The sequence below is a fragment of the Onychostoma macrolepis genome, chromosome 24 (genome assembly GCF_012432095.1).
Source record: "Onychostoma macrolepis isolate SWU-2019 chromosome 24, ASM1243209v1, whole genome shotgun sequence".
Taxonomy (NCBI): Eukaryota; Metazoa; Chordata; class Actinopteri; order Cypriniformes; family Cyprinidae; genus Onychostoma; species Onychostoma macrolepis.
This window is the reverse complement of record NC_081178.1, coordinates 4,840,732-4,962,627: the sequence shown is the minus strand read 5'-3', so window position 1 is coordinate 4,962,627 and position 121,896 is coordinate 4,840,732. Positions and strand designations below refer to the sequence as shown.

The 121,896-nt window shown below is 34.6% G+C and overlaps 6 protein-coding genes across 16 annotated transcripts in view; 1 reads left to right on the top strand and 5 right to left on the bottom strand.

Moving 5' to 3' along the window:
- Positions 1-7,556: 7,556 nt before the first annotated feature.
- Positions 7,557-14,276, bottom strand: ube2v2 (ubiquitin-conjugating enzyme E2 variant 2). Its single transcript, XM_058765802.1, has 4 exons — positions 14,218-14,276; positions 11,969-12,117; positions 9,977-10,102; positions 7,557-8,148 (listed from the first exon to the last, which is right to left on the bottom strand). The coding sequence occupies exons 1-4, from the start codon at positions 14,231-14,233 to the stop codon at positions 8,002-8,004; spliced, it is 438 nt and encodes a 145-aa protein (XP_058621785.1). The 5' UTR covers positions 14,234-14,276; the 3' UTR covers positions 7,557-8,001.
- Positions 14,277-14,942: 666 nt separating this feature from the next.
- Positions 14,943-23,794, bottom strand: mcm4 (minichromosome maintenance complex component 4). 2 transcript variants are annotated; one of them, XM_058764851.1, is made up of 17 exons: positions 23,699-23,794; positions 22,729-22,789; positions 22,444-22,593; positions 22,187-22,350; positions 20,957-21,058; positions 20,753-20,848; positions 20,544-20,639; positions 19,964-20,102; positions 19,664-19,884; positions 19,351-19,471; positions 18,058-18,317; positions 17,577-17,942; positions 17,372-17,499; positions 16,026-16,233; positions 15,699-15,927; positions 15,312-15,445; positions 14,943-15,176 (listed from the first exon to the last, which is right to left on the bottom strand). In XM_058764851.1, the coding sequence occupies exons 2-17, from the start codon at positions 22,775-22,777 to the stop codon at positions 15,084-15,086; spliced, it is 2,556 nt and encodes an 851-aa protein (XP_058620834.1). In that variant the 5' UTR covers positions 22,778-22,789; positions 23,699-23,794; the 3' UTR covers positions 14,943-15,083. The 2 variants fall into 2 exon arrangements, with proteins under 2 accessions (XP_058620834.1, XP_058620835.1); XM_058764852.1 differs by lacking the exon at positions 23,699-23,794 and adding an exon at positions 23,563-23,661.
- Positions 23,795-25,003: 1,209 nt separating this feature from the next.
- On the top strand, positions 25,004-26,374 carry cebpd (CCAAT enhancer binding protein delta). Its single transcript, XM_058764853.1, has one exon. The coding sequence runs from the start codon at positions 25,189-25,191 to the stop codon at positions 26,044-26,046; it is 858 nt and encodes a 285-aa protein (XP_058620836.1). The 5' UTR covers positions 25,004-25,188; the 3' UTR covers positions 26,047-26,374.
- A 124-nt stretch (positions 26,375-26,498) lies between these two features.
- spidr (scaffold protein involved in DNA repair) lies at positions 26,499-93,468 on the bottom strand. 3 transcript variants are annotated; one of them, XM_058764848.1, is made up of 20 exons: positions 93,307-93,468; positions 92,162-92,317; positions 92,026-92,089; positions 91,532-91,714; positions 90,643-90,737; positions 80,564-80,787; positions 70,163-70,257; positions 67,884-68,061; positions 59,718-59,928; positions 57,487-57,689; positions 46,977-47,135; positions 40,383-40,470; positions 38,436-38,567; positions 36,975-37,034; positions 34,681-34,882; positions 33,073-33,204; positions 30,872-30,962; positions 29,623-29,737; positions 27,547-27,597; positions 26,499-27,467 (listed from the first exon to the last, which is right to left on the bottom strand). In XM_058764848.1, exons 1-20 carry the CDS (start codon positions 93,313-93,315, stop codon positions 27,351-27,353), a joined length of 2,565 nt encoding a protein of 854 aa, XP_058620831.1. In that variant the 5' UTR covers positions 93,316-93,468; the 3' UTR covers positions 26,499-27,350. The 3 variants fall into 3 exon arrangements, with proteins under 3 accessions (XP_058620831.1, XP_058620832.1, XP_058620833.1); XM_058764849.1 differs by lacking the exon at positions 27,547-27,597; XM_058764850.1 differs by lacking the exon at positions 93,307-93,468 and having other exon boundaries at positions 91,532-91,707; positions 92,162-92,220.
- Positions 93,469-93,834: 366 nt separating this feature from the next.
- mapre2 (microtubule-associated protein, RP/EB family, member 2) lies at positions 93,835-111,452 on the bottom strand. Of its 2 annotated transcripts, none has more exons than XM_058765911.1 (7): positions 111,315-111,452; positions 102,574-102,701; positions 100,692-100,837; positions 97,557-97,773; positions 97,295-97,452; positions 96,067-96,225; positions 93,835-95,270 (listed from the first exon to the last, which is right to left on the bottom strand). In XM_058765911.1, exons 2-7 carry the CDS (start codon positions 102,692-102,694, stop codon positions 95,196-95,198), a joined length of 876 nt encoding a protein of 291 aa, XP_058621894.1. In that variant the 5' UTR covers positions 102,695-102,701; positions 111,315-111,452; the 3' UTR covers positions 93,835-95,195. The 2 variants fall into 2 exon arrangements, with proteins under 2 accessions (XP_058621894.1, XP_058621893.1); XM_058765910.1 differs by lacking the exon at positions 111,315-111,452 and adding an exon at positions 105,391-105,687.
- A 7,037-nt stretch (positions 111,453-118,489) lies between these two features.
- The window catches only part of dtna (dystrobrevin, alpha), a 145,926-nt gene continuing 142,519 nt past the window's right edge, over positions 118,490-121,896 (bottom strand). For 6 of the 7 annotated variants that reach the window (XM_058764921.1, XM_058764922.1, XM_058764923.1 and 3 more), the window contains 4 exons: positions 121,830-121,896; positions 121,612-121,732; positions 120,341-120,378; positions 118,490-120,253 (listed from right to left, as the gene is read on the bottom strand). The exon at positions 121,830-121,896 is cut by the window's right edge and continues 18 nt beyond it. In XM_058764921.1, coding sequence (XP_058620904.1) covers positions 120,361-120,378; positions 121,612-121,732; positions 121,830-121,896 — 206 coding nt within the window. In that variant the 3' untranslated portion in view covers positions 118,490-120,253; positions 120,341-120,360. Of the gene's footprint in view, positions 120,254-120,340; positions 120,379-121,611; positions 121,733-121,829 lie in introns of those variants that run through there. The other variant, XR_009269017.1, reaches the window with a different exon arrangement.

The following is a 121,896-nucleotide window of genomic DNA, read 5'->3' as shown; positions in this document are numbered from 1 at the left end:
CTGAAGTTAAGAAGGCTCTAGCCTCTTAAAGGAAGTGCAATGCATACAATGAAGCTCTAATGCTCAAGTCATGTAAAGGGATATAGTCTGTATCGGGGCTTCACAGGTTGGCAGGTTCATGTCCCTTATTCTCACTGCCTCCTCTTTCCTTCCCGGTATTGTCCTACATCCTGTGGACTACTTCTGCAGCCTGTGCCACAACAGCACCAACAGGGACCAACTGTCTTTACAGCCAGCCCGTCACCACAACATTTGTCCGCTAGCTCGACCTCTGCAGGTTTACGGCTGTTCCACTGGAGCCCGTGAAGAATGGCCTGTTATTGAGGCACCGGAAGTCCCATTCTGGACTCCAATGCGGTTGATTGGGAATCCCTTGGAACACAACAATCCTCCATCATTCAGGCGTAATATTTAAGTTTAATTTAACATTCCAATCATCAATTTTGCAAAAACTATTTTAATGGAACACAAGTTGCCAGAAGGTGCACTAGTTTTCTTGTTCAGGTCGACTACTGTCATGATGCAGCAAGAGTTTGAAGGGAATCTTATTGTGCAATATAGTTAAAAAGTTATAAGTCACCTGTAAATGAAAATTCTGGGTAACATTTTATTTTATGGTGTCCTGGTTAGACGTTACATACACTTATATACACAATAAATTGTGCATAATTACATGCAATTAACCCTCATCCTAACCGTAACCAAACAGTTAGTACAAGTACTTAATTAATATTACTTAATACTTAAATTGCATGTAGTTGCTTAATTACGTATAATCACACAGTAACAACGACACCGCAAAATAAAGATTAACCAAATTCTGTCATCATTTAATCTATTATAATTTTTTTTATCTATTCACTGAAAGAAATTGGTTTAGAAACAATTTTCACTTAGAAATTGCTAGTAAATTTCTAAATAATTCCAGAAATGACAAGTAACGTTACATCAAACATGAAATTTTGATGTAGAAAGACAAAAATAGATTTATTTGTAATAGTTTTCAGGTTTTCTTGTTTATTATTTACAACTTTAATAATTTCTTACAGTGTACAATAAAAGTCAATGTTGTTTGGTTCCCAACGTTCTTTAAAATGTCTGTTTGGAACAAAGGGAAGGTGATTAAATGATGACCAAATATTCATTTTTGGGTGAATTATCACTTTATAGTTAATTAAAATATTTAGTTAGTTAGCTGAATAAAAACATTCAAGTTTTTCAAAATATCTTGGGGTCCAATGTTGTTTGGTTCCCAATGTTCTTAAAAAGATCTACATTTGTGTTCCGCCACAACAAAGTCTGGAACAACATCAGAATGAGTACATTATTGCCAAATTTTCATTTTTGGTGAACTGTCCCTTTGAAGTTTGTTCAAATATTTAGTTACCTTGAATAAACTCTTGTTCAATGGTAGAGTCACATTATTCAAAAATATCCTGGGGTCTATAGTGCTTTTGGTTTCCCAGTGTTCAGCAAAATATCTTCTTTTGTGTTTCACTACAAGAAAGTCAGTCGTACAGGTTTGAAATGACATGATGGTGATTAAACGATGACAGAAAAAGTCCATTCAGGCTACGCACACTACATAGTTATCCTGATGACTTTTATGACTAGCGACAGCACTTTTCTGCAGTCTTGCTTTTGACAAAAGCACAGCACAACGTCATTTGATGGCTCAGTCTTGCTTTGAGTTTTATCAAAAGCATTTCGAATTGACTTGACGTGCCGGTCCATTTGTCTGTCACGCCTCACAAAAGACAAACTGCTGATATCTACACCAAAAATGTTTCATATACTAATAGCGAAGATTACCAAGAGATTTACGGACTCTCTTCGCTTTAAAAGGCCCTGTGTGTAAAATAAGGTCATACAAACTGTAAGTAGCCGAGCTTGATTCGACATACACAGCTCCAGAAAATATATGGCACCAGATTTGAGGTTTCAAAAGAGACGTTAACAGCAATTCTACTGGCGACAAGTGCTATTACTGATGGCACCAGCGCAGGAGACGGATTACAGCCTGCAGGGCCAGTGAGAGTGACGCTTTGCGGCCGTACATCTGGGATTGCGTTTAAGTCTCCTTAAACACAGTGCACAAGAAGCCAAAACTCTTTTAATTTAAGAGCAATTAAGTGGATCAGAGCCCCGTTCCCACCCCGTCCCACTTTCCTTGCTTCCCCTTCTCTCCCTCACTCCGTTTTCACCCTTGTTTTATTAGCTATTTCCTCTCTTCCAGCAGCAGCGTGAACGCTCACTTTTCCCTAAAAAAAAGAGCACACTTTCTAACACTTACATTACATAAACACACACAGACAAACACACTCACACACACACAGGAAGACCACCGGGATGAGGAGGGACCGAGGCTGGCCTCCCCAGCAGAACTGAAGACAGGGGGCTGAAGCGCTCTGAGCCGGCTGTGTTGCTCCATTTATGGGCGGTAATTAAAAACATCCAGCGGTAATTTAATAGCGCTCACAAGCCAGAGACACAAAGTCTGCTGGCTTTGCCCTCTGAATAAATAACTTGGAATGGGATCCGTATACAGCTTATTTGTTCTTCTCCTTTCTCCTCAGCATGAATATATATTTTCTTTGCCTTGTTGCATTTACTGACAAAGACAAACTTCAGGATGAAAAACTTTTGGGCAACACTTCATAATAACTAAGCATTAAGACATCATGCAATGTTAACAGACTAATTAATTCATATCAAGATGGTTTGAATTGTACAAATGCATAAAAAAATACAGAAGTATATTAATTTGGTATATATTTGTTATAAAAACACATTATATAATGCATATGTATATATATATATATATATATATATATATATATATATATATATATATATATAGTATATTTTTTTTACATTCGTTTCTTGTTCTTAAAGTGTGTGTGTGTGTGTGTGTGTGTGTGTGTGTATACATAAACACACTAAGAAAACAAACGTGTAAAAATATAAAATTAGCCTATATAATATACAATGCATTTTTTTTTATCTGCATTATATTTTTTATATGCATTATACACACACACATGCACACATACATTCTATCTATCTATCTGCTAAATATTTTGCACATTACTTAATGGACTTAACGAAAATTAATTAATTAATTATATAAAAATGTATTTGTATTGCACTTTTCACAATACATTGTCTCAAAGCAGATTCACAAAAATGTTTAATATATATATATATCCCAAACTATACAAACACATTATTTAATATTTTTAATCCATCAATTTTAACAATGCTACCAAGTTTAGACTGCACTGCTTTATTGTTCTTATATAAGCATCACGCCTGCAGCATCATATTGATTACGTTGTGATGTCACAGTCTTGATGTCATGGTTTACTTTGCAGCTCGGCAGAGCATTGAGTAAACACACATCAGACTGTCTCCAGCAGATATTTACAATTGCATCTCATCAGTCAGGAGTGAGAACAGGCGACAGGGGGAGATGAGAAAAACCACACATGATTTCAATCTGCCAGAGGTTCTCACACTCACAAAAGAGCAGTCATGCATATTAGCAAGTCTGAGCAAACTTTTGATACTGTACAAGTCCTCGGTTTGGCACTGAATAATGCTGTATAATAAATTTCATTAAGCTATTAAACCAGTATATAATGCTAAAAAGACATGTAGTTCAGATATGAATATGCATGAATATGGTCTAAGACCACACTGAAAAGCTAAATGTTAAGGTTTAATTTTTTAACACAAAAGTTGAGGTGTATTTTTAGATAGATAGGCTTTAACTAACAATCTGTTGAAATGTAATAATATAAAGCATTGTACAACATGCACTAAATTACATAAAAGTACCATTATATTCCCATGTTTTTAGACATGTACCATGACGGTAAAGTATAGTGTAAATACCATTGAAAGTATTCCAAAACCTTATCTTTTTTACATTTAAAAGCAATTCTGTGACACTAGCTTGCACCAATGTAAATTAAGTTATTCAGGCACATGACTTCTTGGTCACACTTGCCATGCAAGCTTAATGACACAGCAGTTCAGTTAACATCTGACAGACATAAGGTTCTTTCTTTAATAAGGGACTTTTCCTCTCTCAGTAGCGGTTAATTCAGGATGAAAGGTCCCCTTGGACAGAGACAAACCGCTTACAAGTGTCGAGGATAATGCTCCAATTATACACAGCCTGAGACACAAAGACACCATAACATGGCCAAGAGCGACTGCTCTGGTTCCCGCTCTGTCGTCGGCTTTCCCTTTGGCAAGGTCAATAAAGCATGTCTTTTTTAGAAACATAAAAATAATGCATTGCTGCAGCACTGGGCCACAGATGCAAAGTCATGGCAGTGCGCTCTAGTGAAAGCAGAAGGTACTGCAGGCACAGAAGCTCCTCGTGAATTTGATGTGAATGAATGAAACTCATGGCTGTGCATATAGCGCCTCCTTGTGACATGCTTAAAAAGTCAAAGCTCATGTTTGATCATTGTAATTCCTGCAGGGTTTTGCACTGAGCAAGGTTATGATGTGACAGTTTTTCTCAGCCTCGGTCTGCATGCAGGAACGGATCAAAGAACACAAACGCGTTTCGTTGATCTTTAAAGACAGATCAATAAAACTCGAGATTAAAATGCACCAGCAGCTTTCCCAAAACACACCACTCGCATCTGAAGAGAATTTAAGCGCAGAGAGAGAACGCTCAGACATTGCATTACTCTCTCTCTCTAGATGTTATTTTTTATCACTGAAACATCTAGAATAGCCTTCATTAGACATTCCTCATCAACCACAGCGGCACACAGCACAAAATATATCCTGAAGAATGTTGGTAACCAAACAGTTGACGGTAGCCATTGGCTGTTACCAACATTCTTCAAAATATGTCCTTTTGTGCTCAACAGAAGAAAGAAACTCATGCAGGTTTGGAACAACTTGAGGGAGAGTAAGAGATGACAGAATTTTCACTTGTGGGTGAACTATCCCTTTTAAGTCGCATTTAACCATTATGTTGTTTTGCAGTCATTTTGATCTTGAAAACATTTTCTTTTTCTCGAAAATGCTAGTTCATCTTATTAAAACTTACTGACTTTGCTCACACAGGGCACGTTTTTGTGATTTTTTTATTCCTAGTCAAAAATGACTGACCTACAAAAATTGCTTTAAGCAATCTTGGCTCTAACAAGACCCCTTAGTGGAAACAAAATCAATGTTTAATGGACAGGGAATATAAAACAGATGAGAGACCATGTTTCCACTGACAGACAGGTCTCTTCTGTCATATCCAATGATGGACCAAAGGCCTAAAACCATGAGGATGAGACAGCAGGACTTACGTAACGTGACGCATTTCCCAGTGAAACAGCAATATTCAACAAGAAAAATATGAAGGACTTGAATTTATCATACATCATAAAAAGTGTCTCTATATGAAAGGCGGTTAAAAATAAGAGGGCTTGCTGACATCAGATCAAAAGGTATTTATATTTTGTATAAAGATTTAAAAAAATAAAAATCTAAATGCACTCATGAATCGATCACAAAACAAAACAAAATATTTTGTTCACCAAAAAAAAAAAAATTATTTTATCATTCACTCACCCTCATGTTGTTCAAACCCATACAAATTTGTATACTCTTCAAAACACAAGTGAAGATATTTTTAATGAAACCTGAAAGGTTTCCGTCCCTCCAATGCCAGTCCAATACTTTTTTGCAAGATGCAGAAACAAGTCATAAAGGCATCATAAAATGAATCCATTTGATTTGAGCAGTTTATTCAAAGTCTTGTGAAGAGATAGGATCACTTTGTATGATGAACAGATTTAATTTAGGCTTTTTAATTTAGGGTTAACCACAGTCTAAAGGGTTTGGAATTACATGAGAGTAAATAATTTAACATTTATTTTTGGGTTAACTATCCCTTTAAGAAATAAAGAGGGTTCATTTTGTTGACTTAAAACAAGATATTTTCATTACACATAATCAGCCAGTCAACCTCAAATAGGTCCCAAATGTAGTTAGATGTACATTTAACTAAACACATACACTGCAAGAGATGTGCAAAAAATAAATAAATGCACCAAAAAAAATATACTATTTTTTTAAGGTAAATGGTTGCAAACAATTTATTTCATCTACATTTCAATTATATATATATATATAAAAAAATTCAATGAATCATTTTTTTTTTCAGTGTACACACTAGAATGGTTAGATAAGGTATAAAGTCATACTTCTGAGGGCACTGCTGCAACAACAAGCTAAATCTGGTGTAGTTGACATTGCTTTTTAATATGTGTTCCATAAATACTCCAAGCAGCTCTGCAAAAAATAACCAGAGTAAGAACCAAGTGTGTTCCACAATGTTTGTTTTATTATTCTGAACATAGCCCCGGTGTCACAAATTCAACTTAACTTGATTATATGTCTTTACAAAAAGAAAGGAAAAAAAAAAAATGAACAGGGAGGAGAAAAATAAATGTTTCTTAGATGCATTACAGGGTGATTCATCTGTGGCACTGAAAATGTCGAGACTGTAAGAAAACTGCCACTACATATATTAATTTGCACAATAACTGCCTATTAGTTTTCGCTAATGAAGACTTCAATAAAAAGGTCATAGCCAACTGAAGCATAAATGAAGTACAGCACAACAAACCCCCACCATTCACTGGAATTACAATTTAATTCAATGATTAACTTCGTTAGAGTACCTAAGGATTATAACAGTGGTTCTAATGTTATAATTACTGAAGTACTAGTTGGTGGCGTAATGAAAGCTACATAACAGCATGCCGTCGCAGTTACAGGTGGAGTCATAAAGCACTGTGGTTAAGCAAGGGCAAGTGTACAGCAAATCCTAACCATTGAAACAAACGGTGATTCCTACTGAAAACACCCTACCTCAAACTCACTTTCAAGCGATTTTCACAGTACAACAGTGTGGGAAATGTTCAAACGCATCAGATAAACTTATGTAATGAGCGATTTAAAATGTTACAGATCACAACACACACTTACGTTCAGTTGCACTGCAGTGATATGAGATCAATGTGAGCGTTTACTGGTAGGATCGATGTATAAAATTAATCTATCACTGTAAAAATAAGGCTGTGTCATTCAAACGATGCAAAACAGCGAGTCGGACGCACTCTGAATCCCGTCCCAGAATGGCAAGGGTTTGCTGTTTTATTCGTACAGTAACATCTCAGCATATTTCTGCGGCGTGTGATGGACTCGTATACAAACTGAGTCTGACAGCAGGTTGGAGAGTCATATTTTAATGTACCCGACAGATCCTTGCGCACGGTTGGATTTCAGAACAGAACAGAACAGAGCATCCGTTTACAACGCACTGAAACACACTGCGATCGTGTCAAATACAGACATTAAAAATCAAAACGAAACAAGAGAAAGTTCAGAACCGCTGCCACCCCTTTTGCGATACTACTAGTAGACTACAGGCACACTTTTAGGACCCTTAACGTTATTGTCAGTGAGGGCTTCAGATACACAGGAAAAAAAGTTCAGTTAACTTACAATTTACGCAGCTGCTTTTTACGTTTCTTTTTTTTTTCTCTTTTTTTTTTTTAAGCATGCCGTTGTATATGCATCCTAATTTTTTTTTAGTTTTGGTGTCCCATTACTTTAACTTAAAATGAACAGATCTGTATAAACCTCACCTAGCATGCCTTCTTTCTGTGTCTATGCTGACTTGATTCAGTTCATCATCATAAAGCTCGTGGTCGATGTAAATGTTACTGGAAGAGAGAGATTTGTGCACTCATAACTTTAAAACAGAATTGAACATGGTGCCACACAATAAAGACGTTTTCCTTTTTGTTTCTCAAGCTAAACTATTAGAAATGTCCAATCGTGCTCCCGCAGAGGAGACTGTTTGAGTGTGGAGTGAGCAATATTTGTTTTGTTTTTTCTTTTTCTGATGATTTACAAGACATTTCTAAGAGAGTAAGGTTTAAGACAGAGGGTCATAACAATCATTTACAATTAATTGCTGTACGTCTGTCCTTCCGGTGGTTGAGGAAGCTTCATATTCTCTTTGGACATCATAAGACGCCTTAGCTCTTGAAGAACGACTTTAATGCTATATGAGTTTTGCCATTTTGCTAGAACTGGTATGCTACGTGCATCCACCTGAAACAAAAGAAGAGACAGAAAGAAGGGGAGGGAGGGGACATGCGGAAATGAGTTACATGATTTAAGTTACAGCCGCACATGTCATTAAATACTGCAAGAGTCCATCTGAACTGCACTCACTAAATTAAAAGAAGAACGTACAGGATTTATTAAAGAAATGTTTTGGCGTTTACACAAGCTAAACTCTGTCAACAGCATGTGTGATATAATTTCAATTCATTCCTCAGTTATTAAAATCAAAGTGGGGAAAAAAAATGGTGGTTATAGTAACTCACAATAAAAATATACAGACTGTAAACTTATAATTTGGTGTTCCTGGTCAAAAATGGTCAGCCTTCTAAAAACTGATAGTAAATTGCTCATTATGCTTGATCATCACCAAATCTTGGATTTAGTCTTTTTTGTTAAACTGAGGTGCACGAGTGCAGATCGATGAGGCCTATAATCAATTAGTTCCAAAAAGAAATATAAAACCCGTGCTAACTGAAAGAAAACAAATTGATAAAAACATTTAATCTAATATTTGGTAATAATATAGCATGGCAAGAAAGTTACTCACTGTGTGAGCAAAGTCAGTCAATTTTAGTCCAATGCAATAACATTAACTAGCATTTTGGGGGGGGATTTAAACATTATACTTGTTACCAATATAATAATGAGTTTCCAACCAACATGTAATCAAAAGTTCATTTGGCTAGAAAAAAAAAAAAAAGTCCCACCCCTGCAAAAAAAAAAAAAAAAAAAAAAGACTAGCTCTGTTAACTCACAAAGGCAGTGTTTTACTGCAAGTGTGATTTTTGCATAAAAACTGAGGGATGAGTCAATACTATTTTCTGTGCTAAACAAATTATGCCACAAATGCTGTTGAAACAGCCAAACTCGAACCTGGAACTCGTCAATGAGATTTTCTTGTCGACAAAACATGCCAACTAGCTAAAAAGCACAAAAACTGTAAAAGCTTAAACTAGAAGTCAATTAAAGTGGGCGCAAATAAGATTCCACTTTGCAAAAACGTCCTGTGGTATCAGTATGACTGCTGTATAAAAATGTATCAAATAGACCTCAATTTCCAGATGACTGGGCTTCATAATCATTACTGTAAAGTTTAGGGTAAGATGTGTAATTTAATCTTGTGACAAAAAAACAAGAAACTGAATCTTTATTTGTGCACAGGGGTGACAATTTTCAGTCTGAACATGGGGTAAAGATGTGTCACTGCACCATATTTTTGAGAAGTCATATTACAAAAGCTGCCTTGTCATTTTAGTTGAAGGCAGACATCCTTACGTGTAATTAGCTGTATTACCTTTACTTGACTAAAGGTTAATTTGATATTAAATTTAAGACACAGCTTATCATATTTCCCCCTATTTGCTTCAACAAATTAGCTTGTAAAATGTCTAGGATTTAGTTAATCTTATACCTGTATACTTCTAAGCAAACAGCACAAAGAATTTGATTCTAAATCCAACAGACTATTTCGACCAACCACTAAGAAAAACAAGACACAAATGAGGATTCATCAATATAACAACCCTCTGTGGAGTAATAAAGCGTTTAATTCACTATGGCTTTTCTATTATGTATCCAGCTGAATCTCATTAGAGGTGTTTGAGATTCATTATTGCTTCTGCTTAGGCACAGTGAAAAACGTCCTTCCTCTGCAGTACTGATGTGACTCGAGTGCCTCTGTTCTGCATCGCTATGAAAAACTGCAATGTCACACATTTCTAACTGGTTGCAGCTAAATTCTCTCAAATACAGCTGAAGATACTCTGTTAAAATAACAATCAAAATAGTCATTTATAAAGATGATTCAACTTACCATCCCATTGGAATTATTTATTCCATTCATGCTAATTTTTGTTACAAATCTAACAGTCGGTGGTACTTCAGGATATTTAGGTCCGCACTCCACTTTCAGGCTGTATATCCTGTTTTCGTAATTAGTCTGAGAAATGAGGAAAAAGTCAAAGGTTAAAGCCAAAATGCCAAGTGGAACATGAAAGTGAGAAGATAGTGAAGACATCAATTCATCAAAGAGAACAGACCCACACATCTTTAAAAAAAAAAAAAAAAACGTCTGTTTTCATCCTTAGTATTCTATACGATAACAGCACACAATAATAGACTACAAATGGAAACAGTATCACACTTAACTGATAGTAAATTTGAGGCATTTTTAAGACCAAGTAAAGAAAATGTACAGAATAAATTGAAGGGAACAAAATGTGTCAATATTTTGTCAAAATGCAAACGTCTAGTGAGCACAAAATGAGAAACTTTAAAAATACAACTTCCAACAGAGCTCCACTACTTTTTAATTCATTTTAGAAACTAATAGCTTAAGGCTTGAATATCTCTGTTCCCAGCAACTAAAATATGGAAATAACCATGACTTCTACTGCACCTGCAAAAATGTGATATTCTTCCTCAGTAGCTCTCAGTATGTTGTTTGAGTACAAATATCTAAAGATTCTTAAATCAAAAAACATTGTCTCGAGAAGCAATATGACTTAAGATAAGAAGTCTTGTTTTCTGAAAAAGATAAAAATTAAGTGAGTTTGAATAAAACAAGAGCAAATATCTGCCAATGTACTCTTAAACTTAAAGTGAAAAGTTCTCATGCTCTTTTGACATTTGTTCATGTTTTAAACAAACTCAATTTTGTTCAATTTCTCAGAAAACAAGACTACGTATAATTATTTTGCACCTCAAGCAAATGTAATAAAATTTAAGGATATTTAGATATTTCTATTATATTTGTATTTTTGCAGCGCATGCAATTTAACCCCTTTTAAGGCCTTAATTTATGGAAGGGCAAATTAAGACGCATGACCTGCAGAAACCCTGTCATTTGTTCTCTAAAGGACGACATGCAAAAGAGAAAGTAATTCACCAATATTATCTATACACAATTATCTTGTGGTTGTCATTTCAGGCTAGCTGAAAATTTTGAATGCTAACAAAAAACTGAACCACTTCTATTTAACAAACTACTAGGTTAAACGCTCCCTGAAACACAAACAAACTAAAAGGCAGAATTATCTTACTTCGCCTGTAGAACAGCACTATTATTATGGAGATTCTCACTAGAGTTCAAAATAAGAAAGTTACTTACATTAAAAAGCAAGTAAATTTTAGGACCATTCATATTATTTGCATATTCGTACCAATTCAGAATTTTTTTGCACCCAAAATTTACTGCAGTGTGGGAAAAAAAAAAAAACTCATTCTCATCCTGCCTGGACACAATGAATTCTGTTTTATTACAAACAGCAATAATTAAATTTACAATAAAAGGGCTTAATTGTCATGAAAATGATTTCATTGCAAACGCTCATAAAAATAGGCTTCATTATCTTTATGCAAAATATAACTTCGATCATTTTGGGGGTGAAATATGATCTAGGTTTCATGGAAGGTTTCAGTTTACCCATTAAGCAAGTGAAACAAATCACAATATATCCTAAAGACCTTTGAGTGATTCATATTTCCAGACCAATAAAGAATCAGTTGCCAAATTGAACAAATACATAAATCACTGAAGGACGTTTCTGCTGCATTACTGCTTTCATAGCATGCATCTTTATCTTTAATCTACACCACCAGAAGTCATGTGTCATGCTGGATTGCATGAAGGCATGTTGTTTACTGGTGTCCAAGGCTTCCAGTCACACTATCAAAACAGCAGAAATGCAACAAAACAATCTTGATTTCTTAACACATCATTTGAAGAATGTGATACTTTCTTCAGATGAGTCATCAGTGTTGTCACTGAACTGCTACATTAAACATGATTAAACAGCAAACATACTCGTGCAGGTCCGATGATCATGCCCGTCCACCGTGTGAGAGTCATATCCTCGTCATCCTCCAGACCCCAGCTCACCGTCCCATCACCAACACCCTTCTGTCCTTCCTCAAGCTCTTCCAACAAACGAAAATTACGAGGGACTTTAACTCCTGCAAGAATCCAAAAACAATTCACGAACAACTTAAAACACTGTTTCTGTAAACCTTTGTTTGCAGTTGGTTAGTTTGACATGGAAATAATTTTAGATGAAGTATAACAATTTTCCAGACTCTTGTATAATTATTATACATGCAGTTTTTATGAGTTCGTATTAATCGAGTGCCTTCATGGAATATTTATACTCTTGAAAATTAATGTGTCACACACACCACAAAACTACATGGTGAAAAGCAAAAGGAATAAAAGTTGATTAAAAATGAATGGGAATCCAAAAATATACCTTATGCATTTATGATTCAATTTATATAAAACATTTTCATGGAGGTTATTCAAGATCATTCAGGGTTCCCACACCATTTGATCAATGCATTCACATTATTAAATATTTAAGAGCAGAGCTAGAAAAATGTATATTCGCTGTAGAAAGATTTGAGTTTTTATTCATTTCCATGACTCTTCCCTGGAAATCCCAATTTTATTTTCTAGTTTTTCCATGCCAATGTGAACTCTATAACAGAGCAATAAATAATAACAGAGCAAATGAACAGATTTAAACTGAAATTTAGTAATTCTTAATTCTAATCATTAATATCTAATTTCACAATGATCACAGAGTTTGTATATGATCATAAACATTTCATAGAGTTGCATATTTCATTTAATATGAAACCAACATGCATTTTGTTTTTTTGTGGATGTGCAAAACCTATTTGAGGTACAATTTAAATGCTTAATTTAAAAGTAATTTCATATGAAACCAACACGAGCTTCTCTTTTTTTTTTTTTTGGTGAATGTTAAAAACCTCTCATTAAAGGTACAATTTAAATGAGTAATTTAATTTAATTTACTCAACCAAGACAAAAATTATAATATAGGAACCTATAAGATTTAAACACAAAATCTGTGCAGTTTCAAATATGAAACGTTAGAACTTAGCGCATTTCAACACTGAGTATCCCCAGTGTTTTCATAGATACTCCAGTGTTGGAAAAGTGGAGGGACAAGATTCGCAAGTTCAGGTGAGCGTCTAAAGGAAAGACTGATCACTCATTGTCAATGATTCAGGAAATGACACCCATGTTGCTCTATCAGTGTTTCTCACTTCCTCAAAATCTCAAGACGAACACGACATGCACAAGTCTGAACAACTCAATATATTTCTGCTAAAAGCTTGGCTGATGCATCTGACCTTATGTAAACATTTAAGACAATATGTAAACACATACACTCCTAAATTTCATGTATCCGTTTCTAGATAAGCAAATGTCCAAATTAGCCTGTGCAAATGTAATGATCTGTGAGTTTATAAAAATGAGCTGTTCTTTACATATAAACAATTATTTGATTTGAACATGAGCTACATGATCTTACACTGCTGTAATTTGCATTAAACAATTATAAAGAATTCTTCAATTTTATAAGCTTCAACGGGTTTAAATGTCTGCTTGGGTGTATATGTATAAATCAACTCCTCATAAACTCTAAACGTCAGGTATTCTGTTATGAAATGGCTTTGCACTTAAATGAGTGTTGTTATGCACCTATATCTCTACATTACACAATCACAACGCACTTTGCCAAAGACTTATTATCTTTAAATAGTTTAAATGACTCTATGAGGAAGTAATAGCCTGCTCGGGTGCTATTAAGACAGACAAATAGCAGTTAAAGGCCCGTTTGTCATGCACTGGACGGAACCAGCAGCAGCACGCGCGTCAATGCTCCGCCTCGCCTCACATTTGCACCGATACACCCGCCCAACTGCAACATACAGCATTTTATCTATGCCTTACTACTATATAAGTGCATAATTATTTATGAAGCGTGTCTATAATATTGATTAGCTGATAATAAAAAATAAATATGATGTTATTTTTAAACTAAAGGTCTATCTGAGGGCCGTTAGCGCGATGCTAACACACACAGTTCAAACTGCACACGGATCTGTTAGGTGAAGTAAATTAAGGAGCTTGAGAACGGTAAACCTCTCGGATAATCTAGATCGGCTCGTGAGGCACGGGCTCAGTGCTCCTGTTGTTAAATTACGGCCGCGGAGGACCGTGAGGTTTGAGAAGATTGTGAGACAAACCTGAGGAGGCCGCCATCTTCTTCTGCCGAATCCAAAAGCGTACGAAAGCGTGACGTCGACTCGTCATGTGACTAATGCGCGTCATGACGCGCAGTAATGTAGGAAGCGAGGAAGGGGTGTGGCTCCACTGCAAAATTAGTACATAATTAATTTCACTTGAGCTTGACAATACAAGATTTATTTTTTTTATTTTTTACACAATATCACATTTAAGGACATTTGAGTTAAATTATATCATTCCACTAGTACACCTTGAGGATGTTAAAAATGTTTATATCTTTGTCCTCAATTCACTTTTTAGCCCTTTGTAATATACTTAAACAGGTAATTTATGGTACTATCCTTCAATAAATGACTTTTTAGTGAGAAAACAACATACATCAGAGAACATAAGCAATAAATTAGTTTTTTACTTAGTTTCTCAGTCTACATTCCTAAAATTACACATATTATATAAAAATGGTTTCCTCTCCTATTCTGTTAATATTGTTTCCACTGTATAAATATTCAATTTATAATAAATCAAAAGCTCTAGTTCCTGTGTGATAATATATTGTCATTGAGTGTTTTTAATATACATTTGTCCCACTTGGTTTTGTACTGTTGTTCTTGCACCTTGTTTAAGTGATTCTTTGAGGTTTTAACCAGAAGTGATTGATTCGGATCAGTGAATAGATGCTTTCCATATTTGATTATGTAAACAACAGCTATAAACCACCAAAGTCTTCTCTTGAACAACAAAATTCATTTATTGCAACCAGAAATTGTCCATACATGTCACTATTAACAATAATCGCTCTATAGAAACAGAGAATAGGATAAAGCAAGTAACGAAAGAGGAAGCAGCAGTCAGGCACAGCGAGCGTTCACAGAAGCCGAACAGTCTTTCCTGTGACGGTCAGGTAATCTTCATCAGCAAGTGCTCTGAGGGCCTCATCAAACATGTCCTTTGTGATGGCCTGACATAGGAGGAAAATATTTAAGTTAAGATTTTCCTTGGGCTTCAGGCTTGCGGTTTATGTAAATTCATAACATATATAGTTGGAGTGATTATGCATTATTAGCATTATTAACATAATTCAAGGAAAACATACCGCTTCTGACTGGCCACGAAGATCATCAAACAGCTGCTGGTACTTCATAGCTGGTGTTTTGCCCTTTGATTGGATGAGTTTCTTCAGAGCCTGAGCCACTTCCTCTTTACGCTTGCGTGCTGTAGCACTCATTCCTGTCCAGAAACAACCAATCAAAACCGTCAGACTCTTAATTTGCATACAACATCCACAGGAACTAGTTAACGCATAACAAAGGGATAAGCTGGGAAACTAATAATAAAAATATTTTATATACTTTATTAATTTAAAATACATACATTTTTATATGAATTGTTCTTTCATTGAGTCATAGCAGTGGTCTACACAAGCATTCATATCTTTACAGAAACAACCAATTAAAACCATAACACCAAATGACCACCCTACCTGTGGTGAGGATGGAGATATCCACGAATCCTGTCCTGGGATCAGTTGCAGACTGTTTCAGGGCTTCTCTGTGCAGTCTCTTGGCTTCCTCCACATCGATGGTCTCGACTTTGTTAGAGAAACGTACTTTAGCGTGAGCTTCAGCCAGTCTGATGAGAGACTCCAGCTGACGGGGGTACGCAGACACCATCCCTCTGCCGCTGCCGATCTTACGCATGTCTACATAGGCCTGCAAAGGTCAAAATTACAATTCATTTGATATTGTCAAGTCGTATTATATCTCATACTACACCACTACAGGTACATTGATCTGTATTGTTTATATACCTCAATAAGAGCCTGACTAGCTTCCTCATTGAGTCTGGGATGCACAGACGTGCGGGCGAAAGCGATGTAGTCTTTCAACATGGACATGTCCAGATACTCCTCTTCAATCTGCTCCTCACTCTGATAATACAGAGACACGAGGTGATGTGCGAGACGCCTGTCATAAGCTTCATCCTGAGGGTCCAGCATCAGGAAGATCAAATCAAACCTACGAACCAGAGATTTTATTAGTTTACTAATAATAGAGAAATGTTCAACCAAAAAGCTAAAATAAAGCATTTTAACATTTGGATTAGTCAGACTGTCCCCGACTAAGGATTTTCATAGTCGAATCGAAAATTTTTGAAACTTGTCAATAGTCGACTGATAGTCGAATCATATGTTTGGGAAGCGGGGCAAAATACATTACCAAGAGTCAAGACATTGGACAGTCATAAATACTGACGAAAACAAACAGGGAAAATAAAGTAAGTGCACGAAAGCATTATTACTGCTTAATTTGTACAGTCATGGTTAATGTTTTATAAGATATACAAGCTTGTCCGATTTTATTGCTCTTTAATGTGATACGTTATATGGTATTCTTGCATTTGTTAAGTAAAAAGCTGGTCTGTCTCTGAAGTATTGTACATACGCCTATGTGCTCCCATTTAAATCATGAAATATGCGTCGGAATATCATATGAACATTTTTCCTTGTTTCGTCATACCCGATTAATGATTGAAAACTGTGGCTAACATGTTTTAATAAAACATCTATGATGAATTGTTCATTAATAAATCACAACAACCCTGTGCTACAGGCATTGCCATTCATACAGGCTACAGCAGAAGTTAATTTACACAACTAATCGAAGCTACTGGTTTTCGAACGCGGACTGTGAAAAAGGCCTATTGTAGTCCGAGAGCGTATATGTGTGCAGGGGGCGTGGCTAAAGACGATGATTGCAGGGAGGGTGGGACGTTCGCTTTCAGTGCTATCAGGCTAAAGTTAGCATTTTCCAAGATCTCCTACTGCACCTTTAAAGTCTATGTTTTATTTTATTTCATTTTTTTTACTATATTAAGTTTACTAAATTAAATGAGACGTTTTGTTTTTGCAACTAGCTTGGCAAGTGTTTAATATTTATTTCAGTTAATATTTATTTTAATGTTTTCTCACGGTTTAAGTTAACTATAATAACCAAACTTTTGAAGAGTAGTGTAGCTCACTTTTTACAATCAACTGTAATCCTGATGATAAATCGTTCTCGTAAATAATTTCCGACTCAAAATTCTGTTTCTCTTAGAAATTCATCACATTATGGATGTTAAGCGTGTTGTAAATACTGTGTCATGTGTTCTTACCTGGACAGAAGTGTGTGAGGCAGCTGGATGTTTTCTATGGTGGTCTTCTTGGGGTTCCACTGAGACTCCACCGGATTGGCTGCGGCGAGGACGGAGGTCCGAGCATTAAGCTGGCAAATGATTCCAGCCTATGACACACAAAAACTGCATTAATGACCTGTCCTGACAATCAATCATCACTGTGATCGTTCACGCATCACCTCACCTTAGCAATAGAGAGCGTTTGCTGCTCCATGACCTCATGCAGCACAGACCGTGTGTTGTCGCTCATCTTATCGAACTCGTCAATGCAGCAGATGCCGTTGTCACTGAGCACAAGCGCTCCTGTCTGCAGAACCAGCTGTCGGGTTTCTGGGTCCTTCATCACGTACGCTGTGAGACCCACAGCGCTGGATCCTTTCCCGGACGTGTACTGACCGCGAGGAACCAGGTTATACACGTACTGGAGCAGCTGGGATTTACTGGTACCCGGATCACCGCAAAGCAGGATGTTGATCTCTGCACGAAAGTTTCCACGGCCCGTCTGAGTGAAGTCCTTACGGGTCCCGCCAAATAACTGCAGCAGGATGCCCTGGGGAACAAAAAAGCCTACTATTAACTCACATCCTGAGAAACATTGGAAATGCATCGCATCTGTTCTAAGGATAAACATGGGGCCGTCTTAAGCAGTACCAATTAAAACTCACTTTCTTGATGTCCTCGTGTTCATAGATGCTGGGCGCCAGCGCGGAGGACAAGCGTTCGTAGACGTCCGGTTTGGCCGCTAGCTCTTTGAGCGTGGCGACCCGTTCTTTGGTGAAGAGTTTCTGCTCACTGTCCTCGTCCAGTCCGTGAAGACGCTTCTCATCTGTCTTCCGGAAGTGGATGGCGTCGATGTGGGTCTTGTACACAGACTTCACCTGGCTCTGTCGTGGGTTCAGACGCATGGGGGCGGCTCTGTAAATGCCTGATGAGAACAACAAGACATGCTGGTTAGACTTTTCACAATACCAGTTATATTATAATACATAAAATAACTGTTTGAACTTCAATTAACATCAAAGCTTTTAAAACATTTAATTCAAAATTCTCTTGATAAAGTAACTAGATAAAAATACAAATAATAAGCTGTATCATGATATCTAAACAACCCTACCAACAAGTGCTACTACTTCTATTATTATTTATAATTATAGCATATAACACTGTTTATATAAGATATATAACTATTATTAGAAATGTAATATTCTATGAATAAACAATAATAATGAAAGTGGAATAGAATATTTTATAACATTATAAAATAACAGTAACAGCACAAATAGAATATTGCTAACATTATGCATTACTTATAAATGATATATGTAACTGCATACAAAAAATATTATTCTATTAATATATAATGTTACAATATTATAAGAACTGTTGAAAAATTTAAAGACTATAAAATAGCGATAAACAATATTCCATAACATTATTTGTTAATTATAAAAATATACTGTGCAAAATGTAAAAAATAATAAAAAGATATAAGAGTTGTATAATATTATATTATTAATGTTCATAACCTACAAATAAATACTATTAATAAAAATCTAAAACATTAAGTAACACTACAACATTTAAGATAAAATATTAACAATAATAACAACAAACATTATTTAAAATAATGCAAAATCAATAGATATTATCATATTCTATAATTTCTAAAAGAAAAACACAAATGTTATGAAATCTGAACATTCATTTTTTAAGTTGATGTAATAAACTTATCAGATAGGAATTACTCTACAGAAAAGTACTCTTTATTAAAAGAATTCAAGTACAATAATATCAAATCACTCTAAAATTTAATGTTTCTGAAAGTCTAGCTGTTAAACTATTCATGCTCCATAACTTTGAGGAAGCTGCAATATAGGCATTGCTCATAAAGTAAAGAAAAAGGAAGGACCAAATTAGCTATTATAAAACCACAGAGCGTCAATGACAACAGGTCGTACCAGTGATGTTTACTCTGTCTCCAGGTTGCACTTTGTCAACCAGGTCATTGTGTGCATAGACGATTGTGGTGTGTGGCGTCTGACCCGCAGGCATATCCTCTGGAGATTCCTGCAGTTTTATCTGTCAGGACAAAATGCATGGAAATGAAAAAGAAAACCTCACTTTTTGTTAGGGTAAAAAGCACTAGTAAACACATGCAATCAAACAAAACATCTTTACTTACAAAAATGATAATGCACATTTAAAAATAAAAATAAATATAAGAAAGAACATATTAAAAAATAACAAATATAACCAAAAAAAAAATCCCACCATTTGTTTGTCAGAGAAGATGGAGCGGTTATGCACCAGCGCCATGCTGTGGGTGGTGTTGCAGTTGCGGCAGACGGCAGGTTCAGCGATGCGGCCGCGGTCCACCTCCACACGCGTGTTAAACGCACACACCTGACAGCGGAAGAACGCCTCCTGCATCTCAGGAATCAGCTGAGAGGTGCGGATCACCATCCCACTGATAGTGATGAGCTGGTCAATATCTGAAAGAGACAAGAGATGATGATGTGACGGACATTTATCAATAAACAGGATGCGATCATGACGCACTGGGTCTCTTACCTTCAGGGTTGAGCGCACGCATGTTTCTGGTTTTCACGGCGCTGTAGGGACGCACTTGAATCTGATGCTCCAATATGGAGTCTGGGAAACGATCGAAGAAGAGCTCATTGACGGCCATATCGAAAGTGGGGATGACTTCCTGTGAGGAGAAGAGTGAAAGACTTTCAATAACAGCTCATAGTGACAATACAATAAAAGTTTTTTAATGTTTTTGAAAGAAAGCTCACCGAGGCTGCATTTATTTGATTAAATAAAAACACAGTAAAATATTATCACAATTTAAAATAAACTTTTTATTTGAATGTTAAAATGTACTTTATTCCTGTAATGCATGCTGAATTTTTTAGCATCATTATTCCAGTCTTCAGTGTCACATGATCCTTCAGAAATCGTTCTTATATACTGATTTGATGCTCAATGTTGAAAACTTTTTAGATGAATATTTGAATTTTACATTTTTTGTAACATTATAAACGTCTTTTTATACTATACTGAATAAAAGTATTAATTATTAAATACAAAAATAACTTGCTGACCCCAATCTTTATGGGTAGGGACTTCTTGATGTGATCACTCTCACCTGCGGATAACAGATCAGCTGACGGTAGAGATCAGCATCAAATGTCTGAATATGACTGCAGTTCACATTCAGTACCGGCTCTCCAACAACACTGATCTGAAACACACAAAGCAGCAATATTATTACACAAAAACTATATTAAGGATTCAGCATGACTAAACATGTGCAATCATTATTTATGCTTTTCTAGTCAGTACGGCACTTCTCACCTCATCCAGTTTCTGCATATAAAGAGGCTCATTCAGGTCCAGACCAGCGTTCTCATCCTCTCTGGAGTTGGGGTCTGTGAATTGCTGAAGGAAACGCTGCAAAAAAAAAAAAAAACAGATTTTCAAACAAATGATCATTTTGTCATGGAAGACAAGCTTTTTGCCAGTCAGCTGTGGATGAGTGTACACAGACTACAGTCACACCTGAAACTTCTCCTTGCAGGTTCCCACATTGACATCAGTCCCCCAGATCACCAGTCTCTGTCCTGCACCCTGCTCGCTGCCGGCCACTGCATCTCCAGACGGCTGAAAGTGAAAATATTGTATTCATTTTTATTATTAATAAATTATTTATTCAATGTACTATTTATTAATTAATAACCTAAAAATTCTGCCATATTTTTTAATATACTGAAGTTGCTTAAATCTTTTTCATTTTAATATTATTTTAATTTTTAGTCATTTTATGTTATATTACTATTTAGGTATAATTTATTTCTGTTTTAGTTTGTTTTCAATTTATATGAAATGGCTTTTATTTTTATATTTCCAGCTTTCATTTAATTTAGTTAAATTTTTAGTCATTTTATCTTTTTGTTGTTGTTTTTTAATATATAACCATTTAGGTTTCATTTATTTTCATTTCAGTTTTAGTTTATTTTTATTTACAGCTTATAAATTTAGTGCAACTTATTTCAGTTAGTTGCTAAGGAGACATTTCTGATTTTCCTTAAGGGTTTTTAGGTAATATTTATATTTTCAGATTTACTTCGATTAAAGTTACTTCAATTAAAGCTAACGATAATATGGATTTCTGTATTTTCTGACTTGAAGTATGACCCAGTACAATAGTGTAATCTAGTGCTGTCAAACGATTAATCGCATCCAAAATAAAAGTTTTTGTTTACATAATGTGCCCGTGTACTGTGTATATTTATGATGTCTATATAACTACACATACATGTATATATTTAAGAAAAATATGTTGTTTATATACTAAATATATCTATCTTTAATATAAATTAACAAATACATGTAAATATTTTCAAAATATATACTGTATGTGTGTGTATTTATATTTAAATAAATATACACAGTACACACATTATGTAAACAAAAATCGTTTGACAGCACTAGTAATTGCATATTACTTCACTGATTTTTTAAATCATTTAAATGACTTTTGAATATTATTGTTATTATAATAATTTTACATTATAATTTTGCCATTTAGCTGATCACACGCCCGATGCTCATGAACAAGCCACAAAAATAAGTTCATACTCAAAACAGAGTAAAATATTAACAAAAAGAAATAACTGATTATGCTGTGTTAAATGTAATAAATCACTTTCATTAAAAACACACCAGCAAGTCAAAATGCAAAGATTAAACTCTTTGTTTTTTCAAAATGAAACGGCAACATTCACTCACCGGCTCTGAATGCATGTCGACCTGTGGAGCTTTCCGGACAGATCCCAGGTCAGCCCGCTGACGTGCCGGGGTCCCGCGTATGCCGCTGCGGGGCGTTCCTTCCACCCTGGAGCTGGGAGTGCCGTACATCAGCGGAGAACTCGCGTCAATCTCGCTCTGCAGGACTGAAGGAAACACATCTTGATGTTTTTCTAATTCAAATTAGCTGCATAAATAATTTGATTCAGTGCAAGAAAGATGTTGAATACGAGCCGCACCAGAGCGCGGGGCCACAGGGCTGGAGAACAGCGACACGTCCTGAGCGGATGTGTCCATGGCTGGAGACGTGGGCATGGGCTGAAGCTCTGCGGATGTGTCATGAGCCCTCGACCGCTGTGATGGAGGGGAGAGAGGATCCTCGCTCGCAGCTGCAAACACACACAAAAAACGTTCACATGCAGCAACTGTCAAAAACAAACCTGTCTGGAACGGATTAGAAAAAAAAACAAAAAAACAAGCATGCTTGCCAGCATGCGTGTGCATTCAAAGTCAATGTAACTCACGGGTCGGAGGGTCTCTCTTACGGCTCTGGGATGATGATGGTGAAGACATCTTGACTCAAAACTGAAAGGTTAAATCTCAAAATTAGTGAACTAGAACCAAAATTCATTAAAACGATTTCTAAATCATGTAACTCATATTACAAAACAATAAATATTATTTACTACATGAATAAATTACATTTATACGAAGTTTATAATTATATGATTAAATTACAAAATATATTAAATATAAAAGAATTTAATTTTTAATGTGCACTTTAAATGTAAATTCAAATAGTTGCAGCAAATAGTTTGTTTCATACACAAACTATTTCAGCATATATGAAACTTAATACCTCATTTATCACGTTAATGACTTGCGGCTTAAGTTGTTATAAACCATAATAAAAATAAATGTTATGCAAATATTATAACTGTTATACTATAAAAGTTATTGTTATATTATGGCAGCAGGCCTAATGAGTTTCTCCAGAATAAAAAAAATACAATAAAAATATCACGGTCTTCATCACAACACTGCAAAACGGCAATGAGTCACAAAACACTTGTCAGTAAACATATCCAGTTAAACACAACATTAAGAAAGAAAGAAAACAAGTTTAGTTTGGCAAAGCAAGTTGAAGACTTGTATGAGATGCATACAATAACTCTCTGTACACATACCAAAACTTCTTAATAATTAAACTAAATCAGTAAATCTACGTAGCACATATATTTTGTAAACACAGTTTTAAGGATGTACAGTAACTCTGAGTTGCTACATTTATACTGGAACAGTGAAAGAAACTAGCAGCACGCTGCATCAGCCACAACAATGACATAACACTCTTTTACCTAGAATACAGAATAACTATTATTTTCAACTACAACGCACTATGTTAAGGTCCAATTGACCAAGAACTGTTTTTAGGTTATCGTGATTACATTTCCTGTCAAACACGATAAGTTTATAGAGATATATTACACTTACCGTTCGCACTGCTTCCCTTCTGATGTGAACGGTGGCGCGAAACTGTCTGTGACGTAAATTTCGCGGGGAAATTTTGACCAACCAACAATACGCTCCTCACTATCAGTCGAGAGGGGGAGAAGTGAGACACATGTGTGTGCTTAAATCATATATAACTCGTTATTTCTTAGATTACACAATTAAATTGCAATTACTTATGTTTAAAATTACAATAAACTCTTTTCCAAATGTTTTTAATGGCAGACTGACAATTATAGGATGAGCGACATAAACGAATCCCATCAGCTGTTTGGTATCGCCCGACGTTTTCGCGGGAAAGAACATCAACGCAGAATAAACAGAGTTGATTCCTCTGATATCCACTAGATGTCCATGTGGACAAGATGAAGTGCCTGCATTTAGAAAAACAACTGTGCCATCTCAGAAAATGATGAATGACATTTTGGCCCCATTAATGAAGATTATTTATCAATGCAAGCATAAGGCAGGAAAATAAAACTAATTTTAATTTGTATTGCTTATATATCTGCAAAATGATTTAAAACTTTTCAAATTAAATGTAATATTAACAACAAATAACTTTCTTGCTTTAATTCGACTCTCGTTTCAATTTATATTCTGTTTGTACTGAATTTGTATGTTCAATGTGCTTCTCAAATACATGGATGTGAATGGATAATAGATGATAATAGATGTATATTTCCGTTATACAATACAGTAAACACCCAGTTAATAATAATGGAAACAATTATATTAATAATAATAATAATAATGAACCAAATATATTTGTATTCGTATTATAAAACTTTTTTCTCGATGATCCTTCTTTCTACTCATATACGCATCCAATCGTGCCTTCATATCCAACAAAATAATAATAATTGTTATTATTATTGATAATAATCAAAACATTAACAATAAATAAATAATTGTTGTTACTATTATTATTATTATTATTGCGAACGAAAATTGTCAATTTAAAGTAATTTATTTTTTTATTCTTATTTTATTTTTATTTTTTTTCATTTATGTATGTATATATGCTGGCAGGGCGCATTAAATGAATTTTCTCACACTGCTAGGTTGTTCCAAACATGCATACGCATTCAAACATGTCCTTACGTCCTACAGCATGAAGTTCTGACAGGCTGTTCTTAAAAGTTGCTGGTAGGCGTTCATGCACACCCGAGTCTCCTCAAATAGGAGCACAGGCGGAACATGTGACTGACGCTGGACATTCACTGGCTTCTGGAAGGGGGCGGTGAAGCCGTGACGCAAGCCGAGCGCTCGTACTTATGCACGAGGACAGCAGAGTTTCGATAGAGAGCTACGAGGACTTTAACACCTGCTCAAGAGACAGCCAGACTTTTGGAGATACGCGCTGGTTGCGCGAGACAGGGTGTGATTGCGCGTGAAAAGTTACACTTTTTGGGGACTGCCAAGGAGACGAGGAAAGTATCTGCTGATTGAGTTCGAGTTTTGCTGCGTCCATGTCTGACATATACAACCTGGACTCGCAGTGCGTAACGCCACCATGCAACATGAGCTGGGCCATGGAGCCTGCCAACTTCTATGACAATAAAGTCATGCCAGGGGATGTCAAATCCGGGGGAGAGCATGGCATGTCCGAGGACAATAATAACAACAACAACAACAACACCAGCAACATGATGGAGCTCAGCAACGCGCCTGCCATCTACGATGATGAGAGCGCCATCGACTTCAGCGCCTACATCGAGTCCATGTCCACGGTTCCGCTGGAGATCTGCAACGACGAGCTCTTTGCAGACTTGTTCAACAACGCCGTGAAGCAAGAAAAGCCCGAATTTTACCTGCCGAGCGCTTTTGCGCAAAAAAGCGCGGAGAGGCTGCAGCAGCATGGGGGCTTTGGCAAGGGCGCGTTTTGCGCACCGATCAAGAAGGAGGCGGACTGGAGCGACAGCGAACTGTCCTCTTCCTTACCATCTCAGATCGAGACGTGCGCGCAGACGACCGTGAGCCTCATGCACACGGGTCAACCGACACCTCCCACATCACCCGAGCCAGAACCCGTCACTCACAGGAGGCTGGGAAAGGAAAAGGGCAAGAAGTCAGTCGACAGGCACAGTCCGGAGTATCGGCAGCGGCGCGAAAGGAACAACATCGCCGTGCGTAAAAGCAGGGACAAGGCGAAGCAACGCAACCTGGAGATGCAGCAGAAGATGATCGAGCTGGGCTCTGAGAACGAGCGCCTGCACAAAACCATCGATCAGCTGACGAGAGAACTCAGCAGCCTCAGAAACTTCTTCAAACACATGCCAGACACTTCTTTTGGGACTGCGGCGCGCGCGGCTGTTGACAGTCGGTGACGCACGTCGGGGAAAGAGAGAGAGAGAGAGAAAGCTCCCAAAAACCTTGCCAAAAACATACCTCAGTGAACTTGAATTACTATGTTCTTCTGTAGCAGACGTGCATTAAGTTACACATTGGATGATGGACTCTGGCACCGCATGGTGTCGTCGTGATTATTTTTGTGAATGTTTTTGTATTCTAAATTATTACAGAAAAAACTTCATATATGTTTTTATGGTACCTGTTTTATAATTCCCAAAAACTTCGTATTAATGCCAGAGCATGTTTTAAATTGTACAGTGTGTACAAATGTATAATAAAACGACGTAAAAATTTCCAAAAAGATCCATGTGAACTCGCATGTGTGCATGGGGGCGGGTCTGAGGGGGCGTGGTCTGTTCAAAGGTGTAGCTGTCAATCAGCTCGACGGGATCGTGAGTATAGAGATTTTTTAATTTAACACTTAAAAAAAAAAAGTCATGTGGGTTGTAAGGAACAGCAGTTTTGGTTTTAAAAGTTAAATAATGCAAATTTTAGATGAATTTACCAGACCTCAAAGGTAAATTCCGAATCTTTTGGCTTTGCTTTTAAATAAGGGCTACATCTACATAGGTTAAAGTTTAAGAACTTGACGAACTGGTGCCACTTTTTAGAAAGAAAAAAGAAAAACAACAACAATGGTATTCACAGGTGAATACAAAAGGAGTAGCATTTGATGCTAGTTTACAGTTAGACCCATTCCTGGTAGAATCAATTCAATGGCATAAATAATTAATAATAATAAACATAATATAAATATTCATAGAATATATTAGGTTTTATTACTGTGTTCTTGTTGTCACTGGAGTCAAAATAGGAATAAAATCTAGTTATTAGACACTTAAAAATGGTTGTGAAGAAATAATACTGGTTTATGATTCATGAAAATGACTTGATCGGTTATTTGGTGGCATAAAACTTTTATTTATAGTGAAAGTAGGCGTTCAGCTGTCATAGAGAGCAATAAATCAATTATCGTACAAATAATTTAACTTAAACACCACCATAATGTAGATGCCATCATTTGATTGTCAACCCAAAAACCTTTTATCAGCTGATACTGGACATCACATGAGCATCTTTCATACTAATATTATTAGTTCTGGTTTTCTTGACAGTTTCAAAATACTCAGATACTACAGGCTCCAGAATGGTCACTGGTGAAGTTACTATAGCACTGTACACTTTTTTTGGTTTATTTACATACATTTGAAAACAAGGCAAGACTAGTGTTGACTAATTATTCTTTTTAAACCATGAAATGACCAGATAAGTGTGCTAGTCAGTGCAGGTCACACTCCTCCAAACCCATCCAAAGAGTGTGACTTTTGTTGACGACGTGGACGAAGACGCTGAGAGGACCGATCTCCGACCCAAGAACATTTTCCACACTGTAACCCTGTCAAACAAAAACAAACAAACTGTGAATTGAAAACAGAAATGACTGACACTTTCACACTGCTAGTCCAGAATCTTACCTCAGTACAGCTTGTTGAGTTTAAAAGAGATTTAATGGTCTTTTGCTGCAACTGGAACACATGAATGCATTAATATCATCATTTGATTCATACGACGTGGCAGGAATATGAAAAAACCTGTATGAAACATTAATATTTTCTGTTAGACAACCCAGGAAATCATTTAGACACTGAAGGCCTCAGGAAATCAACCCTGTCTGACCTCGTCTAATCAAGCATCTTGAGACATTTTCACTTGACAGCATTAGATAAAATAATGTTACAGGCTTCTTTTGCATATTGAAAACTAAATGCATTATAAAAATAGCTTAGTATTAAGTAAATTCTTATTCATATACACTTAAAAATAACAAGTCAAAATAACAATACAAGAAAATTTGCAGAAACTCGTAAGGCAAGACCAGTGTTGACTAATTATTCTTTATGACTGACAAAGTTTCATTTATTTACATTTAAGATCAGAACATATAAACTTTCCCTTTCATGCCTCATCATTTACTCTGTGGTCACAAACATTATTCCGGTTCTGTGGGTGAAACTCATTTCTGATAACGTATGAGAGATATCTTGTTAAATCTGTTCCATAATATGTGACCCTCCACTTTCGCTGAAATTTCCAGGAAATAAAACAGAAAGATGATAAACTCTAGATGAAAAACATTTGCGTTTCTGCACAAGTGATAAAATCATGCTATCTTCACTTTCTCAAGTGTTTATGATCATCATTTTAATGTCATGTGAGATTTAGATACAGATGAGTTCTACGTCATATATCAGCCCAAAATATATAGTTACATTAATAAAACTTTCTATTAGGATTTTATTTTACTTACTATTAGGAAATATACCATTCACATGATCATTAAGTGCAAAATAAGTACTTCATTACTTAAATAGTAAAGTATATATAAATCATACTAGTGTTTGCTGTACTGTCTATAATTTATGCTATTTAAAAAAAAAAAAATCTGGACTTGATTTTTCGGTAAAACGTATAAATAACGTATATCTTACTATTAACTAGTTGCTTATTAGTGTGCCTATTATTAACATATTGACTGCTTATTAATACTTATAAAGCACATATTCTGCATGACCATATTCTACATACCTACTGTAATCCTACCCAATACCAAAACTTAACAATTACCTTACTAACTATTAATACAAAGCAAATTAGGAGTTTATTGAGGCAAAAGTTGTACCTAATGGTTTGTTTATGAGAATTGGACCTCAAAATAAAGTGTGAACGATTTTTTTTTAACAGTAATAAAAATCTGATATCATTTAAATTATTTAAACTAAAGAATTTATATATCATAAAAATGTCTGCTGTACTTTGTCTTATTTATTTATTATATTAGGTCTGCTGTAGATTTGCTGTACTCTTTAATTTATACTTTTTTTAAACGTGGACCTAATTTTTTCTGTAACAGTAATGAAAATCTGACATAATTTCAATTAAATTAATGTAAATTATTTAAACTGTAAAGTATTTATATAGCATAAAAATGTCTGCGGTATTGAGTTTAATTTATTCTATTAAAAAAAAAAAAAAAAACCTGGACCTGGACCTGGATTTTTCTGTAACAAAAATTAAAATCTGATATAATTTATATGTCATAAAAACATGCTTTATTGCATTTATTAAAAAAAAAAAAAAACAACCTGATTTTTCTGTAATAGCACAATTAAATATATATAATTTAAACTAATGCAAATTATTTAAACTGTCTTTTTATATCCGGAAAATGTCCTGGATTTAATTTATTCTATTTAAAAAAAAAAAAAAAAACTGGACATGATTTTTCTGTAACAGTAATGAAAATCTGACATCATTTAAAAAGTAATGGAAGTTATTTAAACTGTAAAGTAAGTAAATATCCTAAAAATATTAACTGTAATGCATTTAATTTATTCTATTTTTTTTAATAAAAACTGGACATGATTTTATTTTGAAAGCATCATTTAAATTAATGCATCACTTATTTATATATATATATATATATATGACTACATGTTTTTGTGGACAGTGGAATGAACATTTTCCACATACAGCAGCTGAAAGCATCTCACCTTGATTTTGACGGTGCAGTGGCTCAGAGAGGAGCAGCTCAGAAACACCTCCAGCTGCATCTTTGTGGTGGGTTCATCCATCACTGCTCCACATGCTAAACAGAGGAATCCTTCCCTAAAAACCAGCACACCAACACACATGCAACTTTTATTGCTGTTATTCAAATGTTTGTTGTGTCTTTTTCAGTTTGAGGGCTCAAAGGCACCATGATTCATCACTTCAGCTTTACTCTTACACAGGAATGTGCAAACAATTTAGCCATGTGGTGGGTTGTGATTAAACACAATGAAATGGAGGAGTCTTACGCATTAACTCTGAACACATACGCGTCAACAACCTTATGGTCTGTACAAGACCAACACATGCATTTAGCATTCAGGGCATTCTTCCATACCATTATTCTGCATATTCTATTTGGCAGACGCTTTTATTCAAAGGACTTGCAGTAGATTTCAAGGCATTCCTTGGGAATTAAACCCATAACCTTGGTGTTGCTAGCATAATTATCTACTGTCTGACTAGTATTTTTAAAGCTGACAAGCAACAACGTTTTACCTCCATAATCTGACATATTTCTGAATGAAGCATGAAACAATTTAGATCATCTGCAGTGAATGGGTGCCGTCAGAATGAGAGTCCAAACAGCTGATAAAAACATCAAAATAATCTATAAGTAATCCACACCACTCCAGTCCATCAGTGAACATCTTGTGAAGTGAAAAGCTGTGTGTTTGTATCAAACAAATACATAATTTAATGCGTCATTTTCAGCTTAAGTGCGAGTCCATAATTCATAATAACGCAAGTGATGTAACGCTTAATTTCTCCAAATCTGTTCCCTTGATGAAAAAACTCATCTAGATCTTGGATGGCCTGAGGGTGAGGAAATCTTCAGTAATTCTTTTTGGTGAACTCTTCCTCTAAGTCCGTTTTTATGGCTTCGGGAAGAAAATAAAATGCCACAAACATGTCCCCTATATGCACTTTTGGAAAACTTAATTTTCTAACTTGCTTCTTAATAAAGAAAGCATTTGGGACTCAATAAACACTTCATTTTACAAGATGACACAAGTAGGAATTTGCAGCTGTAATGCTGCTTTAATAATGTCTGTAGGCATTAGTTCTCTAGAACTGACATTAATCTGTCAGCCCATCTTTCACAGATGCTGTATAGGACTGACGTTCACTTAGGATTGTTTCTGGTCTTTAAAGTCCACGGTTCACGGTCTAGGAGAACTTTGGACTTACTGTTGTTCTCGAGTCTCTAAACGGCAGCTCTCGCACCGGCTGCAGGTGGGCCAGGAGAACGCTGTGCTTTCATCCACTGCTACAACCACACCTGCACATTAACATAAGCAAATCACCCAGAATTAAAATCATTTCATTGACACACTTCATTCAAATCACTTAAACCATGCACTGTATTAGTAAGTAACACAGTTATATGTGCACTCTTAAAAATAAAAGTTCCAAAAGGGGGTTTTCACAGTAATGTCATAGAAGAGTCAATTTTGGTTCACATTTCAGTGAAAAAAATAATAATAATCTATTTTTGGAACCAAAGGTTCCATGAATGTTAAAGGTTCTTCATGGAGCCATAGATTTATTTTTCAGAATGTAGTTCTTGGTAATTAGTTTCATCACTGTTATTTGCACTCCTAAATGAGCTCATCATTGCTATTTTTACCCTTCTGATTCGACCTACTACTGAGAAATGAATTATGAAATATTATACACAAATAAATTATCAGCACATAATATGACTTTGTTCAGACTTCAGAGGAGAACTTTAAATTTAGGCGCTGCACAGACATTTTCTGACAAATGACATCGTAAAATCAGTAAGACGCAGAACACAAACACATATCTGTGTTACATAATAGACAACAGGCAGAGTGATAAGACCCCTGCGTGAACCTCTGCTCTCTGGAGGATCTTTCGGCACGCAGCCAGAAGCTGAAGTTGCTGACCACTGCAGAAGATAATTTGTGCTTGTTACACTTTTGAGTCAGATGATTTGTCTTATCTTCAGGGTGAAACGGCCACGGAGTTTCAAAGTCTCACATGGAGTGTCAAATATCGCATTTCTATCCTCTAATTGAACATGGAACGATCTAAACATAATGTCTGCATGAAACCAGACAAAGCATGACATGATACAATAGAATCTGCATTTATCGCTTGATGTCCTGGGTCATCCACAGGGATTTCAGCTTGAATAACTTTCATTCGGTAGTTTTGAATAGTTCCTTAAAACAGATTTAATCTAAATCTGTAATTCATTATGAAAACATGTGCAGGTCATATTTCACACCCAAAAGCAGAAGAAAAAGGGTGAAGAAAAAACGATTTATTTCTGATAAAGAAAATAATGCATCTTTTTAGGACCATCAAGATTTTGCAGTTTTTTGTAAATCATTTAAATAATTTAATTAATTATTTTAAGAAATATTACCATGATGTATACATACACTACAACATAATGAAAAATGTTTAATTATTTGATTAAAATAATTACTAATATAATTTATTAATTTTTCATTTACAATAATGAGAATTATTTAAATAATGTCAAAATGCAAAGATACACACACACACACACACACATCAATCAATTAAGAATAAAAATAAATAAGCAAATAAAAAAATAAAGAAACATTTTTACGCAATATTCACTCAAAGTTGTCTAAAAATATTCAAAATGTTTATTATCCATTGAGAAGTCTGTTGGTGGATTTTCTGGTAAAGATAAAGTATGCCATTTCTGTACCACAAGAGAATTTTTGGAAAATTATTTTATTAAAATTAAATGTATTATATATACATTGGAGAGAAATTCTAACTACTGCCATTTTTTTCCTGTTTTCTTTATAGTCGGTTACAAACTGCCCCTATATGACGCAGATCTATGTGTTTAATCGATTAATATGTCAGATGGTTTCTTCCTGTCTAACTGGACAGCTCTCGGTCAAAAAACAAGTCGCAAATATAAGACTGTTTTCCATTTCCTGAATGATACATTTTTAGATATGTGGTAAATGTATGATGACATTTGAAAAGCAATGAAATAACTCTAAAAACTATTTATCCTAAGAAAAAGGTCAATAATGGTGGATCATTTAAAGAATGATACAATACAGAGAGATGGCATCACTTTGCATGAGTTAAAATAATATAATAAGAGAATGAACAGAACACTTTGTAACAAAATGTGACTTTTATATCTCTAAAGCAGGCAAGAAGACAACTTCAACATGTGGGAGAAAGATCTTTAAGGAGGAAAAGCAAATAACAAACCACAAGAAGGTCCCTAACAAAGCATCAAGAACAAAGCCTGAGCCAACAAACAACTGGTTTCGTTTAAATGGCCAAACATGCAGTACCCCCCTGAGATCTGGTTCGTACCAACTCTTCAAAAACAAGGGAGGCTGTGGGGGGAATATACCAACCTGTGACAGCGCAGAGAGAGTATGGGAGGGTTTCTGGACCGAGGTGGTCCAGTATGATGGGCCGTGGTATGGAGAAGGATGAGTCCTCTGGTTCCAGTTGGATCACCGTCTGTTCCCAGCAGAATATCTGAGCTGGTTTACGAAAAAGGAGCAGTAGCTTAATGTCACGGAATGTTCTACAGTTATGGCTCTGAGAAATAACAACACTAAGATTAATGTAGGAAACCTCTAAATCTCAAAATAGTTCAGACATGAAGAAGCAACCACAGAAACTTTCAGCTTGAATGGCTTCCATTCAGTAGTGTTGAACTTTTCCTTAAAAACAGAATTTTTAATGCATTATAAAGCATTTGTGGCTGCATCTCAAGTAAACATGTCCAGGTCATATTTCACCCCCCCAAAAAAAAAGAAAAAAAAAAAAAAAAAGGAAGAAAAGTGAAACCTATTTTTAGGACCATTTTGTGTCATTATCATTACCATTATGACTACCATTATGTAAAATATAAAATTATTTATTCTGACTTATACTTAATAATATTATTATTTTCACATACCAGTAACGATTGTCATGAAAATAATGTCACAATGTATAATGCACTATAATACCTTATAATCAGTGTATACAGTATTATTGGGATACTATTATAGTTTGAATCACTTTTAATTTTTATATTTTCTGTTTTTCTGTTTATTTTAATTAAAGTTTTAACAATAACTAGTAGATAATGTTTGTGTTTTTTATTATTTTTGTTGTATAGTTTGTATCATTTTGTATTTCAGTTTTAGTACATCAAGTTTAACTAAATTAAAATGAGAAATGTTGCCTTGGCGACTAGATTAAATTAAAAGATTTTAGATTTTAATTTGAAGTAATTTTTTTTATGGTTTTAATATTTTTTTCAGATTCTGTTAACCTTAATAACTCTGAAAATCAGGATGTTTTAATTGCAGATTTACAAAATCTGATATATATGGTTATTTGTGTGTGTGTGTGTGTGTGTGTGTGTGTAGTACACTATATATATAGTATGGTGCAAAAGTCTTAGGCAACTAGTATTTTCACAAGTCAGTTATTTCTATTTTTTGCTGTAGTGTATCAGTAGGAAATATCAGTTTACATTTCCAAACATTCATTTTGCCATTAATTGTAATAATCCAGTGTGATTTTTGTTTGCACAAGGAGTCTGACAACAGCCAGTGCTCCACACAGAGATCTGATCTAATCATCACCATCCAGTCTGTCTGGAATGACATGAAGAAAAAGAACAAACTGAGACAGAATAAATCCAGAAGAACTGTAGCAACATCTCCAAGATGCTTTGCATCAGGTGGTTCTTGGCCTCCACGTGATGCATTAAAATTAGTTAGCTGTGCATTATCCCTTATGCACATTTTACATATATATAAAACTGGCTTTACAATTATGATTTGCAAAGAGGTACTAGTTACCAGAGGCACTGTTAATTATAATACTTCAGAATTACTACCATTATAGCAGACTGAACTAGTAATTAGCAAGTCCTTCGAAATGCACAGTGTCAGTATAAAAATCTGTGCATGAGACAATACATTCAGACAGCTGATGTGTTCATGTATGTCTAACAATACCATTCTCCTTCACGGCGTCTCTGAACATTAGAACAGGCTGTGTCTGCAGGGCGTCCAGGACCCGTGTGACTGAGCTCTGGATCAGACAGGACGGGCTCAGACACATGGCTATGGTTCTCCTGTTCCCGTCTGCGTTTGGCTCCCTATGGAGACTGGGATCTGTCACAAACAGCAGCATCTCCCTCTCGCCTGCATTTGAGCTCTGCAAGACCAAGATGCATGTGGAAATCAGTGAAATTTATTAAAGGGGTCATATAATGCGATTTCATGTTTCCTTTGTCTTTGGAGTGTTACAAGCTGTTTGAGCATAAATAAGATCTGTAAAGTTGCAAAGATTAAAGTCTCAAACCCAAAGAGATATTCTTTATAAAAGTTAAGACTCTGCCACGCCTTCCTAAAACGGCTCATTCAAACATGCCCCCACATGTCTACGTCACAGTGTGGGAAGATTTGCATAACACCGCCCAAACATATATGCAATGAAAGTCAGCGTAACTTTTATTGCTGCAGCCATGTTGTGGACAAGCTGTGTGTTTCATTGTGAAAGCGAAAGTACTTTGTTTGGCCTTCCAAAGGAGTACACAACTAGAAATCAGTTGTTAAGTAATATTTACAACACTGTTCCAGAACAGTACAACGCAAATATTCGAGTGTGTGCAGCGCATTTTATGGAGGACTGTTTCCTGAACCTGGGAGAGAGTAGCCTACAATGTGAACACTATGAACGGCTGTGATGTGAACACTATAAAGTGGGGCAATTCCAACGTCACAAGGACAGTCTGGTGCTTCTGACTCACAGCCTGTAAGTACGTTTCGATATTTAAAGAATTTGCTACTGACTATTCAAACGCGAGTAGTGCTTGTTTGGCGTTTATATGATCACAAATGCAGATATGGTGTTATGTTTAGGCGGCGCAGCGCGACGCAACATGTAAAAAGACATACGAGTCATTATAATCAGTAATTATGTCCTCACTGAATGCAACAAATGCCTCGTTTATAATGGGTTTTATTGTTTTAGTCTCGTCGCACTGGGACACGGCATCACAATACAGTAAGGGGCATAACATTTCCATCACACGCTTGAGGTATTCGGCCAGTCACAACGCACTGGATAGCTGGCCAATCAGAGCACACCTCGCTTCTCAGAACGATGAGATTTGTAAAAATCGACAAGTTTCAGAAAGGCGGAGCATAGAGGAGCAACAATAATGTACAGTATGTGGAAAATAATGTGTTTTTTGAACCTTAAACCGCATAAACACATTGCATTACACCAAATACACAAAATAATGTTATTTTTAGCAACGTCATATGACCCCTTTAAATAAATTATCATGAACTGACTTGAGATTTAAGATAAGCACTGGAATATGCCTTCCAATATATAATGACATTTTCCCTTTTCAAATATGTAGACAAACATATTGTGTAAAATTGTGTAAAAGTTTGAGTATATCTCATGTGCAGGAATTCAAGAAAAAAAATTATTATAATATTTCAATATGAAAAAACTGAAAATGTCTAAAGGAAAAAAAGATTAAAATTTGTTTATAATAATAAAAATGTATTTTTATATATTACATTATATTATATTATATTTTATTAAATGAGAGGGACACTGGCCTTTACTAGATTGTTTTATAATTCATGTATAAGCAAATTTGGGGAAAATATTGGTGTTTATCAAACAGAGGTCTGAATACACAAGGGAGGCTAAATAAAACTTCAATTGTTTTGCCTCATTTATAAAGACATAAATCTGTCATTATCAGAGGAAAAATGCTTTAGGGGCAGTTTCCCAGATAGGCTGTTCCTTCATACACCTACGCAGATGTGCAATGTCAATAGCAAAGCAAACAGAGCGAATCAAAACAAAACAAAAAAGGTTAATCTACTATCCACACAAGTGTGTATGCATGACCCTTAACCTCCTACAAATAAATCCCAGGTTATCAAAGTCCAAAGTCTGAGGGTTTGCTAGATCAGTCAAGAAGATTGTCAATGGATGATGTCACTTACGGTAAGCTTGTGTCAAACAGCGCGTAAAGCTTTCCGAAAGCTTTTCCAAAGGTGTACAGTTTGGAAGCAACCCTGAGGGATGAAGACTTGGCACATGTGCTGGGAAAACAGCTACGGTGGGTTCTTAAAACGACAATCTATAGGCAAAGCTAAGGACTATTTCCCACACTCCTTAAACCAGGCATGCCAAGGTATCCCATGAAGATATAGCTATGACGAAAAATGATCTGATTTATGTATTTGTTGTTAAAAATAGGTTAAGAAAACATTACCAGTAATTGTTTATGAACCACAGTGGCCCGAAAGCTGCAACGACACCTTGAAGATTCATCCTAAAAAAAAAAAAGAAAGAAAAAATCATTCATAAATCTATTTACATTCAAATAAAATTATTTAATGGTTTGCACACCACTGTTGGTATTGTTAAAAACTACAACTGTTAAATAGAATTGTCATTAATTGAAAATAGCTGAAATAAAACAAAATATATATATATATATATATCAGATGAAAAACATACATAAAAAAAAACACTTAAAATTTGGAAATATTACCTTGGAAAATAACTGAAATAAATAGGTTGAAGTACAAAAACTCAAATAAAAATAATTATTACATATATAGATAATAAATATTTAACAAAAAATTAAACAAATAAATAATAAATATAACAAATAAAATAGCTAGATAACAAAATAACAAAATTACTGAAATCTAAACTAAAATTAAAATGAAAACTGAAAATATAAAGATATGTTTTTCATTTCAAAATGAAAACTACAAATGTATATAAATAACACTAAAATAATATAACACTGTTCCACACCTTTCGACCAATTAATTTTCAATAAATTAACATTACTGGATAATGATCTTTAAAATTGATTAAAATATAATGCATACAAATATATATAAAATGATATAATAACTGCACTCATAAAGAGTCATTTTTTAATTATTTTACTTATTTTTGTTCTCAGCATAAGTAGAAAAAACAAAATATATATATATATACATAAAAATCTTCAAGTATATATATATATATATATATATATATATATATATATATATATTAGTGCTGTCAAACGATTAATCGCGATGAATCGCATCCAAAATAAAAGTTTTTGTTCACTATATGTATGTGTACTACTGTGTATATTTATTATGTATATATAAAATACACACACATACATTATATATTTTGAAAATATTTACATGTTTATACAATTATATATTCATATTGTTATATTTTATATTATATATAAATATATTTAATATATGAACATAACATTTTTCTTAAATATATACATGCATGCGTTTGTATTTATTTATACATAATAAATATACACATTATACACACATATTATGTAAACAAAACTTTTATTTTAGATGCGATTAATCGCGATTAATCGCTTGACAGCATTAATACATATATACATATATACATACATATACACACACACACACATATATATATATATATATATATATATATATATATATATATATATGGGTTTTACAAAATCTACAAATTCCTTGATATTAAATATATATAAAGTGTTTAAAATTAGAAGTTTTTTTATTTATTTTTATTATTTTAGCCCTGAACAATTTTATATACAAAATTCCTTGATATTTCTAGGTTTTTCTTTATTTTGTCATTTATTTGTTAAGCATGTCTACTAAAAGAGGTTTCTGTCAATCTGTTTGTTTTGTCATTTTGAGTGCTGCACCTGAAGGATCTCTCTTAGCGTCTGAAGTACAGGTGGTCGGTACAGTGGAGATTCAGTCTGTCCTGATAACGGAACCATGTGACCCTGCTGGACACTCAGCCTATAGCAGAAACAGGGCGGTGGGACTCGATCCTGGAAAGCAAAAACTGGCCTGACTATTTAAAAATCAAGTAGTTCCTTAAATAGTTCAGAAGGGTCATTTTATGAAAATAGACGAATATCAGTTATCTCTGTCACCCAAAGTAAAGCTCCTTTCCCAGTATACTTAGATTATTTATAGAAACAAAACAGAAAAAACGCTCATTCAGAAGCCACCATAAGATCATTAACATATGACTGCCTAGATTTGCATATATTTACATTACTTGGCCCGCTCTGATGAAAAAATACAACTGTTTTTGGTGAAGGTTTAGGGAAGGTTCAAAAGTAGTGTCCTTCAAGATACAAAAGGCTAGTAAAATGCTATGAATAGTAGAAAATGGTTTCTTTAAAGCTGCTTTTCAAACCCAAGGCAGAAAAAAGGCCTAACAAACGATGAATGTAACTACTTATCTGTCCCAAGCAACACATTATCTACAAAACAAGCAGATTTTATGGTGAAAAACTGGAGATACAGTTGACATTCATGACATTCTGATGTCTAGGTCTCTCGTTCAGTGTAAGTCTAAGGGATTTGTTGCTTGTTAGGTGGCAAGTATAAATTCTGATATGGGACGAGTCACACTGCAAAGTTTAATACTCAGAGTCAGGGGTTTGTTTAAATCATTAACTCTTAGTAGTGCTGGGCGGTATGACCAAAAATTTATATCACGGTATTTTTCAAAATTATACCGGTTTCACAGTATATGACGGTATTTTTTTTTTTCATGCATGATCGGGTGTTAACCACATTTTCTACTGATTGAGAGAGGAAAAACTGCAGTAGATTGACTTAGAATGCCCTATTTTACTGTCATGATGAGCGAATATTGTAGAAAAATTCCACACTAAATAGTGACTAAACACGACCCATTAATACATGTTAACCAGGAGTCATTCTCATTTGCATCTAACGTTATACTAAAGAGTGGCTATGCGGTGGTTTTGGCTATATTACTTTTTTGTCTCATGCAGCGCACTGCCTGCGTCTGAGTAAACTAAAAAAAAAAAAAGTGCATAATATTAACAGACGAACTATGCTCATATTTATAATTCCAAACAGTCGCGGTACGGCCAAATGAATGCGGTGCTTCTCTGCCGCTCGCTGCACAGAACAGACGCAGAGAGACGCGACGCTGCGCCGGAGTCAGATCTCGCTCGCGGGCAGCACTGGCGACATCTTCCAACTGAACCATAGCTAAGGTTTATCCAAAACATTCGCTAGGTTTGTCAGTTTGTATATTCTATGGAAAAAAAACAGCTAAAAGGGTCTGAAAGTTGCTAAATATAGTGCTAAAGTCACGCTCGTGTGTGAGACGCGGGAGCTGGTGACAGCGGGTGGTGGATATTGTGGATGAGTTCTTCTGTGTCATCACGTTCTACAGCTTCAGAACTTTCACGCTTAGTAACACATACAGCTGCGTTCTTGCCACAATGCAATAGTGAAAAGAAACCCCTCTCAAACATGTCAATCCCCTCTCAATAACACCGGTATTGCGGTATTTTAAAAATTCATATCATAAGAAAAATAAACACCGGTATTCGGTATGAACCGGTATACCGCCCAGCACTAACTCTTAGTACAAGAAATTGCAGTAATGTTTGTCTTTGCAATCACCGCTAATGAGTAATTTTGTATTTTTAAGCTCTGAAGGTTTATTTATATGTGCTTTGGTTAAGAATGCAGTGCGGCGGTTGCTTTGACGTTGTATTGCCGCTATCCAGGAAGGATCTTCCAGAAGCAAGAGGTATGTGAGATAAATATGAAGTAAACACGGCTGTAATTTACAACGTGATCTGAAGACCTACGCCAGGAGACAGCAGAAGATCGTCATGAGATTTTGGATCAACTGGAGGAGGCCACAAACTGTCAATCATACTGAAGAGTGGAGAACATCTGCAAAGAGAAGAAGAGAGAGGAAAGAAGTAAGGTTTCAATCTCTGAACATTTAATTTCAGGGGTCCTTCCTGAAACGCAGGAACCAAAGGTGTAGTGTATACAATGTCAGTCTCATTAGCTTCGGTTGGACTGACATGCTGCCAAGTTGAGCTTCTGTTGGAGCCAAATAGTGTCTGCTGACAAGTACGAGATCGGTTTCACTAGCAGGCTGAGGCTTGTTCACACACACACACACACACACACACACACACACACACACAGAGAGGTAAATAATCTGTCATTAAAACATTCAAGAATTAAATTATCTCTATTGAAAATGCTGATAATTTTATATTTGGCAGGCCGAATGTTATTTTAACACTCCAATTTCAAATTTATGCTGCTAACAAAACATCTCAGACGAACTGACATACAGACAAAAGGACAGAGATCAGCTCCGTCTGTGTTTGATTTAACAGATTGACAGATAAACACTCCCACAATATGACAATTATAACGGATATGGCGCAAGTAGGTACCAGTGTTATTATCGTTAACGAAAACTGAAACTATTAAAAACTTTTTGTTAACTGAAACAAAGCTGAAATAAAATAAATTAAAAATGTTAGATGAAAAACTAAAAGGAAATTTAGAAATGTTGCCTTGGCAACTAACTGAAATAAGCACTTAACTGGAAATAAAAACTAAAACTGAATTATTATTTTTTTTAAAAATCTAAATAGTTATAATAATAATTAAAAAATAATAATAAAAAAAAAACATCCTAATAAAAACACAATTACCAAAAAAAAATAAAAAAAATAAAATAAAATTATTAACAAATATTTTATTATTTTTGTAAAAAGAATGGCACAAAGAATGAACACAAGAAAAAAATGTTCTCAGTGAAACTTAAAAAGCGTTCTTGAACCCTGCGTGTGCCTCAGTGCAGCATGATCTGATCACTCACAACCAGTTTCACAGCTGTCTTAATCACAGTCTAGCTCTCCTTTCCCCCTCACCTCTTCCCTTGACCCGCTCAACCGCCCTATCCAGTCCAGCGGGACGAGCCCTCGCTGAAAACACTCAAGAGGAGCTTAGTACATTCTGAGAGAATGAGACTGAAATTAAGCCATATATCTTATGTCTTGCAGTACAGAGAATCATATTGTTCATTTCTGGAGACAGTTGTATATTCCTGAGCATTAACTCCAAAAAAATCCCTGAGTGTTTTGTTTTTACATGTATGCTTTTAATAGATGCTTTTATCCAGAGTGACTTACAAAAGAGGAACAAAGCAATTTGTCAAAGAGCCAACAATGCCAGGTTTATTAGGCAACTATTAAAAAGTAGATTTTTCTTGAAACAGCGTTCAGAATAAGAAAAAACAAGATGAAAGAGAGAAGATGAGCTAGATCTTGTGATGTGGATATGTGCCATACAGAGCCTTTCCCTACACTGTAAAAAATCCAATTAACCAAATGTTGGAAGGGCAAAAATATTTAAGTTGAATTAATTTTATTTGCTTGGGCTTAGTTGAGAAGATGTATTATATTAAGTCTGCACAAATATATTTTAAAAACATTAAATGAACGGTTATTTGCAAATCCAGTCAACGTTCAGAATGCTAAATGTTGACTAAACTAATAAAAACAAATCCAGCCAACACTGAGATCATTCTGCACGAGCCTGAGTGACTTCGCGGGAGAAACAGCGCCGCCATCTTGTCAAGTTCACGCCTCAGGTAAGTTGCACTAAATAAATGTTGTTGTTTTTTATTAAATTTAACGAGAAAATCATGCAACATATTCAATTTTTTGGAGTGGACATTTAGAAAGTGTTTTACGAGTTGTATATCCGAAGAAAAGTGGATATAAGACAGTGTCAAGTTCAGGCGTCAGGTAAGTCAAGCGGCACTGAAGAAATATTTGTACTTAACATTAGACTGAATTTATCAAAACGTATATTTAAAAGGTGTAAATGTTTTATTTAACACGTATATATTTATACACAAACGTACAACATATATAAAAACATCGAATAAGCATTGTATTATTTGTCTGAGGGAAATTTAAGTGAAGGGAATGTGGTCTTTCACCTTGTTTAATCCATAAAAGCTGTGTTACTATAATGAATTTTAGCTCATTTTGGAGTGTCGTATGATCATTTTTTTGTGTTTCCGTGACGTGAAAAGATATGAAGAGATTGCGCGGTCTTTCTCTCTTTTATAAGCCATTATGTTTAATACGACTAACGTTAACCGCAATCTATGAAACGTGTAACTTAATGTAAACCACAGTAATGCGCTCATTTGAAGTTAACATGAGCGTGTTGAATGGATTTGTGTGTATGTAAACTTTTGCAATTGTCCCATGAAGTAAAAAAGACGACATTAAACGTGACCAACAACAAGCCATTGTGAAATGTATGTCGGTCTTTTCAAATGGACACGGCATTTCTGGTCTCGTGAATGGCACTTTGGAAAAGAAGTTCGTCATTCCGAACGAAAATGAACAACTGAATCGTTTCACAAGGCCGTTCAAAGCGTCTCAGTCAGTTCCCTAGGTAGTGAATCACTAGATCGTGCACAGGTTCCTGCACTGGGACAGACCGTGGCTCAGTAAACACAACTGATCAATCAATTTGTAAAACTGATCATCATTTCATTTTTTTAACTTTTCTTTCTCCATCAGGGTGTGGCCAAAGGTTTCATTGGTGCTTTGTCATCATTGCAAGATTTCAGATGCAACCCAGTCGGTCCAGACTGGCTCGTGTGTGTGTGTATTTTCAAGACTAGGAGTTTATTTTTTTCATTCCAGGTAATATTTGTAAATGTTTTTACTACAATTATAATGTGCTTTACTGATCTCAGTGGCATCTACACTAATATTAGTCTGTTTCATTCTTATTCCGAGGTGAATGTAGCCACCCAGATCCAGTCCGTATCCAGATCAGATGGTGGATCAGCACCTAGAGACGATCCCTACAGCCCTGAATGTCAGCGGAAGCCATATCAGCTAGATGAGTTCCAGAGACAGATCCCCTCCGAAGACCTCGTTGGCCATCGGGACAAGACCACGAGAACCAGACCAAGTCCTCTGCTCAATCTGACCTGTGTTGCAGCCTAGAATTAAACCACGCCATGCTGGTTTCGTCTGGCCAGAGGAAAACTGCCCCCCGACTGAGCCTGGTTTCTCCCAAGGTTTTCTACTCAATTTCTGTCATCAATGGAGTTTTGGGTCCTTGCCGCTGTTGCCTTTGGCTTGGTTATTTGGGGACGATTGGCTGACTGCACAGACATTATTGGAAGAGAGCTGGATGATGTCAACACTGAATCACCAATGAACTGACTTTAACTGGAAAAATGACTTGTTAATGTCCTCTTGCATTATTCACAAACTATTTTCCTGTCTGACTCTGCAAAGCTGCTTTGACACAATCAGTATTGTATAAAGCACAATGTAAATAAAGGTGACTTGATTTGATTTTATATACTGTAACACCTGGTTCATTTTTTTTTACTTACTTCTGCCTCATTTTAAAGATGTAATTGTAAACAGTAATAATATTTGTAAATGTTTGTTTGCTAACATTTTGTTTAGCTTGTTTAGTTTTTTCTTAGTTCATTAAACAGTTTAAACTGAATTTTGCAGTTGTTTTACAGATGTAATGTTTGTCAACTGGAGCTTTAAAGGGATAGTTCACCCACAAATGAAAATTTGCTGTTAATTTACTGACCCTTAGGCCATCCAAGATGTAGGTGACTTTTTTCTTCATTCCTGTATGTTTAGTTTGTATGGAAAATGTTATAAATGGAGATTGTTATTAAATAAAGGCTATTATGTGTTGTAAAGTGTGTTTTTAGTGATTGATAAACACCGGTTAATAATTTGTTAAAACTATAAAAATATATTTATGTAGTTCCCAGCAATTTCTTATGATGCCCAAATAATAAATCTTAGTTGAGGTAACATATGTGACCCTGGACCACAAAACCAGTCTTAAGTCGCTGGGGTATATTTGTAGCAATAGCCAAAAATACATTGTATGGTTCAGAATTATACATTTTTCTTTTATGCCAAAAATAATTAGGATATTAAGTAAAGATCATGTTCCATGAAGATATTTTGTAAATTTCTTACCGTAAATATATCAAAACTTCATTTTTGACTAGTAATATGCATTGCTAAGAACTTCATTTCGACAACTTTAAAGTCGATTTTCTCAATATTTTGATTTTTTTACACCCTCAGATTCCAGATTTTCAAATAGTTGTATCTCGGCCAAATATTGTCTGATCCTAACAAACCATACATCAATGGAAAGCTTATTTATTCAGCTTTCAGATGATGTATAAATCTCAATTTCGAAAAAATTGACACTTAAGACTGGTTTTGTGGTCCAGGGTCACATATAAAACACATGGAGAAAATGGTTAAATTTTAATTGACATAACTTGCTGTACATTTTTGACCAATTAAAACATTTTAGTTGAATGGACTATAAAACTAGTTCACTAAAGGTTGAGCCAACTAAAAAATAACAATTCAGATAACACTTTGAAGTCAGAAATTGACTGAACGTAAACTTTCTGTGGAACTAGTTACTAAATAATAAGTAGTTGAAACCGCTTGAAATTTTTTACAGTGTATACATAACATGCACAAAATCATTTATTTAAGGTGTAGTTCACCAAAAAATAGAAATAATGATAGAAATAAAACAAAAATAAATTAAACCTAAATAGTAATATTAAAAAAACTAATAAAACAGGTCTGACAAAAAGTATAAAATGACTAAAAATGTACTAAAATTATTATATTAAACATAAAAAAAAAAATTCCCACTTTTTATTAGGTGGCCTTAACTACTAAGTACTTACATTTAAATGAATCATTTGGTACAATGCACTTATTGAGTACATACATGTTTTTACATTGTACTGTACATAATATATACATATATGTAATTATATCTGTAATTAATTTCTGCAATTAAATTTATAATTACACTGTTAACCCATCCCTTACACCTCAACCCACCCTTTAACCTACCCAAACTACCAAACCTGTCCCTAACCTCACCCGTATCCCACCTCAATAGCAGCAAAAGTGTTTTGCAATACAATATGACCACAATAAGTACATTGTACTTATTTTTTGATGTAAGTACATAGTAGTTAAGGCCACCTAATATAAAGTGTGACCAAAACATTTAAAAACATTAATATAAACTATAATGGTATATAAATGATAATAAAATAGCACAGGTTCCAAATGAGGTACATCCATAGAAGACAAAAGGAGATATTACTCAGAAAGTCCAGGCTGCTCTTTTCCACACAATGAAAGTGGAAAGTAGGGACTGTGACTTTAACAACAACAACAACAAAAAAGAGTGTGATAAAATTACCATAAACAGCAGTCTAAATGACTTCTGCACTGAATTTCAAGTGCTCTAAAACCATTCATTAGCTTTATGTGAAGAAAAGACTAAAATTTAAGATGTTCAGTAAATAGCTACTAAAATTCTAATTTTTCTTCAAATAAAGCAATCATATGGCTTTAAAGGACATATTTTATGTTCTTTGTGTCTTTTTGGAGACTGATAGTCCCAGTCCCCATTCACTTTCATTCTATGGAAAAGAGTAGCATGAACATTCTGCTAGACATCTCTTTTTGTGTTCCACAGAAAAAAAAACAATGTTTTGAAGTTTTGAAGTACACAAGAGCAAGTAAATAATGACAGAATTTCTTCAAGTGCCCTACCCCTAATCTCACAGACTCTATTCACCATATAGATGGCCACTGATCCCAAATAAGCAGTGCATGCTGAAAGGCATCTGGGGTATTCATGTAAACGGCTCATGTTCATGTCTGTGGAAACGTGTCACCAGAATTTCCCATCACATGCCATCTTCAACTTAAACAACACATATGTTAAAGCAGTGACCACGAAGACAACCTTGAGTGAGCAGACACATGTGGCGAGAGGCCAATAAAATATTCAACGCAGATGTAAATCTAGCAGGCCGGAGTGCTGCAGACACACTGACACTGTGAGCTGCTAATCTGAGCCGGAGCAGGTGGAAAATAAATAAATATTACTTAATTCATAACTTTATATCCTGTAAACACACACACACACACACACACATACATATATATATATATATATATATATATATATAGCAAACACACATAATATAAATATATACATAAATATTTAAATAAATATGACTATTCATAACTCTATATTATGTAAATCAGTATTTATATAAGTAAATTAATAACAACAATTTCAAAAAATATTTTTAAATCCAGCAGGCATTTGAGTTGTTTAATAATAGAATATATATTGTTGCTATTGTCCTAATTTGTAAGTTGCTTTGGATAAAAAACAACTGCTAAATGATTAAATGTAAAAATAAAATAAAATAACATAAAATAAAATAGATATTTAAAATGATATTTTTCAGATCAGCAGGATGTTTTTAATGTCATGTGATTATATCATAGACTCACCTGTCACGTGTGAGACGCTGGACGACTCTCAGGGCCTGGAGGAGACACACACGGCCCTCCAGCTGCTCCGAGTTCTGCTGGACCTCTGATTCTGTGGACACACAGTGCAGAAGAACCTCACCGAACATGCCGTAACTGTCCTGAATGAGAGCACACAACCTGAGAAAGAGAGGGGAAACAATCATTTTCAACCATTTAACAACCTTTAGTAAATTATTCCATAGTGCTTTGCACTACTGATTTAGTTTCAGTATCTAATATTACTTATTTACTCCATTTGCACTACTGTTATTTAAATTTATTTGACTAATTTTGCTCATTACTTTTGCAACACAAATGTTCAGTATTTTTATTGTGGCAATAATAAAGCACGCTAAACTGAAATTAAAATGGCAAAAAGAGAGTGTTTAAGAAGTTGTGACTACCTTTCTAAAAATCCAGCAGGCATTTGAATTTATTATGACAAACTGTATTTATAAATAAACTGCCTAAAATTAAGACCTGCAAATGTGCATCTCTGATGAAGAGGGAAACTTCATCCCAACAACAAACACTCACATAGATACAGATACTGTCTACAGATTAAATGTTGACTTTGGCACCAGACAGGGCCTAACTAATAACTTGATCTATGGACTGACTTGCAGCGGTCACATGGCGGTGTTTCTATGCTCAAAATGATATTTTTGCAGGTATTAATAGTCTCTACAGATAGTCAGTTCACAGAAACTGGTGACTTTTTTGGAGCCAGTAAACCACAGGACTAAACAAACAGGCTGGTATTTAAATATATTTTCACATGCTAGACAGTGATTTGATTGCACAGTAGAGATAACTATAGTAGAATACAAAAATAAACACAGTTGATTCGTACATTCTTCACACTGATTTGAAGACATGTTGTTTAGTTAAAAAAGTGCTTGCAAGGCAGAACTGCATTGATATTCCTGAAATAATCTACATTTATTCTTTTTCTTGTCCACATTTTCTGCAAATAATCCAGCTCAAACCACTTAATGTGCAGACCATTAACAAACACTGTTTAGTAGACTGTTTAGAACAGAGATTCACAAACTTTTTGTCAGCCGAACCCCTTTGACCCAAAAATATTTACTTGAAGTGCTTTTTTTGACGTAAATATTTAAATAACTTAACAACGCTCATTCGTTCATGGTTTTCTGATGTTAGTTAATGGTCACGACATATTTCATATTTTTTATTAAGGGTCAGATTTACTAACAGCTTGCACCAGCACAAAACGTCTTTTGGCGTTAAAATAGTACTGTCAGAATTTACTAAAGACGCGCTGTGAAGAATTAGCGCTGAAAAGGCGTGGACACAGTTATTTTTGCGACTGACCTTATTGAATATGCATTTGTAGGAGATTCCCTTTCAGACGCAAAATTTATGGGAGGAGAGTATTCAAATGAATCATGCAATGCGATTTACAAACAGTTGCACTCGTCAAATTACTGGTATTTGCGCCATTATTTAATGCCCAAAAAAGCATGTCTTAAAGCAGGTGGTAATTTGCGCTGCTCTTGTTAGATTGCGCTGGTCATTATGGAAGCGATCTGGCTGTGTCTGTGTTCTTTAATATGTGCACTGCCAGTAAATCACCCGCAGAATTTCTCTCCCATCGACACTTTTATGGAATTGTGCTCTAACGCTAATTTACCCTGTTTAGTAAATCTGGCCCTAAGTGTTTAATTCTATTTTAAAATTATTAATTTATTAATAATTTTACATTAACTAATTATTTTTTTTTAGAAGACAGCAGACTCAAGGCTATAGATCTATTTATGTTTTTTTTTTTTTTTAAATAAAATGTTGAATAAAAATACTAAGCATGAAAATCTCTTATACTATAGTAAACGCTATTTGAAATCTAAGTGATGTCATTACAATATCTGCATAATGAATTGCAGTTGGTTGTTTTTCTTGCATTTATTTGCATACTGAATTGTGATTTTCTGCCTATTTTCTAATTGATTTCTGTCCATTATCTCAACTTTTGTTGCAAAAGGCATCACAGAAGTTTAGTTATGTGTCCATATGCAGAGTCGACCGAATCAGTTTCGATTTACCAATTAATTTCTCTTTATTTATCTAATCAATTTATCTATTCTTTTGCTAAAGGTGAAGATGTGCTGATTCACACGCAAAGCTGATAGAAAATAAGATTCTCTGAAGTTCTTTTGATGCATGTTCAATTGTGTTCAAAGAAGCTGCTCGGATATGAATCGGTTTCAATTTTACAGCCATCTCAAATTTGCTATTTAGTCATTTAACATTTATACTGTCCAAAAAAAAGTGCTGTGTCTTTGCAAGACTTTGTGTTCAACTCAACTCGAGCCAGATTAGGATAAAACAATGTTTTGTGTTAAAAAGTCAAGTCACAATACAGACACACACTGTGTCAAAGCAGCTTTACAGTTTTAAAAGGGAAAATAATGTTTCAATGATGTGGACAAAATTCAATTCTGATGTAAAGCAGCTCTAAAAAAAGAGGACAATAGTAAACAGTAAATTTTCCAGTAACCGCAGTTCATCATTGATTCAGTGCAGTTTAATAACTGTTTTAGTTCATCAATTATGGAATGAGTTTAATTATTCGGTAACACTTTACAATAAGGTTCATTAGTTAACAACATTAGTTAACATGAACTAAGAATGAACAATACTTCTACAGCATTTATTAATCTTAGTTAATGTTAATTTCAGCATTTACTAATGCATTATTAAAATCACAAGTTGTTTGTTAACATTAGTTAATGCTACAATTAGCAATGAGCAACTGTATTTTCATTAACTAAAATGAACAAATATTAATAAATAGTGTAATAAATGCATTGTTCATTGTTTGTTCATGTTAGTTAATACATTAACTCATGTTAACAAATGACACCTTATTGTAAAGTGTTACCAATTATTCTATAAAGCAGCTCTGTAGGAAACAGTGATGCCATCATCCAGACCAGTTCAGTTCTCTTCCAATAATGTCTGTGCAATCAAGTTAACAAATAGTTTAAATAAAAATGAATAAAAAGTCTCAACTCCAAGCACTAATAAACACCCAAAAGAAAATTGGCTTTCAAAACAGATAAAAAAAAGCAGGTAAACTCGAAAAGCTAAAGATGATGGCGCGATATGAGATGACCTTTGATAAACCATGACTAGCATATCTGAATTCATCCTGACCTGCTGTTACCCTGTTGTAGCGCTGCTAAAGAACACGGGGGTTAAGTGAGCGTGGTTGTGAACACTGAGGCTTGTTTAGACCCGTGTGTCTATGAAACCGGAGAACAGGAGGGGTGACTGGGCAGTAGCATTTTGTGGTATGGCCAGGTTGACATAAACAACCCCCTTCTTTATTCCCCATTTCAGGCGCTTCCTCCAACGGAGTGGGACTGGGGGGCCGATGCCCCCACCGGGTCTCTGTCATTGGTCAGCCGCAGTCACTAGCCACTTTCAGGAATCTGTTATTGTGAGCGTTCGCAGGAATTCACAGCAACTTGGAGGCGCTTCCAGGAACTGCGATCCATTGAGCTTGTCCAAACACTCTCACACACACACACACACGCACGCACACACACACACATTTCACACAGCCTACTCGATGTAGGTACCCCACTCCCCCTCCGTCTCCTTCACACAAGCACCAAAACTTCTCTGGCAGCTAACTGGCTGAGGCACAGTGGGCGGGATTACTTCCGGTACGGCTCTGGCCAATGGGAGAGGAGCTTTTGATAAACAGGGCTGTAATCCGACACGTAAAGCACATTGTGTTCCACTTCTTCTAGAAAACATCCAACCCCTCCTGTCTGAGCACAGAGAACGTCTTCAGCCTGTTTATACTGCTCTGAGTTTTTACTGGAACAACATATCTTCTTGGACCCAAAGTTAAATGCTAATTATTGTCTGGAAACTGGCCACAAAAACTCAATGAGTAGAAAGAAACATAAGGAAAAAAAAAAAGGACAGGACGCAACTGCAAACTGGTTGTAATGAGGCCGGTGGTCTTGTTGAAGCACACACATGAAAAGAACAAATATTGTCAACATCTAAGCAGCATGTTGGAGGGTATAAACATGGAAAATGGATTTCAAGCATATGCTTATAATCTGATTTTAAGCATGTGTGTAGTGCACTTATAAACAGAGCCAAAGACAGCGCGAACATAAGAAACAATGTGCGCATTTTACCAGTGTTATTAACTAAAACTTAACCTATAAACCTAACCTTGAAATTGTTTCTGTTAATTAAAGTAAAGCTGAAATAAAATAAAGTGCAAATAGATGAAAAGCGTAAAAACCTTTAGAAAATGATGAGAAAAAAAAAAAAATATATATATATATATATATATAATTATTTTTTTTTTTCCCCAGTTTTAGTAATCTTATTCAGTAACATTTCTAAAGGTTTTTTCGCTTTCATCTAATATTTACATTTTATTTTATTAAAGTTTTAGTTAATAACACTAATAAAATTCACGTGTTGTTTCTTATTTTCGAGCTGTCTTTGGCTCTGTATATATATATATATATATATATATATATATATATATATATATATATATATATATATATATATATATATATATATATATATATATATATATATAGATATATATATATATATATAGATATATATATATATATATATATATATATATATATATATATATATATATATATATATATATATATATATAAATATATATATATATATATATATATATATATATATATATATATATATAATTATTTTTTTTTTTCCCAGTTTTAGTAATCTTATTCAGTAACATTTCTAAAGGTTTTTTCGCTTTCATCTAATATTTACATTTTATTTTATTAAATATATATATATATATATATATATATATATATATATATATATATATATATATATATATATATATATATATATATATATATATATATATATATATATATATATATAAATAATAAATATAATAAAAGTAAATATTACAACGACATAAAATGAAAATAACTGCTTTTTACTGCTGTGTCACCTGGCAAACAAATAAATATGAATATATTAAAGCTCACAACTTAGCTTCAGAAATTAGTTTGGGAAAGAATGAAAAGTAGGGTGACAAAAAAGTAGAAAAGTACCAGTAAAAATATAAACCATCTCCTCGGTATAGCAAATGAACAAACATGCAGTATTTATTGCAGTATTCAGTTAGTTACTAGTCTAAGGCAAAAGGGCATCACCCCTGATATAGCTGAGATCCATTCTTCAATGTAAGTATAGATCACTAGAAATAGTGATGGTTGCCTTAGCAACAACTAAATCATTTAGATTTAAAAAAAATAGTGAGGAGCAGAAGTTGAACTGAACACTGTCAGCTAACCCAACAAAACATGCAGAAGGAGACCATTTATAGTTCTGAAAACAAAAACACACAAGTCGATGTTATTTCTCTTCATCTGAAAACTTTGGCCAAGAAAAATCAAATCATGAGGGAGCAATAATGGGATGGCATAATCAAGTGATACTGCACAAAGTATCAATTTGAATATGTGTATGACTATGTTAAAGTGTATAAGTGCATTTATGCATCTGAAAGTTGTGCACCATGTGCTACCAGCTGAACTATAGTAATACAACACCATTACCCCACTCTATATTCACTGTATATGTATGTTAAAAGTAACTAACTTAATGTACTGTTTACAAAAATTACTCATCTGTTTATGTAACAGCGATTCATTCTTGAGTAACATTATAAGCTTAACAGCTAGACACAACCCAAAACAAAGATTAAACCTATTTGCAATTCAGATTGCAAAAAATATTTGATCTTTTTTTGACACAATAATAAATAAGCATTAGACTACAAACAAAAATAAATTAAACTCTATTAATTATAATTTTTTATTATTATTATTATTAATAATAATAATAATAAAAATAATAATAATAACATCAAAATAATATGTAATAATAGTAATAATAATTAATTAGATTCTGCATATAAGACATTGAATACCTGCTCATAAATCGTCTTGGTCTTGGATTGTCAAATCTTAAAAAATCTCATTCTCAGAGATTATGAGACTGCTTTACAAGAAAAGAGAATTTACGAGAAAAAAAAACAGGGAGTGAATGACACACATGAGCGAATGCTATCTAGTCATGTGCTGGGGTCTGTTAAAAATGTTATGTATCATGTGCATGTGTTGGCTTTGGTCAGCATCTTTGTCAGCACCAGCTTTGGTCCAGTCAGGGTTTCCCCTGTCAACACACACTCCATACCACAGTGTCTGGTCTTCCTGAGCTCCTGTGTTTACGGCATGCTGTAGCGTCTGACACAGATCCGGTTACCGACAGTCAAATGACTCTTTTTCCATCACCCTTCATCAACACAGCACCACGTGCATTTTTTGACAACAAAACAACGTGTTCCAGAGCAGTGGAGAGATCAGGGGGCGCGTGAGGGAGGAGAACGTGGACGCTTAACCTGTGGAAATGATTTTAATCTTGCAGAATTCATGCAGCATGTGTGTAATTAAAACCTGTCCACACTGACAATGCAGTAAAAAGAGAAACAGATTTGGTTTCTGATTGTCTTGCGCTCACCATCGAACCGTTTAATAACAAACCTCTGACCGTAAAGGCACCTACACAGAAAAAGCTCAGATGGAACATCTGACAGATAGGAATGCATAATATTCATTTTGAGGGTGCAGAAAGAGCCGTGTCGCTAGGGTTGTGCGATATCTATCATCTACGTCATTGTTGCTTTAATGATGTGCAAACTGACATTATTTAGTGTAGTATTATTTAGTCACTCAATAATGTCGAACAAAAACACGTCTTGAGAATCCAAAAGCATTCATTGAGTGATGAAATCTATTAGAATGTAGTTAGAATGCTCATATAATCCAAGTTATGAGGGCAAAAATGTCCCTGTATAGGTTTTTGTTTTTCATATAAGATATCATATAATTTAGTGATAGCTCAACAAGCAAGAATGCCGTTTTCCCGAATATCAGCATGTGAGAGTGATCGTGAATTGTGAATTTGTCATTTTAGACACAATATACTCTTTTTTTCTCTTTTTTTGTTTCGCCAACAAATATATTTCCACACAAAGCCGGAGTAGAACTGTTGTGTGTCTCAGAGCAACATTAATATAGACAGATTTGGAGTAGAAGTTACAGTTACGTCACTTGCAGCTGTGCATGCATTAATGTGGTGGCAGAAAAAAACTGATAACAAGTGGAGGGTAATGAGTAGAATCCATGGAATAAGATTAAAAATGTATTGTGCCTTTGGATGTCAAAATCAGAATCAGGGCTCTGAACCAGTTCAAGGAACGAAAATGAAAACCGGAAACGAACGAAATTTTCCTCCAAACGCAATTGTATACAAGTAGCGATTTTTTTAACAATGCAGCAAACATTTTTAAATATCTTTAAAAAATACTTGAATGCCTTTAAAGCATTAATAGAATTTTTTCTTTTGTTTAGTAGCCTACATTTAGGCAAATCTAGAAAAGATGATGCTGGCTGTGACTAAGCGCAGCGGATTAAGATAACATCTCTTCCTTTTTGTGTAAAGAAAACACTGTACTTTATTATTATTATTATTATTATAGGCAAAGACAATTTAAATAAATAACGTTATTAACCGTTATTTTGTCTACTCGAACCAGTTTCGGAACGGTAATAATACAGAGGAACGCAGGAACAGAAACGTTAAAATATCGATTCTGCTCGGAGTGAACCGATTGACTTTTTTTTTTCCGCTTTCAAGCCCTGATCAGAATGCAAATCATTTTTATAGAATACTGTCGTCAAAGACGCCATTTGAAACTAAATACAGATGTGGACAGACTATGGATGAAACCTGCTGATTACCCTACTTTTAAAGCAAAAATTTGGTTTAAACAATATGTTTACATAATATTCACAAGACGTATTGTATTAGCCCTACATTTACAGCATGAAATACTATTTAAACCTATGTAACATTTACCTATTTTATCTCGCAATTCTGATTTTTTTTCTCACAGATGCAAGTTTATATCTCTTAGTTCGGACTTTATAACTTGATTTAACTCAACAATTGCGAGTTCGTCAAAAACCCAGAAGTATGGGATATAAACTCTCAGCAGAGAGGAAAAGAGACAATGACGAGTTGATTTTTCTTATCAGAACCGTGAGATATAATCTCGGAATTGTGAGAAAAAAGTCAGAATTTTGAAATATAAACTTAAAATTACCTTTTTTATTCTTTTATTCCATGGCTTCCATAGACTGCAACTATAAAACTGTCATTTTTTGCCACCAGATAGGCCCCGCCCAAAAAAAACCTTGCAAACACCTAAATAGATCTATAGATAGTGCACTTGCTGTAATCCCGCCCACTGACTTGCAGTCATTTTGAACAAATCATTTGTGATTCAATGAATCACTAATTAAGACATGCACTTGTCTGGCGGTATTAGTGCCATATCATGACAGGCTTAAACCAAAATACCAGCATAAAAACACACTCAGCAAAATATTGTTCATTGTTATCAACAAAAAAAAAAAAAATCCCCCAAAAATACTGAGATATCATTTTGTGTCAATATCGCACACCCACTACGTGTCACTTTGAAATCAAGCAGGAATATAATGAATTTGATTTATGAAAGCACAGCTGAACCTGCTTGATATTCTCAATGGTCAATGAATGCCAACATGGCCATTTGTTGCAGAAAAAGATGACTGTTCTCAACTAATCCTTACACCTTCCCTCTGTTATAGTGACGCAGCATTTATATTTAAATCAGTGGGTTCAATTTAAAAATAATTCAAATAGGAAACAACTAATTTCACCTGGTAGATAACAGAATAGACCAAAAAGACTGAAGACAACAGAGTATCACAGAAACTGTAGTGAACTCTTTCAATTTGGGCCATCAAGTAATCACCTATCAACAGCACAGTAAGTAACGAGTAGCACCTTAGCAACTACATAGTAACATGCTAAAAAAACACTCACGTTTTATTCAGATATAATTTCTGCTCTTGATTTAGTGCCATATTCCAAAAAAAAATTTTTCTTGCAAGGCACATTCTCACTCTCACTTTCTGTCCTTTATTTTCTTTTTTCTGAGAAGCGTGTGGCTATGGATCACTGACATCACTGGACTCAATTAGAGATGTTTGTAGAGTTTTACCATATGGCCGAGAGAGTTGTGTGAGGCAGAGAAAGATAGAGAGATAGAAAGAGAAAGAGAGAGGACTCTGTGTACTGGGAGGGGTTGTTTGGTTAGTCATTGACAGAATATGGAGTAAAGCTGCTCTCTCTCACCATTTATCACTCCATGAGGAGACTGACCTCTTGGAGCTTTAACAGTGGAGTTCAGAACAGACAATGGCCTAATTATACCGCAGAACAAACACACAAGCTCGTATAACACGTACAAAGATGACCACGTGTCGTCTCAGATTGAAACAGCAGATTCTAGATCTACTGATGTTTATTCTATGTGATTTGGACCTGTCATGCCTATTACTGCATTTAATTATGTCCTCAAGCACATTCCCAATCAATTCACATATATTTTATTACGAGCAAATTAGAGCAAAGGTTTTGAGATCTAACTGGTATCTGGTTTTGTTAAACTGGTTTGGCTGGTTACTGGATAAGGAGAGTCGCTGATAAACTGCACGTTGTATTTATTTACATAGAGCTGGGAACGGTTATATATCTACTTTTTTGTAATCGCAGATTAGAAATGCAAAAAATAACAGCAAAAATACTGCAAAAATGAAAATATTTTCTGTAGAGCTGCTTTGAAACTATGCATTGTTAAAAAACGGGCTTTCTGTTTTTGCTTTTTGACTAAAAATCTAACAGTAAATTCCATAATATTCTGCGTGCATATACGCACTACTATTCAAAAGTTTTTTTAAATACTTTAATTCAGCAAGGATGCATTGATCAGAAGTGAGGGTTAAGACATTTATAATGTTAGTAAAGTTTCTACTTCTATTGTTTTTCAAACAAAATGCTGTTTTGAACTTTAACACAATTTCCACAAAAATATGAAGCATCACTACTGTTTAACACTGACAATAATAAGAAATGTTTCTTGAGCAGCAAATCAGAATGATTTCTGAAGGATCATGAGACACTGAAGACTGGAGTAATGATGCTGAAAATTCAGCTTTGCATGTGAGAAATAAATTGCATTTTAAAATATATTAAAAACATTTTAAATTAAATAATACTCCACAATGTCACTCTTTCTGTGTTTTTGATCAAACAAATGCAGATTTGCCGAGTATAAAAGACTACTTTGAAACACATTTTAAAAAAATCTTACCATCCCCAAACTTTTGAACATAAATATATTCATGCTGTTTTATATGCCTTTGACCAAAACAGTGTTTTTTTTATTTTTATTTTAAAATTTATACCTTTATACATTTTCATTTTTCTCTGTTATCTAAACCAGAGAAATGCAACAGAGGTCCAGTACCTGCCGATGTGCGCTGATTCCGTTGGAGGTTTGTCAAGCGCTCTGTGCTGGAGAGAAGCTCTGTGTAGGGACTGGGTGATGGGTACGCAGTAGACCCTCTGAACGACCACCTCAACAGGACCGCTCTGAGAGCACGACGACCCACAATCCTCCACTGCGTCCAGCAGAGACTTCCGAACTCCGCTTCTGTTCAACTCACTGACCTGAAGATGGAAAAATGGAAACATTATTATTTTTTCCCAAAACACACCAGTAGAAGTTGTTTTTATGACTTCAACGTAATATCGGCACAGAATGGCACCACAAATTTCTTAAAGGTATAGTTCACCCAAAAATTAAAATTCTGTCATTAATTACTCACCCTCATGTTGTTCCAAACCCATAAGACTTTCGTTCATCTTTGGAATACAAATTAAGATTTTTTTTGATGAAATCCGAGAGCTCTCTGACCCTGCATAGACAGCAACACAACTACCACATTCAAGGCCCATAAATGTAGTAAGGATATCAATAAAATAGTGCATGTGGCATCAGTTGTACTGTTGAGTCTGACACTGTTGAATAAAGTCGTTTTTTTTTTTCTTTGCGCATAATAATATTCTTGCAGCTTCATAAAATTAAGGTTGAACCACTGATGCCACATGGACTATTTTAACGATGTCCTTACTACGTTTCTGGGCCTTGAACGTGGTAGTTGTGCTGCTGTTTCTGCTGGTTCAGAAAGCTGTCAGATTTCACCAAAAATATCTTAATTTGCGTTCTGACAATGAAGGTCTTACGGGTTTGAAACAACGTGAGGGTGAGTAATTAATGACAGAATTTTAATTTTTGGGTGAACTATCCCTTTAAGGCAACGACAGTCAGTGCTACCCATGTCACCTGCAAATCCCTGTAAACACACATCTACACTACCGTTCGAAATTAATACTTTTATTCAGCAAGGATGCATTAAATTGATCAAAAGTGACAGTAAAGACATGTATGATTTTACAAAAGATTTTAAATAAAGGTTACACTTTATTTTAAGGTGCCCTTGTTACAGTGTAATTATGCATTAAAGTACTGAGTAATGTTGATTAACTACATGTACTTAAAATATGGTTAGGGTTAGGATTAGGGTTTGGCTCCGGGTTACTTGCATGTAATTATGCATAATTTATTGTTATTATAATAGTAAGTGCATGTAACGTGTAACAAGGACACCTTAAATTAAAGTATTACCCAAATAAATGCTGTTCGTTTGAACTTTCTATTCATCGGAGCACACAAATCAAGGTTTCCACAAAAATATTAAGTAACACAACTGTTTTCAACATTGATAATACATGTTTCTTGAGCAGCAAATCAGCATATTAGAATGGTTTCTGAAGGATCATGTGACACTGAAGATTGGAGCAATGACGAGAATAAATTACATTTTAAAATATATTAAAATAGAAAGCTGCTGTTTTAAATTGCAATATTTCTCAATATTACTGTTTTTACTGTATTTATCATAGAAATGCAGAATTGGTGACAGTGTATCTGTTAATGACAATATGATAATACACATTTAAAGGGATACTCCACCAAAACATGAAAATGTTTATAAAATAAATTGAAAAATGTTGGGAAACAAACAACATTGGAGCCCAATGATTTCTATTCTAAAAAGGAAAAAAAAAAAATCTTAAAATATCTTCTTTCGTGTTCCAGTTTTGGAATGACATAAGGGTGAGTAAATGATGACAAAATACTCATTTTTAGGTGGAGTAAGTATTGTGTTGGTATGCTCACATTTTTGATAAGAGATCTCAAAAAGATCTCAGAGTAGCAGATGATACTTACTCTGTATTTTGAAAACTGTGGCTAACACTTTATGTGTTTACAACCAACACAGACTCTGTATGGACAAAACTGCACTGCTTATTTTGAGTAGTACAATAAGAGAGGGAAGTGCAAAGCCTCATTCTTCAATATCTTTTCAAAAGAATTTGTTACGCCAGGGTCTTTTCGAACAGGAAAATTTGGCTTCGCTTTCACACTAAAGCAAATATTTATGCATTAAAAACATCCCTCATAAATCATCTGCACTCATGAGTGTCACACAGGAAACAGCAGCTGTCTCCATTCCAACAGCACTTTCACACATTTTTATGTGTGGCCGAATTTGAAATCTAACATAGACATGCACTCTTCTGGGAATTTCCGTTTCCTTCCCGTGATCACATGAGAGAGGACAGCTGACGAACCTGTTTACAGGGAATGGATGTCTCGGTTGACACTTGGCTCGTCCCTGACTGCCACAGACTCCTGGTTAACGATGGAGGTCTGCATTTCTCCACAGCGACCGCAGCTCTCGGACCACCTGGGTTATCCGACTTAGTCTCTTCGCAGACTTTCTGACTGAAGTGGGTGTTGAGAATTATGGGATAACGTTCACCCTCCACAACTAGATTCTGCCTAGAGAGACAAACAGAGGTCTGCTGGTCATAATGTGTTGTTTTTGGAAAAACAGTTACAGCATGAAAACATCAAATCTTTTGGAAATGCCACATCATATGATGGTTTTTATGACAGCTTGGCAACATTCATAAAACTCAACCGTATTGATTTTTGTCTACGTTGATACATTGACAGCGGTCTCGCCGAGCACAACCACCTCCACACTTCTCACACACATAAAAGAGTCTCAAAATATCCTCAGGTACACACGAACGCTCAAGCCCATCCCTCTCTGGGTGGAAAACAACTGTTAGCGACTGACTGATCAACAAAGATGCTCTTTCCATTTCACAGGCAGTCTGAATACATGTTTACATCAAAACACTGAACTCATGTCGACACTATTACTTTGTACTTGGCATCTAACAGATCGACTGTGAAACAAGCTGCGCTCTTGTGATAATGGTCTGCCTTGGTGTGTCTTAGTAACCAAGCAAGAACAAACACACAAAACAAGTGTTAGATGTTGTTTGCCAAAAGAAAGATGTGAATTTGTTATGATTTTATACAGAGTGGCATTCAAACATGGCTCTTTCTGAAGCACAATTTTTTTTTTTTTTTTTTTTTTTTATAAATATAAATAAAAGTAAAATAGCTGCAAAGTGGACCAGACTTTATGACGACAGCTAAATGAGGCTAGTTTAACCCTACCTGGCAAGGGGCTAGAGCTGCACAAGTGAATTGAATTGAAATTTTTCTGATAAAAACTGTGATTGCGAGTAAAAAAAAATCCAGGTTTGCTGTGCTTGTTTGTAGGACTGCACAATTGGGCAAAAATGGCTATAAAATAATAATAATAAACAAAATAAAAATCCAAAAATTACTAAATAAACCAAAATAAGAAATGACTATATTACTATTTTAATATTCACTGTAAAATTAAAAATAGGGTATTTAAGAAAAATAATAATTTTATTTCTAATTATAATAATAAAACATTAATTTATTTTACATTACATTCACTAAATGACAATAATAAACAAATAATAAAAATAATTCATTATTATCATTACTAAATAAAATACAAAGAATAAATAAATGTATTTAAGAAAAATAATACTTTAATAATATTTATTTTACATTACAACCATAAAATGAAATAATACTAATAATAATGCATTAAAAATAAAAATAATTTATTATTACTAAGAAAATATTTTATTTCATTATGTTTTAAATAATGTATTATTAATAATATAACTATTATTACTAATAAAACTAATAATTACTAACAATTACTAATTACTAATAATAATAATGACTAAATAAACCAAAATAAGAAATGTATTACTGCTATTGTCATATTTTACTGTAAAATAATAATAAATTATTTAAGAAAAATAATAATAATTTATTAATAAAAATAATAATGTAATTTTATATAAAATAATAAAATACATTTATATATAAAATTTTATTTAAAATAATAAAAATAATGTATTATTACTAAATAAAATACATAAAAATAATAATAAATAAATAAAATTCTTTATTTTCAAGAACATTCAACCACTGAACTTCTATGTTGACAGAAAACTGCAGTGAGCCCTTCTTTTTGGTTGATAAGTGCTTCTTATTACAAGCATCAGAAGATAGCTGGCATATTGCGTTCCCAAATGCACGATAAAGAGACTCAAACTCAGAGCAGATGCAGAGACTGATTTAATGTGAAGCAGCATTTACTGAAAACACTGAAAACCGACGGAGGAGAACAGTGTCACACTTCACTTTAAACAACCTAATGCATACATTCATTTAATTAAATCGCACTAAGCCATTTTGCAACATTTTGCAAGTTTTATTCTGATGAATCGTGCAGCCCTACAAGGAGCTGTGGTCAGTTTGAACAGGAAAGTGTTTACAACTAGTTACTGATATGAAGCACATGGGGACAAAAGCCTGCAAATGACATATGTATTTCTGAGAAAACATCTGCACGTTGGTAAGCACATGCATTAAAAGCGCTGTCATGGATGCATGAGAATGTACCATTCGCAGGGTCTCAGAAGTAGGTTTCAAATAGCCTTTTCAATCTTTGCGCTGAGTGTAGGGTAATTTGTCACAGATCTGTTCCAAACAAATATGTCTTCAATAAACGGAGGCCTCCACTCCACTACAAGCCGGAGCCTGCAGAGCTCATGTCATGAGACGTAGCACGTACGTCAGCAGTCAAATCATCCTGCCCTGAGAGAGAATTGAACAGGTGCCAGCAGAGACGAGTAATCACACTGAACCTAGTGAACTTCAGCCAACAGCGCGCAGCTCCAGGGCAGCAAGCAAAGGCAAGTTTACACAGGAGAGGTGGAGGTCCTCTCCGCCCTACTGCAAACAAACGCTTTTTTTCAACATGCTGTCAACCTAAGAAGAATAGGACAGAAATTTCCAGTCTTTGACAATCCAGTGACAGGTCCAAAAAAAATAAAATAAATCAAATTTTCTTGTTGGCCATTAAGTCTCGAAACAAGAAAGTATTTTTACTGTGTACAATAACTAATAACATTATAATTACTATTATAATTAATCAATTATTTATATTTTAATTTAAAATGATTGCATAATTTATCTACATTTTAGAATAATAAAGTCATTAAATTTATGAAATACTAACACTAATGTAAGCATCACAGTTAATCAAAACTTTCTTGTATTTTAACATCTAATATTTCAACCAACTTCATGGTATGCTTTTCCAAAAACCTTGAAGTTATTCCCATATATGCTGGGCATTTATTGGCTATTTTTTCTTCACTACCTGTCCAATTGTATTTATTTCTTTAATATCTCATTTTTTAGCTATTATGCCGCCCGCAGTTGGAACCAGCTTTCAGAAGAGATCAGATGTGCTAAAACATTAGCCACTTTTAAATCCAGACTCAAAACTCATCTGTTTAGCTGTGCATTTGTTGAATGAGCACTGTGCTACGTCCGAACTGATTGCACTATGTATAATCACTTTCTATTCTTAAATGTTTTAAATTTCTTTAAAATCAATTTTTAAATCACTTTGTTTTTATTGTTGTGATTTTTATTATTTTTAATTTCTTATTATTTTTAATGACTATTTCACTTCCTTTTATGTAAAGCACTTTGAATTACCATTGTGTATGAAATGTGCTATATAAATAAACTTGCCTTGCCTTGCCTTGCCTTTTTAAATAAATGAAAATAAAATCTTTTTTTTAATGTTTTGTGTAGATACTTACACACACAACACACATTTTTGGTATATGTTAACATTTTTTGTCTCCACATACTTCTCATCATACTTACAATAGTTTTCATGACTTTATTACTCTAAGATGTAGATAAATTATTAATAAATATTTTTATTGTAATTCATTAAATACAATTCTACAATTTCTCAAATTAAAGCGTATAATTATAATTTAATATAATTTAATAATTATCAAATCATATATTTAACTATAATTATACATTTAATAAACATTTTAATATTATAAACCATTTTTTAAATAAATGACAAAAAATTAGATACTGATCATACTACTACTAAGAAGAAAATAATTAAGTTCATGCAAAATAAATACTCTTTTTATCAGAAATGGTATACAAATAAAAATACAAAGCAAAGTCTCAGTGATCAGGTGCACAGGAAATGAAGTCTTAACAGATTTGTTAAGCTCAGTGCACACATAATCACATCGCGATCATGATATACGTGAGAATGCATTTCCGGTGGATCTGAACAGGAAGTCTGAGAACAAACACAAGAGTGTGCTGACGTCAGAGCTGACACAAACAGGTGAGGGTGCGGCACAGGTGTAATCACTACCTAGTGATGACAGGTATTTCCTTCATAGCTGAACCGTGAAGAAGCTGGGAACAGTGTGTGTGTGTGTGTGTGTGTCAGTGTGTTTATGTGCAAGGGAGTTGGTCATCAGAAACACTCCAATACAGGAAGTACGCTGAACATAATCCACAGCGGTTCTGACCCAGACTTTAATGTATGGCAAATCTAAGTCAGAGGTTCACAAATAATAAACTGAGACTATAAATGCAAAACAACATTTTTAAAACAACATGTTTAACGACTTGGAGAAGAAATAATTCCCATATCTTTTGGGAATTGTTGTTAACAGCAACGCATCCGATCAAACTACAGCATTTTGGTGCAAATATGTCTATCACTTGGTAGAAACAAACCAAACTTAATGGATACCAAGAAAGACAGGATAAGATGAATATTTAGAAACCCAAGCTCTCATTTTTTCTGTTTAGCCTATGCAGTTCATGGTACCATTAATAAATGTATATTACAAATATTTTACTTTTGTACGCAAACAGTTTTGGCACTTTGTTTCGTCTCCAAAGTAATTTTACAATGGGATGTCCAATGAAGTTTCCTGAAGTAAAAGAAGTTAAGAACCAATGTACAAAAAAGACATAAACATCTGCACTAAGATCAAATTAGTGGTTCATGGAAATTTTGAAACGTTCATGGTTCACCAGTTTTTCAGTTCTTGAATTTGAATTAAATTTGAAAGTTTAAATCTGAAGTGAACTTCAATAAGTTTAAGTGTCATTTTTAACTACAAAACAAAGGTTTGGCATTAGTTTGAAAAACCTTGTCTGCAAGTTTAAAGAAGTTTATAAACTTAAAAGATTTTCTAGGCTTATAGGCGGTTTGAAATATAATTTGAACTAGAATTTTTACTGTATTTAAATATCAGAATATCTGAATCGTTAATTCCAATTTAACTTCCTGTGGGGAGTGGCTGAACCAATTAAAATTCCACCTGAAGAACAAAGGAAGTCAATTATTAACTTTGGAATTTTGCCCAACCCTGTGTCACACTGCATGACTAGATCAAAGAACTGCAAAAACCAAATAAGTGACTGCAAATCACAAAAACCTTTTCAAAACGCCTCATGTATTTTGACACAAAAAAATTCCACGTCTGCATTTATCAACTTCCCACACGTTTTTAAATATATTTGACGATATGTAAAGTGTTATCATCTGCTGCCCATGTTCTGTGCTGCAAACTAAGGGGGCCGAACTGGAGTCAATCCCGTGGACTTTCCAGGGTAAAATGAACTCTTGGACTTTCCAGGGTCAACTATGCCTGCCCTTAAAGCAAACACTCCGCAGGGGGAGAGAAAGAAAGAGAGAAAATGAGACAAGAGGAGAAACTGTGCCAGCAACACACTGTGCTGCATGTGTTTTCTATTCGGCCCTCTGGCCTCTGTCACAGTTATTGTGATCCGCTGCCTAACGCTCCTCAAAAAAAAAAAAAAAGAAAAAAAAAAAAAGGCGAGGAAAGAAAAAGGATCCAGCAATGTTTTTTCCCGGCTTGCTGGAAATGAGCTCAGAGCTGCCAGGAAGAGGTATGCAGGCCATTCCCTGGAGCTGAGGAATGACGTGGGAGCTACGCTACATGGGGGCGATACGGGGGGGGGGAGCGAGAGGGGAGGGACCTTGGCTTCCGGCGAGTCCTGGCCTCTCCAGTTTGGATGGATCCGTGGATCTGTGGTCCTCCCACACAGCTGGAGACTGGCTCGTCTGTCCCTCTCACCTTCAGCCCCGCAGGCCTCTCGCGCTTATCAGCTCTGTGCAAAACACACGGCTGCACACGGCAAGACTGTTCCTGCCAACCTCAAGCTTACAGCTCGAACAGTGATTCATCACAAATTACCGCAGAAGATATAGGGAGATGTGCGTCAATGCTGTGTAACATGAGTGATCGAGACTCCAGTTGATGAAATTATGATGAAATTGAAGAAAAAAGCGAGTCAGAAAAGGAATGAGAAATTAAGTTCTGCACACCAAAAATGTGGAATCTTTAAATATTGTGAATTATTAAAAATTAAATAAAAAATGTAAACAAACTGGTTATTCACATAGGGTAGAAAATGTTACTAGAATATAGGGATGTAACGATTACCGGTTTGACGATAAATCATGATAAAATTCCCCACAGTTAGTATTACCGTTTCATATTTTCATTATCATTAAAACCGTATTCGATTACCGCGATTTGAACAACTCAGGATAAATAAATACTGTCCAGCATAAAGCACAGTTTTAAGTAACAGTCTCACGTGCGCACAGCACGCAGAGTAGTTTCGTTTTGAGTGAAAATAGGGCGGAAAAGCTGGGAGGTTTCAAAAGAGTGCTAAGGGAATTATACAAATGAATATATGAATGAATGAATGAATTATATGAATGTACCTCTGAAGGTTCTGTCTTCAGAAACGATTCGATGGCATGTAATACCTAAAGGAAGTGTTCTTAATCGCAATACTTTGTCCAAGGAGTTTACGGGAAACAGCTGTATTCAGCTTTTCCATATAAAGCGCCACCTGCTGTCTTAGAGTGGATTTGCAGAGACTTACATTTACATTCAGCCTGTGTGCAGTTTCTGGCTGGCCAAAAACGGACCGAATTTGCCTGCCCTGCTGTAAATTTTGACCAGTTGATGAAAAACAAGCTTATGTGGATTCTGCACATTTAAACAACACAGATAAGTTATCTAGAATTATTTATGGAACAGATAAAATACATATAATCATTTATTAATCAGTTATAATTTTGACACAACACTTTTCTTTATTTAAAGGCTGAAATGTGAGGTTTACCTTTTTATGAAACTTTTTCAATGCTTTATTTGAAAACTTACATTAGATATTTGAACATGCTATTAGATAAACTATTGTCAGTCAAGTTGTCATTTAAAATCCGAACATCAACATGTTATTGTTTTAGTGATTAAGCAAACAAAGTCATTTTATTTGTTGTTTGTTGATTTTTAAATATAAAACTTGGAGAATTGATTTATGTGTAGGTACTTTCTGAACATCTCCAGCACATTTTAACAATACCGTGATAATACTGATAACCGTGATAATTTTGGCCACTATAATCGTGATAAGAAATTTTCACACCGTTACATCCCTACTAGAATATAAACATGAAATGATATGTAAATAACATTTTTAGACAAAAAATGCATTTTTGTTGAGTATCATCTTTGATAAAGCAGGCTTTATGGCTGATATATTATGATATATGGGCCAAACTGAGCAAAAATATGCAAATTGGCACAATTTCTGATATTTATATGGCCAAAAAGTATCATTTTAAACAATGAGATCTGTATAACCGTATAGCAGACTGATGACATAAAATGCATATAAATATTGGTCGTCAGAACATATAATGTAATGCAATACAATTATGATTGACAAAGAAACATTCCTTAAAAGCATGATGTATCATTTTTGATACTTACATTCTCATTTATTTAAAAAAATTATATGGAAATGTATGGATAATCAAGTAAAACTAAGTTACTTCGGTCTAATAAGGGTTCATCTTGAAATAATAATGGCAATATACAAGTTATTCTTTACATTTACTTGACCCTCAGAAACAGGTGGACATTAGAATTATACTAAAAGGTCTTCTACATGATAAAAAAAAAAAAACTATCAGTCAATCAACTGATGGAATGTAGTAGTTTGTGTACAACAAGTTTAAGCTTTTAAATTTTGCCAATTAAATTTTTTAGAGGCCTTAGAAATTTGCATATCAAATATGATAACCAGATGTTTCACCATGCAAAACCTGCAAGTGGTTGCTAAGGTGTTCTGAGTGGCTGCTAGGGTATTTTGGGTCAATAAAACCCATTTTATGATTTGCTTTATGATTTTGCATCATATATGCCCATATTACAAGCAAAATTGACTAGTTAGGGTTAAACATTTGTTCAAATGCATGAGCAAACACTACTAATTATATAAAATATTTAAAAAATATATAAATGTTTTTAAATTACTCTGATAATCAGTATTAGGTCAGTAGCCAATAAACTGTTTATTAACATCACAGATAATAAACAAACTCTCTTTCAGCTATTTTATGGTAAAGTGGTAAGGAACAGGACTCTCACCATGGTGGGTAGATGTGGACGATGTCACCAGGCGTAGGCTGTAACTGGGCGGCCGTGTCCTTGTTGAAAAGAACCACACACTTTTCTCCCTCCGGCAGCCTGTCACACACAGCGGACTGCATGCCACATTCCTCCCGAACTCCCAGAATCCTCAGTATCAAGACCCCTGGCCTCTCAGCTTGGGTCAAAAAAAAAAAATGTAGGTATGAAACAATCTGTATATATAGTTTAAGTCCTATACTAGGTCTCTATCAGAAAATCTCTGCTTATACTAGGATCAAATGTTTTGAATAAAGCTTAAATTAAAATATTTTTGATTGAACAACTTTTAATATAGTTAAGTACTATACAGCATGAACAATTAGCCTGGAAATAAGCTTTAAATTTGATAAAATGACCAGCTCTGAAAGAAGTTTTTATTCTCAAAGTCATTAAAGTTTTGCAAAACAGCACAGATACGATGCAGGCCCAGTAAATGAATAACAGCAGCAGGATATTTTGGGTTATGCAGTGAAAACTCAACACTGGCGCGGTTTCAAGTTTTTCATTTCAGTCAGTTCTGAGGAAATGAAACAAAATCCAGCACTGACGGGATATATTCCCATGCTGACTGTTCAAGGAATAGTTGGCCCCCTCGATTGGACACATGAACACAATTGACTCAGCTGAAATCATGCCGAGCACAGCCAAGACTTCAGAGAAGAACAATGTGTAATGGAAATTTTTGTGAAAAATTTAAAGCAGTGAGAGAAACAGGCTACGCTTATTCCATGCAATCGCATGCAAAACAAAAATACAAAGAACACTGGCTATTTTTCAGTTTGTTTGTTTTTTGGGAGGAAATGGCACTAAAAAGCTATGCATGACTATGAAAAAGGAAAGAAACAAGTTGTTAAATGCACACACTGACATCTAATTTATTAGCCATGAGAACACCCAACGTTGCATATAAAATAAATCCTGCAACGAGCAAGAAGTGAGTGGGAGACACATTCTTTAGGCTGTGGAATTTTCTAAGAATTATGCCAGTTGCAAAGCTGTCCAGTCATCCTAAATCACTTTTCCACATGCAAACTTGAATGAAAACTAAAAACACTGCTTAAGAAATAAATTCAGAGTTCATCTTAGTCAGCTAAAATTCAGTCGATGTGAAAAGACAGAAATTCAGAACTAGAATATTATTAAACCAATATAAATTTGAGATTTAAAAATGTTTAGATTGTTAACAGCTGTAATCAACTATTTTTTTAATTAGAATATTTATTTAAAAACTTTCCACCAGTGTTATTTTAGAATCACTGATAAACCATTACAGGTTTTGTTAATATTTGAAATGTTACTTATATTTTGTTTAAATTTTTTCATTAATTATGTCACTTTTATCCATTTATTTATTCATTCAATTAATTTTTTTTTTAATAATTATTATTTTTTTTAAATATGTAGGTTTTATTCAGTTTTAGTTTATTTAGTGTTAGTTATTTTAGTACTTCAAAAATGAGACATTATGGCTTGACAAGTAACTGAAATAAAGTTTTAATATTTTATTTCAGTTAATGCAAGTAATGAAAATTTATTTGACCTAATAATAATAATAACAACCCTGCTTTGCACTGGTTTATCATCACAAAAAAAAAAAAAACAGTTTATTGCACTGGTTTATCATCACTGGTTTAAACATCACACAAGTTTAATTTCCTAATATCATTTTACATTCTCTCTTGAATTTCCACCATCAACTGAAACGTCAAATTAACTTCTTTAAACCTACATACAAACATACCTACACACACTGAAGACCCTTAGTAGGGCACTGTTTGAAAAGAAATCCGTTATACCATGGAAAATGAAAACGTAAGGTGTGTGACTGTGTCTGCAGCGTGTTTGTGTCTGTGGTTTCCTGTCGCTTTGGCTGCGAGACAATTACGTCCTATTGTCACCTGAATCACCTGAAACAAGCATGCTTTCACAGCCTCCTACTCCTCCAACTGTACACATAGAGATCTCATCGCTGGAATATTATACACATTTCATCAAGCATGACAAGCAATTATGGAAATTTGAAAACTGTGGGTTGGTGGTTAAATTATTTCCTGGCACATTCTTTGGGCCAGATCTGACATTGGCAGTATTTAAATGAAAAGACTTCATTTTTAATTGTGAAAACATTAGTGGTCAGGAACAGAGAAGTAACCACTAATGATCTGTACAGAGCTTACATTCAAGACGTGATTAAGTCTTCACATAAACAGACAGGATTCAGACTGGATGTGTCTTACTAGCTGATGTGGTTGAGTTGCACTGATGTCTCCAGAAGCTGACGGCTGATTTTTGCCTGCTGTGGAGTCGGTTCAGCCTTTCAGCGAGACCTCCTCTAAAAAGAGAGATCACAGGATTGAGTCCCACAGAATCAATAGAATCAAACCAATAGAACGACTAAATTTGAATTAATCACACAGAATCATTCTAAAACTAATTACTTAGAATCAAATAAAAATTGCACAAAATCAATCCCAGAGAATTAAACCTATCGATTCAATCACACCGAATCAGTCATATGGAATCAGCCCCACAGAATCATTCATATAGAATATAAAATCACAGGGCTCTAGACTCATTCTTCCCACTGGTCGCACTTCTGTGACTAACTTTCTCAGTTGGTTGCACAAGCACATAATTTGGTGGCAATTTTTTTTTTTTTCAACATTTGATTAATCAATGCATGCTGATGAACTTTTATCATAGTTTATAGTTATATGGTAACGAAAGTGTTCAACATTCAACCTGTTCTTTTTCATAAGTATTATTTGTGATTTAAATTTTATGAACAGGAATTCCTTTTTTTGTGCGCTTTCACTTTCACTTTCACTTTCAAATTCGCAATCTTGGCGTCACATCTTACAAGAAAAGATAATTGTCTGTTTTGCTTACATCTATACACCTTTCACTAAGACTAAAACAAAAGATGGATTCATTGTTATTCTTAACTAAAAAGCACAACAACAATAAAAGAGTAGGCTAACAAACTAGCTCGCATAACATTTATTAACAAAAATGAATAAGACGAGGCATGGCATAGGACACATCACATGCTGTCTTATATACCGACTAATTACAGAATGTTTAGCAAACACTGAGGAATCAAATAAATAATAATATAAAAAAAATTAAGGAAAGCCTCCATAGCGTAACTTGAGGTAAACAGCAAAGATAACAAGCTTTTCAAAACGAAAACAAAAAGAAAAGTAAAACTAAACTGTCTGTCGCTGACAGGACGTGCATGTATTTTTTTTTTCTACAAGAATACCAACATGTTCACCTTCTCTGGTTTAAGAAGCGGCCTTTTACTTTAGCTTGAAAACCAAATCCTCCGTTGCACTCCATCCGTGGCGCGCACCTTCGCGCTCGTGCTGACGCGGCGAGCATAAACCAGGCTCTATACCTGAAGCGCTCGCGCTGAAAGCCCCTCTCTACACGTGATCAGTGCAATCTGACTCCTGCTACAATGTGCTGCGGCTCTGCAGAACGAGCTGTATGAAGCAGATGCTTTGGAGCTGCGCAGACCGTGCACTCGCACATGTGCGACCACGTCAAATTTTTACTTGCACATTCTCAAAAATTTTGGGTCGCAGTCTAGAGCCCTGAATCAATTACACAGAATCAATCATCCAATGTGACTGATTCATTTACCACCTTGAATCAGGATTAAACCTATAGATTCAGTTGCATGAAATCAAGCCCACAGCATAATATGTATATGCATTCAATCCCAAGGAATCAATCACATAAATCAATGGTAAAGAATGAATGAGAATCATTTATATAAAATTAAAAAGCCAGATAATGAATCTGACTAAATCTTCTAGAATCAATCACACAGAATGAGACAGAGAGAATCAACAACAATCAGTCTCACTGAATCAGTTCCATCAAGAAAATCAATTTGAATCAACTGCATAGAATCAAAGACAGACAGTGAGTTCCATGGACTCAATCATGTAGAATCTGTCACGAATCTGTCACGTTATGAACTTCCATTCACTCACCACCAGAGGTCACCCGCTCACTACATGGACTCTTGCACTACACTGCACCTCACTCCGAACTACATTTCCCATCATCCATTGCACTGATGACACACACACAGCTGAATGCACTGATTACACAGCTGCTTCCCATCAGACATGCTACATAAGCCATGGACTTCCTCATTCAGATCGCCGAGTATTGTATGGCGTATATCACTCTCCTAGCGATAGCTACTCTACAGAGCCCACTTAGTTGTCATAGTCTTGTCATAGTCTTGTCATAGTCTTGTCATAGTCTTGTCATAGTCTTGTCATAGTCTTGTCATAGTCTTGTCATAGTCTTGTCTTGTCTCTTGCCCGTGTTTCCTGGATTAACACATTGCCTTGCCGTTCTGACTCCGTTTGCACCTCGCTTGTACCTGGATTATCTCTCTGCCTTGCCCTGTTGGATATTGTTCGCCGACCAAAGACCCACGCTTGCCCTAGGATTACTCTTTGTCTTGCCTGTGTTGTACCTGTTTGCCATTGCATTAACCTTGCTTGATTTGTCTCGTCGGCTCCGTAATAGAATACTCGGCCACAAGGATCCAGTGGCTTTTCAAGTGGACAATGGCCAGGTATGGATATTGCAAGACTGTTATTAGCCCTCGAACAGGGCACACGATCGCTCGAGGACTATATTCAAGAGTATTTGAACATTGTTTATTGTTCTGATCTGCCAGACTGTGTTTTGATAGACTTTTTCTGTGAGGGCGTTAATGAACCGCTGAAATCTAAGCTAATTCACAAGGGTCCATGTTTGTCACTCAGTCAGTTTATGGATTATGCTTTGATGACTGTTGGTTCAGCGTTCACTGTGGATGTTGCGGAGGAACGCGACACCGCACTCACTCGTGTAATGGTGGCCGCACCAGAGCACTCACTAAATGGCGGCGACAGCGGAGCTTGATAGCAAAATGGTGGACACAACAGTGTCCCGTTATGTCACAGCTGCCAATCCTGAGTCAAGCCAATGCACCGCTGATCTTCACGAATCAAGTCAAGTTACAATTGATCATCGTGAGTCCAGCCAAGTCACAGTAAATTGTCACGAGTCAAGTCAAGTCACAGTTGATCGTCACGAGTCAAGTCAAGTCACAGTTGATCGTCACGAGTCAAGTCACAGCTGATCTTCTCGAGTCAAGTCAAGTCAAGTCACAGTTGATCGTCACGAGTCAAGTCACAGCTGATCTTCTCGAGTCAAGTCAAGTCAAGTCACAGCTGATCGTCACGAGTCAAGTCAGGTCACAGTTGATCGTCACAAGTCAAGTCATGTCACAGCGGATCTTCCAGAGTCACGTCACAGCTGATCATCCAGAGTCTTGTGACGTCCTGTCCATCACACCCAAATATTCAAGGTCAGTCTTTCGGTATCCCAGTCTGGTATCCAGTGTGAGGGATGCACCACTGGTGTCTGCACACGCAGCTGGTATCCCCAAACCCACTCACTCACTGCTTTTTGGTGTGTTTGGGCTACGTACACCACCACAGAACCTCCCGAGGTGGCAGCGTCCACCATGGTGTCTCTAGAGGTGGCGGCTGATGCTGCAGAACCTCTTGAGGTAGTGGCGCCCGCTACTGTGTTCCCCTGAAGCGATGGCGCCTGCTGCAGTTTCTCCAGAGGTGGTGGTGCATGCTGCAGAACATTTCGAAGCAGCGGTGCTCGCTTCAGCTCCTTGCGTGGTGGTGGCGCACAACAATACACTTTCAGCCCGTCATGTCACGGTCGAAGGAACCATAGATGAGTGCTGTACCTGTCCTGGTAATGAACTCTCCCTGTTTCCTAATGGTACTGCTGTAGAACCTCCAGAGGTGGCTGCACCTGCTGCGGAACCTCCAGAGGTGTCAGTGGTATCCATCTATATGATCTCTCGTCCTGCCCTGTCACAGCTATGGAGGCCATCTGTGAATCCTCGTCCTGCCCTGTCACGGCTATGGAGGCCGTCTGTGAATCCTCGTTCTGCCCTGTCACGGCTATGGAGGCCATCTGTGAACTCCTGCCTTGCTCTGAACCGGCCATGGAGGCCAGTTATGAACTATTGTCCTGCCCCGACCCAACCGAGGAGGCTACCTCTGAACTCTAAGCTTTGTCTGTCATACCCAAGGATGCGGGCTGTGAAATTCCTGACTGTTTTGCTGCGCCTATATGGGCCATTTGTGAATCCTCATCCCTGCCTGTCACGGCCATGGAAGCTGTAAATGAAGTTTCTGTAAGCCTTGTTAACCCTGTCATGAACCCCGGAACAAAAAGAACATTCAATGTCTGCCTTGTTAACCCTGTCACTGACAAAATAACCACTCATGAACTATCTGTCTGTTCTGTTTCTTCAAAGGTATCTGATATTGAGCCATCTGTCTGTTCCATTTCAAGTAATGTGTCTGATGAACTTTGTGTCCGTCCTGTTTTAGTTATTGAGTCTATTGGTGTACCATCTGTCTGTCCAGCTTCTATTAATAGGCCTGAGTATGAATTGTCTGTCTTGCCAGTTTCTGTCACAGAACTGCCTACTCCAGCCTCTGTCAATGCAGCTGGTTATGAACTCTCTGTATACACGAAGGTAGCTTTTGAGTATGATGTTGAACTGTCTATCTGTTTTAAATCAACTCCCGCATCTAATTGTGAACTGTCAACCCAATCCGCCTTTGCCAATGTACCCAATGCTGAATGGTTTGTCTGTCCGACCACTCTCAATGAAATTAACATGGAACTTTCAGCCCTGTCTGTCACAGCTCAAAAACCCGCCTTTGCACCCTTAACCCCACCTGTCAAGTCAAGTCACTATTATTTGTATAGCGCTTTTAACAATGCAAATTGTGTCAAAGCAACTTTACATCAGTTTGATATAAAGCTGGGTGGCTTTATATCAGCTTTACAGTATTTAGACGGAGAAATAGTTTGTCGAAATAGTGTCATTCTCCTCTGGCCAGACAAAATCAGCAGTTTAAATCTAGGCTAAAGCAGAGTCAGATTGTGCAAAGGACTCATCTGGTTCCTGTGGTCTTGACCCGATGGGCGTCTAGGAGACAGGGTCTGGGGCTCATCTAGTTGTCCTCGTCTCTGCTGACGCTCAGGGCTGTAGAGGTCATCTCTAGGTGCTGATCCACCATCTGATCTGAATCTGGGCCTGTCTTGAGCCCAGAGACTATACCAGTCCCAGTCTGTGATCCTGTTTATGAACTGTCAGTTTCAGTCAGCGAATCTATTGATGATTGTTTTGTGTTCCCTGCCACAGTCCCTGAGACCGTGAATGCCCTGCCTGTGTTGTCTGTCTCTGCTCTCCCAAGATCTCGGTCTATGCCATGGTCTTTTGCTTCGTCTGCTCCGGCCTGGTGGTCTTCTGTCCCATCTGCCCTGCCCTGGTGGGCTCTTGTCCCGTCTGCTCCGCCCTGGTGGGTCCCTGCTCTGTCAGCCCTGTCCTGGCCTCTGGCTTTGCCCTGGCTCCCTGCTCTGTCGGTTTCACTCTGGTTTCCTGCTCCGCCTTGGTGATTTGTCCTGCCGGCTCTGCCTCAGCCCCCAGTCTCTCCACTTCCATATGGACCTGGCCCTCCGTCAAAGGGGGGCTCTGTCACAAATCCGGGTTATGAACTTCCGTTCACTTACCAGCAGAGGTCACCCACTCACCACATGGACTCTTGCACTACACTGCACTTCACCCCGGACTACAGTTCCCATCGTCCATTGCACTGATGACACACACAGAGCTGAATGCACTGATTACACAGCTGATTCCCATGAGACATGCTACTTAAGCCATGGACTTCTTCATTCAGATCGCCGAGTATTGTGTTTCCTGGATTAACCCTTTGCCTTGCCATTCGGACTCTGTTTGCACCTCACTTGGACTATTGCTCGTGTACCTGGATTATTTCTCTGCCTTGCCCTGTTGGATATTGTTCGCCGATCGAAGACCCATGCTTGCCCTAGGATTACTCTTTGTCTTGCCTGTGTTGTACCTGTTTTCCATTGCATTAGCCTTGTTTTGTGACCACGTCCCTGAATAAAAGCCTTGCAAATGGATCCGCACGCCTCTCGTCTCATTGGCTCCGTAACAGAATCAGTTAAAGGCAAATTCCAAACGGCTTTTTTGCACTCTTGAAGGGCACTTCGGGAAGGGGACGCCATTTGTAGGGACGTTCCAAACGAAAGTGAACAACTTAATCCCTTCACAAAGGGCCCTTCCAGAAGTCTGTTAGCGAAGGGAACATGCAATGGTCACTTCATGGAAGTGATTTCCGTTTGTGATCATGTGATCTTCACTTAGGAGATCTTGCGATGCATTTTAAAGCAAAGTTGGTGTTTATTTTGACTTTACATACAAACGTAAGTAGAATAAGACAATTCAGTTTGTCTTTATTTTCATGTAGTACAAAATATTTTCGTCAGTGATAGAAATATGATTTAAGACTGTATTGTAAGCAAGTTTAGTTTGAAAAAGATTAATAGTAAATAAGACAATTAGTTAAAAACTAAAGTGCAACAACTGTTAAAAACTATTAAAAACTGCACATAATGTAATAAGTATTACATTATTATTGTAATAAAATGTTCATAATGTAATAATTTTCTCAAAAGTAAAAAAATCTTGAACTCATATTGTAATAACTATTACATTATGATAAATTTATTACATTATAAACTCATCAAAAATATTGTCAAATTTAATAATTGTAATAGGCTTCTTAAAAAAAAAAAAAACATCAGTGCTTTGAAAATTACATTGTACTGTATGTTTCATCATCTATTGCTTGATTTCCATGCCCTTTTACATTGCTAAACCAAAGGGTAGAGCACAGTACCAACTACAGTACGGATGCTTTCATGGCTCTCATTGTTTTTATTCAAGTATCAAAATAATTCTGGGTTCCAGAATTCTGATGTTGTTAGAACACATCAGAGAAAGGAGAAAAAAAACACCTAAAAATATGAATATGAATTATAAATGAGTATAATCGTTGTAGCTATAATAAGAAGACTTGTTAAATATAATTATAATAAACCGCTACAGTAATGGCATTATAGTGAAGAATAAGCCAAAGACAAGTTTCTTTTTGTGTTATGTGAAGCAAGGGATAGGTTTGATTTTGGCATTGGTGGGGAAATAAAGTATAAGCAGCTCAGTATAACGGACAGTCAAAATATGTGTGCTGTTATTTAGCCTATGTGTATGATATAGATATAGAGATAAATGTCAAAATGCATTTCAGACATGAACATATTTGCTTTGCTTAATCTTTTCATGTACAAATTACTTCTAAAAAGAAATATATATTTCCATTTAGAAATAATTAATGTGTGTGAATACACAAAAAATTTATTCTAAAAGGATATATATATTTATTTTTAGATTTAATTTGTACATGAAAAGACTAAGCAAATATGTTCACGTCTGAGATTCATTTTAGCATTTATATAGAGTAACTAAACTGTAGCTAAACGTTAGTAAGGGGACATTGTTCCTCTTCTTAGCATCATGAAAATGCTTTTATTAAAATTCTGAATGCATTACAGATAGCCTAGAATGCATGCAAAAAAGTGCTCTCTTTATAATTTCAGATGCATTGAGCCTGTCACTCATCTCAGTTCATCGGTTCAAAGGATGTGTCTGTGATTGGCTACACTGCTCAACGCTGCAAGCATTGTAAACAGAAACATCTGATGCTCTCCATAGCGCAAATGCAAATATGCACAGAAGAGTTAAATATGTTATTATTACAGTTTTAACTAAGGGTGCTCTTGTTTTTTTGTTTTGTTTTGATTTTATTTATTTTTTTGAGAGTTCCCTTTTTTTGAGTTTAGCTCCCTAAACTGGCCATGACACGATACTTAAATATGGGAGCAGTTGGCAATCCTACTTTGCATGTTTTAAACACTTACAGTAGATTATGCTCTTATTTTGGCCATGCATTAAATGCACGTCCTTAAAAGAGCTCAGTTTGCTGACATATTTACTTCAACTTCTCAGGTAATATCCGTGGTATGATGACAATGACAGTGGTTACATATAAATATATTTTAATTGTTTGATCAAAATTAAGGCATTGAAGGCATGTTCATTTTTATGAACAAATTTGGAAAAAAAAATAAATAAAAGTTTCCAAAGTCTAATGTAGTAGATTGCGTTATCTGCCTCAAGCAACGGCAGCACGAGTTAAATGAATATTTCTTCACAATAAAAGTTCACAATGTAGCCTAATAATCCTAATTTTCTTTTAATATAATACAACGTTGTAGCTTGTTTTACATAAAACTATTATGCTTTGTGTTCAAATTTATTATATTGAAAGATAATGACAATATTGTAAACATTAATTTAAATTATGTGCTGGTATTAACTTATGAACTGTGATTACATTATAAGTTGTCACAGTGTGTTCATAATGTAATAAATTTGTAAAAAAAATAACCTATTGCATTATGTGAAAAATTGTTATTATATTAAAAAAATATTATTACATAATGAGCTCAAGATTTTATTACGTTTTGAGAAAATGATTACATTATGAATTACAATAATAATGTAATATTACATTATGTGCAATTTTTACATTATGTGCAGTTATTACATTATGAGTTGCTACAATGCCCCTTAGTTGTTATAAATTCACTGGGTAACACTTTATTTTAAGTTGTCATAATACAGAGTAACTACCTAATTAAGTACTTAGTAGTAGCTGTTGTACTTACATGAAATAAAATGTACTTACCATGTAACTAAGTTATGGAAGAGCCTGTACTTACAGTTTGTAATTTTGTAGATGTAATAGGCAGCTACTGTTACACATATGTAACAGACCAAGTCTGTTACACAGCTATTTGTACACTTAAGTACAATCTTGATACACTTCATTCTAAGTAGCTTATGTTTGTGTAATATTATGAAATTGTAATGTAATTAGAAATGTATTGCATGTATTTAAGCTGTGTACTGGTGGGTTAAATCAAACTAAGGTGCAGCTGGATAAGGTGTACAGTATAGAAACACATGAAGTACACTTAAGTACAATCTTAATACACTTTATTTATAAGTAGCTTATAAATATCTTTATTTATATTATAAATATAAATCTGGGTACTTACATTTATAATTACATTGTATAAAGTCTGCAACACATATGTAACAATCTAGCTGTGTAACAGACTCGGTCTGTTACTTATGTGTAACAGTAGCTGCCTATTACATCTACATAATTACAAACTGTAAGTATAGGCTGTTCCATAACTTAGTTCCATACATTTTGTTTCATGCAAGTACAACGGCTACTACTAAGTACTTAATTAGGTAATTATTCTGTATTATGGTCACCTCAAAATAAAGTGTTACCATTCACTGTAAACCACGGCTTCTTGGGGCTTATTGCTTTATTATAGAGAATCAATCCTATAGACTCAATAAGAATAAATCCCATAGCATCAATCAAAGAGAATCAATTAGATTCAATCCCATCAAATCAATCACATAAAATGAATAATAAAGAATAAATGAGAATCCTTCCTATATAATTAATCATAGAGAATGAATCTGATTGAATCAACTACAATTAAGGCATAAAAAATCAATAAGAACCAATGTCAATGAATCAGTTGCATACAAAGAGTCAATCTGATTCAACTCCACAGTATCAAACCAGAGAATCAATTTCAAGGAATCAATCAAAGAGAATCAGTATTCAATATAATCTATATTCACTGCACATGGAAAATTGATTCATAATTAGCAAAACATTTTGTCTTTCATAAAACATTATAGGCTTCCATTTGTTAGAGGCTTGTTAGCTAAACTACCTTAGCTAAATTACCAGAGCAGCTCTGCATGCACTTATTAATGGTCATTTGCTTTATTTATGTTCAAGATATAACACATATTTGTGTTTTTTACGAGTGGGTGGTAGTTTTTGCGTGTGCTATAATTTTTATGTGTATAAAAGCATAATAAAAACATAAAAAGCCACATTAACTGACACTCAGGCAAGGGGCAACTTCTTCTGTGCTTGCCTGCAGAAAGCACTGAGGGTCAGCAGAAGGAGTGGTGGACTAACAAGAGCCAAAAAGAGACACAGCTCCCCCGTGAGGGAACAAACTCGACACGTCCTGCCTCTCCCATTCACAAAATCTGACAAACGACTCATTTATGGTAAAAATATCATGGGCTGGGCTCAGCCTTTGATGGTACACTAGAAAGCAATTGCTGAGTAATATCTGACAAAAGAGCCTTATGCATGCAGTGCTGGTTCTTGTGCACATAGGAGGAAATACTCTGGTAAATTAAATAAGGTGACAAAAATGAGCAAAGGAAGCCACTCCTTGATAGCCAATCAAAAACCAAGCTGACCAGGTTTTTACAGTAAGGGTGTGGATGTATTATTAAACTACTTCACCAAGACTTTGAACCCTTTTGTATTCTGTGTGTTTACACTGATATGAAACTTTGGGTGAACTTGACGTCAAACATTGAAAAAAAACCCCAGTAAGAATAAATAACAGTATGAAGGATTACTGCCAGTTAAGACGATAAATACCAATCATAAAGCCAGTCACAGAACTCATAAATTGAGTTCATCTTGCACAGGGTTGCACCGAAATTAAGATTAAGATCCAGGCACCATAGATCATACCTTTCAAACCTCCTCCTCTTTTTACTTGAGTCCTCTGGGGTCTTGATGCTCTTAGGGGCTTGTTTCTGAGGTGTCTGAAGAATCGCCTGAGCAGATCGGACCCACTCGCTGACTGACTGTCTGCTGGACTCAGCTGCATCCAGAAAGGATGAGTCCGCTCTGCTTTCTTCAGGATCTTCATCATTATCGTCATAAGAGGAGTAGTCTGAAATCTGGGTTGGTGACTAAAAAGGAGAGTTTTACATGTAGTTGATTTGCTTTTATCCACAACAGTGTTATTATTGTCAATTAAAACTATTAATAATTTCCGTTAATTGAAAAAGTTGAAAAAAATATTAACATAAATATTACATTTTACATTTAAAAAAATAAAATAACTAAAAACAAAAACAAAAATTAGAAATGTTGCCTTGACAACTAACTTAAATTAATTTTAAGTTGAAGTATTAAAATTACTAACACTGAAATAAAAATAAATGAAAAGTTCAACACAAATATTTTAAAAAATGACAAAAGTACATCAAAATTAAACAAACTAAAATTAAAATAAAATATGTAAATAAAAGTTAGTTCAAATATCAATAAACAGTATAATATAGTAAAAAAAAGCATATAAATATTACTTAACACTTATTCAAAGCCACTTACAAATGATGAACAACATACGCAATGAAAGGACATTTTAAGACAATTTCATTTTTATTTATTTATTTATTTTTTGCAAATAAAAAAAATTATAAAATATAAATATTAAATGAAAAGCCTAAACTTAAAAAAAATTAAGTACTAAAATTACTAAAACTGAAATAAAAATAAATTAAAAGCTAAACAGAATTATTATAAAAATGACAAAAAGTGCATATAGTTCAAAATATCAATAAAAACAATAATCTTTTGGCAGTTACAAGTGAGGAACATCACATGCATGAAAGGGCATTCTAACTTGTTCTGTTTTGTTTTGTTCTATTTTATTTTGGGGGTTTTTTGCAACTTTTCATTGACAGAAGAGCAGATACAGAAAAAATAAATTATTTGGAGAGAGAGAGAGAGGAAATATAGTATGACAAATGGGGATACAATACATGTCAGATTTGAACCTGCACCATCAAGGCTCAAGGTCAAATATTAACTGAAGATTTGCAGCGTCTAGTTCAAGGTCTGCCTCATAAAGGGCTTCCTTAATGTCTCAAAGTTTGATTATAAAATGAACATTAAAAGTGCAAAGTCAAATTTCAGAGTCCCAGTAATAAACCAGCAGAATATCACAAATCTCAATATTGTATGACGTCAAAAACCTTAAAAAATATTGTGATTAAATGCTTCCAGCACAAAGACTTTCAAGAAAAACACCCTAAGCGTTCAACCTTCACTGCCCATCTGCCTAGAGGCCAATAAATTTAACAATTAATCTTACATGTACTCAGTTCTCAAGCTAAGCGATGCACACAAAACTCTCGGCCCACAATTACACAAATTATGGGACCAGAATGACGCCTCCTGACAGGCTGCCGCCATACTGTCAGAGTGAAATTACGGACTAAACAGGTGTTACGAAAAACAGCAGCCTGTGTTTTCACCTTATTCACATGCCATGCTGGGATATGAAAAGTCAACAGAGTTTCAAGCTGAGCCTTAAAAATGAACAGAACCTTAAAGAAGTCTTTACAGATGGCTGCGGGCCACCAAAGCAAAGCCAAAAACCTCAAGATCTATGAACCGGTACCTAGTACAACACAATCATCATTCAAACTCACGTTTCACATGGATGCTAGAGAAGAAAATAAGTGAGAAGGGCAAAGGCGGGAAGCTAAAAACTCAATAACCTCCCATTAATTCTCTCCTGCACATATCGTACTTCCCAAGGGGCCCTGAAAACACTATCTGAGCATCTGCCTATCCAGCACTGCAATAATTTCAACCTCTGCTCTCTGGAAAAGGCTTGGAATCAGTCTTCTAAAGTACTGCCACTGAACTCTTAATCCACATGCAACTCCCACCCATGCTTCCCACGTACGACACTTGCCTTTTAGTTACTAAATCTAAAATCACTGGCTTTGTGAGTTTCATATTATTGAACTTGTTAGTGGTGTTTGCTAAGGCAACAATCACTGTTATTATTATTGCTCATACTTAGGGTTAAGGGTTTCTTCAAATAAATAATAAATAGAAGATAAAATAGGTGTAAAAATAAAATGTCATAGACCTACATTCAAAGAAGAACAGAGAATATAAGTACTGAAACTGGTCTTTAAAAATCACTTTATGGGGTTAACCCTAACCCTATATATCTATCACTGTAAAAAAAAAAAAAAAAAATCTTTATTCATTATCTTTATTCATTTATTCTTTATTCATTGGATAATAAGAATTTAAAATGGGGGAAAATATCATTATGAAATAAATGTTTTTCTCTAATACACATTGGCCACAATTAACGGCACCCTTTTATTCAATACTTTTTGAAACACTCCATTTGCCAGTTTAACTGCTCTAAATGTTCTCCTATAATGCCTGATGAGGTTAGAGAACACCTGACAAGAGATCAGAGACCATTCCTTCATCCAGAATCACTCCAGACCCTTTAGATTCCCAGCTCCATGTTGGTGCTTCTTCTCTTCAGTTCACTCATTTTCTGTAGGGTTCAGGTCAGAGGACTGGAATGGCCAGCAGAAGCTTGGTTTTGTGCTCAGTGACCCATTTTTGTGTTGATTTTGAGGTTTGTGTTTGGATTATTGTACGGTTGGAAGATCCAAACATGGCCCATTATAAGATTTCTAACAGAGTCAGTCACTTGTTGATTTTTGTATCTGTTGGTATTTGATAGAATCCATGATGTCATGTGTCTAAACAAGATGTCCAGGACCTCCAGCAGAAATATAGGCCCACAACATCAAAAATACAGCAGTATATTTCATTGTACACATGGGGTACTTTTTATCCCTGTGTTCACCAAACCCATCTTGAGTGTTTGCTGCTAAAAAGCTCATTTTTTAGTTTCATCTGACCTGAAGCCAGTCCAATTTGAAGTTCCAGTCGTGTCTGATAACTGAATATGCTGGAGTTTGTTTTTGGATGAGCTGGGAGAATTTTTCTTGAAACCCTCCCAAACAACATGTGGTGATGTAGGTGCTGTTTGACAAAGGTTTTCTGACCCCGAGACTCAACTATTTTCTGCAATTCTCCAGCTGTGGTCCTTGGAGAGTCTTTAGCCACTCAAACTCTCCTTCTCACCGTGCATTAGGACGATATAGACACACGTCCTCTTCCAGGCAGTTTTGTAACATTTTATGTTGATTGGAAATTCTTAATTATTGCCCTGATGGTGGAAATGGGAATTTTCACTGCTCTAACTCTTTTCTTAAAGCCACTTCACTAATTTGTGAAGCTCAATTATCTTTTGCTGCACATCAGAAATATATTCTTTGGTTTTTCTCATTGTGATGGATGATTAAGGGAATTTGTGCTTTGTTTTCCCTCCTATTTATATTTCTGTGAAACAGGAAGCCATGGCTGGATAATTGCATGTTCATAATCACCCAGGAGTGCTCAAAATTGTGAATATGAATGGGAATATACTTCAGAGATATTTTACTCATAAGAATTTCTAGGGGTGCCAATAATTGTGTCCAACGTGTATGTGAGAAAAACATTTATTTCATAATGATATTTCCCCCCATTTTTAAATTCTTATTATCCAATGAAAGGTTAGATTTTTGTGAATTTTTTTTAATAAAAGATCAAAAGGATTAACAATGCAGATACATTTTCACAGCCTTCTTTGATCATATTTACCAAGGATGCCGATATTTTTGCCCATGACTGTGTGTGTATATATATATATATATATATACAGTCAAGCCAAAATTTATTCAGACACCTTTAACATTTCTCACATTATCACAGTTTATTCACTACAGTTTAGAAAATAGTAATAAAATATGACAAGTTAAATTGTGTCAGAACAAATTCATCTTGATAATGTCAGATAACTTTGATAGAAAGGTATGCAACAAAACATGGTCAGGTCAAAGTGTCAAATCAATCAATTTTTGGTCCCAAAAATGGTAGTCCATTGTATGAAGAATTTTTGGGTATAATATGTCACAGTTTATCTTGCTATCCTCACTTACATAAATGAACTATAGTGTCCTGCAACCACTAGTAAAAAAGAAAATCAAAAATTATATCTGGTGTCTGAATAATTTTTAGTTTGACTGTACATACAGTAGCTCACAAAAGTGAGTACACCCCTCAAATTTCAGCAAAAATTTTAGTATATCTTCTCAAGGGACAATACTACACAAATCAAACTTGGATATATTTTAGAGTAGTCAATGTGCAGCTTGTATAGAAGTACAAATTTACTGTCCTATAAATATAACTCAACATATAGCCATTATTGTCCAAATAACTGGCAAAAAAAATGAGTACACCCTAAGTGAACATGACAAAACTGTGTCCAAAGTAGGGGTGGGCGATATGGCAAAAATATAATATCACGATATTTTTAAGAAAAATCACGATTCACGATTTTATCACGATTCTTTGTCATGTTGGTTTTACTATTTTGCAAGTTGTCTGAGCATTACAGCCAAACTAATTTCCCTATTATAAAGACAAAACCTTTCAAGATAACAAAAATATTAAAAAAGAATGGTGGATATTTAGGCCAAAGTGGGCGAAGATAAAAATCTGTGTCATTATTTTATCTTTGTTATTAAAAAATGAGAACAAAGATACACATTACAAATACACATACTATACAAATAAAACAGTGTTTTATTTTCAGGTACAATAGCTGTATTTAGCAGGAGCATTCAATAAATTGAATCAACAAATATAAAAATAAAACACTATATAGATTGATTCCTATTAAATTAACTGTATAAACTTTTTCAGTCAAGAGTGGTGAGTGATTTTTCTCTTTGTGTTTTGGTGTTTTATTAACATTGAAGGAATAATTAACCACAAAATAAAAAAGTGTTTTATATTTATACCATTTACTCACTCAAAAGTTTCTTTAAACCTGAATGAGTTTCTTCTGCTAAACATAAATGCTATTTTGAGGAACGTGGAAAACCAAACAGTTGCTGGTCCCCAGTGACTTATTCCATAGTATTTTTTTTTTCCTTCTATCAAAAGTCAATGTGGACCAGATACTATTTGGTTACCCACATTCTTCAAAATATCTTCTTTTGTGTTCAGCACAAGAAAGAAATTAATACAGGTTTGGGACAACATGCGAGTGAGTAAATAATGACAGAAATTAAATTTTAAGGTGAACTATCCCTTTAATGACAGTCGGCAGCATGTTCAGTACTGCCCCTTTAAGACATGCACGCATCTAATATACAGAGGCACGCATCCGTTTTCTCTCAGCTGTTTACTTACTCATTTTAGACATAAGCAACGGAGTCTATACATAAACCTTGTGTGTTTTGACAGTATTAGTGCACAAGATAACTTATTTCAGTAATCAGGCGCTTTTTGACAGGCTTTAGCACGCGCGCTTCGGGTGTACGGGCGCACGTCAGACCAACGCGTGAATAAAACATTTAACCGGCAAGGCTTTAAAGCAGATCCGAATAATGTACAGTATATTGAGACGGAGGAATAAGAACTGCAGCTGATAGAATGTGCGCTGTAGCACGATACTACGATATTTCTTCAAAAGCAGATCGTGGAGACATTTTTATCGTCCACGATCAAAAATCGTCCTATCGCACACCCCTAGTCCAAAGTGTCAATATTTTCACACCTTCAGCTTGAGGATGCCCCACATGTGTTCAATAGGTTTCAGGTCTGGAGACATACTCCATCACATTCACCTTCAGCTTCATCAGCAAGGCAGTTGTCATTTTGGCGGTGTGTTTGGGGTCGTTATTTTGTTGGAAAACTGCCGTTCAGCCCAGTTTCTGAAGGGAGGGCATCATCTTCTGCTTCAGAATGTCACAGTGCATGTTGGAATCCATGTTTCCCTCAATGAACCTCAGCTACCCAGCAGCAGCAGCAACTCATTTCTGTAGAATTGTCCCTTGAAAAGATATACTAAAATGATTGCCGAAATGTGAGGGGTGTACTCACTTTTGTGAGATACTGTACATACAGTGGTGGCCAAAATGATTAGAACACTAGTATTTTCACCAGCTAGAAAATGGTTTTAAGTCAGTTATTTCTACCTTTTGCTGTAGTGTATCAGTAGGAAATATCAGTTTACATTTCCAAACATTAATTTTGCCATTAATTGCAATAATCCAGTGTGATTTTTGTTTGCACAAGGAGTCTGACAACAGCCAGTGCTCCACACAGAGATCTGATCTCATCATCATCATCCAGTCTGTCTGGAATGGCATGAAGAAACAGAACAAACTGAGACAGAATAAATCCAGAAGAACTGTAGCAACGTCTCCAAGATGCTTCATGAAACCTACCTGCAGCAAAGTTACAGTACTGTTAAAAGTTCTAGGCACTTGTGTAAAATGAGGATGCTGTCAAAAATAATGGCATAAATAGATTTTATTTATCAATTAACATCTATTAACTAAATTAAATCAACATTTGGTGTGACCATCCTTTGCGTTTAAAGCAGCTTTTGCCCTAGGTGCACTTGCGCATAGCTTCTCGGGTAGCTTTGCAGGTAGGTCTCTTGAAGCATCTTGGAGATGTATTTAAGATTTCAAATATTTAAGTTTTGTTTACTTATATAGTCTTAATTTATAAACAGGAAAATTACAACTTTTCTATAATAAGTCCTCAGGAACATTGCATATGTGTCTTCCTCATGCTCTGTTTCGGACTCAACACTGAGATATCTATACGTCGCAGATCCAACTGTCCTTTGTGATAATTAAAGAATTGATTCCAAATGCATCATGAGAAAATCTACAAGGCAATCTGAGATGTGAAGAGGGACGGACATTCAGCCCTGATAAAGCACACACCCTCAAACAAACAATAGAAAAAAAAAGACAGAAGATACATTCCACAGATAGACCTGAAGATACGACCTGGGCCCGATGATATACGATATATGACTCATTTACCTTATGACAGGTTGTAAAAGACAGACATAAAGGGAACGGGAGGGGGTTATGTTTGTGTATGTGAGCGTTTGTGGTTGCATTGTCACAAACTGGTTTTCTTGTGGAAAAAAATCGACTGCCTCCTTATCATGTGGAGACACGAACGGCATTCCAGCCCGCCGAACAGCCTACACACTCTTTTATTTGAATCAACTTGACCCTGCAGGGCAGCCTGCCAGCAAACAGTGCACTACGCGCGCTCTCTGTCTTTCTCTCTCTGCGCAGTACACTATGTTCCTGGCCCAAGCTCAAAAATGTGTTCACCCTGCACTGGCTCAAAATGAATGGAGGAGTACACAAACTTTTCGCTCTATCAAATCTATCTCACTCCCACTTTTTTTGTCTAATTTAGACACGTCATATAGGGGCAGTTCCCAAACCAGCGGGAACAGGACGGAACCGCTGCGTTATGGAGAGGGATGCCAGGCCACAGAAAAGTGTGTCATCGCCAAGGACGCCCTAGTTTGGTTTGCGATTGCAGGAAAATATACAGGAAATTAATTATAGATAGAACTGCAGGTGAAATTAATTGAGAAATAAAGCAACATGTGGTTAATGTCTAGACGCATGCCTGTCATTTTCCTCTCTTCCTGTAAATGGACACAAAACATTTTTCCTACGAAAGCCAGGCAAGTAAACAATCCGTTTTTTGTTTTTTTTAAACAAATGGTTTCAATCTTGAATCCAGGAAGTGGGGTTGATTTAAAAGACACTTTTAAAAGGAGGCATGGGAATAACAGCTAAACATAGATGTGATTTAGAAGAGTTCGAGGCTGACAGACATTTCAGACAGAGATGTTGCAGAATCCTTCATGACACCTTGGGAAAATTCTAAAATTACATTTCAAAGATGCTCTTTTTTTTAAATCCAAAAACAGGTCTGTTCTAGTTCTGAACAGTGGGGGGAAAACAAAACTAAACACACATAATTCTTCCCATATCTTCTGCTGTTGATGTCAAAGATGTTCAATCAAACTCTATGGTATTTTGGCACAAATTCATCTGTCACTTGGTAAAGCAAGATGAATTATATAGATGTCAACATGGATAGTTCAAGTGACATGCCACATTCTCAAAAACCATGAACAAAACTACAAGAGGTGAAAGAAAACACTCAAAAATGAAAGAATATTACTAAAAAAAAAAAATCACTCACAAAGATAGACACGATTTGCACCAACCACAATGTGTTCTGTATGGTGAATTATTGACTGCAGAGATTAATATAATGTAATTATTAATGATGTAATTATTTATGATAATGTATCTATTTATTTATTTTAATATGTAAAAATATATTTATATTTAATATTTTTAAATAAATATTTAATATTATATTGATTTTATGAATATAATAATTAATTCAACCTTTATTTTGAGGGAGTTTTTGTTTACTTCTGATCTGTACAGCAATCAGTTGTGGTATTGAGTTTGGTTGCACTTTAAGGTGCAGCAAACCACTAATCTAGATTTTTAAGGTCCCTTGACCTAAATGGTTCAGAGAACCATTTCTAAATAATCTTTAAAGTTTTTTTTTTTTTCATTTACAATGACAAAGAAATCTGTATCTTCTTGAGTTCTGGAGTGTTCTCAAATTATTAACTGTATCTGCACCACATGACCAGACTAAACTACAAGGAAAAACCTTTGAATGTTTCAGCAATGTGTGATGTGATGCCTTCCAACTATTTCAACTATTAATGAGTCAAATCAGAGCTGTGTTTATGCAGTGCTTCCACATGACAAATTTGCCTAACACTGCCCTTCCAGGAATCTAAAGAACTATCTAGTCTGGACGAAATTACAGTCTATGACCGTAACTGAATTGTACCATTATGACAATAAGATGCATCATGCTGAGTTATGATAATCATGGTCAAAGATCACTAGCATAAGACAGAACACTTCATGATGTCACTGCTGATGACAAAGACATCGAGAATAACATTCCTGGTATAAAACATCAGGATACATTTGAAATAGATCATTCCAAAATGTAAATTAGGTCATCATTTAATCACTCCCATGTCATTCCAAAACTGCATGACTTTCATTTTAGGGAACACAAAAGACATTCTGAAGAATTCTGCAACTGCTTTTGTGAACTAAAATGAAAGTCAATGGGATTCAAATGATGTTTTGGACGTCATTAACTTTCATCGTATGGACAAAAGCAGTTGCACCATTCACATTCCAAAATAAATGAGGACTGAACCTGAACTGTGTTTGCAACCCAACTTTTTGCACCATTACAGGTGCTAAGCTAGGCACACAGTTATTAAATTACATAATTAACCTTCACTGCTTCTTCTAATTTGCATTCTCACACCAGGGTGTACTATAAAGCATTGGTATATTTCTAATCTAAATCTAGTTACTTTGTTTTGCATTATTTCACTTAGCATGTGTAAGACATCTCAGAAATGACTTGTACTCCACTTTGACTTTCAAATGCAATATGCATTACATATCATATTCAATTATAAGATGCATAGTGCTGTAGCTGAAAACCATTTTGAATTGGCATAACAACACATCTGAGTTAGACCGGCATTATTTACCTTTCATACCTTTATGCAATTTAAAACTAAAGTCGTGTCATGGGTCACGTGGAAAATAATATGACATGACTGTTAAGCCACATTTGATCTTTTATTCAGATGACTAGAGTGAGATAAACATGTACTCTACAAAATGTCAAATATTAATAAACTAATACCAAGAAAGGTTGCAAACATATATTCAGGCCAAGGGTCAGTCCTAAAAGGAGCAGGGACATTGAGAACCCTGATGAAAGTTTAAGATGTCTTGTTTGAGGAATCATAGCGCCCCCTACTGAGCAACAGTGCAATATATCATCACCTCATCCAAAGTTTTCTCTTTTAATAATTTTTTTTCTACCCATTCTAAAACATGTTTTCTTCTTTTAAAGTTAATATGAAAGCACTTTAATATATGTACAATTATTCTGCCAATGTAAAGATAAAACATACTTACAGCAACTGGATTTACAAAGTCAATATGTTCTTTTGAAGCCAAGTTCTCCTCCTCTGTCTCACTGTCTGAATCAATAGAGGGCAGGTCATCTGTCTCTGAGGGTATAAGCAGCAGGTATTCAGGATTAAATAACAAGCCAGTGCATATTAAACTACAGTTACGAACTTCGAGCACTGCAGCCAGAACAGATGGTTTTGATTGGACAAGAGCATTTTTACATCATTCCACATTCCTGACCGCACTTGTCAAGTAATAATTACACTACACTTGTTGAGTAACAAGTACTTTAATACTCTTTAACAGAGAAACAATGAGGAATATCATTATAAGAGAATCAAAAAGATACATTATTTACTACAATGATGCAAAATTTTTATTCAAAATTATTCTGCCATATAAGCACCTGCATAATTTATCTTTTGGGACTTCACACCCCCACCCCACCCACACACACACACACACAAATTCTTTACAATAACTGAATTTTACAGTTGTAATGTTTGATTTATAATTTTCACATTTTGCACACAGACGTAATTATATAAGGCAATTTTCAGTAATTATAGCCATAAATTCCATAAGCATCTTTGCTAGAAAAGGGTGGCAATTTATCTATGTTAGCCATTTAGATCATTTAACCTGATAAAAATGTCTAACTTTAATCTGATAAAAATGCTGACTAGAACAATTAACAACTAAATTTCAAACTGTGCAAAGCAAGATATATGCAAAAAGTATTAAAAAAATTTCTTAGACTGACTGGCCCAAAACGCTGTAATATTCTCCCCAGTCCAGTAGGCAATCCATATTGTTAAGCCCTGAAATCATGGGTCAAATTAAGCTCCTGAAAGATTCATTCACATTACTACCAAAAAATGTCTGTTCTTACCTACACCAGTGCTGAACATCCGCAGACTTCTGCAATAGTCAACAGGATGTTGTTTGTGAGCTCTGGGCGGCTGTGGTCCCTGTGTGACATTCAGTCGAGGATGACTATCACCGTCTGATTCTTCCTCCTCACTGGAGCTCCAGGCAATGTGCACCGGTTCATCTGTGCCAGCATCCCTATTGCCTTAAACGAATACTTTTGTTCAGCAAGGATGCATTAAATTGATCAAAAGTGACAGTAAAGACATATAATGATATAAAGGATTTCTGTTATTTTGAACTTTCTATTCATCAAAGAATCCTGAAAAAACTGCATCATAGTTTTCACAAAAATATTAAGACGCACAACTGCTTTCAACACTGATAATAATCAGAAATGTTTCTTGAGCATATTAGAATGATTTCTGAAGGATCATGTGACACTAAAGACTCATCATGTGACACAGCATTACTATGAATTGCACAATTTATGGATTGATCAATCTGTTGTATTACCAGTAACAGACATCAGAGCCACTTTATGTGCGTTTCTGCTCTTCTTCTCTGATGTTTGCAGCTTCTGAAACACAAACACATGATGTTCAGTGCATCTGTTTAACAGACCGACAGCATTACATCTAGTGTGACACACCTGAATGACAGAAGTGTCCAGGAAACTGTCCCCACATCTCTCCCAGGACTTTGTGGCAGGTGTGGATGTTCTGGCGGATGCTTTTCCTGCCTTTTTGAAAGTGTCTTTCACGTCGTCTGGGAATAGCACACACCTCATGTCCAGGTTTCTCTTCCGCTGAAATCACACACAAACACACATTAAAATTAATTACAGTAATCAACAATAATATATGCACATATAAATATATATATATATGTGACCCTGGACCACAAAACCAGTCTTAAGTGTACATTTTTCAAAATTGAGATTTATACATGCTGAATAAATAAGCTTTCCATTGATGTATGGTTTGTTATGATCGGACAATATTTGGCCGAGATACAACTATTAGAAAATCTGGAATCTGAGGGTGCAAAGAAAATCAAAATATTGAGAAAATCGCCTTTAAAGTTGTCCAAATGAAGTTCTTAGCAATGCATATTACTAATCAAAAATGAAGTTTTGATATATTTATGGTAAGAAATTTACAAAATATCTTCATGGAACATGATCTTTATTTAATATCCTAATGATTTTTGGCATAAAAGAAAAATCGATATACCCCAGCGATTTAAGACTGGTTTTGTGGTCCAGGGTCACATATATATAGAGAGAGAGAGAGAGAGAGAGAGAGAGAGAGAGAGTGAGAAAGAGAGAGTTTTTTTTTTTTAGTAATTAATTGATTTTAGTTTTGTTAATCTACAGAAAGAGTGGCCTCTTTGAAAAAACTCAAATTGCAACACAGCTTTGTGGTTTTTATTTTGATTTACTTTACATTTCACGGTCAATACATAATTATTGTACTAACATTTACACCGAATGATATTTCACAGATAAAATAAAATATGTAAAATATGAGTAGGTGTGTCCAAATATTTGACTGATAAGTACATATTCATATATTGGTCTCTTTAATTGTTCTCTTTTCCTAGCTTATTGTGTGATTTATATTTCTAGTTCCGCTCAATTTGCATTTCTACTGCATGTTTTAATGATGTGTAGTGGATAATAACACTTCGACTGGACTGACAGTCCATAAAAATATACAACTGCTTCTCACAAACATATGAAACACATTAAAAGTTTGAGAAAGTCTGTTAACAAAGTGTTTACTGATCGCTTACCTTGCCCATGATGTTTAGTAACTGTTTTACGACTTTATTTTTCCTCAAGTAGTGCTTATTTCGTAATTGAATAATAACTGTTTACATTGTTGTACTGTAGTTCACTAAAATACAGCACAGGCAGCTTCTTCTTCGGTTCGTCTCTCCCGCTCTTTTAGCTCGTGAAGCTGCGCGCTACTGACACCTGGCGGCCAGAGACCTTTAATGATCTGAACACAAGATCGATGAAATTCTTTTACAATTTAGGTATTTTTTTTAACAGTATTCTAAATAAAATCGTCTCTTTTTGTCAAAGAAAATCATACTCTGTTCTCTGAAGACGTTTATTAATATGAAAAAATAAAAACATAACTGAAAAAATATTAATCAACCTAATGTTTCTGTTCTATAAAATATGCTAATTTGTTTTGTTAATTATTTTGAAAAGCAATTCAAAATAAATTGTCCAAACCTCAAACTTACAGCACGCTAAAGGAGTTTCAAAAGTTTTGATTGTATATTTCCTTTATTTTAATGACCAACGTTAAACATTTGGTGTTACAGAAAAGTCTTCGGTGTCTAATTTACTTAAAACAGCGGAAAGCATGAACTCAGAGATATTAAAATACACGTCTACTGTAATAGACAAAAAAAATCTTTTGACCCTAACTTAATCATAATAAAAACAAAGGATTTATTCCTTTTGAAAGTGAAAGGGTTTTATTAGGGCAAGTCTATCATATCTCCAGAGATTTTAAACAGCAAGTTAAACATACAAAAAACATTTAACATTTTTTTTTCTTTTTTTTTTTATTAAATATGTAAAAAGCAGGTCAAGTTATTCACAAATAAAATGCAAACATGCAACACATTTGGGGAATGCATAACGGGAGATACTGTGAGGGAAATAAAAAGAAAAACATTGTCTATTTATAATTATTAACAGTACATATGTTTACATTCCTTTTCATTGTACACAATAATAAATGACATAAGCGTTGACCTGTGGAGAATATTGACGAGTATCAGGAGATCACGAGAATGCTGTTTTCTGTTCAGAAGACCTGTGCTTTAGAACAACAGTTAACAAAAATCTTCAAGATGCATCGTTTTCTTCAGATGACGGCTGTTTTGTTACTGTACATATAAAGTAAAACATGTTTAGACGCAGAATACAGATTGCACAGTTCAAATGAAATGCTTCCTATTAAACACTGTGATTGGCTTCCACCTTTGTGAAGCTGAAACACATTTAACCCAAAAAACAAAAAAAGAAAGAGTATATTTCCTTTAACATGATGAAAAATTTAGCTAGGTTTCCAAATGAATCACATGGGTTTATGTTACCAGTATGCATTAGGCTATAATGCAAAATTTACCATGGTAACCAATAGTTAAATCTTTTGAAGGAATCTATCATGAGGCGATATTTCACGAATGTACCGGTGGCTCTTTGAGCTACTCTTATTGCAATATTTTAAAATTTAATGGTTCAATACGTCACATCTTAAAACATTAACAGCTTAAAGAATAAAAAAAAGGTAAATTCTCCTTCATCGTTGCGGTGAGATGAAAAACAGAAGGTGGAAACGCCAACAGACTTCAGTTATAGTAAAAACCGAATGGAGTTGATGTGCAGTGGTTGTTATCACGGGCTTCACACGAACAACATTCACCAATTAAGCTGCTGTTGGATGGCATGTTCATAATATTCATAATGCAATTAAATGGGGCTTCAAAATGAGAAAAAAAAAAAAAAAGACACGTTTGAATATTTGGCCAATTTGTCTCATTCCTTTATCACGAGAGCAAGTGAGAAATAAACCGTCATGAGTTTGAGGAAATGAACCCAAAAGCAGTTTTCTGACTGAGTGCATGTATGTTCAGGTGTCTGTTTGATTGACAGCTGTTCAGTATTCGTCCTGTGTGTCGTCAGGGACGTCCTCCTCCTGAGCCGGAGCCTCATGTTCCTCTCCGCCTGCCTCCTGCGCACACACACAATTGTTTGTTGTTAGTTATTTTTGAGGATCTTGTCACATTGTTTGTCTGTTGTGAAATAACTGACTACGTATGAAGCACTTAATTTGAAGGGTTGCATCACAAGAAACAAGATCAAAAACACAGCAAAAAAGAGTCTTAGAAATCATCAAAGTTATGATAACACAACTGAAGAGTACATTGATTTATGACCAATAAATTGTACATCTATTCAGTACTGAATGATAATTTGAACTAGACTAGTAGTACGAAACATGTTAAAAATAACAGGTCTTTTTTTTTTTTTAAATAGCCTGTACATTCTAAATGACAGGTAGAGGGTTAAAATTAATTATGAAAATTCAAATGATGGCCATTTTTTGGCCATGACCAACATTCATAAGTGGACTTCAGGGGGAAAATGCAATGTAAGTGTAGAATATGACCCCTTTTAAGGAGGGGAGAACTAAATAAATAAATAATAAAGGTCTGTTTTATTAAAAAAAAGAAAATATTAATAAATAATAAAACAATAATAATACTAATAATAAATGGGATGATGCTTTGTTAAAAGAAGAGCAGAAAAAGTAATTTAAATAAATAAATATTTTTATGTCTGAAGAAAAATTCATTTAAATAGGTTTGATGGATTAAAAGAACATTAAAATAGTAGTAGTAGTGTTAATAATAATAATAATTGACATCTTATTAAAATAATCATAATAATAAATTGTGTGTTTTATTAAAAATAAAAAAGTACTGAATGAATGAATACAGTGCTGAAATAGAACATGAAGCACTAACCTGGTCGTCTGCAGAGTACAACACCTCCATGAGTCTCTCCACGAAGGGCCCGTTGTCCTGGCCCTGCTCCTGACACAGCAGCTCCACCTCTCTCAGCTTCCCAAAGTAGAAATCCCGCTCCTTCTCCACTCCTTCTAGTGCTAGCTTTAATGTATTGAGCTGCAGCAGAGCAGGGACGCAAGAGTTACCAATGACATAAAACACTGTATAAACAGACAGTAAAAGCTGTTGGTAGACATGCTTCTAAACAACATAATTCTTCATTGAATATATACACTTCCTGATACCATATTTGAATGGTCAAAAAAGGGAGTTTACCTTGCTTTTATGGCTGTAATTCCAAAAAAAAAAAGTGTCCAACAGTGCTAAGTCAACTAGCTTTTAGGTCACTAGGTTCCCAAAAAATGCTTTCTACTGGTCAACCTGTCTGCTCACAGTCTATGTCATAAGAACATCTATAAAGATGTCTATGATGTTGTAAGGACATTTAGGAAGACATCTGCGTTTAGAAATCTAATTGCAATATTTCTGATGAAAAAAATTGCAATTTAATGCAATAAAAAAAATTCCAGGTTTGCTGTGCTTGTTTTTAGGGCTGCACAATTTGGTCAAAATTGTGTGATTACATATCAATATAGTTACATAATAATAATAAATTACTACTACTGCTACAAAATAAAAAATTGTAAAACAATTATATATTTATTGTAAAATAAAGAAATAAGAAGTATTACTATTTTAATGTGTCACTGCAGAAAAAACAAAAGAGCATTTGAGAAAAAAAATTATATTTCTAATTTTACTTTACATTACAACCATAATATTACAATAGCACCACATGTAGCAAGCTAATATAGGTTTAAAAAAGGATAAAAAATGGAATCACTTAATTGTTCAATTTCTAAAAAAACAACTTCATATAATTTTGCATCTCAAGTAAATGTATCTTGATTTAAAGATGTTTAGATCTTTATATTGGTAAACAAGACAAAAACACTGACAAACATAAACATTTTTTGTATTTAATGCAATAACGTTAGAATTTATGACTTTCTGCTCAAATTTAATATCTTTTAAAAGCTTATTTTGTTAATTAAGACTTTAAGACTTCCGGTCTTCTAAAATCCTCTACTAATAAATTATTTCATGGTTTTGTTCAGCATTTATAACCATTATGTCCTTGATAGCTCATCTATTTAAAGATTTGAATAGTGTTAGGGATGTCCACCTGTTCGTTTAGTTGTGTTACTTGGGCTTCCAGCTCCTTCTCTCCTTTAGCGGGTGTAGCTGACATCACAGGGATCTTTTTGGCAGAGGAGGGTCGGGAGGTGGAGGTGGAGGTGGAGGTGGAGGATTTAGGGGTTGAACTGGTTGATCTAGTAGCTCCTGCACACAAGTTAATGGATGCCATGATGCAATTTAGTAGATGCCAAATGCCAGTTGATTAATGCTGATTATAAATAAACAAAGTCACAAGCAGCCCAACAGACCTGCGGTGGGAGAGCTGGCGGCATGGAGGGATTTCTTTGGCAGGTTGAAGATCTGCTCGCCGGGATCTGGAGGGGGAATGGCGTCCTGGCCCTGTCTGGCCTGCACCGGGTCATACTCCTTCCCGTCGTAGTTGGCGTCGAAGAACTTCTTGAACCACTGAATGAAGTCCAGGTTGTCTTGAAACCGTCCCTTGACGAGCTTCTCCACAGGGATGATCTAAGAAGAAAGGAAACAAGATGCGAGTGTAAATGTGAAGAAATTACATTACACAGATAACTTTACATAACAAATACAGATTTATACAGTCATGACCAAAAATATCGGCACCCTTGGTAAATATGATCAAAGGCGGCTGTGAAAATTAATCTGCATTGTTAATCCTTTTGATCTTTTATTTAAAAAATTCACAAAAATCTAACCTTTCATTGGAGAATAAGAATTTAAAATGGGGGGAAATATCATTATGAAATAAATGTTTTTTCTCAAATACACGTTGGACACAATTATTGGCACCCCTAGAAATTCTTATGAGTAAAATATCTCTGAAGTATATTCCCATTCATATTCACAATTTTGAGCACTCCAGGGTGATTATGAACATGCAATTATCCAGCCATGGCTTCCTGTTTCACAGAAATATAAATAGGAGGGAAAACAAAGCCCAAATTCCCTTAATCATCCATCACAATGAGAAAAACCAAAGAATATATTTCTGATGTGCAGCAAAAGATAATTGAGCTTCACAAATTAGTGAAGTGGCTTTAAGAAAAGAGCTAGAGCAGTGAAAATTCCCATTTCCACCATCAGGGCAATAATTAAGAATTTCCAATCAACATAAAATGTTAGGAAACTGCCTGGAAGAGGATGTGTGTCTATATCGTCCTAATGCACGGTGAGAAGGAGAGTTTGAGTGGCTAAAGACTCTCCAAGGACCACAGCTGGAGAATTGCAGAAAATTGAGTCTCTGGGTCAGAAAACTTTTAAAACAAATTTTCAAACAGCACCTACATCACCACATGTTGTTTGGGAGGGTTTCAAGAAAAATTATCTTAGCTCATCCAAAAACAAACTCCAGCATATTCAGTTATCAGACACGACTGGAACTTCAAATGGGACTGGCTTCTATGGTCAGATGAACTTTTTAGTAGCAAACACTCAAGATGGGTTCAGTGAACACAGGGATAAAAAGTACCCCATGTGAACAATGAAATATACTGCTGTATTTTTGATGTTGTGGGTCTATATTTCTGCTGGCTTAATTCTTGTTATTAAATTATACAAATATTAATTTAAAATCTCAAGTAAACTTCATGTAAAAATTTCAGAAATTTCAGGTCAAAGGGGTTCAGCTGACAAAAAAAAAAAATTTATGAATCCCTGCATTAATTAACTTAATTATTTTAAATGATACATGTGATTTTTTATTGCATGCATTAAAAATATATTTTATTGCATGCATTAAGAAAGTCTCCATCTGCCAGATATCACTAAAATAAGTGTCCTAAGAAACATCTGACTGCCTGGAATTAAAAAAAAAAAATAATGTAAATAAAAAAAAATAATAATAAAATAAAATATATATATATATATATATATATATATATATATATATATATATATATATATATATATATATATATATATATATATATATATATATATATATATAGTGGCCCAATCATGCTGCTTCTAGCAAATCAGAAACACTTTCTGCATGTCAATCATTTTGCATATTTTTTTTTTTTTTTTTGTGCCTTTGGAGGGTGTCTTTATTCTTTGGAGGGTGTGTGGTTGAAAATTGGTTGGAATTGCTTACAGTTTGAGGTAAAATAACTGGTTATATGCATTAGGTTTTATAAAACATCAACATTTTATAAAACAACAAATATGGAACATTTAAAAAAAAAAAAGGCTAAACAGTAGAACCAGGTCTAACACTTTAAATTTTCAATTTATTTATTTTTTGCATTAAATAGTAAATATATTTAATAAATGTTTACAATTATTACAACTATGTTATTAACATTATTTTTATTAATTACTATTAATATTAACATCATTTACTACACATTTTTCACACAAATGTAACTTTTTCATTAAATCATCAATCATCTATCAAGAAAGCAACAACAGCTGCACTGTAAAGAATTTTTAAAGTTGTCAATTAAACAGATTGTAGTATGTTTTATAAGAAAATCTTATTTCAAAATTTCACATTTAATTCAATGTGTGACTTGCCGTTTCTTAGAAATTGCTGGTTAATTACTTACAGAGTGAAAATAATACAGATATCTCTAGTGTGGAAATTACACATGCATTATAACTATACAAGAAACTATAAAGCAGCCCTAAATTTATGAACACTATTCTATTTCCCATTCATTTTCTCCATAGGCTTAACGGGACAAGAGCTATGTGCATAACTGAATTAAATCAGTCTGGGGTTTTGAGATTGTGGGATTACAAATTTATTTAAATGTTTAATTTAGATTCCAATGTAATAGTGTACAAACTGAAGAAGTTATATACATTGTATTTAGCATTTATGGTGAAGATGATGACATCAGATGAACGATTCAAGAGGTCCCTGCCAGTTCCTGTTCTCTTATTGTAAGTCTAATGAGCCAGACGACGGAGACTCTTGCCTTTTGTTTGTAATTGCTCTTGATGCCCCTGCCCCAATCTTTGGGCAGTTAGGCTGATTAGATTAGGAGTGGTTAAATGGGGCAGGATTCTATACCTGAATACCTCATTTGCATGCTTAAAGGTCGTCACCCAGGTGCTTTGTTTTCACTCCTAAGCACTGCCCCCTAAATGTATTTAAACTACAATGTATCACTGCTTTAGTTAGACTTGGATGACTACAGCGACGCGCAGCGAGTTCTCAATAAAGAGTAACTTCTGGATGAAAGATATCCCAACGTCTCCTGGTCTTCACTTCTGAGTTGCCTAAACTTTAGAAGATAAAAGTTCACAACAAGATCTTTCATTTATTTATCATCAGACAAATCGACTACTATTTTTCATGCTAAAATGTACTTTTCTATGGTGATTTTGAGAGGGATTTCATTTCTAATCAGATTTTCAGTGGTTATAGTGAAAGCATGACTGAAAATCCCTCAAGTTTGTCTCACCTTATCAACATTCATCCTCTTGAAGGAGGCCTGCAGGAGTTTGAAGTTGTGGATGTATTCATGCTCCAACTTGGCCTGGAATTTCACCTTCTTAAGACTGATGCAGCCGGGAAACAGCATGTCCATGAACTGACAGTACGCAGCTCCTGCAAAGAGACGCACAGAAGATTCGCTGGGTGAAAAGGGTTTCGTGAGGACATTGTTTAGGACTCATTCTGCTTCTCTAAGATCTCCACCACTTTCTACCAGATTTAGTTTCAGTCTCAGGTTCATCTAAGTGTTCAAGTTACTCTGCAGTAAACGTAATCTGCCCAATCAGAAGAAACAAAACAAGGGCACTTAAAGGGAGATCCATTTGACTCCAAGGATGTAATTTAAAATGCCACGTAAATCAATGTCTTCTGCCTATCTAGGTAGACCTGGAGCCGTTCCAGAGGATATTCAGTGTCTCAGAGATCTTTAAATACCTCTGGCCTGACCTGTGCTTATGCTGAACTAAATTAAGGTTGTGATGTCCGATGTGACGTCATAATGCTAAAGCACAGAAGTGCTGTCCACAAATTTATTATTATTTTTATTTTTTTTGAGACTTTATTTCGAACACGTAAAACAAATGTATTTACATGATTACTGGAAAGACATTTGTTCTCAAAACATACTACTTATAAACCCTGAGATTTTAATGTCTCTAACTGTATGTTTAGGTAGAAATGAGCAACACAGACTGTATTTTATAGTAGAACAAAATATTTGAGTAGAAAATAATTATAGTTATTAGGAGTAATATAGCGATAAGAATAAATAAATGGAAATGTATAGAATTGTGTGTACATATACATACAGTGTACATATAATCGTGTGTGCATACACACACACACTTATATTAATATTCTTATATTAATCTAAATGATTTTATTTAAGGTTTTATAAATTTCCATGCCTTTAAATCACAATTTGAATGACTTGGTAAAGATATATTCCCTAAACTATAAACTGCTTACATATTAAGACTATATTTACAAATACAAATAATGCTGTGTCGTGAATTATCATGTTTTATAGATCTTTTTAATCACTAGTCTTTATTAGTCTATAATTACCACTCATTAAAATAATTCCTTTCTCATCATTAATCAAATTTGTCAACCCATCAAACTAAAATCACACAAAGGACTGAACTGATCATCTGATGGCTGCGAATAAATGAAGAGAACTTTACCCGAATGCATGTCAAACAAATAATTTAACAGTGCAAATGACACTTAATCATAGCAGTGATCAATAGTAATGTAGTTATTTCAGATGAAATAATGCAAATGTTTGAGAACTTGATGAAAGAATACTGAAACTGAACAGGTAGTTGACAAATAACATCATTTTTGATTAAAACGTAATATATTGCAGATGACCTTTAGCTGTTTTGCAGTTCATGTGTGAAAAAAGTTTAAATCATATTAAGGCCATATATAATTGCATGCCTAGTAATTATACAAAATAAAATAGATTTTGATGAAATACAGCTTGACACATTGCGCATAACACAAAAACACTATTATTAGATGATTTAAAGCTATACTTGTTTTTGGCTGCAATAAAAAAGTTCTAGTTTAATTACTTTTAATTTCCTAGCAGTTTAATGGGATTAACTCCGTTCCCAGGTTCATAATTTATGACCGTGTTACCTAAAGCAGCTGAGAATTCACAACAGCTTTACCGACCAATCAGACGAATGCATTTATTTCCACAAACGTTTAAAGGTAGCAGCCGCCCTACAGCAGCGCAGACAAGCACTAACAAAATGCCTCCGTGTAAATCCTCTGGGATTACTGCTCTTTGTGTCTAATGAGTGTCAGCGGTGGTTTAAGTTGGGAGGTTCACATACCTGATGACAGCTGCTCCACTTTAGTGTAGTTTAGACAGAGCAGATCGTTCACCCAGGCTGTGATGTCATGCCTGCTCATAGTCTCCTGGGTGATTGAGGTAGAATAAACGTTGACCGCCATCCCCCAGCTGTGGACGAGACACAGACATCAGCTTCATCATAATCATGTGCAGATGTATTGAAGGACAGCTCAAAGTCTGAATGACACTATCAGCTCTGGTATTGACTTGTCAGTCTGAACAATGCATGCATACTATAACAACGATGTGTACTAAGTCTAAAGTCATTCTCTTAGAGTACGTACTATAATCTAATGTTTTGGAATGATTTAGTGAATGGGTGCCGTCAGAATGAGAGTCCAAATAGCTGATAAAAACATCACAATTATCCACACCACTCCAGTCCATCAGTTAACGTCTTTCAGTTTGTAAAAAACAAATCTATCATTAAGATGCTTTTTTTTTAAACTTCAAACCGCTGCTTTCAGATAAAATATGAGTCCTCTATAATATTGCTATATCCGGTGAAAAAGTCATCTGGTTTAAATCCGGAGAGAAATATGCACAGATCAAGCACCAAAAACAGTTGTAAACATATGTCGGTGGATTTTGATGTGAGAAGACAACAGGGGATGTCCACTTCCTTTTCCAATGCTGGAACTGTTTGAACTTGTATTTTGGCCATAAGCGACGGTTTAAAGTTTTAATGACTTAATTATTTGATTAAGGATTTGCTTCTTATAAACACGCAGCTTTTAGCTTTCATAAGGCATTAATTGATGGACTGGAGTGGTGTGGATTACTTGTGGATTATTGTTGTGTTTTTATCAGCTGTTTGGATGCTCATTCTGCAAGTAATGTAATGCTAAATTTCTAGAAATCTGTTCCCATGAAGAAACAAACTCATCTAGACAGTTTAGACAGTCTAAGGGGAAATCAATTTTCAGCTAATTTTAATTTTTGGGACTATTCTTTTAAGAGCTCTAAACATTTTCTGCTATCTAGCGTTGCATGTTTTGCCCATAAACACTGTGTAACATGATCCTAATGTAAACTAGGTACTCACCAAGTAAATATTAAGATATACAGAGCTCTCAACAATGTTAAAGAGAAGCTTTTAAGCTTTGTTTGTTCTCGTACAGAATTGTGAGTTTACCCACTATATATCCTCTTTTTTAACTCAAAACTAAACAAGGAAAAAAAGTTAGACATATAAATAAACAAGTAAAGTACTTTTTAAATGCATGCACAAATATAGTCATTTTCCATCACAGAACAGCATTTGATGTCAAATCACTCTGCCTACACATTTGCATCAGACAAAAAAACAGATGGGAGGTTTGTTTGTCCTCTACTGAAACTCACATCCTTGAAAAGCTGCTGATGTGATGATAGAACACAGTTTGATTGGGTGGATAGTTTCTGACATGATATAAGCTGATCATTATTTTCATGCTGACTGATAAGCAGAATATGGCCAATATTAAAGTTCTATTTTGTCTAAAAATAAACTTAAATCAATAGTACCAAATCAAAAGTTAATGCTTACAATATTTTAGGCATCACAACATTATAGTATACAGTATGAAATATCGATTATTTATAGAAAGATGAACAGTGGGACCTCTAACATATCAAGTTCATGAGAGCAATAATAATCTAGAAAAAAAAATGGCAGAAACAAGCATTAATTGTATTCATATTTTTTTAAATTGTTTTTTTGTTTTTTTTATATGGGCCTGAAATATATTCCCTGTTACAAACAGATTATTTAAAAAAAAAAAAAAAAAAAAAAACTTGATCTTTTGTGCCACACAAGTAAAACAGCAATGCTGTCCACAACCAGTTATTAATAGGGCACAATTAAGCATATGAACATATCAAAGATCATCTCTACATGTATTAAACTAACCTAATTCAATCAACTGACCTAAGCCAGTTTCAGATCACCACATCAATCCCATTCTCCTTAATTTCCCAGTGCACCATGGTATGAATAATGAAGCGAATCCCTCAAGAAAACCCAAATCTCTTATATAAGATTTCTTTAAAATCCCTCCATGATGACAAATCCTCCTCCCTATTAATTTCTCATGGTTTTAATAATCTTAAACACACTGCATTTCCAGACATTAGTGCTGTTGTGCTTAAAGAGCAGATTCATCTAAATTTAGCAGGAAAGATAAACAGTTTAGTGAGATGCTGGAATGAAGGGGGGAGGAAAAAAATTCAGAGGAGCCAACAAATCAGTGTCAACAAAAGCAATCAGTCTAAAACATGTTTATAGACCCGTAAAACACATGCAATCATATTTTTTACACATGCACGAGATATTACGCAGTATTAGGCACGATATGCACGCCATAACAAACGATCTGAACAGATTTTGGGGATAGGATGGAATGAATTACATTACGCAATGGCTGACTGCTTAGTGAACATACAGGCCATGCACTGTCAAAACCTGGGAAAGCACCCTGTCAGCGCACATCCCAACATACATCCATCTCAAACCATATGCATAACGGCTGAGAAAATGCTCAAAAGCTTGAATGCATTCACTAAAGAGCGTTTAACATGGTTTTTTGTGATTGCACCATCGGGGAAACGCCATAGCTGGCTCAGGAAAAGCCCCACCGTTAAGTTAGATATCACGCAGCCATAACGGGAGTTCGGGGTTGCCAGAGCGAGTGCATTGGGAAAGCATGGATTGAAACGTATAATCTTGATATTTTCGGCTAAATGCATTGATTGTAGGTCGTTTAAAGCGGAGGTTTCTTTGTAAAGCGGCCGGCGGATGGTAATGGCAGTGGTGTACCTGTAGGCGCGCTCTCCGCGCACTGTGTTCTTTCTGTAGGGAATGATGTTAGTGCCGTTGCTGTCCGGAATGATGTCGTTGTTGTTCTCTCCATTGGGGGACAGAGCTTGGGTAGGACCGGGCATTTGGCTCTGTGAAATACTCGAACGGACGAGGAAAGGGACGTCGGGGCTTTTCCCTGCCGCCTGCCTGCTTGTTCTCAGTATAAATCCCGTGTGTAAGAGAGAGAATGAGTGTGTGTGTGTGCGTGCGTGTGTGTTTGTGTGTATATGGATGTGTGTCTTCCGCTCAACAGCGACCTCACCGGTGAGTCACGGAACTACAGTCATGTGACTCTGGGAGGGGTGCTTCAGATTTGAGCCAGAGGAACTTTGCCTCTTCCTAAATACGACATTTTATATTATATATGATGTATTATTTATAGCAATATACCTTTGGGTTCCGCCGTACTCATAAGACCCGGGAAAAATTCCCAGGTTTCTCTTCCTAAAGACAGACCTGCATCTCGGCCTCAAATTATGTTCAAATTATTTTTTATTTTGATGTGCATTTTTATTTTATTTTTTTCCATACTAGTTAATGCGTGGGGAAAATTGTGTGTTAAAGATTCATAAATAAGTTATGGGTTGACATTCTAATATGCGACTAAAGTTTATCTTTACTGCTAATTAATCTGCTCTTTATGCACAATTTATGTCTGGAAATGCATGCAACAGTCCATGTTTAACCTTATTATTGTCTTCAGGAAGACAAAATAGGTCAAATGACAACATTAATAATTATGCGCACCCAATCAGCATGTTAGTTTGATTTCTGAAGACTGGAGTGATGATGCATCACAGGAATATATTACATTTTAAATTATATCAGGTATTTGAAATTGCAATAGTATTTCACAACATTACTGTATTTGTATCAAATAAATGCAGCTTTAGTGTGCATAAGAGACTATATACAGGCCTAAATATTTCAGAATACAAATTGTAAATTATGATAAAATTATAGGCTGTAAAATACAATATAATTTCACAAGAGTCCAAAAAGAAACATACAGTGCTTTTCAGTTTCTAGATATCTGGGTCTATATGTGAAGAGGCCCGTGGCTCATTATTCTTCACTGTATTGCAAAGAGCGCTGTGATTTAATTGATTACATATACACATTACACAAAGTTTAGATAAGGCTCTTGTTAGTGTATGTTGTATGACATCTTTACAATGTAGTCTCTCCAACCAATCAAATCTATGGTTTTTAGAGTCAAAACAGAGAGATAAATTATCTAAATGGTCTGCCGGGTCATGCGCAAACGTCTCAAAGTGATGAATGAAGATATCACACCTTTACAAGTTATTGCATTACAAGTGGAAAAATATTAGTGAGGTTATTTAAAGTTTTCTAATGCTCCAGCTTACACCAAAACTAACTTTATGAGATTTTTCTTCAGTTTAAATTTTACAGAATGTTTATGGAAAATGGTCACATGTAAATTTACAGTGTAATCTGCCTGTGATGCCATTTCACCATTCCTGATGTGATCAACAAGATGGCATCTTATAGGAAAATATCTGTTGATGTTATTTATACTGGTTGAATTCATATTTAAAAATGACGATGAGCTTTATCTAATAAATGAGAGACATTTAAATGAACAAGTTTGGTTGCAGCACTCCACTGAGCCCACACAAACATGTAGAATATGACTGATAGAGTTAATATCTACAAATAATTAAATAGCCAAATAGATAGTAAAAGTTGGTAACTGAGGTGTTCCACACATTGACTGAACACATGCTCCTACCACTATAAATCTGGCCATAAATAAACTGCCATTGGAGAATGAAGCCATTCATCTACTTAAGAACAATACTAAGGATGAGTCTTATATTAATGGTTGAGTTTTCAATGGTTTATACTGAGTTCAGAGTTCCTGACAGATGAAATAATACTGATGAAGATATAAGCTAATAATGGTGTTTAATTATAGCAAATATAAGCTGAAATCAAATAAACGCTTATTTTACACACACTATAAATTCAATATTTTTACAATATATAATTTATAGCGTGTGATTGATTATCATATATATATATATATATATATATATAAATTTTGGCCAATTAATCATCTTGGATTATATACCAATCGATACTGTATCATAATACTAAAGAATATCGGTCAGCAAAATAAATACAGTTAAGTGCATATACAGAGGGGTCTAACAGTCTGAGACCGCATTTTTTTGACTATTTTTAAATTTTCTCCATTTAAACCTGAAAATACTGTAAGCAGGACATTTTAGGATTTAGAGCACAGAAAAGTTGTGATGTAAAATGAACAAGAAATATTCTCCATTTCACATTTTCTACTACTGTAGGTCACTAATTGTATTAAATCAAAATCAAAAATAAAATAAAAACTAGTGACATTGATCATGTGACTCTTAGTACATACTTTTTGCTTCCATTCTTTAAATTCTAAGAAAAACTTTATATTAGGTGGCCTTAACTACTATGTAATTACATTCAAATTAATCATTTGATACAATGCATTTACTCCAGTCCGTACATACATGTTTTACATTGTACTTATATTTTAAAAATACCTGCATGTAATTACATTTATAATTACACTGTTGACCCATCGCTACACCCTTAACCCAGCTTTAAACCTACCCATACCACCAAACCTGTCCCTAACCTCACCCGTATTCCACCTCAATAGCAGCAAAAGTGTTTTGCAATACAATATGAACACAACAAGTACATTGTACTTATTTTTTGATGCAAGTACATAGTAGTTAAGGCCACTTAATATAAAGTGGGACCAAAAAGTCAAAATCAAAACAACACAACACAGAATTGCGATATATAAACTCGCAATTGCAAGAAAAAGTCAGAATTATGAGATGAATTGTGACACGTAATTCAAAAATTCTGAGATAAAAAGTCAAAATTTTGAGATTTCAATACAAAATTCTGAGAAAAAAGTCAGAACTGCCAAATATAAACTTGGAATTGTGAGTAAAAAAAGAGTTGGTTTATATCTTACAATTCTGACTTTTTTCTCAAGCTGTACAAATGATGAGATAAAAAGTCACATTACCTTTCTTATTTTTTATTCTATGGCGGAAACAAGCTTCCATAAGATGCTCTTTAGAACATCTCAAATTGTGTTGGAAAAAATGATCATCAGATCATTTTTCTTCATGCAGCTCAAGTGCTGCTGTCACTAAAGCAAAAGGGGCATTTCCTTTTCTCTTTATTTATTTATTTATTTATTGTCTTGAATAGACAGTAATGCAAAATATGCATTGCAACTAGTGATCTCAGACCTTTGGACCCGACTGTAGGTCAGGTATAAGTTTCTGAACCAGCACTAGTATGTTAAACATGCGGTCATTGAGCTGTTTTTGTTGCAGATTACTGCATTTCAATTGCACCAGGCTGTTCAATTGTCTTTTGTTTGCTTGTTTCATCTCTCAAAGTGGCTTTGCAGTCAACCTTTCACTTATTCGTGCAATTATGTTCAACATGTGGACTAAATATCTAACATCAATGTTAAAGTTGCACCTTGCAACCTAACCCACTTAATGCATTTCTAGAAGAACAGGAAGTGTGCTTAGAAAATTAATAACTTCATGTTAATTACGAAAGAAAATAAATAAATAAAACAACACGAATTTGTGTCAGTAATATTATGCATTTATTAACCACGCCATCGTAAAACATAAAAAGTGACAGGTTAAGGTTAGGACCATGAGACTATCAATGCTCTTCAGTGTAATTGAACAGCTGCTGCTACGCTAACAAGCTACTCTGCCTGCATGATCTTTCAACTTAATGACAAAATTACACATAAAACAATGGCTTCCCATAGGCTCGGTCCTGCCAGAGCAAAACCAAACCTCTCTATTAAGAAATCACATTAATAGTTTAAAGACAGCGCCTGATATAAGCTAATAATGGTGTTTAATATAAATTCAATATTTTTACAATATATAATTTATAGCGTGTGATTGATTATCATATATATATATATATATATATATATATATATAAATTTTGGCCAATTAATCATCTTGGATTATATACCAATCGATACTGTATCATAATACTAAAGAATATCGGTCAGCAAAATAAATACAGTTAAGTGCATATACAGAGGGGTCTAACAGTCTGAGACCGCATTTTTTTGACTATTTTTAAATTTTCTCCATTTAAACCTGAAAATACTGTAAGCAGGACATTTTAGGATTTAGAGCACAGAAAAGTTGTGATGTAAAATGAACAAGAAATATTCTCCATTTCACATTTTCTACTACTGTAGGTCACTAATTGTATTAAATCAAAATCAAAAATAAAATAAAAAAACTAGTGACATTGATCATGTGACTCTTAGTACATACTTTTTTTGCTTCCATTCTTTAAATTCTAAGAAAAACTTTATATTAGGTGGCCTTAACTACTATGTAATTACATTCAAATTAATCATTTGATACAATGCATTTACTCCGAGTCCGTACATACATGTTTTTACATTGTACTTATATTTTAAAAAATACCTGCATGTAATTACATTTATAATTACACTGTTGACCCATCGCTTACACCCTTAACCCAGCTTTAAACCTACCCATACCACCAAACCTGTCCCTAACCTCACCCGTATTCCACCTCAATAGCAGCAAAAGTGTTTTGCAATACAATATGAACACAACAAGTACATTGTACTTATTTTTTGATGCAAGTACATAGTAGTTAAGGCCACTTAATATAAAGTGGGACCAAAAAGTCAAAATCAAAACAACACAACACAGAATTGCGATATATAAACTCGCAATTGCAAGAAAAAGTCAGAATTATGAGATGAATTGTGACACGTAATTCAAAAATTCTGAGATAAAAAGTCAAAATTTTGAGATTTCAATACAAAATTCTGAGAAAAAAGTCAGAACTGCCAAATATAAACTTGGAATTGTGAGTAAAAAAAGAGTTGGTTTATATCTTACAATTCTGACTTTTTTCTCAAGCTGTACAAATGATGAGATAAAAAGTCACATTACCTTTCTTATTTTTTATTCTATGGCGGAAACAAGCTTCCATAAGATGCTCTTTAGAACATCTCAAATTGTGTTGGAAAAATGATCATCAGATCATTTTTCTTCATGCAGCTCAAGTGCTGCTGTCACTAAAGCAAAAGGGCATTTCCTTTTCTCTTTATTTATTTATTTATTTATTGTCTTGAATAGACAGTAATGCAAAATATGCATTGCAACTAGTGATCTCAGACCTTTGGACCCGACTGTAGGTCAGGTATAAGTTTCTGAACCAGCACTAGTATGTTAAACATGCGGTCATTGAGCTGTTTTTGTTGCAGATTACTGCATTTCAATTGCACCAGGCTGTTCAATTGTCTTTTGTTTGCTTGTTTCATCTCTCAAAGTGGCTTTGCAGTCAACCTTTCACTTATTCGTGCAATTATGTTCAACATGTGGACTAAATATCTAACATCAATGTTAAAGTTGCACCTTGCAACCTAACCCACTTAATGCATTTCTAGAAGAACAGGAAGTGTGCTTAGAAAATTAATAACTTCATGTTAATTACGAAAGAAAATAAATAAATAAAACAACACGAATTTGTGTCAGTAATATTATGCATTTATTAACCACGCCATCGTAAAACATAAAAAGTGACAGGTTAAGGTTAGGACCATGAGACTATCAATGCTCTTCAGTGTAATTGAACAGCTGCTGCTACGCTAACAAGCTACTCTGCCTGCATGATCTTTCAACTTAATGACAAAATTACACATAAAACAATGGCTTCCCATAGGCTCGGTCCTGCCAGAGCAAAACCAAACCTCTCTATTAAGAAATCACATTAATAGTTTAAAGACAGCGCCTGATATAAGCTCGACTCACCCGTAAACTCAACAGTAAATCCGACCAAACCAGCTGCGCTTCTCGGTTCGCACCCCACCCTCCAGCGCCTCAGAGAACCATCAGCACCGCCGCCTATCCACCCGCCGCCGCTGATTGGCGGAGGCGCCTTCATTCTTCCCGCTGATTGGTTGACAGATAGAAAGGCCGTTGTTTTATTCATTGGCTCCTCCTTCTGTTCAGATGAATGGCTGACGGAAGAAACGGATGTTGTCTTTTTTGACCAATGAGAATGCAGTGCGCTGCTCGTTGAATAGTGGACCGTGGTTTCCTGATGTTTTATGTTTTTATGTATCTAAAAGGAAATGAGTGATGCGTTTATTTATCACGACGGGAAACATGTTTGGATGATAGATAAAAGGCTAAATTTAGAGAAAGAATCTGCCTTTGTTTCATTGTAAGGTTCCAGGTTCCTAAATAATGAGGAGCAGACAGTCTAATAAATCAATATTTACAAAATAAAACACATGGCACTTTGTAGTAGCCACAGCACGCAGTAAAAATAATCACTTAAAGCCTATTTACATGCAAATGTAGACCTAACAGGGGTTTCATTCACAAGGTTATTAGAAATAAAAGTAAAAGCATAAAAACATTTTAGTTACTTAATAATAATAAATGTTAACTGAAATAAAATATGCAAAAAATTAACGTATTTTTTTTTAGCCAGTTTCCAATTTACGACGGCGTTTTAATATGACAGCGTTTTAGTGCCATGTTAAAAAAAAATTAAAAATGTAAAATTACAAGATTAAAGTCATAATATTTTGAGAATAAAGTCGAAATTACGAGAATAAAGTCGAAATACTACGAGAATAAAGTCAAAATATTACGAGAATAAAGTCGAAATGTTTCGAGATTAAAGTCGAAATTACGAGAATAAAGTCAAAATATTACGAGAATAAAGTCGAAATACTACGAGAATAAAGTCGAAATATTTTGAGAATAAAGTCGAAATTACGAGAATAAGGTCGAAATACTACGAGAATAAAGTCGAAATATTTTGAGAATAAAGTCGAAATTACGAGAATAAAGTCGAAATACTACGAGAATAAAGTCGAAATATTTTGAGAATAAAGTCGAAATTACGAGAATAAAGTCGAAATATTACGAGAATAAAGTCGAAATGTTTCAAGAATAATGTCGAAATGTTTTAAGAATAAAGTCGAAATACTACAAGAATAAAGTCGAAATATTACGAGAATAAAGTCGAAATGTTTCAAGAATAATGTCTAAATGTTTCGAGAATAAAGTCGAAATACTACAAGAATAAAGTTGAAATATTACAAGAATAAAGTCTAAATGTTTCAAGAATAAAGTCTAAATGTTTCGTACGACGGTGTTTTAGTGTCACGTTAAAAAAAAAAAAATAATCTAAAATGACGAGATTAAAGTCATAATATTTATCACGACGGGAAACATGTTTGGATGATAGATAAAAGGCTAAATTTAGAGAAAGAATCTGCCTTTGTTTCATTGTAAGGTTCCAGGTTCCTAAATAATGAGGAGCAGACAGTCTAATAAATCAATATTTACAAAATAAAACACATGGCACTTTGTAGTAGCCACAGCACGCAGTAAAAATAATCACTTAAAGCCTATTTACATGCAAATGTAGACCTAACAGGGGTTTCATTCACAAGGTTATTAGAAATAAAAGTAAAAGCATAAAAACATTTTAGTTACTTAATAATAATAAATGTTAACTGAAATAAAATATGCAAAAAATTAACGTATTTTTTTTTAGCCAGTTTCCAATTTACGACGGCGTTTTAATATGACAGCGTTTTAGTGCCATGTTAAAAAAAAATTAAAAATGTAAAATTACAAGATTAAAGTCATAATATTTCGAGAATAAAGTCGAAATTACGAGAATAAAGTCGAAATTACGAGAATAAAGTCGAAATACTACGAGAATAAAGTCAAAATATTACGAGAATAAAGTCGAAATGTTTCGAGATTAAAGTCGAAATGTTATAAGAATAAAGTCGAAATGTTTCGTACGATGGCGTTTTAGTTACCGTGTTAAAAAAAATAAATGTAAAATTACGAGATTAAAGTCGTAATATTTCGAGAATAAAGTCAAAATTACGAGAATAAAATCGAAATATTACGAGAATAAAGTCGGAATACTACGAGAATAAAGTCAAAATATTTTGAGAATAAAGTCGAAATTACGAGAATAAAGTCTAAATGTTTCAAGAATAATGTCGAAATGTTTTAAGAATAAAGTCGAAATGTTTCGTACGACAGTGTTTTAGTGTCAAGTTAAAAAATAAAAAAATCTACGATTACGAGATTAAAGTCAGAATATTTTGAGAATAAAGTCGAAATTACGAGAATAAAGTCAAAATATTAAGAGAATAAAGTCGAAATACTACAAGAATAAAGTCTAAATGTTTCGAGAATAAAGTCGTAATATTACGAGAATAAAGTCGAAATATTACGAGAATAAAGTCGAAATTACGAGAAAAAAGTCGAAATATTACGAGAATAAAGTTGAAATGTTTCGAGATTAAAGTCGAAATGTTTTAAGAATAAAGTCGAAATGTTTCGTACGACAGTGTTTTAGTGTCAAGTTAAAAAATAAAAAAATCTACGATTACGAGATTAAAGTCAGAATATTTTGAGAATAAAGTCGAAATTACGAGAATAAAGTCAAAATATTAAGAGAATAAAGTCGAAATACTACAAGAATAAAGTCTAAATGTTTCGAGAATAAAGTCGTAATATTACGAGAATAAAGTCGAAATATTACGAGAATAAAGTTGAAATGTTTCGAGATTAAAGTCGAAATGTTTTAAGAATAAAGTCGAAATGTTTCGTACGATGGCGTTTTAGTGCCACGTTAAAAAAAAAAAAAGTCAAATTACGAGATTAAAGTCGTAATATTTCGAGAATAAAGTCGAAATTACGAGAATAAAGTCTAAATATTACGAGAATAAAGTCTAAATATTACGAGAATAAAGTCGAAATATTACGAGAATAAAGTCGAAATGTTTCAAGAATAATGTCTAAATGTTTCGAGAATAAAGTCGAAATACTACAAGAATAAAGTCGAAATATTACGAGAATAAAGTCTAAATGTTTCAAGAATAAAGTCGAAATGTTTAAATGCGATGGCGTTTTAGTGCCATGTTAAAAAAATTAAAAATGTAAAATTACGAGATTAAAGTCATAATATTTATCACGACGGGAAACATGTTTGGATGATAGATAAAAGGCTAAATTTAGAGAAAGAATCTGCCTTTGTTTCATTGTAAGGTTCCAGGTTCCTAAATAATGAGGAGCAGACAGTCTAATAAATCAATATTTACAAAATAAAACACATGGCACTTTGTAGTAGCCACAGCACGCAGTAAAAATAATCACTTAAAGCCTATTTACATGCAAATGTAGACCTAACAGGGTTTCATTCACAAGGTTATTAGAAATAAAAGTAAAAGCATAAAAACATTTTAGTTACTTAATAATAATAAATGTTAACTGAAATAAAATATGCAAAAAATTAACGTATTTTTTTTAGCCAGTTTCCAATTTACGACGGCGTTTTAATATGACAGCGTTTTAGTGCCATGTTAAAAAAAAATTAAAAATGTAAAATTACAAGATTAAAGTCATAATATTTTGAGAATAAAGTCGAAATTACGAGAATAAAGTCGAAATATTAAGAGAATAAAGTCGAATACTACGAGAATAAAGTCAAAATATTACGAGAATAAAGTCGAAATGTTTCGAGATTAAAGTCGAAATGTTATAAGAATAAAGTCGAAATGTTTCGTACGATGGCGTTTTAGTTACCGTGTTAAAAAAAATAAATGTAAAATTACGAGATTAAAGTCGTAATATTTCGAGAATAAAGTCAAAATTACGAGAATAAAATCGAAATATTACGAGAATAAAGTCGGAATACTACGAGAATAAAGTCAAAATATTTTGAGAATAAAGTCGAAATTACGAGAATAAAGTCTAAATGTTTCAAGAATAATGTCGAAATGTTTAAATGCGATGGCGTTTTAGTGCCATGTTAAAAAAATTAAAAATGTAAAATTACAAGATTAAAGTCATAATATTTTGAGAATAAAGTCGAAATTACGAGAATAAAGTCAAAATATTAAGAGAATAAAGTCGAAATACTACAAGAATAAAGTCTAAATGTTTCGAGAATAAAGTCGTAATATTACGAGAATAAAGTCGAAATATTACGAGAATAAAGTTGAAATGTTTCGAGATTAAAGTCGTAATATTACGAGAATAAAGTCTAAATGTTTCAAGAATAAAGTCGAAATGTTTAAATGCGATGGCGTTTTAGTGCCATGTTAAAAAAATTAAAAATGTAAAATTACGAGATTAAAGTCATAATATTTTGAGAATAAAGTCGAAATTACGAGAATAAAGTCGAAATATTAAGAGAATAAAGTCGAATACTACGAGAATAAAGTCAAAATATTACGAGAATAAAGTCGAAATGTTTCGAGATTAAAGTCGAAATGTTATAAGAATAAAGTCGAAATGTTTAAATGCGATGGCGTTTTAGTTACCGTGTTAAAAAAATAAATGTAAAATTACGAGATTAAAGTCGTAATATTTCGAGAATAAAGTCAAAATTACGAGAATAAAATCGAAATATTACGAGAATAAAGTCGAATACTACGAGAATAAAGTCAAAATATTTTGAGAATAAAGTCGAAATATTACGAGAATAAAGTCTAAATGTTTCAAGAATAATGTCGAAATGTTTAAATGCGATGGCGTTTTAGTGCCATGTTAAAAAAATTAAAAATGTAAAATTACAAGATTAAAGTCATAATATTTTGAGAATAAAGTCGAAATTACGAGAATAAAGTCGAAATATTAAGAGAATAAAGTCGAAATACTACAAGAATAAAGTCTAAATGTTTCGAGAATAAAGTCGTAATATTACGAGAATAAAGTCGAAATATTACGAGAATAAAGTTGAAATGTTTCGAGATTAAAGTCGAAATGTTTTAAGAATAAAGTCGAAATGTTTCGTACGATGGCGTTTTAGTGCCACGTTAAAAAAAAAAAAGTAAAATTACGAGATTAAAGTCGTAATATTTCGAGAATAAAGTCGAAATTACGAGAATAAAGTCTAAATATTACGAGAATAAAGTCGAAATACTACAAGAATAAAGTCGAAATATTTTGAGAATAAAGTCGAAATTACGAGAATAAAGTCAAAATATTACGAGAATAAAGTCGAAATACTACGAGAATAAAGTCGAAATATTTTGAGAATAAAGTCGAAATTACGAGAATAAAGTTGAAATACTACGAGAATAAAGTCGAAATATTTTGAGAATAAAGTCGAAATTACGAGAATAAAGTCGAAATACTACGAGAATAAAGTCGAAATATTTTGAGAATAAAGTCGAAATTACGAGAATAAAGTCGAAATATTACGAGAATAAAGTCGAAATGTTTCAAGAATAATGTCGAAATGTTTTAAGAATAAAGTCGAAATACTACAAGAATAAAGTCGAAATATTACGAGAATAAAGTCGAAATGTTTCAAGAATAATGTCTAAATGTTTCGAGAATAAAGTCGAAATACTACAAGAATAAAGTTTAAATATTACAAGAATAAAGTCTAAATGTTTCAAGAATAAAGTCTAAATGTTTCGTACGACGGTGTTTTAGTGTCACGTTAAAAAAAAAATAATAATCTAAAATGACGAGATTAGTCATAATATTTTGAGAATAAAGTTGAAATTACGAGAATAAAGTCAAAATACTACGAGAATAATGTCGAAATATTATGAGAATAAAGTCGAAATGTTAAATCGTAGAAATTAAAGTTATAATATTTTGAGAGTATAGCCTATATTGCACATGCAAATGGCCCGCATTGAGAGCACCGGGGGAAGTTGCCAGGCCACCGGAATTGATTTGAATATTGTTGTGTCCGAGCGACCGCATCATCTTACTTGGATGTCAATTTTAAGGACTCGTGGAAACAGCTTAATATCAAGAATATGATGTTTATTAACAGACTGAACAGGAACAACTGTTTATCTTAACATCAGCTCACACACTCAATCGACATTCCTTTGGGGGGGCGCTGTAGCTCTCTTATTTAACCCTTTTTTAATACACTACAAATATATGTGGGATTATTAGCAGAAATCATACCATGTGTCATACTCGAGGGTACAGTATGCTTGGAAATAATATTTCATGTCTTCCATTGCATTCGTTATTTTTAGTGCGCCAGCCACCCAATAGCAATAGCTTAGGCTTTGTGCTTTTAGTGCTTTTATTATAAAACAAAGTCTCAGCTTTCAAAATCAGTTTTATAGCGAAACACAAATGATGTGTCTTACAATAATGTGATTTTCAAGATCTTTAATATGACGTGACAGATCGCTGTATTTATGTGAATAAATTCATTAAATTATTGTGAAAATCCACCACCTGCTCCGCAAAAACGTCCCAAACTTTCATTCCTCACATTGCCTGTCTAATTAAACAGCAATAAAACGTTCTAAAGGTTGAAATGGACTCAAATTTGTTAACATATGTTATATTGTTGTCTTTTCTGCTGTAAACTTAAACTGTTTTATTCATGGTATACTGTAAATGAGGACATAATATTTAACGTCTTCCACGCATTATTTGTAGCGCGCCAGCCAACCAGTAATCGCAACAATTTTGTGCTTTGTTGCTTTTACACACAGCTCAGCTTTCAAATTCTGTCAATTTTATAACGAAATACAAATTATAAATGTGTTTTTGCAAGTTTATAGCAAGATATAAAGTGAAGTGAAGTGGGGGAAAAAAACAGTTTAGCCCAATTTATAATGAAAATAATGTCTCGTCGTTCGTTATCACATGCTGCTTGACAAACACATTATTGCAATATAGCCTACATATTGTTTGTATTTCGCTATAAAATTGACAGGTTTTGAAAACTGAGATTTGGAATATCTCCCGGTGCTCCCAATCCGGGACATTCGCATGAGCAAAAGGCTAAAATAGCCTATCTCAAAATATTATAACTATAATCTTTATTCTCGAAACATTTCGACTTTATTCTCGTAATTTTACATTTTGTAAAAAATTGTAACGTGGCACTAAAACGCCGTCGAAGATTTTTGTTGTCCTATGAAAAAAAAAAAAAACTCAACAAGGACATCTAGTGGCCGTTGTGTATATTGCATCAACATATGACAATTCAAAACAGCACTGTGTGCAAAATTATTTGAAATGAAGGATGAGTTTTAACCAACATGGAACAAACTCTAAAGACATGGAAAATATAGTGACAGATATAGATTTTATGAAATAACATTAAACATGACATTTGGACACTTGATGATACTTGTACAACATAATATTTTTTATTTTTCTTTAGTTCCATGCAAAATCACTGAAAAGTGCAATGGTTGGCAGCAGGGTGCGGATGCTGCTTTTTATGTTGTTGTTGTTGTTGTTCTGGTGTGTAACTGCCTGTCTGAGTAGACTGTGAGAAGAATGTGAGCGCTGCAGTGTGACAGTAGCATATCAAAGAAAACACATCAACGAAAGAGTCTGGAGATGGTCAAAGCCAAACCAGTCTTCCTTAACCCGTCTACTACAGACGGTCTTTACAAGGAATTCATATTCACTGACAAAATCAAATCAAGCATGAAAATTCTGTTCTAGATCAACATATCTTACACCTAAATATGCTTTTTCATCTTGTCGCTCCTTTATCAACATAACAGCACATTCAGTAGTGTCAGTTGCGGTCACATATATTTGTCTCAAAAATGTCTGTTTCATTGTTTCTTAAAACATTTAAAACGTTGCAAGTTAAATAATAGAGCATGGTAAATGTACTGTGTGCTCTTTGGAGTCAAATAATATCTTCCACTGAATGCAGAGGTACAAAGTTTTGGGTGAATCTCATGAAACCTGTCAAAAAACATGCAATAGACTCTAAAATCCAAAGAAAAAAAAAATGCTGAAAGAAACCAGAACAATGAAATATATTTTACATGAAGAGAAGAGAATAAATAATTTAATAAATAATATTGCAATAATGCATATTATATATATATATTATACATATACATATATACACATACATACATGCATATATATGAAATAGTAATGTTCCTAAAAACAGGATTTATTTTCTTCATGCAAAACATATTACATTTTTATTTTTGAGAATTTATTAAAAATAAAGTTAAATAAACCTACAAACGAACAAACAAAACAAAACAAAAAACCCATAAATGTTAAAATAACAGTGAAAAAAATAAGTGGTGACATATATATGAGATTCACCTGTTTCTGGACTGTTCTTATTAATTATAATGTCTTTAAAAATGAATAAATTGCAACAAAGTACACATACCTATCCATCTATTAAAATAAGTCTGATAAGCTAAGGCAGTGTATTTGTGTATCAAACACTATGAGAAAATCTCAAATCTCAAAAAGAGAAACTGAAACTACAACATAATCCTACTCTTGTTTTTAATATATGCTTTAAAAGAGCATCGGATCAGGCTGTTATGCTCTTAAACGTACAATAAAAGATGTCGTTTGTAAAGATAGCAGCTTCATTAAAGATCACCCCCACTTTACCCAACAGATATTTAAATACAGTACAAGTCTGAACAGATACACACGGAAATAAACCAAACCGAACACATTAACACCAAGGAAATGAAATAATCTCATAATCACTGGATTTATGGCACTGGCGGTGTTGTAGACAGTTCCATTATTTGTAATTTCCAAAGTCGGTTCACAGTTTTGTCTTAAAACATCTTGTAGATTCTAAAAATATATTTCTATATTTATAGATTGGGTTGTGTACCACAGTATTGTTGATGCTTTTCAGAAGTGTGGTATGTTCCAGCTCAGGCCTGGTTGCACAGTGCTTCAGAGTCGCTCAATCTTCCTCCCTGTGATGAGACAAAGAGAAAACCTTCGTTTGAACCATCAAACACTGTTGTATTGCATCTGTCACAGCTCAACTGAAAAGTACTTACGATTGCTTATTAAAACGCAGCTATTCTTGTAAAGTCACCTGGAAAAAACACAGAATTGAGGAGTTTAAAATGGACTGAATTGCTTAAGTGTTCCTCATAAGGCTTTCTGTACCATGCTAAAATGACCTGATACCACACGTGACATGATAGGAAGGAATTTGCGGTAATAGTTGTGGCACATTGCATGCAGCACCTGTGGCAATATTTGTACAGATGCACGGTTAAAATGAACATCATCTCGGCACTCAGAAACAGGTGCCTGGAAGCAGCCTGGGGATGTGTTCATTACAATGAAATATCCATTTGGTTTAATGGATATTTCATTTCTATTTCATCTAATTTCTATAGCAATTAAAAAGAAATATAATTTGATATACGATGCAGCGCACTCGTGACACACCGCTGGCATTTCCCAGAACATTCATCCAAAGTTTGCTGCTTAAAAATGGCTTTGGGGCAGATGACAATATGGGTGCGAATACAGAAACATTGGAGTTATTATTCATCTTTTCTGGGGTTTTTATCTTCAAAATAAATCACTTGTTACATATATGTATTATTTAATTTAAAGGCAAAAATAATGCTGCCAAATGTTTATTAAAAATGATCACCAAGGCTGCATTTATTTGATCAAAAATATAGTAAAAACAGTAATATTGTGAAATACTATTACAATTTCAAATACCTGTTTTCTATTGCAATGTATTTTAAAAAAATTTAATTTATTCCTGCGATGCAAAGCTGAATTTTCAGCATCATTACTCCAGTCTTCAGTGTCACACGATCCTGTACACGAAAATATACTTAGAAGTTCAAACTTTAAATTCTACAAGCTTAAATTGAATACTAATATTGAATTGAATATACTATTTTATTTAAATTCTTGCCTGAACTAAATTATTTAATGTAGAAATTGCATTTGTTTTTCTGTAGTATTTACTTCACCACAAAATCATTTTTATCAGTGTGGAAAAAGTGAAACATTGTTTTCAGTATTCTTTGATCTTATTCTCATTGAATTAAGATGCTAATTGTGTTACTGTTTAGCAGCATAATAATGCAAAGATTATAAATAGGAGTAAAACAATGACTAATGATGGTTGGTTCGGTCATTTGCATATTCCAGTGTTTCACATGCAAAGCTCTCTGGCATTCAAACTGCTCTGGTACACATATTAATTTGGACAGAAGCTGATCTTACTTCTGCATTATTGAAATCCCCTATAAGAAGGTTTATTGTGGGCCTTTGTGTATGTTTAGAAGCGTCTCACCAGGATGTTCTTGTCCTGTTCCGGTGTGTGTCTGAGACGTTCCTCCATCTTCAGCTCTCTGTTCAGCTGCTTTTCCAGATCATGTCCATAGAAATCCCCAGACTCCAGCTTACCTGCTGCCCTACGAGACCAGAAACACTGTAAACATGTGGCCATGGAGATCTGGACAACACAGGATCCGTCAGTTAGCAGGTGAAAACAGCAGCTGTTTTTGTTACCCTGATCTTGAAGAGCTCCTGGCGTGGAGAACATCTGATGTTGGGAACGTGAGGTCAGAGATGCCGT

Coding starts and splice junctions, on each gene's coding strand:
- ube2v2 (XM_058765802.1), bottom strand. Junction 10,103..11,968: donor TGATCATCGGACCTGCACGA/GTATGTTTGCTG, acceptor CTCATTTCTCAG/ACTAATTACGAAAACAGGAT. Junction 8,149..9,976: donor TAAATAATTCCAATGGGATG/GTAAGTTGAATC, acceptor CTTTTGTTTCAG/GTGGATGCACGTAGCATACC.
- mcm4 (XM_058764851.1), bottom strand. CDS start 22,777: ATGTCTTCACCATCATCATCCCAGAGCCGTAAGAGAGACCCTCCGACC. Junction 22,594..22,728: donor TAAGAGAGACCCTCCGACCC/GTGAGTTACATT, acceptor GTGTGTTTGCAG/CTGCGAGCGAGGATCCTCTC. Junction 20,849..20,956: donor CCTGCAAGGAGAAGTTTCAG/GTGTGACTGTAG, acceptor TTTTTTTTGCAG/CGTTTCCTTCAGCAATTCAC.
- cebpd (XM_058764853.1), top strand. CDS start 25,189: ATGTCTGACATATACAACCTGGACTCGCAGTGCGTAACGCCACCATGC.
- spidr (XM_058764848.1), bottom strand. Junction 37,035..38,435: donor CGCTAAGAGAGATCCTTCAG/GTGCAGCACTCA, acceptor TTTTTTTTTTAG/GATGAATCTTCAAGGTGTCG. Junction 34,883..36,974: donor TGGTTCATAAACAATTACTG/GTAATGTTTTCT, acceptor TTGGTCTTGCAG/AGCTCAAATGCAGGCGAGAG.
- mapre2 (XM_058765910.1), bottom strand. CDS start 105,515: ATGCCCGGTCCTACCCAAGCTCTGTCCCCCAATGGAGAGAACAACAAC. Junction 100,838..102,573: donor AGTGGAGCAGCTGTCATCAG/GTATGTGAACCT, acceptor GTCTCTTTGCAG/GAGCTGCGTACTGTCAGTTC. Junction 97,453..97,556: donor CGCCAGCTCTCCCACCGCAG/GTCTGTTGGGCT, acceptor ACTTGTGTGCAG/GAGCTACTAGATCAACCAGT.